Raw genomic sequence first — 144,179 nt, 5'->3', positions numbered from 1 at the left:
CCCAAAAGCTAACCCTGATCCTGAACCTACGCATAAAACAGAACCTAAACATAAAGCTGACCTTACCATAAACATGAACCTAACCCAGACCCTGACCCTAACCCTGAAACTAAACCTGTGCCAAACCTAACCCTGACCCTGACATGAACCTTGCCCCCAAACCAAAACTTGAACCTGACCCTAAATCTGACCATGACCCTGCCGGACCCTAAACCTAACCGTTACCCTAACACTGACCCTGACCCTGACTCTGAGCGTAACGCTAACCGTGACCCTACTGTGAGCCTGACCCTAAACCTAAACCATGAACCTAACCCTAAACCTGACCCCTACCCTAAGCCTAACGCTAACCCTGACCCCAAAGATGTCTAACCCTAACCCTGACCCTAAGTCTTTCTTAACCCTAACCCTAACACTAACCTGGTCTAAACCCAGCTCTTTTCCCTCTGGCGGGGACAACAGCTGCACCCAGGCCTCCCAGGGGTTTGGGGGAGGCTATATGGGGGTCACTGGATGGCCACGGCATTGAGTGGAGTGTGAGCCTTGACCAACTTGGGGACCGGTGGCTCAGGGAGCTCTGCTGGAGAAGGAAGTTCGGTAAGGAGCCCCCAGGCAGTGGTGACCTCACTTCCCTGACTACAGAGCCCAACGGAATTGGAACCCACGTATCCAGGCACCCCATAAGAGAAACCCCCCCTGCCCAGCTCATTTCTAGGCACATCCTAAAGGAAGCGAACTGTTCTGCTGTAATGAAGCCGAGAGGATGCATGGAGAAGAGAGCTTGCCTGCCAGACAGGTCCCTTCCCTGGCAGGTCATATCAGGTTTCCCAACGCCTCAGGCCCTTTGGCTAATAAAATCAAAAGGTGACACCAGGGGGCTCAGAGTTAGAGAGTCCCACACCCTTCTGATCCACGGGTGTAGCCCTAGGTCTCCTCTCCGTCTCTCTGTTTGTGTGTGTGTGTATGAGTGTGTGTCTGCGTGTGTGCCTCTGGGTGTTTGTGAGTCGTCTAAGTGTAAAGAGGAGCTGGCCATGCCATTGTGGGTGTAGATGCCCCAAGCAGGATCAGGCTGATGAGGGGTTAGAGGTCTGGTGGGCAAGTCATGTTCACACCCCAGTTTAAGGCTGGTTAAGTGAGATCGGCTGTAGGGTCTACACCCTTCTGCCCAGGGTTTATCCTGAGACCTTGAAGGGATGGTTCCATACCCAGGAGCGGGGCTAACCCCAACAGTAACCACTAACCCTGAGCCTGACCCTGACTGTGAGCCTGCGCCAAACCCTAACCAAGCCCAGACCCTGACCCTGACCCTGACCCTGTGTCCTGACCTGAACCCTAAACCTAAACCTAAGCCTGACACTCACCCTGATGTGGACCCTGAACTTAAACTTAAATCTGACATTACCGTAACCATGACTCAAACCTAATCATGAAACAGACCTTGATCCTAATCCTAACCCTGACGCTGACCTAACCCTGACCCTAACCCTAACCCTAACCCTGACCGTGACTGTGTGCCTGACCCTAACCCTAAACCTAAAGGTAACTCTAACCATGACCCTAATACGGACCCGGAACCCCAAACCTAACGCTGACCCTAACACTAACACTAACCCCTACCTTAAACCAAACCCTCACCCTGACCTTACGCTGTCTAACCCTAACCATAACCCTACTTCTAACTCTAAACGTAACCCCAATCCCAAACCCTACCGCCAAAACCTAACTGTGACACTGAACCGAACATTGACCCTAAACCAAAGCATGACCCTAAACCTGACCCTGGCCCTGACCTTCACCTGACCCTGACCCTGACCCTAATCCTAACCATGACACTAACACTGACCACTACATAATCCTGTCCCTGACCCGAAGGTGGACTTTAAACCAATACCTGAACCTGACCCTAAAACCTGACACTGGCGGTAAAAACTTCAACCTGACCCTGACCCAGACCATGACGATAAACCTAAACCTGACCCTAACAGTGACCCTGACCCTGACCTGAACAACAAACCTGACCCTGACTGTAAGCCTGACCCTAACTCTAACCCTAAATGTAGACCTGACCCTGACACTAACAAGGGCCCTCCCCTGAATCCTATCGCTGAAACCTAACCCTAACACTAACCCCTAAACCTACCACGGAACCTGATCTTAACAAGATCTAACCCTAACTGTCAACCAAACGCTAACCCCTAACACAAACCCTAAACTTTAACAATAACCGTGACCCTATACCTGACTATGATCATAACCCTAACACTGAACTTTGCCTATACCAGACCCTGACCCTAAACCTGACCCTGGCCCTGAGCCTAAACCTAACCATGACCCTATCACTGACCACTACATAACCCTGTCGCTGACCTGAATGTGGACTTTAAACCAATATCTGTTCCTGACCGTAAACTGACACTGGCCCTAGATTTTACCCTGACCCTGATCCTGGCAAAGACCATAAACCTAACCCTGACCATAACCCTGACCCTGACCCTGACCCTAACACTAAACCTGATACTGAATGTGAGCCTGACCCCTAACTCTAACCCTAAACGTAACCCTGACCCTGACACTAACATGGGCCCAGACCCGAAACCTAACAGAGAACCTAACCCTAAAACTAACAACCTAACATTGTCCCTGACACTGATCCTAAACCCGGTCTAACCCTAACCCTCAACTTACCTCTAACCCTAACCCTAACCCCACTTTAACAATAATCCTGACCCTCTTCCTGACCCCTGATCATAACCCTAACTCTGACCCAATCCGTGATCCTGAACAGAATCGTAACCCTAAAACTAAGCCTGATCCAGAACCTACTCATAAAACACAGAACTGAAACATAAAGCTGACCATGAACCTAACCCTGACCATGACCCTAACATGACACTAAAACTGTCCCAAACCTATCCCTGACCCTGACATGAACCTTGCCCCGAAACCAAAACTTGAACCTGACCCTAAATCTGACCATGACCCTGCCGGACCCTAAACCCTAACTGTGACCACCTAACACTGACCCTGACCCTGACTCTGACCGTAACGCTAAGTGTGACCCTACTGTGAGCCTGACCCTAAACCTAACCATGAACCTAACCCTAACCCTGACCCCTACCCTAAGCCTAACGCTAACCCTGACCCCAAAGACGTCTAACCCTAACCGTCACCCTAAGTCTTTCTTAACCCTAACCCTAACACTAACCTGGTCTAAACCCAGCTCTTTTCCCTCTGGCGGGGACAACAGCTGCACCCAGGCCTCCCAGGGGTTTGGGGGAGGCTATATGGGGGTCACTGGATGGCCACGGGCATTGAGTGGAGTGTGAGCCTTGACCAGCTTGGGGACCCGTGGCTCAGGGAGCTCTGCTGGAGAAGGAAGTTCGGTAAGGAGAGCCCCCAGGCAGTGGTGACCTCACTTCCCTGACGACAGAGCCCAACGGAATTGAAACCCAAGTATCCATGCACCCCATAAGAGAAACCCCCCCTGCCCAGCTCATTTCTAGGCACATCCTAAAGGAAGCATCGTGTTCTTCTGCTGTACTGAAGCCGAGAGGATGCATGGAGAAGAGAGTTCGCCTGACAGACAGGTCCCTTCCCTGGCAGGTCATATCAGGATTTCTCAACACCTCAGGCCCTTTGGCTAATAAAATCAAAAGGTGACACCAGGGGGCTCAGAGTCAGAGAGTCCCACACCTTCTGATCCATGGGTGTAGCCCTAGGTCTCCTCCCCCTCTGTGTGTGTGTGTGTGTGTGTGTGTGTGTGTGTGCGCGTGTGTGTGTGCATGTGTGCCTCTGGGTGTTTGTGAGTCTGAGTGTAAAGAGGAGCTGGCTGTGCCATCGTGGGTGGAGATGCCCCAAGGAGGATCAGGCTGATGAGGGGTTAGAGGTCTGGTGGGCAAGTCATGTTCACACACCCCAGTTTAAGGCTGGTTAAGTGAGATCGGCTGTAGGGTCTACACCCTTCTGCCCAGGGTTTATCCTGAGACCTTGAAGGGATGGTTCCATACCCAGGAGCGGGGCTAACCCCAACAGTAACCACTAACCCTGACCCAGACCCTGACTGTGAGCCTGCGCCAAACCCTAACCCAAGCCCTGACCCTGACCCTGACCCTGACCCTGTGTCCTGACCTGAACCCTAAAACCTAAACCTAAGCCTGGCACTCACCCTGATGTGGACCCTGAACTTAAACTTTAAATCTGACATTACCATAACCATGACTCAAAACCTAATCATGACACAGACCCTGACCCTAATCCTAACCCTGACGCTGACCTAACCCTGACCGTAACCCTAACCCTGACCGTACCTTGAGCCTGACCTTAACCCTAAACCTAAAGGTAACTCTAACAATGACCCTAATACGGACCCTGAACCTAAACCTAACGCTGACCCTAACACTAACACTACCCTAAACCAAACCATAACCCTGAACTTACGCTGTCTAACCCTAAACATAACCCTACTTCTAACTCTAACCCTAACCCCAATCCCAAACCCTACCACCAAAACCTAACTGTGCCACTGAACCGAACATTGACCCTAAACCAAAGCCTGACCCTAAACCTGACCCTGACACTGACCCTAATCCTAACCATGACACTAACACTGACCACTACACAATCCTGTCCCTGACCCAAATGTGGATTTTAAACCAAATACCGGAACCTGACCCTAAATCTGACACTGGCGCTAAACTTCACCCTGACCTGACCCCAGACCTAGACGATAAAGCTAACCCGACCCTAACAGCTAACCCTGACCCTAACAGTGAACCCTGACCTACCGTGACGGTGAACTCCCTAACCCTAAATGTAGACCTGACCCTGACACTAACACGGGCCCTCCCCTGAATCCTATCGCTGAACCTAACTCAAACACTAACCCCTAAACCTACCACGGAGCCTGATCTTAACAAGTTCTAACCCTAACCGTCAACCAAACGCTAACCCTAACACAAACACTAAACTTTAACAATAACCCTACCCTATACCTGACTATGATCATAACCCTAACCCTGAACTTTGCCTATACCAGACCCTGACCATATACCTGAACCTGGCCCTGATCCAAAACCTAACCATGACCCTAACACTGACCCCATAACCCTGTCGCTGACCTGAATGTGGACTTTAAACCATATCTGCTCCTGACCGGAAACTGACACTGGCCCTAGACTTCACCTTGACCCTGATCCTGGCAAAGACCATAAACCTAACCCTGACCCTAACAGTGACCCTGACCCTGACCCTAACACTTACCCTGATACTGAATGTGAGCCTGACCCTAACTCTAACCCTAAACATAACCCTGACCCTGACACTAACGCGGGCCCTGACCCGAAACCTAACACTGAACCTAACCCTAAAACTAAAAACCTAACATTGTCCCCTGACACTGATCCTAAAACCGGTCTAACCCTAACCCTCAACTTACCTCTAACCCTAACCCTAACCCCACTTTAACAATAATCCTGACCCTAACCTGACCCTGATCATAACCCTAACTCTGACCCAATCCGTGATCCTGAAACAGAATCGTAACCCTAAAACTAAGCCTAATCCAGTACCTACTCATAAAACAGAACCTAAACATAAAGCTGACCTTACCATATCCATGAACCTAACCCTGACCCTGACCCTAACCCTGACACTAAAACTGTCCCAAACCTATCACTGACCCTGACATGAACCTGCCCCCAACCAAAACTTGAACCTGACCCTAAATCTGACCATGACCCTGCCTGACCCTAAACCTAACCCGTCACCCTAACACTGAGCCTGACCCTTACTGTGACCGTAATGCTAACCCTGACCCTACTGTGAGCCTGACCCTAAACCTAAACATGAACCTAACCCTAACCCTGACCCCTACACTAAGCCTAACCTGACCCCAATGAGGTCTAACCCTAACCCTGACCCTAAGGCTTTCTAAGCCTAATCTTAACACTAACCTGGTGTAAACCCAGCTCTGTTCCCACCAGCAGGGACAACAGCTGCACCCAGGCATCCCAGGGGTTGGGGGGAGGCTGTATGGGGGTCACGTATGGGCACTGCTTTGAGTGGAGTGTGAGCCTTGAGCAGCTTGGGGATCGGGGACTCAGGGAGCTCTGGTGGAGCAGCAGAAGTTCGGTAAGGAGCGCCCCGGAAGTGGTGACTTGGCTTCCCTGATGACAGAGCCCAACGGAATTGGAACCCACGAATCCAGGCACCCCTTTACAGAGAAAACCCCCCTGCGCAGCTCATTTCTAGTCACATCCTAAAGGAAGTGACATGTTCTTCTGCTGTACTGAAACCGAGAGAATGCAGGGAGAAGACACGTCCCCTCCCTGGCAGGTCATGTCAGATTTCCCCAATGTCTCATGCCCTTTAGCTAATAAAATCAAAAGGTGACACCAGGGAGCTCAGAGTCAGAGTCCCACACCTTCTGATCCACGGGTATAGCCCTAGGTCTCCTCCCCGTCTGTGTGTGTGTGTGTGTGTGTGTGTGTGCCTCTGGGTGTTTGTGAGTCTGTGTGTAAAGAAGAGCTGGCCATGCCATCATGGGTGGAGATGCCCCAAGCATGATCAGGCTGATGAGGGGTTAGATGTCTGGTGGGCAAGTCATGTTCATACCCCAGTTTAAGGCTGGTTAAGTGGGTCGGGTGGAGGGTCTACACCCTTCTGCCCAGGGTTTATCCTGAGACCCTGAAGGGATGGGTCCATACCCAGGAGCCGGTCTAACCCCAAAAGTAACCACTAACCCTGACCCTGACACTGACTGTGATCCTGACCTGAACTCTAAACCTAAACCTAAGCCTGACACTAACCCTGATGTGGACGCTGCACTTAAACCTAACGCTGATAATACTGTAACTAAGACTCATATGTAACCATGACGCTGACCTTGACCCTAATCCTAACCCTGACGCTGACCTAACCCTGACCCTAACCCTACCCCTGACCGTGACTGTGAGCCTGATGCTAACCTTACACAAACCTGTCCCTGACCGAATGTGGAATTTAAACCAATACCTGAACCTGACCCTAAACCTGACACTGGTGCTAAACTTCACCTTGTCCCTGACCCTGACCATGACGATAAACCTAACCCTGTCCCTAACAGTGACCCCGACCCTGAATGAACAACAAAACCTGACCCTGACTGTGAGCCTGACCTAAATGTAACCCTGACCCTGACACTAACACACGGGACCCTCCCCGGATCCTATCGCTGAACCCAACCCTAACACTAACCAATAACCCTACCATGGACCCTGATCCTAACAAGCTCTAACCCTAACCGTCAACCAAATGCTAACCCTAACACTAGCCCTAACTTTAACAATAACCCTGACCCTATACCTGACTATGATCATAACCCTAACCCTGAACTTCGTCTATACCAGACCCTGACCCTATACCTGAACCTGGCCTTGATCCTAAACCTAACCATGACCCTAACACTGACCACTACATAACACTGTCGCTGAACCGAATGTGGACTTTAAATCAATACCTGATCCTGACCGTAAACCTGACACTGGCCCTAGACTTCACCCTGACCCTGAACCAGACCATGACCATAAACCTAACCATGACCCTAAAAAGTGACCCCGACCCCCTGACCTGAACACTAAACCTGACCCTGACTGTGAGCCTGACCCTAACTCTAACACTAAACATAACCATGACCCTGACACTAACACAGGCCCTGACAGAAACCTAACGATGAACCTAACACTAAAACTAACCCCTAACATTATCCCTGACACTGAACATAACACGGTCTAACCCTAACCTCTAAACCCTAAACCTAACCCCACTTTAACAATAAACCTGACCCTCTCCCCTGACCCTGATCATAACCCTAACTCTGAACTTTGCCTATGTCAGAACTTAACCTTAAACCTGACCCTGGCCTTGACCTTAACACTGACCCTAACCCAGACTGTAAAACCTAACTCTGACCCAATCCGTGATTCTGAAAAGAATCGTAACCCTAAAGTTAACCCTGATCCTGAACCTACTCATAAAACAGAACCTAAACATAAAGCTGACCTTACCATAACCATGAACCTAACCCTGACCCAGACCCTAACCCTGACACTAAAACGGTCCCAAACCAAACCTGACCCTGACATGAACCTTGCCCCCAAACCAAAACTTGAACCTGACCCTAAATCTGACCATAACCCTTAACCTGACCCTAAAACTAACCCGTCACCCTAACACTGACCCTGACCCTGTTGCCCTATGGAGCTTCCCAGACACCCCAAATGAGGATAGACCTACACGGCACCCTTGTGTACACAAATTATATCGACAAATCTGGGCACTAATACACTGTCTGACACAGCCTGAGCCCGGACTTCCTGACCACACACCGAGACAGCTGACCGCACACTGAGCACAACAGACCCGCCATGGCCTTAGCTCGTCATCTATTCCCAACCTAGCTTCTCAGGCTTCAGAACATAGACCTTAACTCCACACCCCGCCAAGGGGTGAATGAATGTGATGAAGAAATCAGAACTCCTCCTTCCCTATGGCAAGAAACCTTGTGGTTTGGCATGTTGTCCCACGTTCAGTGTAGGAGAAACCAGCGTTCACCATGAGGCCCCGCCCCCATGCTTGAGTACGAAGAGGGCACAAACACGCATTGTGACCCTCAGCGTGAGTCCTGTCCTCTAGTAAGTCCTCTCAGTGGCTGGACCATTAGACGTCATAATGGGCTTGCCATGCCCCTAGGCCCCAAGTTTTAACCAGCTTTCTGGTTGTCCAGTCGCCCCTCCCCAGGGCTCTGCTCTGGAAACTCTCTTTTGGTGGGACACCTGAGGTAAAAACAAAACAAAACCGACTCCTCCCATCTCAAAGAATAACCCCAAACTCTTGGGATCGGGCCAAATGCCCAGAGAGGAAGACTCGTCCATGGCCCATGAGGCCACCCGGACATTCCACGGCCATCAGTGACACAATATCCAGAGACAAAATCTTGAGCAAGCGTTTCACACTCGCCCCCTTCTTCATATCCTGAAGAGTTCTCCTCACGGTCTGTAGATCAGTCCTGCAATACCTATGACCCGAAACCTAAGCCGAGTTTGTGTTTTCAGACAACTGTCCCCACAGCCCTGGCCTACAAAACCTACAGGCACAGGTTCTTGGAGCCAAACTCCAAGAGGGGTACCTCCAAGAGGACTTTACCTGGGAATTCTGCCCATTCCATTGACCACAAACATAGAAATAGGATCATAAACCTACAACGTGCTCGGGGACATCCCAATAGTGTTGACTGCCCAGGAATAACAAGGGTGGTCTGACACCAGCTGAGCATCTACCTGCACCTAAACCCGTGGACAGATGTCCCCAGAGGTAAATTGGAATGAGCAGGCCCCTAGATCCTAATCGGATCCATTGCTTTGTTGTCCAGTCATCTCTCCTCAGAGGCCTGGATTCCAATAGCAGCATATGGCTGTTTCATGAGGCACCCATCAGAACATATCTCGTCTCCACGTGGGTATCTTGCACGTTGGAGCTGTGTCAAAGCCTCTGGTTAGGAGAACCCTTCAGGGACAGTGTGCCACTGCCTCATTCCAAGTTCTCCATGGACACAAACCCACATTAGGACCCATCCACAAGAGAGTCCATTTCAACTCAACCCTTTCAGTTTCTCCCCCAGATCCAGCAGATCTAACCTGTCTTGTCACTCGGAGACAAGAGGAATGAGAGTCGGGCTTCCCAGCCATCCATTCTTAGAACCCTACTAGAAATCGATCCGTATGGGAAATCCTGGAGCCAACCAACAGGTCTTAATCGTCCTGCAGAAGACTGTTTACGATTTGGAGCATCCCACAACTCCCATGTTGGGAAAAATTCAATGGCCTCATGATCCACCATCTCTTCATGAAGAGGGCCATAAGGGACAGAAACTCCAACCTGAGCGTTCGTCAGATCCTCACCTGATTTGAGATGCACGAGTTCTCGATTCAGCTCTGCAGAGCGTACCTGCCATGCCCTCGCCCAGAAACCTAAGGTTGCTTGTGTTCTCCGTATTCTGTCCTCAACTCCTGACCCAAAGCCCTCCAGTTTGGCAATTTCAGAAGTACAATGCAACCCTCTGCCTGCCCTCCAGAAGAAAAAAAAAACATTCCCTCTTGGGCTAACCAGAAACCCCTTAAATATATGGCGAAAAAATCCCTAGATAAACAGCAATAATCACTGGCTGCCCTTTATTGATCCCGATCCTGTGTTAGGGAAAGAACAGCTGCTTTTAGGCAGAGGATGATCTTCGTTTTGTCTTTATGATCTGGCATTTCCTACAAGCCAGGCATGGGGCTCTGCACTAGAGCTGCAAATGGTGGGGGGCCCTCACTGTCCTCTTTCTAATCTCAGTGGGACAAAGGGCATGTCCATGGTGCAGTGTGACAGGCTTTACCACAGGGAGAGAAAAGACTGCCAAGGGTAGGTTGGAGCTGGGAAAAGCCACTTAGGAACAGATTTTCAGGGGAGGAGGTGATAGACATGGGCAAAGAGAAGAATGAGGATGAGTGTGTCAAGTTTCAAAGTTCCAGGAGGCAGCACAGTGCATTCGGGAAACTACTACAGCAAGTTCATGACAACCGACAGCTGATCTGGCAGCATCACCTGAGGATGGAGGCTGAGCCGCGGGGGTTAACACTGGGGGTAACATGGTTTGTATACTATGCCGAGGAGGTGAGGTACTACACTGTGGGGGGGCACAGGGAGCTACCGGAGGGATTTCAAGTATCAGAATCGTAACCATAATAGAGTATTTAATTGCATCCTAGCTTTCATCAAGTGTAAGATGCACTATAGTTTATGTTCGACTAAGAAAGAGAAAATGCTGTCAGTTAAACTAGGATATGTCATCAAATGCAAGGTAGTGCCATCTTAAGAGATATTAAAATGGGGGGGAGGACTAATCTTAGAACAAGTAAATTGTGGTACTAGAATAATTAAGAAAGGTCAAACACTTGGATCAACTAAAAAAGTGATTATTGCTTACCATGTGTCCCAAACTATATTAAGTCTCCAAAAATTTTATATCATTTGGTAGGTCAGATATATGTAAAATTACATTTAAAGTTTTAAAAATATCAGCAAATATTTTCATTTAAATGCAAATTTCAAAGAAAATCTATTTTTCCTAACACGACTTTTTATCCTATTTTTTTAATTTGTCGACAACTGATAAAGTGTTTAGCGAGACTATAAATGTTTGATCAAATAAAATGATTAATAGGTGTAGGTTCAAATTATTATGTTCCATTAAAAATGATTTAGTCTTTGATGAACATCTGTTTGGTAATATGCTGTATCCAGAGATATAGTAAATTAATGACATATTTAAAATTATAGGGAAATGACACCTTCCGTTCCATTATGAGTAGAGCTTTTAAAATGCTATTTGTCACAACCTGTCATCTTGTCATTATGTAGCATTATGTAACATTTAGAAAATGTATACTCTTCACTTTGTAGTCTTTTAGAAATCTAAAATATGACTTTCCATGGTTTGTGTTTCCATATTCCTTTATTGCCAGTTTGAACAAATCCACATGCTTTGATTCAAAGGTAATAAATTCCCTCTTATTTGGAAAAATAATGTTTATTTTTGTTCTCTCACCCTTAGCAGGTGGTTTCATTTTAGCACACTTCAGAGTTATAATTTCATGCTTATTAAAAACATTTATTATGATCTACATAGATGAATGAAACTTTTATTTTATTAAATTATTTGCCAAAAAAATCTGTTATTTTTAAAAATGTATTTCCTTTGAAGGGTTATTTTAGAGCATTCAGAGAGGAACTAGGAGTGTGGTATTATGCAATTTTTAAGTAGGTATGAAATGGTTATTTTTATGATGATGTTTCTTTAAGGCTTATGTATATTGTCCATTATATGCTATAAAATATTTTGAAAGTAAATTTAAGGTATGGTTTACATAGTTTATTTTTTGGAAAAAGATATTGAAATGACTTATGAAATTCAGTATACTCTCAACATTAATTTTTTCTGAAATTTACCAATTGTCTATTGAACCTATTATATGGCAGATATTACTTCAGACTACACTGGTAAATGAAAATACTTGGCTTTGTAGAACTTTTATTTTAATGAGTGAGACAATTAAAAGCTATAAACCTTAATAAAAATTGCATAGTGCATTCAAAAATGATGAGTACAATGGGAAAAAAGAAAAATTAGATCAGGGTGAGAAAAATCAAGGTTGCTAGGCAGGGGATGGGGAGTTAAGAATTTTAATAGGAAGATCAGGGTAGTTACAATGAAGCTGACAATTGAACAAAGGTATGGAAAGGTGATGAATTTGCCCAGAACTATCAGCAATAAGGTCACTCCAGACAAAGGAATTGGCTATCTTGAAGGCCATAAGGTTGGATCGTGCCTGGCATATCTGAGGAATAGCAAGGAGGCCACTGTGAGGGACTGAAGAGTAGCAGGGAAAGAGGTCACAGAGGTTAAATGAGTGGCTAGATCATGTAAAAGCTTAGAAGTCATTGTAAAACTCTGGCTTTTATATTTGGAAACTTACTGTGTGATAGAATTTCTGCTAATAACTGAGAGTTCAAATGTCCATAAAATTTCAAGGATTCTTTTTCTTGTAAGACAGAATAAAGAAAAAGAGTTCATATTTTTCATATGGTGTAACAAATGCTCGGAGATCCAAGTGTAGGAAGCTATGGGAGCACAGAAGAAGGCACTAAAATCACACCAATATATTTTGATGACTGTGACTATATATAAATTTGTATTTTCTAGATTTTTTTATAGTCATGAAATCACACAGTATATACTATTCATTGCCTGGCTTTTCTTTTCTCAGCACCATTACTTTGAGAATCTCCAATTGTAAATAGTTCATTTTGATGTTGAACAGTAATCTCTTTAATGAATAGATCATAATTTGTCTTTGCTCTATTGATGGACATTGATGAACATTTCCACTGTTTTCAATTCTTAAAAATAAAGCTGCTATGAAATTCATATACAAGTCCTTGTACGAACATAGGGTTTGTTTCTCTTGGTTAAATGCCTAGAAGTAAAATGGCTATTCGTGTAACTGCAACATATTTTGCATTTAAAAAAATTTTCAAACTCTTTTCCAAAGTGGTGGTATCATGATATATGCCAACAACAGTTTTAGATTTTTTTGCTTGCTTCTCAATCTAGCTCAGACGAAGTACAATTAGCCTTTATAATTTTAGCCATTCTAATAGATATGTAAGCATGTCTCATTATGATTTTAATTTGTATTTCTTTAATGTCTAAATGTTGAGAAATTTGTCATGTGCTTATAAGCCATCCATATCCTTTTGGTGACATGTCTCTTCAATAATTTCCTTCACATGTAAAATTGGATACTCTGTTTGGTTATTAGTAAGGTTTTTTATTTTTATTCATTTTTTAATAATCAGAGGAGATGTCCATTATCAGATATATAATTTGCAAATCCCTTCTCCATCTTTACGGTTTCTCAATGGAGCTTTGATAGCTGTGTCTTTCAAGAAATGTTCTACTTCTTTCCTGGTACACGGAGGTATGACTAGAACATTATCAATGTTGACCTTTGCAAAGAAAATCATGGCTTAAGATATATATGTAGTCTGCGGTTGTTGGGAGTGTTTTGTAATATCAAGCATATCTAGTTAGTTGATAATTTTGTTCAAGTCTTACATATCTTACCAATTTGATGACCATTTGTCTATATAATCTTAAAATAAAGGTGTTGAAACTTTTTTCTGTTTCTCTTCTAAGGTAGAACTTATGATTTTTCTTATTAGTTTTTCCTTATATATCCCCAAAATCTGTTATTAAGTATTAAAAGTCAAGAATTATTATACTCCCCCTGATAAATTCATCCTTTTAGTCTTCTGTAATTTTGACTTGATCATTATGTCTGATAATGAAATTTGCTTTAAAATCACTTTTAATTATCTTTAATTACCACCAAAGTTATAGTGTGATTAGTGTTAATATAGCATAGTTTTTCTTTTACTTTATAAAGCACTTCTATATTTTAATCCTGAAAAAAAAAAAACAGATTTTTAGCTCTGGAAGCATCTTTCTAAATTATCTTTTTTTTTTTTTTTTTTAATGAAGCAGTAGCAATTATTGTTAAGGGACCTAAACTGAAAGTAGGTTTATTTATTTATTTATTTAGTAAAAGATTTTATTTTGTTTATTGACAGCAAGAGAGAGAGAGAGAGAGAGAGAGAGAGAAGCGCACAAGGCGGGAGGAATCACGTGCAGAGGGAGAGGAAGAAGCAAGCTCCTTGGGGTGCAAGTAGTCCCATGCAGGGCTGGATCCCTGTACACTGGAATCATGACCTCAGCCAAAGGCAAATATCTGCTTAAACAACTGAGTCATCCAGGCACCCCTAGAAAATTTAAAAAAAAAAAAAAAAAAGACCTTTTAAAAACATTTTGTTTCTTTTTTTAAATATTTTATTTATTTGACAGACAGAGAGACAGGAATAGGAACTATAAGCAGGGCAGAGGGAAAGGAGAAGCAGGTTTCCCACTGAGCAGAGAGCCTGATGTGGGGGCTCCATCCCAGGACCCTGAGATCATGACCTGAAAAGAAGGGACACTTATGGAGGAAGCCACCCAGACACCTCTTTTCTTTGTTTTTAATATATGGCAACTGATGCTTCCCAGCCACAAGGAGCATATTACCCATTGAATAAATCTTTGATAACAACCTATTTAAAGAGGTGTGTAAATATATACTTACTCAGATTTATACACTTTGTGTTTTCTTCATAGTTTGGGGCTGGACGCCATGGTCACAACACTGCTTCCAGTCTTTGCCTTCCCATCTTTTGATACCAGGTATTTTGTCAGCAAAGCAAATTAGTATCAAAATTAATAAGCCCTTGGCACCATATCTCTGGAGCAGGGGTTGCTCTTAGCCAAGGCCCAGAGCAGTTGACCTCCCCTCGCTAGTGCTATAGCCCCAAAGACTAGGTCCCTGCCACCAGAACTCAGTCTTACATGTTATGCTAAGCAGACAAAACCAAAACAGGAAAGCTCTGACAGCTTTCACTGGCATGCCTCATCTCCCACTCCCTCGACGTCCAGGCAGTACCAGATGCCAGGGAGGGGTCTTGGTCCAACATATGGGAGGGAAGTAAGTAGCCACGAGCAAGTACCTGCCTCTCTGTGCCTTTCTTTCATAAGCAGGTTGTAAGGAGGAGGAAGAGGAAGGGGAAGAGAGTTGAACATCAAGGGGTGAAGGCCTCAGGTAGGCAGCTGGCTCCTGCCAGTAGGAAAGGGACAAAGGAGAAGGGAGTGAGTCTTGCAGGGAGGGTGGGGGGTAAGGGTTATAGCTTATGACGGAATCTGGACAGGAGTAATAGGGATACTAGTCATTTGAGTCCACCATTGGCAAGCTGGGCTGGGTGTCAGGGCAGATAGGCCTCCCTGGGCAATGGCACATGAGAGAAGGTGGAATTCTTCTCTGAGGAGCAGGTGGAGCTTTGGGTGTTGGGAAAGCATAGACAGTATTGTTCCAGGGCCTAGGAAAGGTCCGGGTACTCCTGGTTGTAGGTCAAGGCCACAGTATGATCCAGGTCTTCTACCAGCAGATTGAAGGTACCACATGCCAGCCACCCCTCATTATTGTGTATAACTCTCTGGTGCACCTATTGGCTTATCCATCAAATGACTCCTTCAGCAACTTGAAAACCACCTCCACAGGCACTCCAGGATATGGGAGGCTTTCCAGAGTGAAGATTTTGCACAGGATCACCCCAAAAGACCAGAAGTCACTCTGGTCGATGTAGATCTGGTCAAACATGGCCTTAGGGACCATCCACTTCACAGACAGTCCACTGTTGGTTGTCTTTTTATAGTAACTGATGTGGTGATATCTCTGGCAAGGCTGAAGTCTGAGATCTTCATCATGCTGTCCTTTGTCACCAGCACTTCCCTGGTGGCCAGGTCTTGGTGTATGCACTTCTTGGAGGCAAGGTACTCCATGCCTCAGGCTACCTGATAGGCACAGGATACCAGGTCCTTGGAGGAGAGTTGCTCTGCTGCATTGTGGCTGATATTGTAACAGTACTCCAGGTCAGGAGGCCTCTGGGCCTGCAGGTACTCCTGTATGTTGTCTTTGGAGGCATATTCCATGAGAGTGTACAAAGGACCGTCCTGTGTGCAGGACCCAGCAGGTTGATGGTGTCCTTGTGCTGTCCAATCATCTTCATCATCTCCATTTCTGAGATTAGGTTTGACAGGTCTTTCTCTGTTGCATCTGACTTCAACATCTTCACAGACACTTTAGTCAAATGGTTGGATTTGTCTTTGTCCAGCCCAATGGCCTCCTCCAACACCACCTGCCCAAAGTAGGCCTGTCTTAGGGGTCTGCCTAAACTGCCTACAACCAGCCTGTCTCAAGGCAGTTATGAACTCTAGATTATCCTCAAAAACATTAAACCACAAGCTAAAAGTTCTCTTCACTAGGTCTCTGTCGCAGGTCTAATTTTCTTATCTTTCATCATTTATCTTTTTCCTAATTCTTATTTTCAGTATAGTTTATTTTGCTTCCAGGTGTTTCCCCTGGTTTCTGTATGCTGTTTCATAGGGAAGAATTATCCTGTCATAAAATTATTTCTTGAGCATTCATTACATCTCTCAGTAAAATGGGTTCTTTTATGGTATTGATTCATTTGGGTTTTCTCAAAATGGGAAGAATTTTCAAAATGGTGTTTTCCTCAAGGTTCAGAGTATGTCTTAGCCTCATCTTTACTCTTTTTTGAAATTCACTTTTCCAATTCTTGTCCCTCTTTTTATCTTTTTAAATTAAAATGTTTTATTTTTACTGTTCTTTTATTTGAGTATAGTTGATATTCAGTGTTACATTGGTTTCAGGTTTTCAATATCTCCATACATTATTCTATGATCACTACAAATATAGCCACCATCTGTCACCATATAACACTATTATAATATCATTGACTATATTCTCTACACTGTCCCATATCTCTTTTTAAAATCTCTGATTTTTATGTTTTCTGTTATTCCAATTTTCGACCATCATTTTACTTGGCTACTTTAATAAAATATGCCTGATTACACACTCTTTGCTGAAAACCATAGCATCTGATTTATAGTAGTCTTCTTCTTCTTCTTCTTTTTTTAATTAACATATAATGTATTATTAGACCCAGGGGTACATGTCTGTGAATCGCCAGGTTTACACATTTCACAGCACTCACCACAGCACATACCCTCCCCAATGTTCATAACCCCCACACCCCTCTCCCTACCCTCCCCACCCCCCCGGCAACTCTCAGTTTGTTTTGTGAGATTAACAGTCTCTTATGGTTTGTCTCCCGCCCGATCCCATCTTGTTTCATTTACTCTTTTCCTGTCCTCCATATTGCACCTCCATTTCCTCATATCAGGGAGATCATATGATAGTGTCTTTCTCTGGTTGACTTATTTTGCTAAGCATAATACCCTCTAGTTCCATCCATGTCATCGCAAATGGCAAGATTTCATTTCTTTTGATGGCTGCATAGTATTCCATCATATATATATATATATATATATATATATATATATATATATATAATTCATTTGTTGATGGACATCTAGGTTCTTTCCATAGTTTGGCTATTGTGGATATTGCTGCTATAAACATTTGGTGCACGTGCCCCTTTGGATCATATAGTAGTCTTCTTTACCTCTATCAGAACCCCAGGAAGCTTTATTTATTTATTTACTCTCATAAACAGATGATCCAACACAACGTTTTTTGATGTTCAAATGTATTATAACGTCTTACCGCTTAACACTATGCTTACTGCTCTCTTTCAATGTCTGACTAAATCCTCATCATCACTATGCCATTTAATCAGAAAGAACATTTGAACTCAGAGTTCTCTCCATATCAGGGAATGAAGACTCCACCCTTCTGTTTGTGCAGGTAAAATAAATGTTGATATTGTCTGTCCTGCACATACTCCATCCTGTTCACCAGAATATTCACCATCCAAATATATACAAAATAAAAACCATACCTCACCACTTCTATTACCACCCAGCATGCTAAAAACACCATCATATGTTCCTGAATTATTGACTTGATTGATAACCCCACTTCCACACATACTGCACTCCTTTCTCCCTGCAATTTATTTTGGTACAGAAACTTAACCTAAAAATCAAGTCTGATGATTTTATTCTGCTGTTGAAAGTCTTTTGGTATCTTCCCCTTTCATATTAAATAAAAACTGAAGGCGTTTCCATGTACTAGAAGGTCACGCATCAATACGTTCTTCCTCTCTCCACCACTATGAACTCCTCATTGGCCTCCTTGCTTTTCCTCAAAAGTAACAGACCAGCTGTTCACACAAAGTCTATATACTTACTTGCTCTGCCTAGAGCAATCTTTTCCTTTAATATGTGTATAACACCCTCCTTCACTTCCTGGGTCTTTGTGCAAATAAAATCTCATAAATGAAATATAACCACCCAACACAAAATAAAATTAACTTTCCTCCCAGCATTCTCCAATGGCTTTTACCTTTCTTGTATTTCTTTGTAACACTTATCACCATCAACCATCAATCATTATTCTATTACTGGTTTATTTTCTTATTGGATACAGAGAGAGAGAGATTTGGGAGGGGGCGCAGAGGAAGAAGAAAACACCACTGCCTAGAAAGCCTGCTGGGGAGTTACATCCCAGGACCCTGAGATCATGACCCAAGCCAAAGGCAGTCACTCAATGGACTGAGCCACCGAGGTGCCCCTCTATTATTGGTTTATTTCACTATTATATTTCAAACGAATGTAAGCTCTTTGTGGTCAGGTATTTTATATGTTTTATTAATTGAAGTATTCTAAGAAAGGTAGCTGGCAGATTGTAAGGGCTCACTAAACTGTATTTTGTTGTTATCATTGGGCTCCTTTATGGGCTTTACCTCTTACGCTAGAAGTCTATCCTTCAGATGTAAGCAATAAGAATAGAGCCCTGCTGCCTGTTCAATGAGTAAAAAGCCTGTATTAAGTGGATATTTTAAAAGCCAAATGAATGGCTTAATAGTTGTATATAGGGGGAAAGGGAACATATTTTCCACGGTTTAGAAGTGGAGTTCTTTTATAGAGTTCTTGTACAAACCGACACTATTGAATGATAATGGGCAGTTGTACATTCCAATTATACAAACACTTTGGTAATTTATATCCTTTTTTTGTAATTCATGACTGGATCATTTAATTCCTTAGGAGCATTATAGCATTTCATCATTTCCTGTTCAATTAACTTATTGGGGTTGCTACCTTTTTTATTCAAATGGAGAAATAGTCATGATTTAATCTGAATAAAGTGTTATTGATTGTGTTGTTTTCTAGGAATGAGTCGCACATGCTAGTTTAAAAGTTTTGTTAAATTCCCAAGTCTGTCACCGATAAAAGCCTTTTGTAGATTAGTAACTTGATCAAAACAGAAAAGTTATGTAACACTCAATTGTTATACTATCTTTGTTTACATCTTGCATTGTAATAACACCCATATTAACTCTATTTAAGACAAGTCATCGCCAGATGGCTTTCTGGCATTGACTGCATGATATAAAATCTAATATAACTTTTTGGTTTTAGTAGCATATAAATCAATTTATAAAAATATATGTATTTGAATAAAGATAAAGTTTTAAATTATTTGGCAATAATAAACTAAACATTTTTTTGTAAGTTTTTATTTTCTATAATTTCATTGAGCTCTTTTGCAATAAGAAACAAGTTACAAAAAATTAAGGTTTATTTACCCCAATTCAAAATTATTAGGAATATAATCATAGGGGTTGAAGTATTTAAAAATATTGAACCCAAAATATTTTATTAGGTAAATTCATGAATGCTGAGCATTCACTGTTAAAATATACTAATACTATTGATAGAGTGGTAGAAGCCTAAAATCATATATTTATTAAATATTTATATCCATATCTTTTCATGGCGTGGTAATTCATTTCTCTGGCATTAAATAATATTCCATTTTTTGCATGTACTACACTTTATTTGACCTTTCACCTATGGAAGGATATCTTGGTTGCTTCCAAGCTTTTGTCAGTTATGAATAAAACTGCTATAGACATCTTTGTGGGTATAGACTTCATCTTCTTTGGATAAATAACAAGAACTGCTACTGCTGAATCATCTGGCAAGAATCTGTTTAGTTTTGTAAGAAACTGCCAAGTTGTTTTCCATTCTTTATTCTCAATAGACATGGAAGAACATTCCTGTTGCTCCACATCCTCACCAACATTTCGTGTTCTGTTGTCAGTGTTCTGGATTCTGGGTATGTACTGGTGTCTCTTTTTTGTTTTAATTTGCATTTTCCTGATGACATATGATGTGAAGCATCTTTTTATATGCTTATTTGCCATCTGTAATATTTTCTTTTGTGAGGTATCTGCTAATGTCTTTGGCTCATTTTTAATCAGGTTTTTCCCCCATTGTTGAGTTTTAAGGGGGTCTTTGTGTATTTTTGATTAACAGTCCTTTGCCAGATGTGTATTTTGCAAATTTTTTTTCTCATAGTCTGTGCTTTGCCTTTTCATTCTCTTGGCATTGTGTTTCACAGAGTAGACATTTTTAAATTCTGTGCTTGTGCTTTTGAAGCTAAAGTTATTTCCAAAACCAAGGTCATTTAATTTTCTTCTATATTACCTTCTACATGTTTCATGTTTAGGTTTATAATCCAATCTGAGTTAATTTTTGTGAAGAGTGTATGATATCAGCCTGGATTTGTTTTATTTTATTTTATTTTATTTTTATTTTATATTTTTACATTTAGCTTCACCATTACTCCAGAACCATTTGTTTAAAAGATTGTATTTTGCTCTCTTGTATTGCTTTTGCTTTTATATTAAATATAAAATACAATTGATAATATATATTCCGTTCCTTTAATCTAGTCTTTCTGTGGTATTACAATATCTTGCTTACAATTATCGTTATGGTATACTTTTTTTAAAAGATTTTATTTATTTATTTGACAGAGAGAGAGATCACAAATAGGCAGAGAGACAGACAGAGAGAGAGATGAGGAGAAGCAGGCTGTCTGCTGAGCAGAGATCCCTATGTGGATAGGGACTCGATCCCAGGCCCCTGGGATCATGACCTGAGCCAAAGGTAGAGGCTTAACCCACTGAGCCACCCAGGCGCCCTATTGGTATGGTAAACTTTGAAGTCAGTCCTCAGTCTTTGTTCTCCTTTAACACTATGTTGAATATTGTGAGTCTTTGCCTCTCCATATAAACTTTAAAATAAGTTTGTTAATATTAAGCAAAATGAGACCTCAATGATCTGAGTGATGTCTAAGAAGTACTTGATACATCCCTTGGGTATGGTTTATTGAAGTGTCCACCTGTCTGAAAGCTGGGGAATCTAGATAATGGAGGAAAAATTAGTTATGATAAAACCTATCAACAAACATGAATAAATTTTGTAAAACTTATTGTCATGGCTCATATACAATATGACCAACAGAGGGACTATCAAAAGGAAAGCATCAGTTATGTTTATTGTGAAATTTTTTATTCAAAATAAAGCAATGAGAGGGGAAGACACAATGAGAAAATTACCATTTTTTAAACAGTAAACTTCTTCCAAACTGGAATAGGTTTTATATTCTAAGTAGTATATTGAAAAGTAAAACATTGGGGTGCCTGGGTGGCTCAGTGGTTTGGGCTGCTGCCTTTGGCTCAGGTCATGATCTCAGGGTCCTGGGATCGAGCCCTGAATTGGGCTCACTGCTCCGCAGGAAGCCTGCTTCCCTCGCTCTCTCTCTCTCTCTCTCTCTCTCTGCCTGCCTCTCTGTTTACTTGTGATCTCTGTCTGTCAAATAAATAAATAAAATCTTTTAAAAAAAGAAAAGAAAAGTAAAACATTAAAAAATAAAATTTTAATTTAAAAAAATTATGTAATTTTTTAAAAAGGTTAAAAATAGCAGAACCATTTTTCTTATACCTGGAAAATACATTGTATATATATCTATCAAAAATAACTTGTCATGGGGGCACAGGGTGGCTCAGTGGGTTAAAGCCTCTGCCTTCGTCTCAGGTCATGATCCCAGGATCCTTGTATCAAGTCCCATATCAGGCTCTCAGCTCAACAGGGAGTCTGCTTCCTCCTCTCTCTCTGCCTGAGTCTGCATACTTGTGATCTCTGTCAAATAAATAAATAAAATCTTTTATAACAAAAATTTTAAAAAATAACTTTCATGTCTGGAATCAGGAGCATATGGAAAAAAATAATATCTGAGGACAATACTTCTGCCATGTTTTGTGCCTTGTTAATATTTTTAAACAGTCAGGCAACTTTTAACTTTATTGAAATACCTGTGAAGATACCAGAAGTGCCTTTTGGAGCCCTATGACTATAAAAATTAATTGCAAATATTCAAAATGTTTACTATGGTGACACTATTTAGGGCCAACACCAAGCATGTTTCAGAAGTAAGCATAACTGTTACTCTTCCATAAGGCAAAAGGGCATATTCTCAGGAGTTCCATCTGCTGTACCAGGAGGTGAATCAAGTAATGATTTTTGTCTATAAAATAATACACTTTTCAATCTAACATTCCTCATTCCACATTATAATAATAAAAACTAGGAGGAGACTAAAACAAACAAACAACTACAACAACCAGCTTTTCCTTCAGTCAAAAAGTAAATATAACCTTATGAGTAGCCTGAAATTTATTTTTAAATATTTTTAAGATAAGCGTTTTTGTTACAAAACCATATGTTTTATATTGCTAAGAAATAACAGGCAAAGTTTTATTAACTTCTAAAAAGTCTAGTTACTTCTATTTATCTATTAACTCATCTCTTTATGAAGTAGAACATGATCACACCTATTGTATCTACCCAAGGTTGTATGCTTTGGTTATTTCATGTTTGCTACTTCCTTGCTTAATTTTACAATATTTGATACATAATAGTATCTTTAAGTCCATCTACGGTTTCACAGAATTTGTTTGAACTTCATAAAAATGTACCATACTTTTTGCACTGTCCTTGTTTTAATTCTCTATTAACTTATCAAGATTTATTCACTTTAGAGTGTGTAGCTATCATTTATTTTTATTCCTACATAATGCTATGTTTACAAATTTGTATTTATCTGTACCTTTAAAAATATCTTAATTATATACCATTTCTCATCTCACATAACACTCATGTTACTTCTACACTTATCAGATATTATGTAACTGAAAACCACAACTCAGCAACAATATAGCACCATTTTTCAAAATTAAATGGCTTACCAGAATTCTTTAATTCTATCCTTTATTTGTATTAGATGACCCTTTACTCTGGTATTTGGCATTGTTCATATGGAGGAAAGCTTATAAGTTGATATTCCATAAATAGAAGGATTTATTATGTCTTTAATAAAAATGTCTTTAATGAATTAAAGAAATAGATTGATTTTCAATATCTTAATGTTTCTAAAATAAATTGCAAGATTTTTATACTAGATATCAGTGTAAATATTCATTATACAAGGATATTCTAAAAATAAGCCTGAGAAAACTACTTGACATATATGATGACAAAAACGAGTTTGACAAAAGTCAGTTTGGGTAAAACTTACAACACCTACCACCTGAAACTCTTGTTCTATAATTTAATTATTTTAATTAACAAAAATACAAAAATAATATATCAGAGTAAGTGTATTGATAGCTTTGAAGGTATGCTCTGGTTGTGCACTGTTTACTATTGAAAGGGGAATCAAATATGTGATGCTTATGGTGTGACTATATTAAAATTCAACAAGTTCAGAGGCATACGAGGAATAGAATAAAGACAAAAGATGACCCTTACTTATCCTAAAGATAGACAATGGTATATATGTGCTAGTTGGGGAGAGAATCCAGTCAGTAGATGGAGGATGTGGTAGTGGAAAAAAAAAGACACAACGTTGTGGTTGAATGTTTAGCACTATATTTAACAAAGTGAAATTGTGTGTTAATAGCCTTGAATAAAATCCAAAAAATATTTTCAATTCATTGAAGATTATTTAGGAAAAACTTGAAAAATACAACTTGATAAGGATTCCAATAAAAGATTCATAAGCAATACAAATTTCAGAATTTTTAGTATATTTTCCCTAAAAAGCCATTTGATTTAAATTAAAAAGAATTCTATTTACCTGCCACTTAAATAAGAAGAAATTATTTGGTTTTGTTATAAGTCAATAAAATAAATTAACATAACTTCAGAAAACAGATATGCACACTAATTTTAAAATAATAGTGCTTAAGCTGTTCAGCAAACATTTGCAAAATTCCTTGCCATCAGCTAGCTCTGGAGTTCTGCTAGGTGAGTAAGGCCATGTATGTTACTGCTCAGAGTACTGACGCAAAGCAATTGTCCCCTTCACCTCCATTTTTTGCCATTGATATGTCATGCTATGTTGTTTAGAGATACATAGATGGCCCTACATGAAGGCCTTTTTGTGTGTGTATATGGGTGACTGTGATTTAACTTTCAAATCAGATGGCTCCTGATTTACAATGATTCAACTTATGATATATTTGGCAATGATGTGAAAGTGAAAGTGATTCAGTAGAAACTGTACTTTGAATTTTGAATTAGGGTCTTTATAAAAAGGGCCAGTGACATGTGGTATGGTGCCGTCTTGTGATGCTGGGCAGGGGCAGTGAGCCACAGCTCCCAGTCAGCTAGAAGATTACAGGGGTGAACACCTGATATTCGTACAACCATTCTATATATAACCATTCTTCTTTTTTTTTAGTGTAATATTTAATAAATTGCATGTGATATTTGATACTTTGTTATAAAATAGGCTTTGCTAAGATGATTTTGCCCAAATGCAGGCAAATGTAAGTGTTCTGAGTATGTTTAAATAAGCTTAAGGTAAGCTATGATATTTGATAGTTTAGGGGTATTAAATGCATTTTCAATTTTGTATGTGTTTCTCTGTACATAGCCCCTTGTAAGCTGAGGAACATCTCTATATGTATATGTAGCCTTGGTATGGCTTACATAATATTGGCATGAAACATCTATAACAGTACATGTGCCATTTAATTGTCTACAACAACAAACAATTTTCTTGAAAACTTGTGCCAAACTTGTTATGTCTTTAAGGATTCTTATTTCAGAAGGGTTCTCTCAAACGTAAGATTTTTCAGAAGTTAAGTGAAAATCTGACCAATCTAAACATTTTTCCATTTTCCCTAGTGAGCAAACGATAGCTAAAATCTATCTGCCATTTTCAACACTGTACTCAATGACTGTAATTCTAATTTAAGAACAGATTATTTATTCAAAACCACATGTTGGCCTATTCTTACACAATATTCATAAATCTCACTCAGAGCCTTGGACACTTTTATTTGTTGAGTCTATATGGTACTACGGACATTCATCACTTTTGACCTCATAGCTTCATGTATGTCTATACTTTTGATAATACATGCATCATAGTTCCATTGTAAAATGTCTGGGTTATAAAATGTGCTATGCTATCAAAATGGTAATAAGAACATATAAATGACCTGATGTAATGAACTGGACCAGATTGCCAGATATCACTTTTCATACCAGAAAGATTCAGTGGTAAGTTTTAAAATGGCCAGCTATACTTCGACTGAATTATAACTCATTTAACTTCTTTCTTTGTGTGCAGTATTATACATTAGTCAGTATTATAGTAAATAAGTACTTTGGACAATGTAAATATGATGGAATAAAAAATGTTTTTCTTCTTTCTTTTAGTCCTTTTTACTTGTAAGACTAGCCACAAATACCATGCCTCCCCCAAAATAATTTGCAATCCAAATTTATCTCTAAATGACTTTATTGCACAGAAAAAATATATATATATACACTTACAGTAGACATGTTCAAAAATAGTTACACAACAGCAGGGCCCTAAATGTAAGCAGTATAGTTGTTTTGTTTTGTTTTGTTTTGTTTTTTTCTTTAAAAAAAGAGGTTATGTGAAATACTGGAATTTTATTTCCAGGCCTAGTATTTCAAGACAGTTAACTATACTTACGGTGTCAACAGCCTCTTGTTGGCAGTATGATTTTATTGGCTCCATGGAATAACAGCAAGAATTTACTATTGCTTCTTTCTTTTATGACACACACAGAAAAAAAAAATTGACACATTTGCTCAAGACTAACCAGAATCATTTTAACCTATCAAAATTGATGGGAGGCCTTCACTGCCAAAGTCACTGCTGGGTTTTCACAATTCATTGCAGACAATCTGCTACTCCCATTATGATAAAGGAGAGAAGAGTCACAAACAGGTAAGAAAGCTAGATTAATACTTGTAATTATCATTGAATTATTTAGCCTGCTATAGGATTATTATTATTAGTGTCATTTGATAATTTTCTCCCATTTTATTAAACACAACTGTGAGTAATTACCCTACCTAATATTTCTCTGTATTGGCTGACTAGCTAGCAAACATTCATGAAAATATCCATTAGCCACACATATAAAATGCTGCATTATGATGCTGTTGAATCAGAACATACCACTACCTGATCCTGTAGCGCTTTGAAGATTTGTAAATCAATTAATTCTATGTTTATTGGATTCTTCCCATACAATTAGAAAATTTATAATAGAGTCCATGAACATTATTAGTTTTACCATTTTAAACCAGCAATCACACTTTGATTTTTACAACAAAAGCAGAAATATAAACACACACATTTGGATTTGTTTTCTGTTAGTCTGTCTGGACTTCAAAATCCTATTCCTCAAGATAATGCACACCAAAGTTCTGGATTAAACAAGAAATTAGATGGCACCTGAACACTTGGTTTAATATTCTCCAAAGGACTATGCAACTTATTTCTTACATTATGACATTGTTTTACAAAGATCCACACTTTTATAATGTTAGTATTTTTAATAATCAATAAAGTCAATTAATCATGATTAAAAATCAAACATAAAAATTTCTACTTTTTGCTTTTGCCCCCTCCATTTAGAACTTATTTATAGCCTGATAATTCAAAGGTCCCTATGTTTATGAAAATCTGGACAGAAATAGCTCTAAGATCCCATTCAGAACTTGATATTAATCTAAGTCTTTTGGCTCCATTTATCCTGAGAGCAAAGAGTAGGACAAAGGATTTGAGTACTGTTAGTTTATCTGGGAGATTATCCAAGGTAGAAAAGAATGGGAAAGTGATACAGTGAAGAAGCAACTTTGTCAAAGAGGTACATTGTTGATATAATTTTTGTTGAAAGAAAATGAAGGCTTGCTTTTACTGAAAGGTCCTGAGAAACTTCTTTAAGTTGTCCTCATGAAGACCTGAAAACTGACAATTTTATCTATGGTTCTTATTTCCACTTCACTGAGAGCTGTCCTCAGAGGACATTAACTCTCCTACACTTTGGGGTTGTGTTGGACCCATTCTAAAATGAGAGAGAGAACATGAGATGCTATCAGTGTTAAGTAACTGCAATTTCCCATGGAACTATCCACCACAGGTTTGGCTATAATCAGGTGTTGGGCCTTGATATCAGAGGGATTTGAGGCAGAATCATTTTAGGTTAATCATTATATCTTAAATTTCCAAAAACTTCAACTGATGACACTTTGATTATAAATCTATAAATATAACAATAAATCTACAGTATTCCAATTATTTTCATAGAAGTACACAGACAAAGCATCAATTGATTAATATTTAAATGTTACAAAATACTAAACTGAAAGAATTTGGTCATATAACAACGTGTAAGAAGTAGAAATTAGGTTTAGGTTAGGACTCAGGATGCATTTGAGACTCAGTTAAGAAATTGAATGGAGGGACGCCTGGGTGGCTCAGTGGGTTAAGCCACTGTCTTTGGCTCAGGTCATGATCCCAGGGTCCTGGGACCGAGCCCCAAATCGGGCTCTCTGCTCAGCAGGGAGCCTGCTTCCTCCTCTCTCTCTGCCTGCCTCTCTGCCTGCTTGTCATCTCTCTCTGTCAAATAAATAAGTAAAATCTTAAAAAAAAGAAATTGAATGGATGTCTGACTATCTTATAGGTTTGCTAAAAATCAGTGACTTTGTGTTCACGTGTAGCTATGCAGGAATTTTTAACTTTCTCTAAGAAGTTATTAGATTTGATTATATAATGGCAGTAAAGTATGGGGAAAAGCAAAGTACAAACCCCATAAAGACAAAGACACTGAGTATGAGAAAAGAGTAATAGATAAGAAGAATCAATGCATTTGAGGAAAGTGGGAATTGAAATACACAATGATTGTTGATTTTCTTTAGATGGAGAAAACAAAACTAGCTTGCAAGAAGGAAATAACAGAAGACATGTTGTGATGTGAGACAGAATCCTGGAAAAGGCAGTAATGTGGAATAAAGGAGTAGGGAGAGCATATCAGGTAATTTGGATAGGAAGGAGTTAGGAGATAATTGCTTGATAAATTTTATATGGCCCACTTAAATGCACAGATTTCTCTTCTTTAATTTAGATGGTGAACAGGGTGTCCTTTCTCTTCCCTTTCAGAGCACCAGAGGTGTACTCTTTCAGACTGAAAACCTGAAAAGCTCAGGACTCAGTTGCTTAAGCACAGCTGAGAGGACATATTTCAATTAAGATTTACATTTTGCTGTATGTAGTAGACTTTCAAAAGTGGTTTAACCATATTTTTTTTTTTCATTTAACAAGAAGACTACAGAGAGTGTTTTCTGGTGTTGGTTCAGCGTCTTAAGAAAGTCAAGTGAACTATCTTAGAGGTTTTCATGGCTTTTTATTCACAGTTGCAAAAATTGCTGTTGGAGTTCTCACTATTAAGCCCACATTTCTGGCAGAAAGATAGAGGTAAAAGAGCACGATAGCTTGTACGACTGATACTTTGTCATATGGTTACAATGTCACTAGAAAAGAGACAATAAAATATTTGATGTTGTTTTAAGTTTCCTTGTTGTCAATCCCTCAGTGCTTACTGATATTAAAGGAAAAAGTAGATGGATATTGACCTGGCAACTATCAACACCTGTCAATCTCTCTTGGATAACCAATATCTCTATAATCTCTTCTTCCCAGTAAAAAAAATATATATATATTCATAACCCACACTGTGCCATCTCAAGTTACTGCACCAAGATAAAATTACAATGATTTTCAGTTGTTCCAAATGGACAGAATACGCTTCCTTATGATATCATGTCTTATAAGATAGATAATTGGCTTGCTACCAATATACCCAGATGTGACTGTGGAAGAGACAGGAAAAAAAAAAAAATAATATTTATTTATTCCTTGGGTTGACCCTGTTTACACAGATGCATTACTATTAGAAAAGGATGGTTTGGGACATTGGAATGAATTTACTTAATGGGTCTGTATGTAATTGGGTTGGAGGAAATTTTTAATTTCTACAAAAGTTATTAGAATTCTATCTTATTCTCTTTTGTTAATTTTCACATGTTAACAAAGCCAACGTTTTTGTCTAGCAGACAAGATCTTAAATCCTAACGAAACTCAATTATTTCCTTTTTTTAAAAAAAAAAAAAGCCTCATGTTCTCTCATGCTGCTTTAAATACAACTCAAAAAAAAGGAGCTAAGTGGGGCAGTAGGACCAGACTTTTTATTTTATTTTATTTATCTGATTTTTAATTAAAAAAATTAAAGATTGTATTTATTTATTTGAGAGAGAGAGCATGAGTGGTGCAGGGGGAGGTAGCTGCAGAGAGAGACTGTGAAGTATACTCCCTAATGAGCAGGAAGCCCGATATGGAGCTCGATCCCAGGATCCTGACTGAGATCATGACCAGAGACAAAGGAAGATACATGTGCAAAATCCCTTTCTTTCTGGGAAACAATACTTTACAAGAGATGTTTGAAAAAGTACTGGGGAATCAACTTTAATAGGAGACACAAAAATTTAATTGACTTTTGTAAAGCTACAGGGATCCAAATGATGGGAATCCCAGCCCGTTTAGGTTGTGGACCACAGAGTATTCTTCTCTGTAATATTTTATTTTCTTCCATGTCTACTAACTCCAGTCCAAGTTCACTGATCTCTTTTTAGATAGTGCAAAACATGGCAAAGAATACCAAACGAGTGCCCAATATTCTACATTTATTACATCATTTCTAACATATAGAAGTGTGTTATCAAGGCTGGTTCTGTGAAAGAACATAGTTATGCTAAAGTGTGTTTTGTTCTCCAAGAAATTAAATGCATGATTATCACACAATTATAAAATACTTGTGTCAAGAATTTTTATTCAAAAATTAATAAGAGAAGCAGATATTAAAACTAGTTCACATGGTTATTTGGGATATAAGCAGAGTTGTGCAGCAGAAGTGCTCTGGGCCCATAATTTGGGATATAGCATTTATGTTTTCTAATGAAAAATCACTAACTTGCATTATTGTTAACAAGAAAATCTTGTGCATTACCATCAGTTTTCTACATTATAACCTCTTGCTCTACAGTTTGTAAATAACTTTGTCAATAGCAAGCTAATAAACGGGGTGACTCCAATGGATTGAGATAATCTCCAGAGTTTCTGCTACATAATGCCCAGGACTCCATTGAAAGGACACCTAAGAATTTATTTTGTCCAAAAATTTGATCATTTTTTTCACTGTCCTTACCTATTTTCCAAACCTAGTCCTTTTGCTTCACCTTTCAGTCTACGGACAACCCTGTATCTGACTGACTTGTTAATTCTGGGAATGTCTTGCAGATTAATTTGCTTGCCAGAGGTGGTTCCTCTAATTGATGTCTAAGAACCCTAATCAGTTAAGAAAACTTTTTTTAACATTTTCATTGCTATTTATTATTATTATTATTATTATTGCTAATATCTCTATTATAAATAATTCACAAGGGCATCTTTCTGACAAAAGACAAAGAGCCGGCTACTAGTAGAAAAAGTACATTTGATTCTGTCAGTGAAAGTGGTAAAGGGATTTGAGAAAATAAGGCAAAGCACTGGAATTATGTGTTAAAACTTTAAATATTATAGACACATTTACTTAATTTCTAATACAGTTGTTGCTTATAATTAAATAAGATGTTTTCCATGAACCACACATTACAGCAAATATATTGTTTATACAGATTAAATTTTCATCAAAAGGGATGCCTGGGTGGCTCAGTTGGTTAAGCAGCTGCCTTTGGCTCAGGTCATGATCCCAGCGTCCTGGGATCGAGTCCCGCATCGGGCTCCTTGCTCGGCCGGGAGCCTGCTTCTCCCTCTGTCTCTGCCTGCCATTCTGTCTGCCTGTGCTTGCTCTCTCGCCCACTCTCTCTGATAAATAAATAAAATCTTAAAATAAATAAATAAATTTTCATCAAAAAATTGTAAGTGTATTTTATTGTAGGATCATGATCAGCATTTTGCAGATGAGAAAAGTGAAATTTAGAAAAGTATGTCGCTTCAAATCCCTCATACAATATCTGGCCTAGATAGGATATACTATCACAATTGAGGAAGATAATTGAGATTACTTAAAATGATAAACTTTACTGTATAGGGTTTTTTAAAAGTCTGCCACAGATTCAGATTCTTTTAAAATATATATCTATTTTGTGCAAAGAGCATGCACTGAGAAGTAAAAAGAAAGTGATATGTCAGTGATACCAACTAATGGTTATAATATCATCACCTTATTTATGAACAATGAAACAGTGTGCAATATTTAAATAAATTTAAATAAATTCCTATTTATTTTATATATTTATAAATCTAAATAAATTCCTATTTATTTATTATTAAAGAAATTCCTCTAACAAACAGTATGTTTTGAAGGTTGCTAGCAGGAAAGTGTTGTACTACATGGAAGTAATCAGAAAATATGATCTAAAATTCTGCTTTTTTAGGGCGCCTGGGTGGCTCAGTGGGTTAAAATTTTGCTTTCAAGAAGCTATAACAGTAAGTACTGAGCATTAGCTATTATATGCTATGGATGAATAACTGAAATCTACATTTGAAACTAATGGTACACTATATGCTAACTAATTGAATTTTTAAAGGTTAATAAAAAAAAAACACTATTTTATAAAACAATATTCCCAACAGGCTCTTTTGCTTTAAAATACTCACTCTGTAATGAGAGTCATTACTTTTGTCTAGCCAATTCTTACATCACTGTTTATCCCTTCCCTGCTTTATCCCTTCCCAGTATCAATAAAGGCTCACTTGGGTTACCTAGAAGCCATGAGAAAGCTTGTAATAGATCTGGCTGGTTTTCACCAGCAATTTGACCACCATGTGCACAGGGAAGTCTATTGATAAAGGCTTTATTGAAATAAATTGCAAATACATGGATGATTTTGAATTCTTTTTCTTGAGGTCTTGTTTCATGATAATAAATTTAGGGTGGCTTATTGGAATGGATGTTATTAACATATTTTCATAGTTCTAAGTACATGGAATGGAATGTAAAATAGATTAATGAATGTGGCATTACTGACAACTGTCCTCATTTTGAAATCAAATTACAGTGTACTAAGATGAGGAAGCAAAGCAGATTTGGGATTATGAGTGAACTAATTTAAAAAAGTCTTAGGGGTATGATCAGACTATTGGGTAATTCAGTAGAAAAATGTCAACTGATTGAGATTCTGTGTTCCCTGATTTCAGAGAGAAGTTAAGATAAATAAGTAACACGAGGAGACTAGGAAGCCAAACATAAGTGATAATTTTGTGCCAGGGTGTGTATACATCTGTTTATCTTCTTGTTTTACCACTAAGGTTGCTCCTAGAGGAGAGTTTAAATATGTGTTGGAGCTAATCTCTGTGGATTACACAAGAAACCACATCCTACAGCTCTCCCTGAAACACCCCTTAGGATTTCAATGTAATTTGGTTTTTTTGCATTTTTAGAAATAACAAAATACTTTGAAAACTCTTCTACTTTATTACCACCACAAGTGAGTCAGCTGACTCCACATTTTAAACACAGTGACAGTCACAGAGGAATGGAGGAATGAGTAGAGTTATCAATATATGTGCTTTTAAGAAGTATGACCGGGTAGCAGCTATTTCCAGGAACCAAAACATGGGTCAGCAACTGTGCAGGAAAAGTGATGGAATAAATGACTCATTTCAGAGGAGTTCTATAACATATTAGTTCTATAATGTATCTTCAGCACCCAATTACCCACTTTGATCTAAAGATAAGGATTTACAGTTAAGGTCCCATTTATAATTTGACTGGTAGGGTCTGAATCATGTTTACTATTGTTTTGACTATTACTTGAAACCTATAGTAGTACTTGGGATATGTGTTGTGTATTCTGTGAACATGTGCTATTTTTAGATTAGATAATTCCTGTCTCGAACCCCTGTTAATTTGTTTGTTTTTGTTTATTTCATAGTGGTTTCAGTAAATGGATATATCTGAAAAATTGCAAAGCCACTATTAAAATAAGTTATTATTATATATAGCATGGAATTGCACATTCCTCCTTTGAATCCGACAGAGCTTCACCATATCCTTAACAATTTGGGAAAAACATGCTATTATTTTTCTTTATAAAATTTCTCCTGTCAGGCTGTGATGGTTGTCATCAGCAGTAACTCCACTGAAGGCTTTGTCAAAAGAGTTTAAAAAATTGGAAAGGTGTGAATGAAGCTGTTTGCTGAATATAAAGAAAAGAGCATTGAAGTACAATTCACACTCTTACTTCTCCTTCTATGCTTTCAGATGTTTGACATTTGAAAATTTTGCCTCTAGAAGAGATGCCCTATATAATTCTTACTTTAAGGAGCAAGTTGCTTTTATAATTTTTTTATTATTCTACCATTCAAGTGTTTCCATTTAAATAAAATTCAATACCATTTAAAAAAAATCAAAAGTGCAGCCAGTATGCAATTCTTGGGCTAAATAATTTTAGAACGCTTTGTGTTATTGAACCTATGGGGTTTTTCTGTAGTTTTAACTCCTTCTTTCTGTGATTTTCCCCATTAGTCACGTAAGTGACTGCAATATAACAGACATTGAGGATAAAGAAGGACTGAATAGAACAATCCTTGGCCTCATGAAGTTGAGAATCTAGCAAGGGAGTCAAACAATTCAATCATTGAGAGACAATTTATTGAGTGCCTGGCCTAAGATGAGCACAACAAAACTCCAGCCCAGAGGAATCATTTTAATTGGAGAGATAGATAATAGGTAAGCCAACTTTAAAAAGAAAAAAATCGTACTGGTTTTTCTTTAATAGTGATGCATATTTGAACTAAATAAGCACATTTTAAAAAGAGCAGTGATTGAGAAGAGGTTTTGTAACTGAGTGGTCCGAAAGGGCCTCCCTGAAAAAGTCTGTTTTGAACAGATTTCTGAATAATATCAGCAAGGAAGTGGCGTAAAAATCTCAGGGATGGGTGATTTTTCCAGTCAAAAAACTGTAAAGGCTCCAAAGTCACAATACAGTTGTAAGTTTCTCTAATAAAGTAACTTCTGAAAAAGAATGAGAAGAAATACCTAACCCAGGTTTGAAAGAAAAGGGACAGACTTTCTATGGAATTAATATTTAATTAAAGCTCTAAAGGACAAAAATACAACAGAGCAAAATTCTGGTGACGCTGATATACCTAATGAAAGTTCATAAACAAGGTGTGGGTAGCAAAGAGTGTGTAGGAATGTTGGTAAGAACAGTGGGGAAGGGTCATCCCTGAACATGTTCTTAAATGAAGCAATTCTTGTGTTGTTTTAAAGGGTAAATTGGAGTTTGCCTAAGTGATTAGAGAAGGATGCCTCGGCTTATGGAAGTTCAAAGCCATAAAGATGTGATAAACTACTGCAGATATTTTCATGTATATTTGTTGTTGCTTCTAGTAATGGTGATCTAAAAACTCCTACTTAAGACAACTTAAAAATCCAGACAAAATAGCTTTTAAAGTTAAAAATATCAGAATGATTATAAAAATAAGTGAGGGATTACTGGGCCAAAATACGAAACACAATGAGAGTCTAAAGATATATGCCTGAAGCCATTTTAGCTATGAGAGCATTTGAAACTGCTAAAACACACTGAGCTGTGTTTTTAATAGACACTTGATACTAGAGAAACAAAAAAAATTCAAAATCCAGCAGCAATCAAATTTGAGGACTTTGGTACAACCCAAATTTAAGTTGAGATTCCCCAAAGCACAAGGAGAAGCAGAAATAAGACTATAGCCTACCTTGCCTTCTGTGTAAACTGAGAAAGTCAACCACTGAATTTGGAGTATGATTGTCTTGTAGAGTCTCAGATATAAGAGAAAATACTGCCAAGGAGGACCATACCATTATTATAGCTCTTAATTATCCCTACTCAATAAGAGTTTCAAATATAATGTCTTGAACATAGCAAAATGGAACAAAGCACACAAAGAAAAACCATTAACAAGATTTGATAGACAAAATGGGATTAAGTATGATGTTAAAATGATCAATAAAGATTGTAAAATGGCTTGATTACTCTGCTCAAAGAAATGAGAGGGGAAGCAAATTGAACAAAAAACTGAAACTAAAAATGATATTGAGAAAGATTTTATAAATGAATTAAATGGATACTCTAGAACTTTAAAGATATGACAGCCAATTTAAGATACCACAGGGGTGCCTGGGTGGCTCACTTAATTAAACCTCCAATTCTTTTTCCTTTTTTTTTTAACACCTTAATTTTATTTTATTTCTTTCATTTTGGCACAGGTCATGATGTCAGGGTTGTGAAATAGAGCCCAGAGTTGGGCTCTGTGCTGAGCCTGGAGCCTGCTTAAGATTCTTTTCCCTTCTTTTTCTATCCCTCCCTGCGCTCTCACTTGCTCGCTCTCTCTTGCTTGCAAATAAATAAATAAATAGATAGATAATAGACAAAGCAAAATAAAAGCAGATTATGAAAATAAATATAAAGATTTTGAAATGAAAACAAGTTCAAAATAAAATAGAGAAGACCTACACAGCTAAAAGTTCATTCAGAAAATCTACTATTAAAGAAGTCAGTATGACACAATGTTAAGATATCAAAAGATTTGAGCATGTACTTTACAAAAAGGGTAATCCAAATGGCCACTCATATATAAAAACTGTTTATCTTTATTATTAATCTGGAATTAAATTAAATTAAATTAAAAATAAATTAAAACCTAGAATGACATACTATTACACACTTACCATATTGGGCAACAGTGAAAATGTCTTGCAAGAATGTGAAGGAATGACAGTGCACATAATAAAAACATATGAGGTAAGTTGGACAATATTTAGAAAACTTAAAAATTAAAAAAAAAATTTGGTCCATTCCTAGAAATACAACATGGAACTAAATGAATATTCTCACCAGGATATGCAAACAGATGATTATAGTTATTTCATTCATAACGGCAGATCAGTAGTGGTATATTTGCACAATGTTACATTAAATAAGAGAGAATATTAACAAACTGGGAGGAGGGGCTAGGTTGTTATCATAAACAGATCTTCTATGGTGCTAATTATGTTCTATTTCTCAAAATCTTTTAGTTAAAAAAGTTTTCAAATTTATATCTAGATAGATAGATAGATAGATAGGTAGATGATAGATAGACAGATATCCCAGAAGCTGCAATGCTAGGCTAAGACCAGGCTTTAAAGGGCTTTTCTATGCTCTACTAAATACTTTAAACCATTCATTATATCATAGCTCAGTGTTCAAATCTCCATTTGTTTACTCAGTTTCCTAATATTTATCTTAAGGTGACCTGATCCAGACTTTTGATCACCTTTGTCTAAATATTTCTATTTTAACAAAGTCCTTTTGAACACTCAGAGACTAAAACTTAGAAAAATACTCTGATTGTTATCTCACTAGAGTGGAAAATATATAGTTACCCATTAACTAATGATATCCATGAACACTCAGAGACTAAAACTTAGAAAAATACTCTGATTGTTATCTCACTAGAGTGGAAAATATATATTTACCCATTAACTAATGATATCCATGTCTACATTAGATCCATGACATTTTTAATTCTTGGGAGCTTTTGGCTAAATGAATTTTTTAAGCTTCCTTTAAATGGAGCTTTAAGCCATCGCCACATGAATAAAATTAAAGAACTAAATGAAAACAAGCCAAGTATTTACAGAGTAATAGAATGTGTAGTGGAAAGAGTACAATTCTGAAATCATAAAGCCTAAATTAGTGTGATGCATCTTTATCAGCCATGTAATCATAAACCAGTTATCTAAATGTGTTAGCCTCAGTTGTTTCACCCATGAAATGGTGATGATAATACTTATTATGCAGAGTTGTTGTGTGGATGTAATGAAGCATGGAGCATGAGAGTCTCATATTCCATGCTAAAATGATAGCTATTTTTATACTTATAATAATTCTAATAATAGTAATTAAATTGTTCAAAATGATAATATTCATTTATATTGAGGCATTGTATTGACTCTTCATAGACACATTTACCAAAATAAATTTCATTTTACTTTACCCCCTCTGAGGATATATATTCCCTAATTCAATATGAATCTCATTATGAATAATAATTATCATAATAAATATGCTGATTTTTCTTCTTTTTAGGGAAGTATCCTTTACTGTTGAACATAAAGAAACCTAAGAAAGTCTGTCTTATTCAAGATTTGCATGCTGCTTTCTTATGAAACTAGATTATAGAGTTGTATGAAATAAATTCATGCAGTTAAGACATTTATGTTTGGAAAAATGGGTGGTGAGTTTAGTATTTCAAAAGAAGATTTTAAATTTAAACCTTAAAACTGAGCTCTTTCAGCCTTATTTATAGACCACCCTTCATGCTTCATAAGTACTCCTTCATTGTAAACTAACTAATAGTTTTTGTCACAGTGTATATAACTAAAATGGATTTTGTATTCTATTATTTCAGAGTTAGTTGCAGTTTCTACTTCCTTACTTCCTTTTTTGAAAAATAGATTAATTCTACAAAAAGTTTTTTCCAGCTTTATTGAAAAATAATCGACATATTATAATTTGTAAATATAAGAAATGGTTTCTTAGAACATTGCAAACTTTTAACATTGTGTAAATTTTGTACAATTTGATAAATTGGCATACATCTGTATTGCAATATAATCTACATAAAAATGTTAATACATCTACTATCTCATATAGTTTCCACTGTTTTTTATGCATGTATGGTAAGGAATTTTAAGATCTACTCTCTTAGCAACTTTTATGTATATAGTACAGTAGAGATAAACTTCAGAGGTCTTGTGGGTTTTGTTCCAGACCGCCTCAATAAAGTGATTATCTCAATAAACTAAGTCAAATTATTATTATTTTTTTTGGTTTCCCAGTGCAAATAAAAAATTATGTTTCCCAGTGCATATAAAAAATAAACACTATACTGTACTGTTCAAAAGCATTATGTCTTTAAGGAAAAACAATGTATATACCTTAAGTAAACTAGTTCTGAGTTTTCAGTGGGTCATAGTTACTGATCACAGATCACCATAACAAATACAATAATAATGAAAAAACTTGAAATATTGCAAGAATTACCAACATGTGACAGAGAGACACAAAATGAACAAATGTTGTTAGAAAAATGGTGGCAGCAGACCTCTTTTATACAAGAGTGCTATAAACTTTCAACTTGTAAGAATGTGATATGTGCAAAGTTTAATAAAGGGAAGCACAATAAAAATGTATGTATATATTATTAACTATGATCATCATGTTGTACATTAGATCCCCAGAACTTTTTCATATTATAGTTGCAAGTTTGTACCCTTTGACCACCTTATTCCACCCCAGGTTCACCTCTTGTCAACTCAACTCTAACTTTCCATTAGTTGCTTTTTCTTCAGATTCTGTATGTAAGGGATATCATAATACATAAATTAAAAAATATATATAAAATCTTTGAAATATTTCCCTTAGTATAATACCTTCAAGATCCATCCATGCTGTTGTAAATGGCAGTATTTCTTAATTTTTCATGGTTAAGTAATATTCCATAGTATATATTTACCATACTTATTTTATTCATTCATCCATGAATGGATACTGAAGTTATTTCCATCTCTTGCTTAGAGTTAATAATTTTATAATGAACATAAGAGTGCCGATATGTCTTCGAATAGTGACTTTGTTTCCTTTAGATATATACCTAGAGGTGGGATTACTGAATCATATGGTAATTTTACTTTTAATAATATGAATAATCTCCATACTGTTTTCCATACAAATTTATATCCCTATCACAGTGCATAAGTTCCCCATTTTCCCCAATATTTACCAAAATTTGTTAGTTTTAATTTTTTAGTAGTATATATTCTAATAGGTAGTAATATCTTGTTGTGTTTTTCAGAGGTAAACAACAACAACAACAACATAATGACTTTGCCCTGAGTTTTTACGTTGAGCACTTTTTAATGCTCCTGTTGGTCATTTATATAACTTTTTTGAAAAAAAAGTCTATTGAGATCCTTTTGCTATTTTTTTAATTATATATTTTTTTCTATTTGTATCTGTTGGTTATTAACCTCCTTTCAGATATAAGATTTGTAAGTATTTTCTTCCATTCTGTGGATTGTGTTTTCATTCCCCTTTTTTTTTTTTTTTGGCAATGCAGAAACTTTAGTTTGATGCATTTATTTTTGCTTCTTTTGCTTGTGTTTTTGGCCTGGTATCCAAAAAACTATTGGCAAGACCAATGTCAAGGAGAATTTTTCCTATGTTTTCCTTTAGGAAATTTAGTTTCATGCATCACATTTAAGTCTTTAATCTATTTCAAGTTAAGATTTATGAGTGATATAAGGTTCCAGTTTCATGCTGGTTTATGTGACTATTCAGTTTTAAATATCATTTATTGAACAGACTATCTTTACCCATTATATATGTTGGCCCCTGTCAAATATTAGGTGACTGTATGAAAGGATTTATTTCTGGACTCTCAATTCTGTTCTACTTGTTTATTGGTCTATTTTTATGCCAGTATACTTTATTGTTTTGAGCATGAGGGCTTTGTAGTATAGTTTCAAATCAAGAAGTGTAATTTCGCTTCTTCATTCTTTCTCAGAAATGCTTTAATTATTTGTTGTCTTTTATGGTCTCATATAAATTTTAGGATTCTTTACTTACTTCTGTAAAAAAAATATTGGATTTTTTAAAAAGATTATTTATTTATTTATTTGACAGAGAGAGATGACAAGCAGGCAGAGAGGCAGGCAGAGAGAGAAGAGGTAGCAGCTTCCTGCTGAGCTGAGAGCCTGATGCAGGGCTCGATCCCAGGACCCTGGGATCATGACCTGAGCCGAAGGCAGCGGCTTAACCCACTGAGCCACCCAGGCGCCCCTAACATTGGATTTTTGATAGGAATTGAATTTACAGATGGTTTTTGGTAGTATGGACATTTTAACAATGTTAATTCTTACCATTCATAAATATGAGCTATCTTTACATTTATGTCTCCTTCAATTTCTTTATCAATGTCATAGTTTATGGGGTACAGATCTTTCATCTTCTTAGTTAAATCTTTTCCTAAGTATTTTATTATTTTTGATGCTATTGTGAATTAGATTGTTCTCTTTATTTTTTCAGATAGTTCATCATTAGAGTGTTAAAATGCTCCTGTCTTGTGCTTACTTTGGCAGCACATATACTAAAATTGGAATGATGCAGAGAAGATTAGCGTGATCACTGAGCAAGGATGACATGAAAATCTATTTAAAAAAATGAAACAAAACAAAATTCTTGTCTTTTATATATTGATCTTGTATTTGTTTATTCAAAATTTTTTGTGAAGTTTTTAGGATTTTTTTACATGTAAGTTCATGTTATCCAAAAAAAGAAAATTTTACTTCTTCCTTTTTTTCTTTTGGAGTCTTTTATTTCTTTGTGTTCCTTGTTTCTCTGGCTGGGACATCCAGTACTATGTCAAATGAGAGTAGTGAAAGTGGACACACTTGTCTTTTTTCTGATCTTTAAGGGGAAAACATTCAAACTTTTTTGATTGAATATGAGATTAGCTCTAGGCTTGCAATATGTGTTTTTTCTTTAATGGATTTTTTTAATTATTTTTAAAAATTTTTATAAACATATAATGTGTTTTTATCCCTAGGGGTACAGGTCTGTGGATCACCAGGTTTACCCATTTCACAGCACTCACCATCTCTCACCATAGCACCTGCCCTCCCCAATGTCCATACCCCCACCATCCTCTCCCAACACACCTCCCCCCAGCAACCCTCAGTCTGTTTTGTGAGATTCAGTCTTTTATGGTTTGTCTCCCTCCCAATCCCATCTTCTTTTATTTTTCTTTTTGTATGCCCGAAACCGCCTATGTTGCATCTCCACTTCATCATATCAGGGAGATCATATGATAGTTGTCTTTCTCAGATTGATTTATTTCGCCAAGCATAATACCCTCTAGTTCCATCCATGTCATCACAAATAGCAGGATTTCATTTCTTTTGATGGCTGCACAGTATCCCATTGTACATATATACCACATCTTATTTATTGATTGATCTGTTGAAGGACATTTAGGTTCTTTCCATAGTTTAACTATTGTGGACATTGCTGCTATAAACATTTGGGTGCATGTGCCCCTTCAGAATGCCACGTTTGTATCTTTAGGGTATATATCCAGTACTATAATCACTGGGTCATAGGGTAGTTCTATTTTCAGCTTTTTGAGGCACCTCCACGCTGTTTTCCAGAGTGGTTGCACCAGCTTGCATTCCCACGTACAGTGTAGGAGGGTTGCCCTTTCTCCACATCCTCACCAGCATCTGTCATTGACTGACTTGTTCATTTTAGCCATTCTGAAAGGTGTGAGGTGGTATCTCATTCTGGTTTTGATTTGTATTTCCCTGATGCCGAGTGATGTGGAGCATTTTTTCATGTGTCTGTTGGCCATTTGGATGTATTCTTTGCAGAAATGTCTGTTCATGTCCTCTGCCCTTTTTTCATTCGATTATTTGTTCTTAGGGTGTTGAGTTTGATAAGCTCTTTATAGATTTTGGATAGATACTGGCCCTTTATCTGGTATGTCATTTGCAAATATCTTCTCCCAGATAACTTCTGACAGTCATCTTTTGGCTTTGTTAACTGTTTCCTTTGCTGTGCAAAAGCTTTTTGATCTGATGAAATCCCAATAGTTCATTCTTGCCCTTGCTTCCCTTGCCTTTGGCGATGTTCCTAGGAAGAAGTTGCTGCTGCTGAGGTCAAAGAGGTTGCTACCTGTTCTCTCCTCAAGGATTTTGATGGATTCCTTTCTCACATTATGCTTCTTCATCCATTTCCAGTCTATTTTCATGTATGGTATAAGGAAATGGTCCAATTTCATTTTTCTGCATGTGGCTGTTCAATTTTCCCCAACACCATTTGCTGAAGAGGCTGTCTTTTTTTCCATAGGACATTCCTTCCTGCTTTGTTGAAGATTAGTTGACCATAGAGTTGAGGGTGTATTTCTGGGCTCTCTATTCTGTTCCATTGATCTATGTCTGTTTTGGGGACAGTTCCCTACTATCTTGATGATGACAACATTGTAATAGAGCTTGAAGTCTGGAATTGTGATGCACACAACTTTGGCTTTCTTTTTCAATATTCTTCTGGCTATTCGAAGTATTTTCTGGTTCCATATAGATTTTAGGATGATTTGTCCCATTTCTTTGAAAAAAAATGGATGGGATTTTGATAGGGATTGCATTAAATGTGTAGATTGCTTTAGGTAGCATAGACATTTTCACAATATTTGTTCTTCCAATACAGGAGCATGGAACATTTTTCCATTTCTTTGTGTCTTTTTCGATTTCTTTCATGAGTACTTTAGAGTTTTCTGAGTATAGATTCTTTGTTAGGTTTATGCCTAGGCATCTTAGGGTTTTGGGTGCAATTGTAAATGGGATTCACTCCTTAATTTCTTTCTTCAGTCTTGTTTGTATAAAAAAATGCAACCAATTTCTGTTCATTGATTTATATCCTGACACTTTACAGAATTTCTATACAAGTTATAGCAGATTTGGAGTGGAGTCCTTTAAGTTTTCCACATACAGTATCATATCATCTGCAAACAGGGATAGTTTGACTTCTCTTCTGCCAATTTGGCAAAATTTGGATGCCTTTAATTTCTTTTTGTTGTCTGATTGCTGAGGCTAGGACTTCTAGTACGATTTTGATGAGCAGTGGTGATAACGGACATCCCTGCCGTGTTCCTGACCTCAGCGGAAAAGTATTCAGTTTCTCCATTGAGAATGATATTTGCAGTGGGTTTTTCATAGATGGCTTTGATAATATTGATAATATGTGCCCTCTATCCCTACACTTTGAAGAGTTTTAATCAGGAAGGGACACTGCACTTTGCCAAATGCTTTTTCAGCATCTATGGAGAGTATCATATGTTTTATTGATGTGCTGTATCACATTGATTGATTTGCAGATGTTGAACCAACCTTGTAGCCCTGGAATAAATCCCAGTTGGTCGTGGTGAATAATCCTTTTAATGTACTGTTGAATCCTATTGGCTAGTATTTTGGTGATAATTTTCGCATCTGTGTTCATCAAGGATATTGGTCTGTAGTTCACATTTTTGATGGGAACCTTGTCTGGTTTTGGGATCAAGGTGATGCTGGCCTCAGGAAAAAAAAAACAGTTTGGGAGTTTTCCTTCCATTTCATTTTTTTGGAACAGTATCATGAGAATAGGAATTAATTCTTCTTTAAATGTTTGGTAGAATTCCCCTGGGAAGCCATCTGGCCCGGGACTTTTGTTTGTTTGGAGATTTTTGATGACTGTTTCAATCTCCATACTGGTTATGGGTCTGTTCAGGTTTTCTATTTCTTCCTGGTTCAGTTGTGGTAGTTTATATGTCTCTAGGAATGTATCCATTTCTTCCAGATTCTTGAATTTGTTGGCGTAGAGTTGCTCATAGTATGTTCTTATAATTGTTTGTATTTCTTTGGTGTTGGTTGTGTTCTCTCCACTTTCATTCATGATTTTATTTATTTGGGTTCTTTCTCTTTTCTTTTTGATAAGTCCGGAAAGGGGTTTATCAATCTTATTAATTCTTTCAAAGAACCAGCTCTTAGTTCCGTTGATTTGTTCTATTGTTTTTTTTTTTTTGTTGTTGCTGGTTTTTTGTGGTTTTTGTTTTTTTGTTTGTTTGTTTCTATTTCATTGATTTCTGCTCTGATCTTTATTCTTCCTCTTCTCCTGCTGGGTTTAGGCTTTCTTTGTTGTTCTTTCTCCAACTCCTTTAGGTGTAGGGTTATGTTGTGTATTTGAGATCTGAGAGAGAAGCGTGGTTGCACACGTCTGTCACTGCACTCCCCAGGAGAAAGTCGGGGAGGGCGCAGCACGCCTCCCCCAGAGAAGAGAAAGAGCCTTTGGCCTTGTGGTCGGGAAAAGGACGGGAAGCAGGGTAGCCTGCCATGGCAGGAATAGCAGGCCGGTGGCAAGACAAGTGTCACCCGCCCTCTGTGCGGAGAGACAAAGCCTGGTTCCTAAGGAGACATGAGGGGACGACTAGGGCAGGGACACGTGCTCCACTCTGAGGAAGGAGTCTGGGCAGAAGGCAGGGCTGTCCTGTGCCTCTGGTCCCAAGGGGACAGCATCTCCTTGACCTCCTGTCCATAGGGCAGATTTGGGCTAGCTACCAGGTGCCATACCCGGAACTCGCAGAAACAGCTCAGTCGAGAAACGGGCAGTCACATGCCATATTCCTCCAACATGTGACAGCGTTTTCGGTGGCAGGGGGTTTGCGGGGGAAGGAGTGGGGACAATCCCCAAAACTCCTCATTCCAGTGAACGGGAGGTGATCAGGGATCCTGTCATATCTACTTTCCAGTGGGGAAACACTGGCCTTGTCCGCGAGTCCGCCTGAGGTCCAGTTCCAAAGGCCAAGCATTGCCTACAATGGGAGATTGTAAACTTCACCATGACCCTGACCCAGACCATGACGATAACCTAACCCTGACCCTTACAGTGACGCCGACAGTCAACAAAACACTAAACCTGACCCTGACTGTGAGACTGAACCTAACTCTGACCCTAAATGTAACCCTGACCCTGACACTAACATGGGCCCTCCGCCGAATCCTATCTCTGAACCTAACGCTAACACTAACCCCTAACCCTACCACGGACCCTGACCCTAACAAGTTCTAACCCTAACCGTCAACCTCACGCTAAACGTAGAACTAACCCTAAACATTAACAATAACCTGACCCTATACCTGATTCTGATCATAACCCTAACCCTGAACTTTGCCTATACCAGACCCTGACCCTAAAACTGACCCTGGCCCTGACCCTAAACCTAACCATGACCCTAACAATGACCACTACATAATCTTGTCCCTGACCCGAACGGGGACTTTAAACCAATACCTGATCCTGACCATAAACCTGACACTGGCCCTAGACTTCACCCTGACCCCGACCAAGGCAAAGACAAAAAACGTAACCCTGACCCTAACAGTGACCCTGACCCTGAACCTAACACTAACCCTGACACTAAATGGGAGCCTGAACCTATCTCTAACCCTAAACGTAACCCTGACCCTGACACTAACATGGGCCCTGACCCGAAACCTAATGCTGAACCTAACCCTAAATCTAACCCCTAACATTATCCCTGACACTGACCCTACCCCAGTCTAACCCTAACCCGCAACCTACCTCTAAGCCTAAACCTAACCCCACTTTAACAATAATCCTGACCCTCTCCCTTACCCTGATCATAACCCTAAATCTGAAATTTCCCTACGTCAGAAATTAACCTTAAAACTGACCCTGGCCTTGACCTTAACCCTGACCCTAACCATGACTGTAAACCTAACACTGACCCAATCCGTGATCCTGAACAGAGTAGTAACCCTAAAGCTAACCCTGATCCTGAACCTACTCATAAAACAGAACTTAAACATAAAGCTGACCTTACCATAACCATGAAACAAACCCTGACCCTGACCCTAACGCTGACACTAAACCTGTCCCATACCTAACCCTGACCTGACATGACGAAGCCCCCAAACCAAAACTTGAACCTGAACCTAAAACTGACCATAAACCTGAACTTGACCCTAAACCTAACCATCAGCCTAACACTGACCCTGAGCCTGACTCTGACCGTAACGCTAACCCTGGACCTACTGTGATCCTGACCCTAAACCTAACCATGAACCTATACCTAACCCTGACCCCACCCTAAACCTTACGCTAACCCTGACCCCAAAGACGTCTAACCCTAACCCTGAAACTAAGTCATTCTTAACCTTAACCCTAACACTAAGCTTGTCTAAACCCAGCTCTGTTCCCTCCAGCGGGGACAGCAGCTGCAACCAGGCCTCCCAGAGGCTGGGGGAAGGCTGTCGGGGGTCACTGGATGGGCACTGCATTGAGTGGAGTGTGAGCCTTGAGCAGCTTGGGGACCGGCGGCTCAGGGAGCTCTGGTGGAGCAGGAAGTTCGGAAGGAGCCCCCGGGCAGTGGTGACCTCACTTCCTTGACGACAGAGCCCAACTGAATTGGAACACATGTATGCAGGCACCCCATTACAGAGAAAACCGCCATGCCCTCCTCATTTCTAGGCACATCCTAAAGGAAGCGACATGTTCTTCTGCTGTACTAAAGACTAGAGAGGATGCAGGGAAAAGAGAGCTCGCCCGCCAGACACATCCCCTCCTTGGCAAGTCATATCAGGTTTCCCCAACGACGCAGGCCCTTTGGCTAATAAAATTAAAAGGTGTCACCAGGGGGCTCAGAGTCAGAGAGTCCCACACATCTTATCCAATTGTGTAGCCCTAGGTCTCCTCCCCATCTCTGTGAGTGTGTGTGTGTGTGTGTGCGAGTGCCTCTGGGTGTCTATGTGTCTGTGTGTAAAGAGGACCTTGCCATGCCATTGTGGGTGGAGATGCCCCAAGCAGGATCAGGCTGATGAGGGTTTAGATATCTGGTGGGTAAGTCATGTTCACAGCCCAGTTTAAGGCTGGTTAAGTGGGATCGGGTGTAGGGTCTACACCCTTCTGCCCAGGGTTTATCCTGAGACCCTGAACAGATGGGTCCATGACCCAGGAACGGGGCTAACCCTAACAGTAACCACTAACCCTGACCCTGACCCTGACACTGACTGTGAGCCTGCCCCAAAACCTGACCCAAACCCTGACCCTGACCCTGAACCTGACGCTGACTGTGATCCTGACCTGAACCCTAAACCTAAACCTAAGCTTGACACTGACCCTGATGTGGACCCTGAACCTAAACCTAACTCTGACATTACCATAACCGTGACTCAAAGCTAACCAGGACCCTGACCCTGACCCTGACCGTGACAGTGTGCTTGACCCTAACCCTAAACCTAATGGTAACTCTAACCATGACCCTAATAAGGACCCTGAACCTACACCTCATGCTGACCCTGAACCTAACACTAACCCCTACCCTAAACCAAACCTAATCCTGACCTTACGCAGTCTAACCCTAACCCTAACCATAACCCTACTTCTAACTCTAACCCAAACCCAAGCCCAAACCCTACCGCCTAAACCTAAGTGTGACACTGAACCGAACATTGACCCTATACCAAAGCGTGACCCTCAACCTGACCCTGGCCCTGACCTTTACCTGACCCTGTCTCTGAACCTAATCCTTACCTTGACACTAACTCTGACCACTACATAGCCCTGTCCCTGACCCGAATGTGGACTTTAAACCAATAACTGAACCTGACCCTAAAAAGGACACTGGTGCTAAACTTCACCATGACCCTGACCCAGACCATGACGATAACCTAACCCTGACCCTTACAGTGTCGCCGCCAGTCAACGGAACACTAAACCTGACCCTGACTCTGAGACTGAACCTAACTCTGACCCTAAATGTAACCCTGATCTGACACGAACATGGGCCCTCCCCCGAATCCTGTCTCTGAACTAACCCCTAACCCTACCACGGACCCTGACCCTAACAAGTTCTAAACCTAACCGTCAACCTAACGCTGAACGTAGAACTAACCCTAAACATTAACAATAACCCTGACCCTATACCTGACTCTGATCATAACCCTAACCCTGAACTTTGCCTATACCAGACCCTGACCCTAAACGGGACCCTGACCCTGACCCTAAACCTAACCATGACCCTAACAATGACCACTACATAATCTTGTCCCTGACCCGAATGGGGACTTTAAACCAATACCTGATCCTGACCGTAAACCTGACACTGGCCCTAGACTTCACCCTGACCCCGACCAAGGCAAAGACCAGAAACGTAACCCTGACCCTAACAGTGACCCTGACCCTGAACCTAACACTAACCCTGACACTGAATGGGAGCCTGAACCTATCTCTAACCCTAAACGTAACCCTGACCCTGACACTAACATGGGCCCTGACCCGAAACCTAATGCTGAACCTAACCCTAAATCTAACCCCTAACATTATCCCTGACAATGACCCTACCTGGGTCTAACCCTAACCCGCAACCTACCTCTAACCCTGAACCTAACCCCACTTTAACAATAATCCTGACCCTCTCCCTGACCCTGATCATAACCCTAACTCTGAACTTTGCCTACGTCAGAACTTAACCTTAAAACTGACCCTGGCCTTGACCTTAACCCTGACCCTAACCATGACTGTAAACCTAACACTGACCCAATCCGTGATCCTGAACAGAGTAGTAACCCTAAAGCTAACCCTGATCCTGAACCTACTCATAAAACAGAACCTAAACATAAAGCTGACCTTACCATAACCATGAACCTCACCCTGACCCTGACCCTAACCCTGACACTAAACCTGTCCCAAACCTAATCCTGACCTGACATGACCTTGCCCCCAAACCAAAACTTGAACCTGAACCTAAAACTGACCATGACCCTGACACAGACCCTAAACCTAACCATCAGCCTAACACTGACCCTGAGCCTGACTCTGACCGTAACGCTAACCTTGGATCTACTGTGATCCTGACCCTAAACCTAACCATGAACCTAACCCTAACCCTGACCCCACCCTAAACCTTACGCTAACCCTGACCCCAAAGACGTCTAACCCTAACCCTGACCCTAAGTCATTCTTAACCCTAACCCTAACACTAAGCTGGTCTAAACCCAGCTCTGTTCCCTCCAGCGGGGACAGCAGCTGCACCCAGGCCTCCCAGGGGCTGCGGGGAGGCTCTATGGGGGTCACTGGATGGGCACTGCATTGAGTGGAGTGTGAGCCTTGAGCAGCTTGGGGACCGGCGGCTCAGGGAGCTCTGGTGGAGCAGGAAGTTTGGTAAGGAGCCCCCAGGCAGTGGTGACCTCACTTCCTTGACGACAGAGCCCAACTGAATTGGAACCCAAGTATCCAGGCACCCCATTACAGAGAAAACCGCCATGCCCAGCTCATTTCAGGCACATCCTAAAGGAAGCGACATGATCTTCTACTGTACTAAAGCCGAGAGGATGCAGGGAAAAGAGAGCACGCCCGCCAGACACGTCCCCTCCCTGGCAAGTCATATCAGTTTTCCCCAACGCCGCAGGCCCTTTGGCTAATAAAATTAAAAGGTGACACCAGGGGGCTCAGAGTCAGAGAGTCCCACACATCTTATCCAATTGTGTAGTCCTAGGTTTCCTCCCCGTCTGTGTGTGTGTGTGTGTGTGTGTGTGTGTGCGAGTGCCTCTGGGTGTCTGTGTGTCTGTGTGTAAAGAGGACCTTGCCATGCCATCGTGGGTGGAGATGCCCCAAGCAGGATCAGGCTGATGAGGGTTTAGATATCTGGTGGGCAAGTCATGTTCACAGCCCAGTTTAAGGCTGGTTAAGTGGGATCGGGTGTAGGGTCTACACCCTTCTGCCCAGGGTTTATCCTGAGACCCTGAACAGATGGGTCCATGACCCAGGAGCGGGGCTAACCCTAACAGTAACCACTAACCCTGACCCTGACCCTGACACTGACTGTGAGCCTGCCCCAAAACCTGACCCAAGCCCTGACCCTGACCCCGAACCTGATGCTGACTGTGATCCTGACCTGAACCCTAAACCTAAACCTAAGCCTGACACTGACCCTGATGTGGACCCTGAACCTAAACCTAACTCTGACATTACCATAACCGTGACTCAAACCTAACCAGGACCCTGACCCTGACCCTAATCCTAACCCTGACGCTGACCTAACCCGGACCCTAACCCTACTCCTGACCGTGACAGTGTGCTTGACCCTAACCCTAAACCTAATGGTAACTCTAACCATGACCCTAATAAGGACCCTGAACCTACACCTCATGCTGACCCTGAACCTAACACTAACCCCTACCCTAAACCAAACCTAACCCTGACATTACGCTGTCTAACCCTAACCCCAACCCTAACCATAACCCTACTTCTAACTCTAACTCAAAACCCTATCCCAAACCCTACCGCCAAAACCTAAGTGTGACACTGAACCGAACATTGACCCTATACCAAAGCCTGACCCTCAACCTGACCCTGACCTTGACCTTTACCTGACCCTGACTATGAACCTAATCCTAACCTTGACACTAACTCTGACCACTACATAGCCCTGTCCCTGACCCGAATGTGGACTTTAATCCAATACCTGAACCTGACCCTAAAAAGGACACTGGTGCTAAACTTCACCCTGACCCTGACCCAGACCATGACGATAACCTAACCCTGACCCTTACAGTGTCGCCGCCAGTCAACGGAACACTAAACCTGACCCTAACTGTGAGACTGAACCTAACTCTGACCCTAAATGTAACCCTGACCCTGAAACTAACATGGGCCCTCCCCCGAATCCTATCTCTGAATCTAACCCTAACACTAACACCTAACCCTACCGCGGATCCTGACCCTAACAAGTTCTAACCCTAACCGTCAACCTAGCACTAAACGTAGAACTAACCCTAAACATTAACAATAACCCTGATCCTATACCTGACTCTGATCATAACCCTAACCCTGAACTTTGCCTATACCAGACCCTGACCCTAAACCTGACCCTGGACCTAACCCTAAACCTAACCATGACCCAAACAGTGACCACTATATAATCTTGTCCCTGACCCAAATGTGGACTTTAAACCAATACCTGTCCCTGACCGTAAACCTGACACTGGCCCTAGACTTCACCCTGACCCCGACCAAGGCAAGGACCACAAACGTAACCCTGACCCTAACAGTGACCCTGACCCTGAACCTAACACTAACCCTGACACTGAATGGGAGCCTGAACCTATCTCTAACCCTAAACGTAACCCAGACCCTGACACTAACATGGGCCCTGACCCGAAACCTAATGCTGAACCTAACCCTAAATCTAACCCCTAACATTATCCCTGACACTGACCCTACCCCGGTCTAACCCTAACCCGCAACCTACCTCTATCCCTAAACCTAACCCCACTTTAACAATAATCCTGACCCTCTCCCTGACCCTGATCATAACCCTAACTCTGAACTTTGCCTACGTCTGAACTTAACCTTAATACTGACTCTGGCCTTGACCTTAACAATGACCCTAACCATGACTGTCAACCTAACACTGACCCAATCCGTGATCCTGAACAGAGTAGTAACCCTAAAGCTAACCCTGATCCCGAACCTACTCATAAAACAGAACCTAAACATAAAGCTGACCTTACCATAACCATGAACCTAACGCTGACCCTGACCCTAACCCTGACACTAAACCTGTCCCAAACCTAACCCTGTCCTGACATGACCTTGCCCCCAAACCAAAACTTGAGCCTGAACCTAAAATGACCATGACCCTGAACCTGACCCTAAACCTAACCATCAGCCTAACACTGACCCTCAGCCTGACTGTGCCTGTGACGCTAACCCTGGACCTACTGTGATCCTGACCCTAAACCTAACCATGAACCTAACCCTAATCCTGACCCCACCCTAAACCTTATGCTAACCCTGACCCCAAAGACGTCTAACCCTAACCCTGACCCTAAGTCATTCTTAACCCTAACCCTAACACTAACCTGGTCTAAACCCAGCTCTGTTCCCCCCAGCGGGGACAGCAGCTGCAACCAGGCCTCCCAGGGGCTGGGGGGAGGCTGTATGGGGGTCACTGGATGGGCACTGCATTGAGTGGTGTGTGAGCCTTGAGCAGCTTGGGGACCGGCGGCTCAGGGAGCTCTGGTGGAGTAGGAAGTTCGGTAAGGAGCCCCCAGGCAGTGGTGACCTCACTTCCTTGACGACAGAGCCCAACTGAATTGGAACCCACGTATCCAGGCACCCCATAACAGAGAAAACCCCCTGTGCAGATCATTTCTTGGCACATCCTAAAGGAAGCAACATGTTCTTCTACTGTACTGAAGCCCAGAGGATACAGGGAGAAGTGAGCTCGCCCGCCAGACACGTCCCCTCCCTGGCAGTTCATATCAGGTTTCCCCAACGCCGCAGGCCCTTTAACTAATAAAATCAAAAGGTGACACCAGTGGGCTCAAGTCAGAGAGTCCCACACCTTCTGATCTATGGGTGTAGCCCTAGATCTCCTCCCTGTCTCTGCGTGTGTGTGTGTGTGTGTGTGTGTGTGCGTATGTTTGTGTGTGTGTCTGTGTGCCACTGGGTGTCTGTGTGTCTGTGTGTAAAGAGGTCCTGGCCATGCCATCGTGGGTGTAGATGGCCCAAGCAGGATGAGCTGATGAGGGGTTATGTGTGTTGGGTAAGTTATGTTCACACCCCAGTTTAAGGCTGCTTAATTGGGATCGGTTGTAGGGTCTACACCCTTATGCCTAGCGTTTATCCTGAGACCCTGAATGGATGGGTCCATTACTCAGGAGCAGGGCTAACCCTAACTGTAACCACTAATCCTAAACCTGACACTGACTGTGAGCCTGCCCCAAACCCTAAACCAAGCCCTAACCCTGACTCTGTCTCTGACCCTGACTGTGATACTTACCTGAACCCAAAAGAAAACCTAAGCCTAGCAAGGACCCTGAAGTGGACCCTGAACCTAAACCTAACTCTGACATTACCGTAAATATGACTAATACCTAGCCATGACCCAGACCCTGACCCTAATCCTAACCGTGATGCTGATCTAACCCTGACCCTAACACAAAACCTGACACTGAATGTGATACTGAACATAACTCTAACCCTAAATGTAACCCTGACCCTGACACTAACACGGGCCCTGACCCGAAACCTAATGCTAAACCTAACCCTAAAACTAACCCCTAACATTATCCCTGACACTGACCCAAACCCAGTCTAATCCTAACCCTCAAACTACCTCTAATCCTAACCCTAACCCCACTTTAACAATTATCCTGACCCTCTCCCTGAACCTGATAATAACCCTAATTCTGAACGTTGCCTACATCAGAAGTTAACCTTAAAACTGACCCTGGCCTTGACCTTAACCCTGACCCTAACCATGACTGTAAACCTAACACTGACCCAATCCGTGATCCTGAACAGAGTAGTAACCCTAAAGCTAACCCTGATCCTGAACCTACTCATAAAACAGAACCTAAACATAAAGCTGACCTTACGATAACCATGAACGTAACCCTGACCCTGACCCTAACCCTGACACTAACCTGTCGCAAACCTAACCCTGACCTGACATGACCTTGCCACCAAACCAAAACTTGAACCTGACCCTAAAACTGACCATGACCCTGAACCTGACCCTAAACCTAACCATCAGCCTAACACTGACCCTGAGCCTGACTCTGACCGTAACACTAACCCTGGACCTACTGTGATCCTGACCCTAAACCTAACCATGAACCTAACCCTATCCCTGACCCCACCCTAAACCTTATGCTAACCCTGACCCCAAAGACGTCTAACCCTAACCCTGACCCTAAGTCATTCTTAACCCTAACCCTAACACTAACCTGGTCTAAACCAAGCTCTGTTCCCTAGAGCCGGGACAACAGCTGCACCCAGGCCTCCCAGGGGCTGGGGGGAGGCTGTTTGGGGGTCAATGGATGGGCACTGCATTGAGTGGAGTGTGAGCCTTGAGCAGCTTGGGGACCGGCGGGGGTCAGGGAGCTCTGGCGGAGCAGGAAGTTTGGTAAGGAGCCCCCAGGCAGTGGTGACCTCACTTCTTAGACGACAGAGCCCAACTGAATTGGAACCCACGTATCCAGGCACCCCATTACAGAGAAAACCGCCATGCCCAGCTCATTTCTCGGCACATCCTAAAGGAAGCGACATGTTCTTCTGCTGTACTAAAGCCGAGAGGATGCAGGGAAAAGAGAGCTCGCCCGCCGGACACGTCCCCTCCCTGGCAAGTCATATCAGGTTTCCCCAACGCCGCAGGCCCTTTAACTAATAAAATCAAAAGGTGACACCAGTGGGCTCAAGTCAGAGAGTCCCACACCTTCTGATCTATGGGTGTAGCCCTAGATCTCCTCCCTGTCTCTGCGTGTGTGTGTGTGTGTGTGTGTGTGTGCGTATGTTTGTGTGTGTGTCTGTGTGCCACTGGGTGTCTGTGTGTCTGTGTGTAAAGAGGTCCTGGCCATGCCATCGTGGGTGTAGATGGCCCAAGCAGGATGAGCTGATGAGGGGTTATGTGTGTTGGGTAAGTTATGTTCACACCCCAGTTTAAGGCTGCTTAATTGGGATCGGTTGTAGGGTCTACACCCTTATGCCTAGCGTTTATCCTGAGACCCTGAATGGATGGGTCCATTACTCAGGAGCAGGGCTAACCCTAACTGTAACCACTAATCCTAAACCTGACACTGACTGTGAGCCTGCCCCAAACCCTAAACCAAGCCCTAACCCTGACTCTGTCTCTGACCCTGACTGTGATACTTACCTGAACCCAAAAGAAAACCTAAGCCTAGCAAGGACCCTGAAGTGGACCCTGAACCTAAACCTAACTCTGACATTACCGTAAATATGACTAATACCTAGCCATGACCCAGACCCTGACCCTAATCCTAACCGTGATGCTGATCTAACCCTGACCCTAACACAAAACCTGACACTGAATGTGATACTGAACATAACTCTAACCCTAAATGTAACCCTGACCCTGACACTAACACGGGCCCTGACCCGAAACCTAATGCTAAACCTAACCCTAAAACTAACCCCTAACATTATCCCTGACACTGACCCAAACCCAGTCTAATCCTAACCCTCAAACTACCTCTAATCCTAACCCTAACCCCACTTTAACAATTATCCTGACCCTCTCCCTGAACCTGATAATAACCCTAATTCTGAACGTTGCCTACATCAGAAGTTAACCTTAAAACTGACCCTGGCCTTGACCTTAACCCTGACCCTAACCATGACTGTAAACCTAACACTGACCCAATCCGTGATCCTGAACAGAGTAGTAACCCTAAAGCTAACCCTGATCCTGAACCTACTCATAAAACAGAACCTAAACATAAAGCTGACCTTACGATAACCATGAACGTAACCCTGACCCTGACCCTAACCCTGACACTAACCTGTCGCAAACCTAACCCTGACCTGACATGACCTTGCCACCAAACCAAAACTTGAACCTGACCCTAAAACTGACCATGACCCTGAACCTGACCCTAAACCTAACCATCAGCCTAACACTGACCCTGAGCCTGACTCTGACCGTAACACTAACCCTGGACCTACTGTGATCCTGACCCTAAACCTAACCATGAACCTAACCCTATCCCTGACCCCACCCTAAACCTTATGCTAACCCTGACCCCAAAGACGTCTAACCCTAACCCTGACCCTAAGTCATTCTTAACCCTAACCCTAACACTAACCTGGTCTAAACCAAGCTCTGTTCCCTAGAGCCGGGACAACAGCTGCACCCAGGCCTCCCAGGGGCTGGGGGGAGGCTGTTTGGGGGTCAATGGATGGGCACTGCATTGAGTGGAGTGTGAGCCTTGAGCAGCTTGGGGACCGGCGGGTCAGGGAGCTCTGGCGGAGCAGGAAGTTTGGTAAGGAGCCCCCAGGCAGTGGTGACCTCACTTCTTAGACGACAGAGCCCAACTGAATTGGAACCCACGTATCCAGGCACCCCATTACAGAGAAAACCGCCATGCCCAGCTCATTTCTCGGCACATCCTAAAGGAAGCGACATGTTCTTCTGCTGTACTAAAGCCGAGAGGATGCAGGGAAAAGAGAGCTCGCCCGCCGGACACGTCCCCTCCCTGGCAAGTCATATCAGGTTTCCCCAACGCCGCAGGCCCTTTGGCTAATAAAATTAAAAGGTGACACCAGGGGGCTCAGAGTCAGAGAGTCCCACACATCTTATCCAATTGTGTAGCCCTAGGTCTCCTCCCCGTCTGTGTGTGTGTGTGTGTGTGTGTGTGTGTGTGTGTGTGCGAGTGCCTCTGGGTGTCTGTGTGTCTGTGTGTAAAGAGGACCTTGCCACGCCATCGTGGGTGAAGATGTCCCAAGCAGGATCAGGCTGATGAGGGTTTAGATATCTGGTGGGCAAGTCATGTTCACAGCTGAATAAGTGGGATCGGGTGTAGGGTCTATACCCATCTGCCCAGGTTTTATCCTGAGACCCTGAACGGATGGGTCCATGACCCAGGAGCGGGGCTAACTCTAACACTAAACACTAACCCTGACCCTGACCCTGACCCTAATCCTAACCCTGATGCTGATCTAACCCTGACTCTAACACTAAACCTGACACTGAATTTGAGCCTGAACCTAACTCTAACCTTAAACGTAACCCTGACCCTGACACTAACATGGGCCCTGACCCAAAACCTAATGCTTAGCCTAAGCCTAAAACTAACCCCTAACATTATCCCTGACACTGACCCTACCCCGGTCTACCCCTAACCCGCAACCTACCTCTAACCCTAAACCTAAACCCACTTTAACAATAATCCTGACCCTCTCCCTGACCCTGATCATAACCCTAACTCTGAACTTTGCCTATGTCAGAACTGAACCTTAAACCTGACTCTGGCCTTGACCTTAATACTGACCCTAACCCTGACTGTAAACGTAACTCTGACCCAATCCGTGATCCTGAACAGAATTGTAACCGTAAAGCTAACCCTGATCCTGAACCTACTCGTGATACAGAACCTAAACATAAAGCTGACCTTACCATAACCATGAACCTAACCCTGACCCTGACCCTAACCCTGACACTAATCCTGTCCCAAACCTAACCCTGACCCTGACATGAACCTTGCCCCCACACCAAAACTTGAACCTGACCCTAAATCTGACCATGACCCTGCCTGGACCTAAACCTAACTGTCAGCCTAACACTGAACCTGACCCTGACTGTGACCGTAACGCTAATCCTGACCCTACTGTGATCCTGACCCTAAACCTAACCATGAACCTAACCCTAACCCTGACCCCTACCCTAAGCCTTACGCTAACCCTGACCCCAAAGTCGTCTAACCCTAACCCTGACCCTACATCTTTCTTTGCCCTAACCCTAACACTAAGCTGGTCTAAACCCAGCTCTGTTCCCTCCAGCGGGGACAACAGCTGCACCCAGGCCTCCTAGGGTCTGGGAGGAGGCTCTATGGGGGTCAGTGGATGGGCACTGCATTGAGTGGTGTGTGAGCCTTGAGCAGCTTGGGGACCGGTGGCTCAGGGAGCTCTGGTGGAGTAATAAGTTTGGTAAGGATCCCCCACGCAGTGGTGACCTCACTTCCTTGACGACAGAGCCCAATGCAATTGGAACCCACGTACCACGGCACCCCATAACAGAGAAAACCCCCTGTGCAGATCATTTCTAGGCACATCCTAAAGGAAGCAACATGTTCTTCTACTGTACTGAAGCCCAGAGGATACAGGGAGAAGTGAGCTCGCCCACCAGACACATCCCCTCCATGGCAGTTCATATCAGGTTTCCCCAACGCCGCAGGCCCTTTGGCTAATAAAATCAAAAGGTGACACCAGTGGGCTCAGAGTCAGAGAGTCCCACACCTTCTGATCTATGGGTGTAGCCCTAGATCTCCTCCCTGTCTCTGCGTGTGTGTGTGTGTGTGTGTGTGTGTGTGTGTGTGTGTGTGTGTGCCTCTGGGTGTCTGTGTGTCTGTGTGTAAAGAGGTCCTGGCCATGCCATCGTGGGTGGAGATGCCCCAAGCAAGATGAGCTGATGAGGGGTTAGATGTCTGGTGGGTAACTCATGTTCACACCCCAGTTTAAGGCTGCTTAAACTGTGATACTTACCTGAACCCTAAACAAAACCTAACCCTAGCAAGGACCCTGAAGTGGACCCTGAACCTAAACCTAACTCTGACATTACCGTATCCATGACTCAAACCTAACCAGGACCCTGACCCTGACCCTAATCCTAACCCTGACGCCGACCTAACCTGAGCCCTAACCCTACCCCTGACCGTGACAGTGTGCTTGACCCTAACCCTAAACCTAATGGTAACTCTAACCATGACCCTAATAAGGACACTGAACCTACACCTCATGCTGACCCTGAACCTAACACTAACGCCTACCCTAAACCAAACCCTAAACCTCACCTTACGCTGTCTAACTCTAACCCTAACCCTAACCATAACCCTTCTTATAACTCTAACGCAAACCCCAATCCCAAACCCTACCGCCAAAATCTAAATGTGACACTGAACCGAACATTGACCCTATACCAAAGCCTGACCCTCAACCTGACCCTGGCCATGACCTTTACCTAACCCTGACTCTGAACCTAATCCTTACCTTGACACTAACTCTGACCACTACATAGCCCTGTCCCTGACCCAAATGTGGACTTTAAACCAATACCTGAACCTGACCCTAAAAAGGACACTGGTGCTAAACTTCACCCTGACCCTGACCCAGACAATGACGATAACCTAACCCTGACCCTTATAGTGACGCCGACAGTCAACGAAACACTAAACCTGACCCTGACTGTGAGACTGAACCTAACTGTGACCCTAAATGTAACCCTGACCTGGACACTAACATGGGCCCTCCCCGAATCCTATCTCTGAACCTAACCCTAACACTAACCCCTAACCCTACCAAGGACCCTGACCCTAAGAAGTTCTAACCCTAACCGTCAACCTAACGCTAAACGTAGAAGTAACCCTAAACATTAACAATAACCCTGACCCTATACCTGACTCTGATCATAACCCTAACCCTGTACTTTGCCTATACCAGACCCTGACCCTAAACCTGACCCTGGCCCTGACCCTAAACCTAACCATGACCCTGACCTTAAACCTAACCATGACCCTAACAATGACCACTACATATCCTTTTCCCTTACCCGAATGTGGACTTTAAACCAATACCTGATCCTGACAGTAAACCTGACACTGGTCCTGGACATCACCCTGACCCCGACCCAGGCAAAGACCTGAAACCTAACCTTGACCCTAACAGTGACCCTGAAACTGAACCTAACACTAACCCTGACACTGAATGGGAGCCTGAACCTATCTCTAACCCTGAACGTAACCCTGACACTGACACTAACACGGGCTCTGACGCGAAAACTAATGCTGAACCTAACCCTAAATCTAACCCCTAACATTATCCCTGACACTGACCCTACCCCGGTCTAACCCTAACCCGAAACCTACCTCTAACCCTAAACCTAAACCCACTTTAAAAATAATCCTGACCCTCTCCCTGACCCTGATCATAACCCTAACTCTGAACTTTGCCTATGTCAGAACTGAACCTTAAACCTGACGCTGGCCTTGACCTTAATACTGACCCTAACCTGACTGTAAATGTAACTCTGACCCAATCCGTGATCCTGAATAGAATAGTAACCCTAAAGCTAACCCTGATCCTGAACCTACTCATAAAACAGAACCTAAACATAAAGCTGACCTAACCCTAACCCTGACACTAAACTTGTCCCAAATCTAACCCTGACCCTGACATGAACCTCACCCCAAAACCAAAAGTTGAAACTGACCCTAAACCTGACCATGACCCTGAACCTAACCCTAAACCTAACCGTACCCTAACACTGACCCTGACCCTGACTCTGAGCATAACGCTAACCCTGAACCTACTGTGATCCTGACCCTAAACCTAACCATGAACCTAACCCTAACCCTGACTCCTACACTAAGCCTTATGCTAACCCTGACCCCAACGACATCTAACTCCAAACCTGACCCTACGTCTTTCTTAACCCTAACCCTAACACTAACCTGGTCTAAACCCAGTTCTGTTCACTCAGCGGGGACAACAGCTGCACCCAGCCCTCCACGGGCATGGGGAGGCTGTATGGGGGTCACTGGATTGGCACTGCATTGAGTGGTGTGTGATCCTTGAGCAGCTTGGGGACCGGCGGATCAGGGAGCTCTGGTGAAGCAGAAAGTACGGTAAGGAACCCCCAGGCAGTGGTGACCTCACTTCCCTGAAGACAGAGCCCAACATAATTGGAACCCACGTATCCAGGCACCCCATTACAGAGAAAACCGCCGTGCCCCGCTCATTTCTAGGCACATCCTAAAGGAAGGGATATTTTCTTCTGCTGTACTGAAGCCCAGAGGATGCAGGGAAATAGAGCCTGCCTGCCAGACACGTCCCCTCCCTGGCAGTTCATATCAGGTTTCCCCAACGCCTCAGGCCCTTTGGCTAATAATATCAAAGGGGACACCAGGGGGCTCAGAGTATGAGAGTCCACACATCCTGATCATCCGGTTTAGCCCTAGGTCTCCTCCCCGTCTCTCTCTCTGTGAGTGTGTGTGTGTGTGTGCATGTGTGTGCCTCTGGGTGTCTGTGTGTAAAGAGGACCTGGCCATGCTATCGTGGGTGGGGATGCCCCAAGCAGGATCAGGCTGATGAGGGGTTAGATGTCTGGTGGGCAAGTCATGTTCACACCCCAGTTTAAGGCTGGTTAAGTGGGATCGGGTGTAGGGTCTACACCCTTCTGCCCAGGGTTTATCCTGAGACCCTGAAGGGATGGGTCCATGACCCAGGAGCGGGGCTAACACTAAGAGTAATCAATAACCCTGACCCTGACACTGACTGTGAGCCTGCCCCAAACCCTAACCCAAGCCCTGACCATGACCCTGACCCTGAACCTGACTGTGATCCTGCCCTGAACCCTAATCCTAAACCTAAGCCTGACACTGACCCTGATGTGGACCCTGAACCTAAACCTAACTCTGACATTACTGTAACTATGACTCATACCTAACCATGACCATGACCCTGACCCTAATCCTAACACTGAGGCTGACCTAAACCTGACCCTAACCCTATCCCTGACCGTGACTGTGAGCCTAACGCTAATCCTAAACCTAAAGGTAACTCTAACCAAGACCCTCTACGGACCCTGAACCTAAACCTAACGCTGACCCTGACCCTAACACTATCCCCTACCCTAAACCAAACCCTAACACTGACCTTACGCTATCCCTAACCCTAACCATAACCCTACTACTATCTCTAACCCTACCCAAATCCCAAACCCTACTGCCAAAACCTAACTGTGACACTGAACCAAACATTGACCCTAAACCAAAGCCTGACCCTAAACCTGACCCTAGTCCTGACCTTCACCAGAACCTGACCCTGACCCTGACCCTAATCCTAACGATGACACTAACACTGACCTCTACATAACCCTGTCCCTGACCCGAATGTGGACTTTAAACCAATACCTGAACCAAACCCTCAAAAGACACTGGCGCTAAACTTCACCCTGACCCTGACCCTGACCATGACCATAAACGTAACCCTGAACCTAACTGTGACCCCGACCCTGACCTGAACACTATCCTGACCCTGACTGTGAGCCTGACCCTAACTCTAATCCGAAATGTAACCCAGACCCTGACACTAACACGGGCCGTACACCGAATCCTATCGCTGAACCTATCCCTAACACTAACCCCTAACCCTACCATGGACCCTGACCCTAACAAGTTCTAACCCTAACCGTCAAACTAACGCTAACCCTAACACTAACTTTAAACATTAACAATAACCCTGACCCCTACCTGACTATGATCATAACCCTACCCCTGAACTTTGCCTATACCAGACCCTGACCATAAACCTGACTCTGGCCCTGACCCTAAACCTAACCATGATTCTAACACTTACCACCACATAACCCTGTCCCTGACCCGAATGTGGACTTTTTTTTTTTTAAAGATTTTATTTATTAATCTGACAGAGAGAAATCACAAGTAGACAGAGAGGCAGCCAGAGAGAGAGAGAGAGGGAGAGGGAAGCAGGCTCTCTGCCGAGCAGAGAGCCCGATGCGGGACTCGATCCCAGGACTCTGAGATCATGACCTGAGCCGAAGGCAGCGGCTTAACCCACTGAGCCACCCAGGCGCCCCCCGAATGTGGACTTTAAACCAATATTTGATCTTGACCATAAAGCTGTCAGTGGCCCTAGTCTTCACCCTGACTCTGACCCAGGAAAAGACCATAAACCTTACCATGACCTTAACAGTGACGTTGACCCTGACCCTAACACTAACCCTGACACTGAATGGGAGCCTGACCCTAACTCTAACCCTAAACGTATCCCTGACACTGACACTAACACGGGCCCTGACCCGAAACCTAACGCTGAACCTAACCCTAAAACTAACCCCTAACATTATCCCTGACACTGACCCTAACCCGGTCTAACCCTAACCCTCAACCTACCTCTAACCCTAACCATAACCCCACTTTAACAATAAACCTGAACCTGTCCCTGACCCTGATCATAAACCTAACTCTGAACTGTGCCTATGTCAGACCTTAACCTTAAACCTGACCCTGGCCTTGACCTTAACACTGACCCTAACCCTGTCTGTAAACCTAACTCTGACCAAATTCGTGATTGTTAACAGAATCCTAACCCTAAATCTAACCCTGTTCTTGAACCTACTCATAAAACAGAACCTAAACATAAAGCTGACCTAACCCTAACCCTGACACTAAACCTGTCCCAAACCTAACCCTGACCCTGACATGAACCTTGACCCCAAACCAAAACTTGAACCTGACCCTAAAACTGAGCATGACCCTGCACCTGACCCTAAACCTAACCGTCACCCTAACCCTGACCCTGGCCCTGACTCTGAGCATAACGCTAACCGTGACCCTACTGTGAGCCTGACCCTAAACCTAACCATGAACCTAACCCTAAATCTGATCCCTACCCTAAGCCTTACGCTAACCCTGACCCCAACAACGTCTAACCCTAACCCTCTGCCTGTCTTCCATCCACTTGTGATCTCTCTCTGTCAAATAAATAATAAATAAAATCTTAAAAAAAAAAAGAATAACTCTACTTTTAAATAATAGCTTAAAAGGGGCACCTGGGTGGCTCAGTGGGTTAAAAAAACTTGTAGACTAGTGGATTAGAGTAGAGTGCCCAGATATGGACCATCAACTCTATGGTCAAAAAATCTTTGACAAAGCAGAGAAAATTACACAGTGGAAAAAAGACAGCCTCTTCAATCAATGGTGCTGGAAAAATTGGACAGCTATGTATGGAAGAATGACACTCAACCATACCATACATAAAGATAAATTCGAAATGGACAAACGACCTCAATGTGAGGCAGGAATCTATCAAAATCCTATAGGAGAACATAGGCAGTAACCTCTTGGACACTGGCCACAGCAAATTCTTTCAAGACATGTCCTCAAAGACAAAGGAAACAAAAGCAAAAATGAACTTTTGGGACTTCATCAAGATCAAAAGTTTTTGCACAACAAAGGAAACAGTCAACAAAATGAAGAGACAACCCACGGAATGGGAGAAGATTTTCACAAATGACATTACAGATAAAGGGCTGATATCCAAGATCTATAAAGAACTCCTCAAACTCAACACACACAAAACAGATAATCATGTCAAAAAATGGGCAGAAGACATGAACAGACACTTCTCCAAAGAAGACATACAAATGGCAAACAGATGCATGAGAAAATGTTCATCATCATTAGCCATCAGGGAGATTCAAATCAAAAGCACATTGGGATACCACCTTACACAGTTAGAATGGCCAAAATTAAGAAGGCAATAAACAACAAGTGTTGGAGAGGATGTGGAGAATGGGGAACCCTCTTACACTATTGGTGAGAATGCCAGTTAGTGCAGCTACTTTGGGATACAGTGTGGAGACTCCTTAAGAAATTAAAATTAGAGCTACCCTATGACCCTGCAATTGCACTACTGAGTATTTACCCCTAAGATACAGATGCAGTGAAAAGAAGGGACATCTGTACCCTAATGTTTATAGCAGCAATGGCCACAGTCATTAAACATTGGAAAGAACCAAGATGACCTTCAATGGATGAACGGATAAAGAAGATATGATCCATTTTTACAATGGAGTATTATGCTTCCTTCTGAAAGGAAGGATACCCAACTTTTGTATCAACATGGACGGGACTGGAGGAGATAATCCTGAGTGGAATAATTCAAGCAGAGATTGTCAATTTCCATATGGTTTCACTTAATTGTGGAGCATAAAGAATAACACAGAAGACACTGGGTGATCAAGAGGAGAAGTGAGTGGGGGGAAATTGGAGGGGGAGACAAACCATGAGAGACTCTGAGAAACAAACTGAGAGTTTTTAGGGGAGGGGGCAGAGGGTTGGGTAAGCCTGTTAATGGGAGTTATGGAGGGCACATATTGCATGGAGCACTGTGTGTGGTGCATAAACAGTGAATTTTGGAACCCTGAAAAAAATAAAATAAAAATGACAACAACTCCTTTTCCCAACATGTGGTAGGAGTCCCCCAAATGATTGGAAGCAGCCTCCATTAGAGATCAATCCACTGCATATTGAAGGTCCTCCCACTTCAAAAAGACCAAGAAATATCCAATCGCAAAACAAAGTAAGGGCCAGCTCCACCTCATGGAATACCACCTGCTCTCCCTTAGATAGTGTGCTGTTGCTTTAATAAACCTGCCTTCTGCTTTCTCTTGGGCATTGCTCTCTAATTCACACGGGCCAACAATAAAAATAATGATGGTTTACCATTACAATTCATAGAAAAGGAGGTACAGGGAAATTGAATGATAGGGAATAACAAAGTAGGTTCATAAGTCAATCTTCCTGTAAAAAATTAACCTGAAAGTGCATTTCTGCCACCTCTCTCCTGTTTGATCTGATAAAGAATGACCACGATACATGAATTATAGTTCGGGATTTTGAAAAGCATAATAGCTTTATACCAACACTTGACCTTTTATTTATTTATTTATTTATTTATTGCTAATAAGATAGCTCGATTTGATGTGCGGTTCCTGACAACCAACCTCAGAAGAAATTCCATCTTCATGAGAAGTCAGAAAGAACCACAAACCAAACCTCAAAATAGATTCAAAGAGAAAATACTCTTAAAAAAATTTCCCTTCCTGGGGCACCCGAGTGGCTCAGTGTGTTTGGCTCACTGGGCCTTTGCGTTCGGCTCAGGTCATGATCCTAGGGTCCTGGGATTGAGCCCCATGTCTGGCTCTCTGCTCAGCAGGGAGCCTGCTTCCACTTCTCTCTCTGCCTGCTCTCTGCCTACTTGTGATCTCTGTCTGTCAAATAAATAAATAAAATCTTTAAAAAAAAATTTACCTTGGGCACCTGGGTGGCAGAGTGAGTTAAAGCCTCTGCCTTCGGCTCAGGTCATGATGCCAGGGTCCTGGGATCGAGCCCCACATCAGCTCACTCCTCATCAGGGAGCCTGTTTCTTCCTCTCTCTCTGCCTGCCTCTCTTCCTACTTGTGATCTCTATCAAATAAATAAATAAAGTCTTTAAAAATAAAATTTCCCTTCCTATCAGAAGCAGACCAAACCACTAACAAATTCCCCAGAAAGCTTCATCTAAAAGGTTGTACTTTCTTCAGACACCCAGCAGGACCTTCTTCTCTGGGCCTGGTATTTCTTCAATGGCCTATTCCAGAGAATAAGACACTAAACTACTGAGCGCCAAGGCCCTCAGAACCACGAAAGAGATGATGAGGGGCACAAAGTATGCCTCTGGTCACCAAGAGCGTATGTTAACGTTTGCTGCTTTTCTGCATTTTTCAAAGCTGAGTTTTTAGCTGGAGGCCTCTCCTTTAGGATAAATTGCTGATACCGTATAGTAAAAGCTATTATATGATCTTTTACAAACCATTTCCTATCTTTGCAATCTCATGTGCCAGGACAGACACGGATTATTTAAAACCCTGAAGAGAGTGCTATTGCATTTAAATTGCCTGTAACCTTAGTGTAATAGATTTATGATTGATAATAGATTTAGTCAAAATATAACTGTTTTAAATATTTATTCTTAGTAAACGATTTCAAACTATGCTCATTTAAGTAGGTTGGTGCATAATCCCATTTCTATTAAAATATAGTGCAAGGACCAATGCCACGCTTCTGCGAGAACCCCAAGCTCTTTTTCTAGAATGGCCATATGCATATGTATCAGGCGTCCTCTTTTTACTCCCTTTGTGGAGCACCTACCATGGAGGTCATGTAATAACCAATAACCAAAAAACAAACAAAAAACCCAAACATCCAGGTCGAAGTGATTCGCGCGTGCCATCATGCAATGGCGGACCCTGCCTCGAGACTAGGAGACTGCTCAAAGTGATCGCGGGCAGGCATCTCAGCCCAGGCCTGTGCTGGGGAAGCTGGTTCCCAGCTTTTTTTTTTTTTTTTTTTTTTTAAAGATTTTATTTATTTACTTGAGAGAGAGACAGTGAGAGAGAGCATGAACGAGGAGAAGGTCAGAGGGAGAAGCAGACTCCCCATGGAGCTGGGAGCCCGATGCGGGACTCGATCCCGGGACTCCAGGATCATGACCTGAGCCGAAGGCAGTCGTCCAACCAACTGAGCCACCCAGGCGTCCCTGGTTCCCAGCTTTGAGCACAATCAGGAAGCCAGTGAAGTGATCCGACAGTGCAGCCGGGTTTAGGGCTGATGATCTTTTCGCAGCCAGGCAGCGCTCGGACACCCGCTTGGGGAGCCAGGCTAGGAGGCTGCCCAGCGCTGGCGCTGGCCACGCTCGCAGGCCCCCGGGCTTCGCCCGGCGCCCCTGCCCTGGGCCCGCGCCTCAGGGCGGAGGGGGAGGGGGGCGGAGGCGGCCCGGAGAAGGGGCTTTGCTAATTGCAGAAGCCGGAAATGAGCTCCTGGAGGACGCGGCGGCGGCGGAGAGTCTGAGAGGAGGTGGAGGGGCTGGCAGAGGAGGGGCTCGCAGCGCCACGGTGCTGTGCTGCGGCCTAGTCAGGACTCAGGACGCCCTTCCTCGCCGCCCCTGCACTCCCGGGCTCCAGCCCAGGCCCTGAGGCCGCGCTGTCCCGCTCCCGTGGCCCGCTGCCCCGCCCCGCCCCATGGTTTCTCCAGATGACCCTCTGCGAGCAGATAAAGTGACACCACGCCGCGCCCTCATCTGGAGCAGAAAGCGCGGGCCGCGAGCTTGCGGGGGTGTTGGGACCCAGCCTCCCGCGACCCCCGGGGCAGCAGGACCACCCCGGACGACACGCCGCACCCGGGACCCCACGGGGTCGGGCCGGGGACAGAGCCATGCGAGGTGCCCCCCCCCCCAGCGAGCGCAATAGCCCCCATCGTTTGGCACCCCCACGCTGGGTGCCTAGGAACCCCTTCCCTCATCCCGAGCCTTGGACCCGCCACTTTTGTTCTGGACTTGGGATCCCAGGTGGAAACTAGTCCCCCAGACCTCCCTGGCAGCAAGGAGCGCAGGGAGGGATTCTCGGGTTTTCCACCCTGGCTCTTCCTCTCTCCACATTCACATGCCTTCTGGCCTCCCTTTCCTCACTTCATTGTCACTTTTATTAAATGGTTTTGTTCTGCATGTTGACCCGCAGAGCGATTTCATGAATGAATATACAGGAAACTAAGTCGGAGCCCACCTGTGAGAGCCCACCTGTGGAGGCCTTTCATTAGAATGGTCTCTGGTTCTAGCCTCAGTTCAGAATACTGTGTGTACCTGAGGACCGAGTCCAGATGTTTCTTTCATCTCTGACTTGAATTTGAATCCTAACAGTCACTATGACCTGGGAAGCCGAGGTCCACAGCATCTTCATCTAAAATTCCACTAGAGCTCCCATTTACCTAGTGCCCAGCCTGAGTCTGTTTTCCACTACTGTCAGGGTTCTAGAAGTTCATGCACTGCCCACCACTGACAGTAGGGGCATCTCTCTGTCCAGATTTTCCCTTTCCATAAGGAGGTCAGTTACAGGAGATTAGGGCCCACTCTAACGACCTCACTGTAATGTGATTGCATGTGTAAGGACTCTAGTTCCAAATAAGGTCACGTTCTGTGGTACCAGAGATAAGGAGAGCAGCAAGGTTTCTGGGGGTAATGCAAGGTCAGCTCTTAACAGTCCACTCACTGGCTCCCCAAATTCGTGTCCTTCCCGTGTGCAAAATACCTTCACCCAATGCCCTCCAAAGCACTAATCATCCCAGAATCAACTCAAAATCTGAAATCTCATCTGTCCGCCTCCACTGAAAGACCTGGATCTCACCCAGACCTTGGGACATGAGGACTGCATCCAGAAGCCACAGTCTTCTGGTAAAGCTGCCCATCAGGTCCTGACATCACCCTCATTCGTCCCAGCAGCCGAGGGCCTACAGTTCCCAGAGACAGATTCTCAGAGGAAGTTTGAAGACCACCTCAGAGGACGTTCTTTGGGAGTGAATGAAGAGGGAAGGGGGTCAGAGACTCCTGCCAGTGCCAGGGCACCCAGAACCCAGAGAGTGAGGCCTTGGGTGCTTTCTAGTGACAGATTCAAGGCAATTCTTTGACTTTGGGACTTCAGAGTTAACTTAGTTTTCATTTGTGATTATTATTTTGTGTGGGGTTCATAGCTTTTCTTTTGACCTATGGCTGTTTTCACTCCCGGTTCTGAAGAAGCCCCTAAATCCTAACCCTGTTGAGGACTCCGAAAGCTCTCAGAGCAGCAGTACTGGGGGACAGTGTGGACACATGGTTTGGTTTCTCCTCTGGCCTGATTCTGCGGCAGCCCCGCTCTGTCCTCCACAGACTTCAGAGCAATAGCTGAATAAGTGGAGAAAGGACCAGGGGATCAGGAAGGTGGCCACCGAAGAGTGACTTCTCTGGAGGGTGGCTGAGCTAGCGAGTGAGCATGTTAGTCCAGCTCTGCCTGCAGTCTGGATGGAGCTGAACAAGGGCCAAGAAAGGGGAGGAGGAGCAGAGAGCAGGGAGAAAGGGACCAAAGAGGAGATTCAGATGAAGGGAAGTAATTGGGAGGAGAGAAGAAACCCTAGAAGACAGGCATATAAGAAAAGAAAAGGGATGAAGTGGACATCGGGAAAGGGCACCACCAGGGAAGGACAGAGGGGAAGGGAAGAGGGAGGGAGGGAGGAAAGGGGAAAGGAAGAAGGGAGGAGTCAGCACGCCAGGGCTCCCCCTGCATCTGAAGAAGAGGTAGCTGGTTTCTCTTGTCAAACAGGGTGCTCACTCTTTGGTCCCAGTTTCTGCTCCCAGTGCTACTGGGCTTTGCAGCAAATTAATGACATATGTAAAATTATAGGGAAATGACACCTTCCGTTCCATTAAGAGTACAGCTTTTAAAATGGTCTCATGAGGCAGGGATTCTAGCCACTGGCTGCGCAAGGCATGAGGCCTGTTAGTGATTCTATTTTTTCCTCTGCAGAATGGGTCTTTCTACATTCCAGGTCCTTTCTACTCCCCAAAATAATGCAGCGATTCTCTCAGTGAGTTGTACATTTGGTTTAAACAGCCAACTGTCTCTTAAAAAGGAATTTGTTTAAAGTCCTTTAAAAAAAAGTCCTTTCAAAAAAATCTTTTTTTAATTTTTTATTTTTTAATCCCATATGTTTACTCTGATCCAGGAACTTTGTCATTTTGACCTTCTCTTTTGATTAAAATAATCTTCCTGATCAGCACCTACTGCTCTCCTCTCCTGGTGGTATCTCCAGAAGGGGTCTTCTCTAGCTCTTCTAGCAGGAGATGGGCACTTCCTCTCTACCCCTGTTGCCGGACCAACCTTACCTATCCTGCAGGGTCAGGTCGGCCTGGCCTTTTATCTGTTGTTCTCTTCTGAGTGGTTAGTTTTACATAGATACCGTGCTTTGCTTTTGTCAGGATTTACCCTGGACTTCAAAACCCTTTTCTTGTGCCAGTGAAGCCTAAGAAACAGTCCTGATAAGAGAACCAGAAACTCGAACAGATCATATTTATCCTGAATGTTCCATCCAAAATGAAAAATACATTTCTGAGGAGCCTCAAGATCTCTGAGAAGGGAAGTTTCACCAACTCTGTGTTGTAGGGGCATCAATTGCGATTCTGTGTCAATTTTCCTCCTTTCCCAGCTAGTAATTCTCTACCTCAGAAAGCCCACTCTCAACCGTTTCCTCTCTCAAAGGCACTTGCTCTTAGAGTCTGCACATGGCACTTGCGGCCTGCTGTTCGTTGGCCACTGCCCTCTGTACCTTGGGTCTAACAGCTGCGGGGCATCAAGATGAGAACGTCTCTTGTTCTAAGACTTAATATAGTTTGGGGCACATGGGAAGCAATAATCACTTATTTTGTTGATCCAAGTGTTCGACCTTTCTTAATTATTCTAGTAACACAGTTTACTTGTTCTAAGATTTGTCCTCCCCCCCCCATTTTAATATCTCTTAAGGTGGCACTCACCTTGCACTTGATGACATATCCTAGTTTAACTGACAGCATTTCTCTTTCTTAGTCGAACATAAACTGTAGTGCATCTTACCCTTGATGAAAGCTAGGATGCAATTAAATACATTATTATGTCTACGATTCTGATATTTGAAATCCTGCGGTAGCTCCCTGTACCCCCACAGTGAAGAACCTCACCTCCTCGGCATAGTATACAAACTATCTCACCCCCAGTGTTAACCCCGGGGCTCAGCCTCCATCCCCAGGTGATGCTGTGAGATCAGCTGTCGGTTGTCATGAACTTGCTATAGTTTCCCGAATGCACTGTGCTGCCTCCTGGCACTTTGAAACTTGACGCACTCATCCTCTCATCCTCATTCTTCGCTTTGCCCTTGTCTATCACCTCCCCTGACAATCTGTTCCTAAGTGGCTTTTCCCAGCTCCAAACTACCCTTGGCAGTCTTTTATCTCCCTGTGGCAAAGCCTGTCACACTGCACCATGGACATGCCCGTTGTCCCCCTGAGAAGAGAAAAGGGACAGTGAGGGCCCCCCAGCATTTGCAGCTCTAGTGCAGAGCCCCATGCCTGGCTTGCAGGAAATGCCAGATCATGAAGACAAACGGAGATCATCCTCTGGCTAAAACCAGCTCGTCTTTACCTACCGCAGGATCTGGATCAATAAAGAGAAGCCAGTTATTATTGCTGTTTTTCTAGGGATTTTTTCCCCATATATTTCCCAGGCCTTTACTCTTTTTATAGCACTTCAATTCAGGTTCAACCACTTCCAAGTCTGATCAGGTGAAATCATTTTGCTTCCCATACCCTCGATGTATTTCACACCTAGTAATTCTCTTTTTAAAAATCTTATTTACCCATTTGACAGACCACAAGTATGTAGAGAGGCAGGCGGAAAAGAGGGGAAGCAGGCTCCCCGCTGAGCAGATAGCCTGATGTGGGGCTCCATCCCAGGACCCTGAAATCATGACCTGAGCCGAAGGCAGAGGCCTAAAACACTGAGCCACCCAGGAGACCCCATATCTGGTCATTTTTAACCAACGTGGATTTGCTGCATCAAATAGTTCCTTCTTCTTCAAATATAAATATATAAATATATTGATAAAGTCACGCGCATGTCTTAGGAGATGTCATAACTTTAGTAGCAAACATGAAATCTTGGCCATTGGTTTTTTTTTTAAAGATTTTATTTATTTATTTGACAGAGAGAAATCACAAGTAGATGGAGAGGCAGGCAGAGAGAGAGAGAGAGGGAAGCAGGCTCCCTGCTGAGCAGAGACCCCGATGCGGGACTCGATCCCAGTACCCTGAGATCATGACCTGAGCTGAAGGCAGCGACTTAACCCACTGAGCCACCCAAGCGCCCTTGGCCATTGTTTTTGATTTTTGTTTTGGTTTGATTTGGTTCGGTTTTTGTAATTTTAAAAATCCCTCCAACCCTTGGCTCTGTCAGACCTGATTGCTTTCAGCTGTTTCTGCAACAAGTTGTCCCAGCAGCGAAAACTCCCATTGTTTACAGTGGCGCCCCCTTCTGAACACTTTGTTAATAAAAAGCTTTTTTATCTTTTTTTTTTTTTTTTTTTTTTTGGCTATGGTAACTGTGGAACAAGAGTGAGGTATTTCAAAGTGGTGAACCACAGATAAATTTCTCTAAGGGTGGGGTTGGGTTACTCAAAAAGGAACTTGACGAGGCTTTTAAAGATATCGACAATCATTATAACATAACGTGACTGATTGTTACCGTGCTCTTAACTGGGAAAACACTTGTTGGCTTCCAAGATAGACTAACATAGTTGAGATGGTTCTAGCGGCCTTTTAGCACAGGGTCTCATGAGGAAGGGATTCTAGCCACTGGCTGTGCAAGGCATGAGGCCTGTTAGTGATTCTATTTTTTCCTCTGCAGAATGGGTCTTTCTACATTCCAGGTCCTTTGTACCCCAATAAATAATGCAGCGATTCGCTCAGTGAGTTGTACTTTTGGTTTAAACAGCCAACTGTCTCTTAAAAAGGTCTTTTGTATAAAGTCCTTTAAAAAAAAAAAAGTCCTTCCAAAAAAAATTTTTTTTTTTTAATTTTTTTTTACTTTTTAATCCCATATGTTTACTCTGATCCTGGAACTTTGTCATTTTGACCTTCTCTGCTGATTAAAATATTCTTCATCATCAGCACCTAATGCTCTCCTCTCCTGGTGGTCTCTCCGGAAGGGGTCTTCTCTAGCTCTTCTTGCAGGGGATGGGCACTTCCCCTCTACCCCTGTAGCCGGACCAACCTTACCTATCCTGCAGGGTCAGGTCGGCCTGGCCTTTTGTCTGTTGTTCTCTTCTGAGTGGTTAGTTTTTCATAGATACTGTGCTTTGCTTTTGTCAGGATTGACCCTGGACTATCAAAACCCTTTTCTTGTGCCAGTGAAGCCTAAGAAACAGTCCTGATAAGAGAACCAGAAACTCGAACAGATCATATTTATCCTGAATGTTCCATCCAAAATGAAAAATACATTTCTGAGGAGCCTCAAGATCTCTGAGAAGGGAAGTTTCACCAACTCTGTGTTGTAGGGGCATCAATTGCGATTCTGTGTCAATTTTCCTCCTTTCCCAGCTAGTAATTCTCTACCTCAGAAAGCCCACTCTCAACCGTTTCCTCTCTCAAAGGCAGTTGCTCTTAGAGTCTGCACATGGCACTTGGGGCCTGCTGGTCGTTGGCCACTGCCCTCTGTACCTTGGGTCTAACAGCTGCGGGGCATCAAGATGAGAACGTCTCTTGTTCTAAGACTTAATATAGTTTGGGGCACATGGGAAGCAATAATCACTTATTTTGTTGATCCAAGTGTTCGACCTTTCTTAATTATTCTAGTAACACAGTTTACTTGTTCTAAGATTTGTCCTCCCCCCCCCATTTTAATATCTCTTAAGGTGGCACTCACCTTGCACTTGATGACATATCCTAGTTTAACTGACAGCATTTCTCTTTCTTAGTCGAACATAAACTATAGTGCATCTTACCCTTGATGAAAGCTAGGATGCAATTAAATACTCTATTATGTTTACGATTCTGATATTTGAAATCCTGCGGTAGCTCCCTGTGCCCCCACAGTGAAGAACCTCACCTCCTCGGCATAGTATACAAACTATCTCACCCCCAGTGTTAACCCCGGGGCTCAGCCTCCATCCCCAGGTGATGCTGTGAGATCAGCTGTCGGTTGTCATGAACTTGCTATAGTTTCCCGAATGCACTGTGCTGCCTCCTGGCACTTTGAAACTTGACGCACTCATCCTCTCATCCTCATTCTTCGCTTTGCCCTTGTCTATCACCTCCCCTGACAATCTGTTCCTAAGTGGCTTTTCCCAGCTCCAAACTACCCTTGGCAGTCTTTTATCTCCCTGTGGCAAAGCCTGTCACACTGCACCATGGACATGCCCGTTGTCCCCCTGAGAAGAGAAAAGGGACAGTGAGGGAGGGCCCCCAGCATTTGCAGCTCTAGTGCAGAGCCCCATGCCTGGCTTGCAGGAAATGCCAGATCATGAAGACAAACGGAGATCATCCTCTGGCTAAAACCAGCTCTTCTTTACCTACCGCAGGATCTGGATCAATAAAGAGCAGCCAGTTATTATTGCTGTTTTTCTAGGGATTTTTTCCCCATATATTTCCCCAGGTCTTTACTCTTTTTATAGCACTTCAATTCAGGTTCAACCACTTCCAAGTCTGATCAGGTGAAATCATTTTGCTTCCCATACCCTCGATGTATTTCACACCTAGTAATTCTCTTTTTAAAAATCTTATTTACCCATTTGACAGATCACAAGTATGTAGAGAGGCAGGCCGAAAAGAGGGGAAGCAGGCTCCCCGCTGAGCAGATAGCCTGATGTGGGGCTCCATCCCAGGACCCTGAAATCATGACCTGAGCCGAAGGCAGAGGCCTAAAACACTGAGCCACCCAGGAGACCCCATATCTGGTCATTTTTAACCAACGTGGATTTGCTGCATCAAATAGTTCCTTCTTCTTCAAATATAAATATATAAATATATTGATAAAGTCACGCGCATGTCTTAGGAGATGTCATAACTTTAGTAGCAAACATGAAATCTTGGCCATTGGTTTTTTTTTTTTTTAAAGATTTTATTTATTTATTTGACAGAGAGAAATCACAAGTAGATGGAGAGGCAGGCAGAGAGAGAGAGAGAGGGAAGCAGGCTCCCTGCTGAGCAGAGAGCCCGATGCGGGACTCGATCCCAGTACCCTGAGATCATGACCTGAGCTGAAGGCAGCGACTTAACCCACTGAGCCACCCAAGCGCCCTTGGCCATTGTTTTTGATTTTTGTTTTGGTTTGATTTGGTTCGGTTTTTGTAATTTTAAAAATCCCTCCACCCCTTGGCTCTGTCGGACCTGATTGCTTTCAGCTGTTTCTGCAACAAGTTGTCCCAGCAGCGAAAACTCCCATTGTTTACAGTGGCGCCCCCTTCTGAACACTTTGTTAATAAAAAGCTTTTTTTTTTTTTTTTTTTTTTTGGCTATGGTAACTGTGGAACAAGAGTGAGGTATTTCAAAGTGGTGAACCACAGATAAATTTCTCTAAGGGTGGGGTTGGGTTACTCAAAAAGGAACTTGACGAGGCTTTTAAAGATTTCGACAATCATTATAACATAACGTGACTGATTGTTACCGTGCTCTTAACTGGGAAAACACTTGTTGGCTTCCAAGATAGACTAACATAGTTGAGATGGTTCTAGCGGCCTTTTAGCACAGGGTCTCATGAGGCAGGGATTCTAGCCACTGGCTGTGCAAGGCATGAGGCCTGTTAGTGATTCTATTTTTTCCTCTGCAGAATGGGTCTTTCTACATTCCAGGTCCTTTCTACCCCAATAAATAATGCAGCGATTCGCTCAGTGAGTTGTACTTTTGGTTTATACAGCCAACTGTCTCTTAAAAAGGTCTTTTGTATAAATTCCTTTAAAAAAAAAAAAGTCCTTACAAAAATCTTTTTTTTTTTTATTTTGTTTTACTTTTTAATCCCATATGTTTACCTTGATCCTGGAACTTTGTCATTTTGACCTTCTCTGCTGATTAAAATATTCTTCATCATCAGCACCTAATGCTCTCCTCTCCTGGTGGTCTCTCCGGAAGGGGTCTTCTCTAGCTCTTCTTGCAGGGGATGGGCACTTCCCCTCTACCCCTGTTGCCGGACCAACCTTACCTATCCTGCAGGGTCAGGTCGGCCTGGCCTTTTGTCTGTTGTTCTCTTCTGAGTGGTTAGTTTTTCATAGATACTGTGCTTTGCTTTTGTCAGGATTGACCCTGGACTATCAAAACCCTTTTCTTGTGCCAGTGAAGCCTAAGAAACAGTCCTGATAAGAGAACCAGAAACTCGAACAGATCATATTTATCCTGAATGTTCCATCCAAAATGAAAAATACATTTCTGAGGAGCCTCAAGATCTCTGAGAAGGGAAGTTTCACCAACTCTGTGTTGTAGGGGCATCAATTGCGATTCTGTGTCAATTTTCCTCTTTTCCCAGCTAGTAATTCTCTACCTCAGAAAGCCCACTCTCAACCGTTTCCTCTCTCAAAGGCAGTTGCTCTTAGAGTCTGCACATGGCACTTGGGGCCTGCTGGTCGTTGGCCACTGCCCTCTGTACCTTGGGTCTAACAGCTGCGGGGCATCAAGATGAGAACGTCTCTTGTTCTAAGACTTAATATAGTTTGGGGCACATGGGAAGCAATAATCACTTATTTTGTTGATCCAAGTGTTCGACCTTTCTTAATTATTCTAGTAACACAGTTTACTTGTTCTAAGATTTGTCCTCCCCCCCCATTTTAATATCTCTTAAGGTGGCACTCACCTTGCACTTGATGACATATCCTAGTTTAACTGACAGCATTTCTCTTTCTTAGTCGAACATAAACTGTAGTGCATCTTACCCTTGATGAAAGCTAGGATGCAATTAAATACTCTATTATGTTTACGATTCTGATATTTGAAATCCTGCGGTAGCTCCCTGTGCCCGCACAGTGAAGAACCTCACCTCCTCGGCATAGTATACAAACTATCTCACCCCCAGTGTTAACCCCGGGGCTCAGCCTCCATCCCCAGGTGATGCTGTGAGATCAGCTGTCGGTTGTCATGAACTTGCTATAGTTTCCGAATGCACTGTGCTGCCTCCTGGCACTTTGAAACTTGACGCACTCATCCTCTCATCCTCATTCTTCGCTTTGCCCTTGTCTATCACCTCCCCTGACAATCTGTTCCTAAGTGGCTTTTCCCAGCTCCAAACTACCCTTGGCAGTCTTTTATCTCCCTGTGGCAAAGCCTGTCACACTGCACCATGGACATGCCCGTTGTCCCCCTGAGAAGAGAAAAGGGACAGTGAGAGCCCCCCAGCATTTGCAGCTCTAGTGCAGAGCCCCATGCCTGGCTTGCAGGAAATGCCAGATCATGAAGACAAACGGAGATCATCCTCTGGCTAAAACCAGCTCGTCTTTACCTACCGCAGGATCTGGATCAATAAAGAGCAGCCAGTTATTATTGCTGTTTTTCTAGGGATTTTTTCCCCATATATTCCCCAGGTCTTTACTCTTTTTATAGCACTTCAATTCAGGTTCAACCACTTCCAAGTCTGATCAGGTGAAGTCATTTTCCTTCCCATAACCTCGATGTATTTCACTCCTAGTAATTCTCTTTTTAAAAATCTTATTTACCCATTTGACAGATCACAAGTATGTAGAGAGGCAGGCCGAAAAGAGGGGAAGCAGGCTCCCCGCTGAGCAGATAGCCTGATGTGGGGCTCCATCCCAGGACCCTGAAATCATGACCTGAGCCGAAGGCAGAGGCCTAAAACACTGAGCCACCCAGGAGACCCCATATCTGGTCATTTTTAACCAACGTGGATTTGCTGCATCAAATAGTTCCTTCTTCTTCAAATATAAATATATAAATATATTGATAAAGTCACGCGCATGTCTTAGGAGATGTCATAACTTTAGTAGCAAACGTGAAATCTTGGCCATTGGTTTTTTTTTTTTTAAAGATTTTATTTATTTATTTGACAGAGAGAAATCACAAGTAGATGGAGAGGCAGGCAGAGAGAGAGAGAGAGGGGAAGCAGGCTCCCTGCTGAGCAGAGAGCCCGATGCGGGACTCGATCCCAGTACCCTGAGATCATGACCTGAGCTGAAGGCAGCGACTTAACCCACTGAACCACCCAAGCGCCCTTGGCCATTGTTTTTGATTTTTGTTTTGGTTTGATTTGGTTCGGTTTTTGTAATTTTAAAAATCCCTCCACCCCTTGGCTCTGTCGGACCTGATTGCTTTCAGCTGTTTCTGCAACAAGTTGTCCCAGCAGCGAAAACTCCCATTGTTTACAGTGGCGCCCCCTTCTGAACACTTTGTTAATAAAAAGCTTTTTCTTTTTTTTTTTTTTTTTTTTTTTTTTTTTTTGGCTATGGTAACTGTGGAACAAGAGTGAGGTATTTCAAAGTGGTGAACCACAGATAAATTTCTCTAAGGGTGGGGTTGGGTTACTCAAAAAGGAACTTGACGAGGCTTTTAAAGATATCGACAATCATTATAACATAACGTGACTGATTGTTACCGTGCTCTTAACTGGGAAAACACTTGTTGGCTTCCAAGATAGACTAACATAGTTGAGATGGTTCTAGCGGCCTTTTAGCACAGGGTCTCATGAGGCAGGGATTCTAGCCACTGGCTGTGCAAGGCATGAGGCCTGTTAGTGATTCTATTTTTTTCCTCTGCAGAATGGGTCTTTCTACATTCCAGGTCCTTTCTACCCCAATAAATAATGCAGCGATTCGCTCAGTGAGTTGTACTTTTGGTTTAAACAGCCAACTGTCTCTTAAAAAGGTCTTTTGTATAAACTCCTTTAAAAAAAAAAAAAATTCCTTTCAAAAAAAAATCTTTTTTTTTTTTTTTTTTTTTTTTTTTTTTTAATCCCATATGTTTACTCTGATCCTGGAACTTTGTCATTTTGACCTTCTCTGCTGATTAAAATATTCTTCATCATCAGCACCTAATGCTCTCCTCTCCTGGTGGTCTCTCCGGAAGGGGTCTTCTCTAGCTCTTCTTGCAGGGGATGGGCACTTCCCCTCTACCCCTGTTGCCGGACCAACCTTACCTATCCTGCAGGGTCAGGTCGGCCTGGCCTTTTGTCTGTTGTTCTCTTCTGAGTGGTTAGTTTTTCATAGATACTGTGCTTTGCTTTTGTCAGGATTGACCCTGGACTGGACTATCAAAACCCTTTTCTTGTGCCAGTGAAGCCTAAGAAACAGTCCTGATAAGAGAACCAGAAACTCGAACAGATCATATTTATCCTGAATGTTCCATCCAAAATGAAAAATACATTTCTGAGGAGCCTCAAGATCTCTGAGAAGGGAAGTTTCACCAACTCTGTGTTGCAGGGGCATCAATTGCGATTCTGTGTCAATTTTCCTCCTTTCCCAGCTAGTAATTCTCTACCTCAGAAAGCCCACTCTCAACCGTTTCCTCTCTCAAAGGCAGTTGCTCTTAGAGTCTGCACATGGCACTTGGGGCCTGCTGGTCGTTGGCCACTGCCCTCTGTACCTTGGGTCTAACAGCTGCGGGGCATCAAGATGAGAACGTCTCTTGTTCTAAGACTTAATATAGTTTGGGGCACATGGGAAGCAATAATCACTTATTTTGTTGATCCAAGTGTTCGACCTTTCTTAATTATTCTAGTAACACAGTTTACTTGTTCTAAGATTTGTCCTCCCCCCCCCCATTTTAATATCTCTTAAGGTGGCACTCACCTTGCACTTGATGACATATCCTAGTTTAACTGACAGCATTTCTCTTTCTTAGTCGAACATAAACTGTAGTGCATCTTACCCTTGATGAAAGCTAGGATGCAATTAAATACTCTATTATGTTTACGATTCTGATATTTGAAATCCTGCGGTAGCTCCCTGTGCCCGCACAGTGAAGAACCTCACCTCCTCGGCATAGTATACAAACTATCTCACCCCCCCAGTGTTAACCCCGGGGCTCAGCCTCCATCCCCAGGTGATGCTGTGAGATCAGCTGTCGGTTGTCATGAACTTGCTATAGTTTCCCGAATGCACTGTGCTGCCTCCTGGCACTTTGAAAACTTGACGCACTCATCCTCTCATCCTCATTCTTCGCTTTGCCCTTGTCTATCACCTCCCCTGACAATCTGTTCCTAAGTGGCTTTTCCCAGCTCCAAACTACCCTTGGCAGTCTTTTATCTCCCTGTGGCAAAGCCTGTCACACTGCACCATGGACATGCCCGTTGTCCCCCTGAGAAGAGAAAAGGGACAGTGAGGGAGGGCCCCCCCCAGCATTTGCAGCTCTAGTGCAGAGCCCCATGCCTGGCTTGCAGGAAATGCCAGATCATGAAGACAAACGGAGATCATCCTCTGGCTAAAACCAGCTCGTCTTTACCTACCGCAGGATCTGGATCAATAAAGAGCAGCCAGTTATTATTGCTGTTTTTCTAGGGATTTTTTCCCCATATATTCCCCAGGTCTTTACTCTTTTTATAGCACTTCAATTCAGGTTCAACCACTTCCAAGTCTGATCAGGTGAAGTCATTTTCCTTCCCATACCCTCGATGTATTTCACTCCTAGTAATTCACTTTTTGAAAATCTTATTTACCCATTTGACAGATCACAAGTATGTAGAGAGACAGGCCGAAAAGAGGGAAGCAGGCTCCCCGCTGAGCAGATAGCCTGATGTGGGGCTCCATCCCAGGACCCTGAAATCATGACCTGAGCCGAAGGCAGAGGCCTAAAACACTGAGCCACCCAGGAGACCCCATATCTGGTCATTTTTAACCAACGTGGATTTGCTGCATCAAATAGTTCCTTCTTCTTCAAATATAAATATATAAATATATTGATAAAGTCACGCGCATGTCTTAGGAGATGTCATAACTTTAGTAGTAAACGTGAAATCTTGGCCATTGGTTTTAAAGATTTTATTTATTTATTTGACAGAGAGAAATCACAAGTAGATGGAGAGGCAGGCAGAGAGAGAGAGAGAGGGAAGCAGGCTCCCTGCTGAGCAGAGAGCCCGATGCGGGACTCGTTCCCAGTACCCTGAGATCATGACCTGAGCTGAAGGCAGCGACTTAACCCACTGAACCACCCAAGCGCCCTTGGCCATTGTTTTTGATTTTTGTTTTGGTTTGATTTGGTTCGGTTTTTTCTAATTTTAAAAATCCCTCCACCCCTTGGCTCTGTCGGACCTGATTGCTTTCAGCTGTTTCTGCAACAAGTTGTCCCAGCAGCGAAAACTCCCATTGTTTACAGTGGCGCCCCCTTCTGAACACTTTGTTAATAAAAAGCTTTTTCTTTTTTTTTTTTTTTTTTTTTTTTTTTGGCTATGGTAACTGTGGAACAAGAGGGAGGTATTTCAAAGTGGTGAACCACAGATAAATTTCTCTAAGGGTGGGGTTGGGTTACTCAAAAAGGAACTTGACGAGGCTTTTAAAGATTTCGACAATCATTATAACATAACGTGACTGATTGTTACCGTGCTCTTAACTGGGAAAACACTTGTTGGCTTCCAAGATAGACTAACATAGTTGAGATGGTTCTAGCGGCCTTTTAGCACAGGGTCTCATGAGGCAGGGATTCTAGCCACTGGCTGTGCAAGGCATGAGGCCTGTTAGTGATTCTATTTTTTTCCTCTGCAGAATGGGTCTTTCTACATTCCAGGTCCTTTCTACCCCAATAAATAATGCAGCGATTCGCTCAGTGAGTTGTACTTTTGGTTTATAAACAGCCAACTGTCTCTTAAAAAGGTCTTTTGTATAAAAAGTCCTTTAAAAAAAAAAAAAAGTCCTTTCAAAAAAAATCTTTTTTTTTTTTTTTTTTTTTTTACTTTTTAATCCCATATGTTTACTCTGATCCTGGAACTTTGTCATTTTGACCTTCTCTGCTGATTAAAATATTCTTCATCATCAGCACCTAATGCTCTCCTCTCCTGGTGGTCTCTCCGGAAGGGGTCTTCTCTAGCTCTTCTTGCAGGGGATGGGCACTTCCCCTCTACCCCTGTTGCCGGACCAACCTTACCTATCCTGCAGGGTCAGGTCGGCCTGGCCTTTTGTCTGTTGTTCTCTTCTGAGTGGTTAGTTTTTCATAGATACTGTGCTTTGCTTTTGTCAGGATTGACCCTGGACTATCAAAACCCTTTTCTTGTGCCAGTGAAGCCTAAGAAACAGTCCTGATAAGAGAACCAGAAACTCGAACAGATCATATTTATCCTGAATGTTCCATCCAAAATGAAAAATACATTTCTGAGGAGCCTCAAGATCTCTGAGAAGGGAAGTTTCAACACCAACTCTGTGTTGCAGGGGCATCAATTGCGATTCTGTGTCAATTTTCCTCCTTTTTCCAGCTAGTAATTCTCTACCTCAGAAAGCCCACTCTCAACCCGTTTCCTCTCTCAAAGGCAGTTGCTCTTAGAGTCTGCACATGGCACTTGGGGCCTGCTGGTCGTTGGCCACTGCCCTCTGTACCTTGGGTCTAACAGCTGCGGGGCATCAAGATGAGAACGTCTCTTGTTCTAAGACTTAATATAGTTTGGGGCACATGGGAAGCAATAATCACTTATTTTGTTGATCCAAGTGTTCGACCTTTCTTAATTATTCTAGTAACACAGTTTACTTGTTCTAAGATTTGTCCTCCCCCCCCCCCATTTTAATATCTCTTAAGGTGGCACTCACCTTGCACTTGATGACATATCCTAGTTTAACTGACAGCATTTCTCTTTCTTAGTCGAACATAAACTGTAGTGCATCTTACCCTTGATGAAAGCTAGGATGCAATTAAATACTCTATTATGTTTACGATTCTGATATTTGAAATCCTGCGGTAGCTCCCTGTGCCCGCACAGTGAAGAACCTCACCTCCTCGGCATAGTATACAAACTATCTCACCCCCAGTGTTAACCCCGGGGCTCAGCCTCCATCCCCAGGTGATGCTGTGAGATCAGCTGTCGGTTGTCATGAACTTGCTATAGTTTCCCGAATGCACTGTGCTGCCTCCTGGCACTTTGAAACTTGACGCACTCATCCTCTCATCCTCATTCTTCGCTTTGCCCTTGTCTATCACCTCCCCTGACAATCTGTTCCTAAGTGGCTTTTCCCAGCTCTCAAAACTACCCTTGGCAGTCTTTTATCTCCCTGTGGCAAAGCCTGTCACACTGCACCATGGACATGCCCGTTGTCCCCCTGAGAAGAGAAAAGGGACAGTGAGGGAGGGCCCCCCAGCATTTGCAGCTCTAGTGCAGAGCCCCATGCCTGGCTTGCAGGAAATGCCAGATCATGAAGACAAACGGAGATCATCCTCTGGCTAAAACCAGCTCGTCTTTACCTACCGCAGGATCTGGATCAATAAAGAGCAGCCAGTTATTATTGCTGTTTTTCTAGGGATTTTTTCCCCATATATTCCCCAGGTCTTTACTCTTTTTATAGCACTTCAATTCAGGTTCAACCACTTCCAAGTCTGATCAGGTGAAGTCATTTTCCTTCCCATACCCTCGATGTATTTCACTCCTAGTAATTCTCTTTTTAAAAATCTTATTTACCCATTTGACAGATCACAAGTATGTAGAGAGACAGGCCGAAAAGAGGGAAGCAGGCTCCCCGCTGAGCAGATAGCCTGATGTGGGGCTCCATCCCAGGACCCTGAAATCATGACCTGAGCCGAAGGCAGAGGCCTAAAACACTGAGCCACCCAGGAGACCCCCATATCTGGTCATTTTTAACCAACGTGGATTTGCTGCATCAAATAGTTCCTTCTTCTTCAAATATAAATATATAAATATATTGATAAAGTCACGCGCATGTCTTAGGAGATGTCATAACTTTAGTAGCAAACGTGAAATCTTGGCCATTGGTTTTTTTTTTTTTAAAGATTTTATTTATTTATTTGACAGAGAGAAATCACAAGTAGATGGAGAGGCAGGCAGAGAGAGAGAGAGAGGGAAGCAGGCTCCCTGCTGAGCAGAGAGCCCGATGCGGGACTCGATCCCAGTACCCTGAGATCATGACCTGAGCTGAAGGCAGCGACTTAACCCACTGAACCACCCAAGCGCCCTTGGCCATTGTTTTTGATTTTTGTTTTGGTTTGATTTGGTTCGGTTTTTGTAATTTTAAAAATCCCTCCACCCCCTTGGCTCTGTCGGACCTGATTGCTTTCAGCTGTTTCTGCAACAAGTTGTCCCAGCAGCGAAAACTCCCATTGTTTACAGTGGCGCCCCCTTCTGAACACTTTGTTAATAAAAAGCTTTTTTTTTTTTTTTTTTTTTTTTTTTTTTTTTTTGGCTATGGTAACTGTGGAACAAGAGTGAGGTATTTCAAAGTGGTGAACCACAGATAAATTTCTCTAAGGGTGGGGTTGGGTTACTCAAAAAGGAACTTGACGAGGCTTTTAAAGATATCGACAATCATTATAACATAACGTGACTGATTGTTACCGTGCTCTTAACTGGGAAAACACTTGTTGGCTTCCAAGATAGACTAACATAGTTGAGATGGTTCTAGCGGCCTTTTAGCACAGGGTCTCATGAGGCAGGGATTCTAGCCACTGGCTGTGCAAGGCATGAGGCCTGTTAGTGATTCTATTTTTTCCTCTGCAGAATGGGTCTTTCTACATTCCAGGTCCTTTCTACCCCAATAAATAATGCAGCGATTCGCTCAGTGAGTTGTACTTTTGGTTTAAACAGCCAACTGTCTCTTAAAAAGGTCTTTTGTATAAACTCCTTTAAAAAAAAAAAAGTCCTTTCAAAAAAAAATCTTTTTTTTTTTTTTTTTTTTTTTTTTTTTAATCCCATATGTTTACTCTGATCCTGGAACTTTGTCATTTTGACCTTCTCTGCTGATTAAAATATTCTTCATCATCAGCACCTAATGCTCTCCTCTCCTGGTGGTCTCTCCGGAAGGGGTCTTCTCTAGCTCTTCTTGCAGGGGATGGGCACTTCCCCTCTACCCCTGTTGCCGGACCAACCTTACCTATCCTGCAGGGTCAGGTCGGCCTGGCCTTTTGTCTGTTGTTCTCTCTTCTGAGTGGTTAGTTTTTCATAGATACTGTGCTTTGCTTTTGTCAGGATTGACCCTGGACTATCAAAACCCTTTTCTTGTGCCAGTGAAGCCTAAGAAACAGTCCTGATAAGAGAACCAGAAACTCGAACAGATCATATTTATCCTGAATGTTCCATCCAAAATGAAAAATACATTTCTGAGGAGCCTCAAGATCTCTGAGAAGGGAAGTTTCACCAACTCTGTGTTGCAGGGGCATCAATTGCGATTCTGTGTCAATTTTCCTCCTTTCCCAGCTAGTAATTCTCTACCTCAGAAAGCCCACTCTCAACCGTTTCCTCTCTCAAAGGCAGTTGCTCTTAGAGTCTGCACATGGCACTTGGGGCCTGCTGGTCGTTGGCCACTGCCCTCTGTACCTTGGGTCTAACAGCTGCGGGGCATCAAGATGAGAACGTCTCTTGTTCTAAGACTTAATATAGTTTGGGGCACATGGGAAGCAATAATCACTTATTTTGTTGATCCAAGTGTTCGACCTTTCTTAATTATTCTAGTAACACAGTTTACTTGTTCTAAGATTTGTCCTCCCCCCCCCCATTTTAATATCTCTTAAGGTGGCACTCACCTTGCACTTGATGACATATCCTAGTTTAACTGACAGCATTTCTCTTTCTTAGTCGAACATAAACTGTAGTGCATCTTACCCTTGATGAAAGCTAGGATGCAATTAAATACTCTATTATGTTTACGATTCTGATATTTGAAATCCTGCGGTAGCTCCCTGTGCCCCCACAGTGAAGAACCTCACCTCCTCGGCATAGTATACAAACTATCTCACCCCCAGTGTTAACCCCGGGGCTCAGCCTCCATCCCCAGGTGATGCTGTGAGATCAGCTGTCGGTTGTCATGAACTTGCTATAGTTTCCCGAATGCACTGTGCTGCCTCCTGGCACTTTGAAACTTGACGCACTCATCCTCTCATCCTCATTCTTCGCTTTGCCCTTGTCTATCACCTCCCCTGACAATCTGTTCCTAAGTGGCTTTTCCCAGCTCCAAACTACCCTTGGCAGTCTTTTATCTCCCTGTGGCAAAGCCTGTCACACTGCACCATGGACATGCCCGTTGTCCCCCTGAGAAGAGAAAAGGGACAGTGAGGGAGGGCCCCCCCAGCATTTGCAGCTCTAGTGCAGAGCCCCATGCCTGGCTTGCAGGAAATGCCAGATCATGAAGACAAACGGAGATCATCCTCTGGCTAAAACCAGCTCGTCTTTACCTACCGCAGGATCTGGATCAATAAAGAGCAGCCAGTTATTATTGCTGTTTTTTCTAGGGATTTTTTCCCCATATATTCCCCAGGTCTTTACTCTTTTTATAGCACTTCAATTCAGGTTCAACCACTTCCAAGTCTGATCAGGTGAAGTCATTTTCCTTCCCATACCCTCGATGTATTTCACTCCTAGTAATTCTCTTTTTAAAAATCTTATTTACCCATTTGACAGATCACAAGTATGTAGAGAGACAGGCCGAAAAGAGGGAAGCAGGCTCCCCGCTGAGCAGATAGCCTGATGTGGGGCTCCATCCCAGGACCCTGAAATCATGACCTGAGCCGAAGGCAGAGGCCTAAAACACTGAGCCACCCAGGAGACCCCATATCTGGTCATTTTTAACCAACGTGGATTTGCTGCATCAAATAGTTCCTTCTTCTTCAAATATAAATATATAAATATATTGATAAAGTCACGCGCATGTCTTAGGAGATGTCATAACTTTAGTAGCAAACGTGAAATCTTGGCCATTGGTTTTTTTTTTAAAGATTTTATTTATTTATTTGACAGAGAGAAATCACAAGTAGATGGAGAGGCAGGCAGAGAGAGAGAGAGAGGGAAGCAGGCTCCCTGCTGAGCAGAGAGCCCGATGCGGGACTCGATCCCAGTACCCTGAGATCATGACCTGAGCTGAAGGCAGCGACTTAACCCACTGAACCACCCAAGCGCCCTTGGCCATTGTTTTTGATTTTTGTTTTGGTTTGATTTGGTTCGGTTTTTGTAATTTTAAAAATCCCTCCACCCCTTGGCTCTGTCGGACCTGATTGCTTTCAGCTGTTTCTGCAACAAGTTGTCCCAGCAGCGAAAACTCCCATTGTTTACAGTGGCGCCCCCTTCTGAACACTTTGTTAATAAAAAGCTTTTTTTTTTTTTTTTTTTTTTTTTTTTTTTTTTTGGCTATGGTAACTGTGGAACAAGAGGGAGGTATTTCAAAGTGGTGAACCACAGATAAATTTCTCTAAGGGTGGGGTTGGGTTACTCAAAAAGGAACTTGACGAGGCTTTTAAAGATATCGACAATCATTATAACATAACGTGACTGATTGTTACCGTGCTCTTAACTGGGAAAACACTTGTTGGCTTCCAAGATAGACTAACATAGTTGAGATGGTTCTAGCGGCCTTTTAGCACAGGGTCTCATGAGGAAGGGATTCTAGCCACTGGCTGTGCAAGGCATGAGGCCTGTTAGTGATTCTATTTTTTCCTCTGCAGAATGGGTCTTTCTACATTCCAGGTCCTTTCTACTACCCCAATAAATAATGCAGCGATTCGCTCAGTGAGTTGTACTTTTGGTTTAAACAACCAACTGTCTCTTAAAAAGGTCTTTTGTATAAACTCCTTTAAAAAAAAAAAGTCCTTTCAAAAAAATCTTTTTTTTTTTTTTTTTTTTTTACTTTTTAATCCCATATGTTTACTCTGATCCTGGAACTTTGTCATTTTGACCTTCTCTGCTGATTAAAATATTCTTCATCATCAGCACCTAATGCTCTCCTCTCCTGGTGGTCTCTCCGGAAGGGGTCTTCTCTAGCTCTTCTTGCAGGGGATGGGCACTTCCCCTCTACCCCTGTTGCCGGACCAACCTTACCTATCCTGCAGGGTCAGGTCGGCCTGGCCTTTTGTCTGTTGTTCTCTTCTGAGTGGTTAGTTTTTCATAGATACTGTGCTTTGCTTTTGTCAGGATTGACCCTGGACTATCAAAACCCTTTTCTTGTGCCAGTGAAGCCTAAGAAACAGTCCTGATAAGAGAACCAGAAACTCGAACAGATCATATTTATCCTGAATGTTCCATCCAAAATGAAAAATACATTTCTGAGGAGCCTCAAGATCTCTGAGAAGGGAAGTTTCACCAACTCTGTGTTGCAGGGGCATCAATTGCGATTCTGTGTCAATTTTCCTCCTTTCCCAGCTAGTAATTCTCTACCTCAGAAAGCCCACTCTCAACCGTTTCCTCTCTCAAAGGCAGTTGCTCTTAGAGTCTGCACATGGCACTTGGGGCCTGCTGGTCGTTGGCCACTGCCCTCTGTACCTTGGGTCTAACAGCTGCGGGGCATCAAGATGAGAACGTCTCTTGTTCTAAGACTTAATATAGTTTGGGGCACATGGGAAGCAATAATCACTTATTTTGTTGATCCAAGTGTTCGACCTTTCTTAATTATTCTAGTAACACAGTTTACTTGTTCTAAGATTTGTCCTCCCCCCCCCATTTTAATATCTCTTAAGGTGGCACTCACCTTGCACTTGATGACATATCCTAGTTTAACTGACAGCATTTCTCTTTCTTAGTCGAACATAAACTGTAGTGCATCTTACCCTTGATGAAAGCTAGGATGCAATTAAATACTCTATTATGTTTACGATTCTGATATTTGAAATCCTGCGGTAGCTCCCTGTGCCCGCACAGTGAAGAACCTCACCTCCTCGGCATAGTATACAAACTATCTCACCCCCAGTGTTAACCCCGGGGCTCAGCCTCCATCCCCAGGTGATGCTGTGAGATCAGCTGTCGGTTGTCATGAACTTGCTATAGTTTCCCGAATGCACTGTGCTGCCTCCTGGCACTTTGAAACTTGACGCACTCATCCTCTCATCCTCATTCTTCGCTTTGCCCTTGTCTATCACCTCCCCCCTGACAATCTGTTCCTAAGTGGCTTTTCCCAGCTCCAAACTACCCTTGGCAGTCTTTTATCTCCCTGTGGCAAAGCCTGTCACACTGCACCATGGACATGCCCGTTGTCCCCCTGAGAAGAGAAAAGGGACAGTGAGGGAGGGCCCCCCAGCATTTGCAGCTCTAGTGCAGAGCCCCATGCCTGGCTTGCAGGAAATGCCAGATCATGAAGACAAACGGAGATCATCCTCTGGCTAAAACCAGCTCGTCTTACCTACCGCAGGATCTGGATCAATAAAGAGCAGCCAGTTATTATTGCTGTTTTTCTAGGGATTTTTTCCCCATATATTCCCCAGGTCTTTACTCTTTTTATAGCACTTCAATTCAGGTTCAACCACTTCCAAGTCTGATCAGGTGAAGTCATTTTCCTTCCCATACCCTCGATGTATTTCACTCCTAGTAATTCTCTTTTTAAAAATCTTATTTACCCATTTGACAGATCACAAGTATGTAGAGAGACAGGCCGAAAAGAGGGAAGCAGGCTCCCCGCTGAGCAGATAGCCTGATGTGGGGCTCCATCCCAGGACCCTGAAATCATGACCTGAGCCGAAGGCAGAGGCCTAAAACACTGAGCCACCCAGGAGACCCCATATCTGGTCATTTTTAACCAACGTGGATTTGCTGCATCAAATAGTTCCTTCTTCTTCAAATATAAATATATAAATATATTGATAAAGTCACGCGCATGTCTTAGGAGATGTCATAACTTTAGTAGCAAACGTGAAATCTTGGCCATTGGTTTTTTTTTTTTTAAAGATTTTATTTATTTATTTGACAGAGAGAAATCACAAGTAGATGGAGAGGCAGGCAGAGAGAGAGAGAGAGGGAAGCAGGCTCCCTGCTGAGCAGAGAGCCCGATGCGGGACTCGATCCCAGTACCCTGAGATCATGACCTGAGCTGAAGGCAGCGACTTAACCCCCACTGAACCACCCAAGCGCCCTTGGCCATTGTTTTTGATTTTTGTTTTGGTTTGATTTGGTTCGGTTTTTGTAATTTTAAAAATCCCTCCACCCCTTGGCTCTGTCGGACCTGATTGCTTTCAGCTGTTTCTGCAACAAGTTGTCCCAGCAGCGAAAACTCCCATTGTTTACAGTGGCGCCCCCTTCTGAACACTTTGTTAATAAAAAGCTTTTTTTTTTTTTTTTTTTTTTTTTTTTTTTTTTTTTTTTGGCTATGGTAACTGTGGAACAAGAGGGAGGTATTTCAAAGTGGTGAACCACAGATAAATTTCTCTAAGGGTGGGGGTTGGGTTTACTCAAAAAGGAACTTGACGAGGCTTTTAAAGATATCGACAATCATTATAACATAACGTGACTGATTGTTACCGTGCTCTTAACTGGGAAAACACTTGTTGGCTTCCAAGATAGACTAACATAGTTGAGATGGTTCTAGCGGCCTTTTAGCACAGGGTCTCATGAGGCAGGGATTCTAGCCACTGGCTGTGCAAGGCATGAGGCCTGTTAGTGATTCTATTTTTTCCTCTGCAGAATGGGTCTTTCTACATTCCAGGTCCTTTCTACCACAATAAATAATGCAGCGATTCGCTCAGTGAGTTGTACTTTTGGTTTAAACAGCCAACTGTCTCTTAAAAAGGTCTTTTGTATAAAGTCCTTTAAAAAAAAAAAAAGTCCTTTCAAAAAAATCTTTTTTTTTAAATTTTTTTTTTTCTTTTTAATCCCATATGTTTACTCTGATCCTGGAACTTTGTCATTTTGACCTTCTCTGCTGATTAAAATATTCTTCATCATCAGCACCTACTGCTCTCCTCTCCTGGTGGTCTCTCCGGAAGGGGTCTTCTCTAGCTCTTCTTGCAGGGGATGGGCACTTCCCCTCTACCCCTGTTGCCGGACCAACCTTACCTATCCTGCAGGGTCAGGTCGGCCTGGCCTTTTGTCTGTTGTTCTCTTCTGAGTGGTTAGTTTTTCATAGATACTGTGCTTTGCTTTTGTCAGGATTGACCCTGGACTATCAAAACCCTTTTTTGTGCCAGTGAAGCCTAAGAAACAGTCCTGATAAGAGAACCAGAAACTCGAACAGATCATATTTATCCTGAATGTTCCATCCAAAATGAAAAATACATTTCTGAGGAGCCTCAAGATCTCTGAGAAGGGAAGTTTCACCAACTCTGTGTTGTAGGGGCATCAATTGCGATTCTGTGTCAATTTTCCTCCTTTCCCAGCTAGTAATTCTCTACCTCAGAAAGCCCACTCTCAACCCGTTTCCTCTCTCTCAAAGGCAGTTGCTCTTAGAGTCTGCACATGGCACTTGGGGCCTGCTGGTCGTTGGCCACTGCCCTCTGTACCTTGGGTCTAACAGCTGCGGGGCATCAAGATGAGAACGTCTCTTGTTCTAAGACTTAATATAGTTTGGGGCACATGGGAAGCAATAATCACTTATTTTGTTGATCCAAGTGTTCGACCTTTCTTAATTATTCTAGTAACACAGTTTACTTGTTCTAAGATTTGTCCTCCCCCCCCCATTTTAATATCTCTTAAGGTGGCACTCACCTTGCACTTGATGACATATCCTAGTTTAACTGACAGCATTTCTCTTTCTTAGTCGAACATAAACTGTAGTGCATCTTACCCTTGATGAAAGCTAGGATGCAATTAAATACTCTATTATGTTTACGATTCTGATATTTGAAATCCTGCGGTAGCTCCCTGTGCCCGCACAGTGAAGAACCTCACCTCCTCGGCATAGTATACAAACTATCTCACCCCCAGTGTTAACCCCGGGGCTCAGCCTCCATCCCCAGGTGATGCTGTGAGATCAGCTGTCGGTTGTCATGAACTTGCTATAGTTTCCCGAATGCACTGTGCTGCCTCCTGGCACTTTGAAACTTGACGCACTCATCCTCTCATCCTCATTCTTCGCTTCGCTTTGCCCTTGTCTATCACCTCCCCCTGACAATCTGTTCCTAAGTGGCTTTTCCCAGCTCCAAACTACCCTTGGCAGTCTTTTATCTCCCTGTGGCAAAGCCTGTCACACTGCACCATGGACATGCCCGTTGTCCCCCTGAGAAGAGAAAAGGGACAGTGAGGGAGGGCCCCCCAGCATTTGCAGCTCTAGTGCAGAGCCCCATGCCTGGCTTGCAGGAAATGCCAGATCATGAAGACAAACGGAGATCATCCTCTGGCTAAAACCAGCTCGTCTTTACCTACCGCAGGATCTGGATCAATAAAGAGCAGCCAGTTATTATTGCTGTTTTTTCTAGGGGGATTTTTTCCCCATATATTCCCCAGGTCTTTACTCTTTTTATAGCACTTCAATTCAGGTTCAACCACTTCCAAGTCTGATCAGGTGAAGTCATTTTCCTTCCCATACCCTCGATGTATTTCACTCCTAGTAATTCTCTTTTTAAAAATCTTATTTACCCATTTGACAGATCACAAGTATGTAGAGAGACAGGCCGAAAAGAGGGAAGCAGGCTCCCCGCTGAGCAGATAGCCTGATGTGGGGCTCCATCCCAGGACCCTGAAATCATGACCTGAGCCGAAGGCAGAGGCCTAAAACACTGAGCCACCCAGGAGACCCCATATCTGGTCATTTTTAACCAACGTGGATTTGCTGCATCAAATAGTTCCTTCTTCTTCAAATATAAATATATAAATATATTGATAAAGTCACGCGCATGTCTTAGGAGATGTCATAACTTTAGTAGCAAACGTGAAATCTTGGCCATTGGTTTTTTTTTTTTAAAGATTTTATTTATTTATTTGACAGAGAGAAATCACAAGTAGATGGAGAGGCAGGCAGAGAGAGAGAGAGAGGGAAGCAGGCTCCCTGCTGAGCAGAGAGCCCGATGCGGGACTCGATCCCAGTACCCTGAGATCATGACCTGAGCTGAAGGCAGCGACTTAACCCACTGAACCACCCAAGCGCCCTTGGCCATTGTTTTTGATTTTTGTTTTTGGTTTGATTTGGTTCGGTTTTTGTAATTTTAAAAAATCCCTCCACCCCTTGGCTCTGTCGGACCTGATTGCTTTCAGCTGTTTCTGCAACAAGTTGTCCCAGCAGCGAAAACTCCCATTGTTTACAGTGGCGCCCCCTTCTGAACACTTTGTTAATAAAATCTTTTTCTTTTTCTTTTTTTTTTTTTTTTTGGCTATGGTAACTGTGGAACAAGAGTGAGGTATTTCAAAGTGGTGAACCACAGATAAATTTCTCTAAGGGTGGGGTTGGGTTACTCAAAAAGGAACTTGACGAGGCTTTTAAAGATATCGACAATCATTATAACATAACGTGACTGATTGTTACCGTGCTCTTAACTGGGAAAACACTTGTTGGCTTCCAAGATAGACTAACATAGTTGAGATGGTTCTAGCGGCCTTTTAGCACAGGGTCTCATGAGGCAGGGATTCTAGCCACTGGCTGTGCAAGGCATGAGGCCTGTTAGTGATTCTATTTTTTCCTCTGCAGAATGGGTCTTTCTACATTCCAGGTCCTTTCTACCCCAATAAATAATGCAGCGATTCGCTCAGTGAGTTGTACTTTTGGTTTAAACAGCCAACTGTCTCTTAAAAAGGTCTTTTGTATAAATCCTTTAAAAAAAAAAAAGTCCCTTCAAAAAAAATTTTTTTTTTTTTTTTTTTTACTTTTAATCCCATATGTTTACTCTGATCCTGGAACTTTGTCATTTTGACCTTCTCTGCTGATTAAAATATTCTTCATCATCAGCACCTAATGCTCTCCTCTCCTGGTGGTCTCTCCGGAAGGGGTCTTCTCTAGCTCTTCTTGCAGGGGATGGGCACTTCCCCTCTACCCCTGTTGCCGGACCAACCTTACCTATCCTGCAGGGTCAGGTCGGCCTGGCCTTTTGTCTGTTGTTCTCTTCTGAGTGGTTAGTTTTTCATAGATACTGTGCTTTGCTTTTGTCAGGATTGACCCTGGACTATCAAAACCCTTTTCTTGTGCCAGTGAAGCCTAAGAAACAGTCCTGATAAGAGAACCAGAAACTCGAACAGATCATATTTATCCTGAATGTTCCATCCAAAATGAAAAATACATTTCTGAGGAGCCTCAAGATCTCTGAGAAGGGAAGTTTCACCAACTCTCTGTGTTGCAGGGGCATCAATTGCGATTCTGTGTCAATTTTCCTCCTTTCCCAGCTAGTAATTCTCTACCTCAGAAAGCCCACTCTCAACCGTTTCCTCTCTCAAAGGCAGTTGCTCTTAGAGTCTGCACATGGCACTTGGGGCCTGCTGGTCGTTGGCCACTGCCCTCTGTACCTTGGGTCTAACAGCTGCGGGGCATCAAGATGAGAACGTCTCTTGTTCTAAGACTTAATATAGTTTGGGGCACATGGGAAGCAATAATCACTTATTTTGTTGATCCAAGTGTTCGACCTTTCTTAATTATTCTAGTAACACAGTTTACTTGTTCTAAGATTTGTCCTCCCCCCCCCCATTTTAATATCTCTTAAGGTGGCACTCACCTTGCACTTGATGACATATCCTAGTTTAACTGACAGCATTTCTCTTTCTTAGTCGAACATAAACTGTAGTGCATCTTACCCTTGATGAAAGCTAGGATGCAATTAAATACTCTATTATGTTTACGATTCTGATATTTGAAATCCTGCGGTAGCTCCCTGTGCCCGCACAGTGAAGAACCTCACCTCCTCGGCATAGTATACAAACTATCTCACCCCCAGTGTTAACCCCGGGGCTCAGCCTCCATCCCCAGGTGATGCTGTGAGATCAGCTGTCGGTTGTCATGAACTTGCTATAGTTTCCCGAATGCACTGTGCTGCCTCCTGGCACTTTGAAACTTGACGCACTCATCCTCTCATCCTCATTCTTCGCTTTGCCCTTGTCTATCACCTCCCCTGACAATCTGTTCCTAAGTGGCTTTTCCCAGCTCCAAACTACCCTTGGCAGTCTTTTATCTCCCTGTGGCAAAGCCTGTCACACTGCACCATGGACATGCCCGTTGTCCCCCTGAGAAGAGAAAAGGGACAGTGAGGGAGGGCCCCCCAGCATTTGCAGCTCTAGTGCAGAGCCCCATGCCTGGCTTGCAGGAAATGCCAGATCATGAAGACAAACGGAGATCATCCTCTGGCTAAAACCAGCTCGTCTTTACCTACCGCAGGATCTGGATCAATAAAGAGCAGCCAGTTATTATTGCTGTTTTTTTCTAGGGATTTTTTCCCCATATATTCCCCAGGTCTTTACTCTTTTTATAGCACTTCAATTCAGGTTCAACCACTTCCAAGTCTGATCAGGTGAAGTCATTTTCCTTCCCATACCCTCGATGTATTTCACTCCTAGTAATTCTCTTTTTAAAAAATCTTATTTACCCATTTGACAGATCACAAGTATGTAGAGAGACAGGCCGAAAAGAGGGGAAGCAGGCTCCCCGCTGAGCAGATAGCCTGATGTGGGGCTCCATCCCAGGACCCTGAAATCATGACCTGAGCCGAAGGCAGAGGCCTAAAACACTGAGCCACCCAGGAGACCCCATATCTGGTCATTTTTAACCAACGTGGATTTGCTGCATCAAATAGTTCCTTCTTCTTCAAATATAAATATATAAATATATTGATAAAGTCACGCGCATGTCTTAGGAGATGTCATAACTTTAGTAGCAAACGTGAAATCTTGGCCATTGGTTTTTTTTTTTTTTTTTATAAGATTTTATTTATTTATTTGACAGAGAGAAATCACAAGTAGATGGAGAGGCAGGCAGAGAGAGAGAGAGAGAGGGAAGCAGGCTCCCTGCTGAGCAGAGAGCCCGATGCGGGACTCGATCCCAGTACCCTGAGATCATGACCTGAGCTGAAGGCAGCGACTTAACCCACTGAACCACCCAAGCGCCCTTGGCCATTGTTTTTTTGATTTTTGTTTTGGTTTGATTTGGTTCGGTTTTTGTAATTTTAAAAATCCCTCCACCCCTTGGCTCTGTCGGACCTGATTGCTTTCAGCTGTTTCTGCAACAAAGTGTCCCAGCAGCGAAAACTCCCATTGTTTACAGTGGCGCCCCCTTCTGAACACTTTGTTAATAAAAAGCTTTTTTTTTTTTTTTTTTTTTTTTTTTTTTTTTTTTGGCTATGGTAACTGTGGAACAAGAGTGAGGTATTTCAAAGTGGTGAACCACAGATAAATTTCTCTAAGGGTGGGGTTGGGTTACTCAAAAAGGAACTTGACGAGGCTTTTAAAGATATCGACAATCATTATAACATAACGTGACTGATTGTTACCGTGCTCTTAACTGGGAAAAAACACTTGTTGGCTTCCAAGATAGACTAACATAGTTGAGATGGTTCTAGCGGCCTTTTAGCACAGGGTCTCATGAGGCAGGGATTCTAGCCACTGGCTGTGCAAGGCATGAGGCCTGTTAGTGATTCTATTTTTTCCTCTGCAGAATGGGTCTTTCTACATTCCAGGTCCTTTCTACCCCAATAAATAATGCAGCGATTCGCTCAGTGAGTTGTACTTTTGGTTTAAACAGCCAACTGTCTCTTAAAAAGGTCTTTTGTATAAAGTCCTTTAAAAAAAAAAAAGTCCTTTCAAAAAAATCTTTTTTTTTTTTTTTTTTTTTTTTACTTTTTAATCCCATATGTTTACTCTGATCCTGGAACTTTGTCATTTTGACCTTCTCTGCTGATTAAAATATTCTTCATCATCAGCACCTAATGCTCTCCTCTCCTGGTGGTCTCTCCGGAAGGGGTCTTCTTCTCTAGCTCTTCTTGCAGGGGATGGGCACTTCCCCTCTACCCCCGTTGCCGGACCAACCTTACCTATCCTGCAGGGTCAGGTCGGCCTGGCCTTTTGTCTGTTGTTCTCTTCTGAGTGGTTAGTTTTTTTTCATAGATACTGTGCTTTGCTTTTGTCAGGATTGACCCTGGACTATCAAAACCCTTTTCTTGTGCCAGTGAAGCCTAAGAAACAGTCCTGATAAGAGAACCAGAAACTCGAACAGATCATATTTATCCTGAATGTTCCATCCAAAATGAAAAATACATTTCTGAGGAGCCTCAAGATCTCTGAGAAGGGAAGTTTCACCAACTCTGTGTTGTAGGGGCATCAATTGCGATTCTGTGTCAATTTTCCTCCTTTCCCAGCTAGTAATTCTCTACCTCAGAAAGCCCACTCTCAACCGTTTCCTCTCTCAAAGGCAGTTGCTCTTAGAGTCTGCACATGGCACTTGGGGCCTGCTGGTCGTTGGCCACTGCCCTCTGTACCTTGGGTCTAACAGCTGCGGGGGCATCAAGATGAGAACGTCTCTTGTTCTAAGACTTAATATAGTTTGGGGCACATGGGAAGCAATAATCACTTATTTTGTTGATCCAAGTGTTCGACCTTTCTTAATTATTCTAGTAACACAGTTTACTTGTTCTAAGATTTGTCCTCCCCCCCCCCCCCATTTAATATCTCTTAAGGTGGCACTCACCTTGCACTTGATGACATATCCTAGTTTAACTGACAGCATTTCTCTTTCTTAGTCGAACATAAACTGTAGTGCATCTTACCCTTGATGAAAGCTAGGATGCAATTAAATACTCTATTATGTTTACGATTCTGATATTTGAAATCCTGCGGTAGCTCCCTGTGCCCGCACAGTGAAGAACCTCACCTCCTCGGCATAGTATACAAACTATCTCACCCCCAGTGTTAACCCCGGGGCTCAGCCTCCATCCCCAGGTGATGCTGTGAGATCAGCTGTCGGTTGTCATGAACTTGCTATAGTTTCCCGAATGCACTGTGCTGCCTCCTGGCACTTTGAAACTTGACGCACTCATCCTCTCTCATCCTCATTCTTCGCTTTGCCCTTGTCTATCACCTCCCCTGACAATCTGTTCCTAAGTGGCTTTTCCCAGCTCCAAACTACCCTTGGCAGTCTTTTATCTCCCTGTGGCAAAGCCTGTCACACTGCACCATGGACATGCCCGTTGTCCCCCTGAGAAGAGAAAAGGGACAGTGAGGGAGGGCCCCCCAGCATTTGCAGCTCTAGTGCAGAGCCCCATGCCTGGCTTGCAGGAAATGCCAGATCATGAAGACAAACGGAGATCATCCTCTGGCTAAAACCAGCTCGTCTTTACCTACCGCAGGATCTGGATCAATAAAGAGCAGCCAGTTATTATTGCTGTTTTTCTAGGGATTTTTTCCCCATATATTCCCCAGGTCTTTACTCTTTTTATAGCACTTCAATTCAGGTTCAACCACTTCCAAGTCTGATCAGGTGAAGTCATTTTCCTTCCCGTACCCTCGATGTATTTCACACCCTAGTAATTCTCTTTTTAAAAATCTTATTTACCCATTTGACAGATCACAAGTATGTAGAGAGACAGGCCGAAAAGAGGGAAGCAGGCTCCCCGCTGAGCAGATAGCCTGATGTGGGGCTCCATCCCAGGACCCTGAAATCATGACCTGAGCCGAAGGCAGAGGCCTAAAACACTGAGCCACCCAGGAGACCCCATATCTGGTCATTTTTAACCAACGTGGATTTGCTGCATCAAATAGTTCCTTCTTCTTCAAATATAAATATATAAATATATTGATAAAGTCACGCGCATGTCTTAGGAGATGTCATAACTTTAGTAGCAAACGTGAAATCTTGGCCATTGGTTTTTTTTTTTTTAAAGATTTTATTTATTTATTTGACAGAGAGAAATCACAAGTAGATGGAGAGGCAGGCAGAGAGAGAGAGAGAGAGGGAAGCAGGCTCCCTGCTGAGCAGAGAGCCCGATGCGGGACTCGATCCCAGTACCCTGAGATCATGACCTGAGCTGAAGGCAGCGACTTAACCCACTGAACCACCCAAGCGCCCTTGGCCATTGTTTTTTGATTTTTGTTTTGGTTTGATTTGGTTCGGTTTTTGTAATTTTAAAAATCCCTCCACCCCTTGGCTCTGTCGGACCTGATTGCTTTCAGCTGTTTCTGCAACAAGTTGTCCCAGCAGCGAAAACTCCCATTGTTTACAGTGGCGCCCCCTTCTGAACACTTTGTTAATAAAAAGCTTTTTTTTTTTTTTTTTTTTTTTTTTTTTTTTTTTTTTTGGCTATGGTAACTGTGGAACAAGAGTGAGGTATTTCAAAGTGGTGAACCACAGATAAATTTCTCTAAGGGTGGGGTTGGGTTACTCAAAAAGGAACTTGACGAGGCTTTTAAAGATATCGACAATCATTATAACATAACGTGACTGATTGTTACCGTGCTCTTAACTGGGAAAACACTTGTTGGCTTCCAAGATAGACTAACATAGTTGAGATGGTTCTAGCGGCCTTTTAGCACAGGGTCTCATGAGGCAGGGATTCTAGCCACTGGCTGTGCAAGGCATGAGGCCTGTTAGTGATTCTATTTTTTCCTCTGCAGAATGGGTCTTTCTACATTCCAGGTCCTTTCTACCCCAATAAATAATGCAGCGATTCGCTCAGTGAGTTGTACTTTTGGTTTAAACAGCCAACTGTCTCTTAAAAAGGTCTTTTGTATAAAGTCCTTTAAAAAAAAAATTCCTTTCAAAAAAATCTTTTTTTTTTTATTTTTTTTTACTTTTTAATCCCATATGTTTACTCTGATCCTGGAACTTTGTCATTTTGACCTTCTCTGCTGATTAAAATATTCTTCATCATCAGCACCTAATGCTCTCCTCTCCTGGTGGTCTCTCCGGAAGGGGTCTTCTCTAGCTCTTCTTGCAGGGGATGGGCACTTCCCCTCTACCCCTGTTGCCGGACCAACCTTACCTATCCTGCAGGGTCAGGTCGGCCTGGCCTTTTGTCTGTTGTTCTCTTCTGAGTGGTTAGTTTTTCATAGATACTGTGCTTTGCTTTTGTCAGGATTGACCCTGGACTATCAAAACCCTTTTCTTGTGCCAGTGAAGCCTAAGAAACAGTCCTGATAAGAGAACCAGAAACTCGAACAGATCATATTTATCCTGAATGTTCCATCCAAAATGAAAAATACATTTCTGAGGAGCCTCAAGATCTCTGAGAAGGGAAGTTTCACCAACTCTGTGTTGCAGGGGCATCAATTGCGATTCTGTGTCAATTTTCCTCCTTTCCCAGCTAGTAATTCTCTACCTCAGAAAGCCCACTCTCAACCGTTTCCTCTCTCAAAGGCAGTTGCTCTTAGAGTCTGCACATGGCACTTGGGCCCTGCTGGTCGTTGGCCACTGCCCTCTGTACCTTGGGTCTAACAGCTGCGGGGCATCAAGATGAGAACGTCTCTTGTTCTAAGACTTAATATAGTTTGGGGCACATGGGAAGCAATAATCACTTATTTTTGTTGATCCAAGTGTTCGACCTTTCTTAATTATTCTAGTAACACAGTTTACTTGTTCTAAGATTTGTCCTCCCCCCCCCCCATTTTAATATCTCTTAAGGTGGCACTCACCTTGCACTTGATGACATATCCTAGTTTAACTGACAGCATTTCTCTTTCTTAGTCGAACATAAACTGTAGTGCATCTTACCCTTGATGAAAGCTAGGATGCAATTAAATACTCTATTATGTTTACGATTCTGATATTTGAAATCCTGCGGTAGCTCCCTGTGCCCGCACAGTGAAACCTCACCTCACCTCCTCGGCATAGTATACAAACTATCTCACCCCCAGTGTTAACCCCGGGGCTCAGCCTCCATCCCCAGGTGATGCTGTGAGATCAGCTGTCGGTTGTCATGAACTTGCTATAGTTTTCCCGAATGCACTGTGCTGCCCTCCTGGCACTTTGAAACTTGACGCACTCATCCTCTCATCCTCATTCTTCGCTTTGCCCTTGTCTATCACCTCCCCTGACAATCTGTTCCTAAGTGGCTTTTCCCAGCTCCAAACTACCCTTGGCAGTCTTTTATCTCCCTGTGGCAAAGCCTGTCACACTGCACCATGGACATGCCCGTTGTCCCCCTGAGAAGAGAAAAGGGACAGTGAGGGAGGGCCCCCCAGCAGCATTTGCAGCTCTAGTGCAGAGCCCCATGCCTGGCTTGCAGGAAATGCCAGATCATGAAGACAAACGGAGATCATCCTCTGGCTAAAACCAGCTCGTCTTTACCTACCGCAGGATCTGGATCAATAAAGAGCAGCCAGTTATTATTGCTGTTTTTTTTCTAGGGATTTTTTCCCCATATATTCCCCAGGTCTTTACTCTTTTTATAGCACTTCAATTCAGGTTCAACCACTTCCAAGTCTGATCAGGTGAAGTCATTTTCCTTCCCATACCCTCGATGTATTTCACTCCTAGTAATTCTCTTTTTTTTAAAAATCTTATTTACCCATTTGACAGATCACAAGTATGTAGAGAGACAGGCCGAAAAGAGGGAAGCAGGCTCCCCGCTGAGCAGATAGCCTGATGTGGGGCTCCATCCCAGGACCCTGAAATCATGACCTGAGCCGAAGGCAGAGGCCTAAAACACTGAGCCACCCAGGAGACCCCATATCTGGTCATTTTTAACCAACGTGGATTTGCTGCATCAAATAGTTCCTTCTTCTTCAAATATAAATATATAAATATATTGATAAAGTCACGCGCATGTCTTAGGAGATGTCATAACTTTAGTAGCAAACGTGAAATCTTGGCCATTGGTTTTTTTTTTTTTAAGATTTTATTTATTTATTTGACAGAGAGAAATCACAAGTAGATGGAGAGGCAGGCAGAGAGAGAGAGAGAGAGGGGAAGCAGGCTCCCTGCTGAGCAGAGAGCCCGATGCGGGACTCGATCCCAGTACCCTGAGATCATGACCTGAGCTGAAGGCAGCGACTTAACCCACTGAACCACCCAAGCGCCCTTGGCCATTGTTTTTTGATTTTTGTTTTGGTTTGATTTGGTTCGGTTTTTGTAATTTTAAAAATCCCCTCCACCCCTTGGCTCTGTCGGACCTGATTGCTTTCAGCTGTTTCTGCAACAAGTTGTCCCAGCAGCGAAAACTCCCATTGTTTACAGTGGCGCCCCCTTCTGAACACTTTGTTAATAAAAAGCTTTTTCTTTTTTTTTTTTTTTTTTTTTTTTTTTTGGCTATGGTAACTGTGGAACAAGAGGGAGGTATTTCAAAGTGGTGAACCACAGATAAATTTCTCTAAGGGTGGGGTTGGGTTACTCAAAAAGGAACTTGACGAGGCTTTTAAAGATATCGACAATCATTATAACATAACGTGACTGATTGTTACCGTGCTCTTAACTGGGAAAACAATTGTTGGCTTCCAAGATAGACTAACATAGTTGAGATGGTTCTAGCGGCCTTTTAGCACAGGGTCTCATGAGGCAGGGATTCTAGCCACTGGCTGTGCAAGGCATGAGGCCTGTTAGTGATTCTATTTTTTCCTCTGCAGAATGGGTCTTTCTACATTCCAGGTCCTTTCTACCCCAATAAATAATGCAGCGATTCGCTCAGTGAGTTGTACTTTTGTTTTATACAGCCAACTGTCTCTTAGAAAGGTCTTTTGTATAAAGTCCTTTAAAAAAAAAATTCCTTTCAAAAAAATCTTTTTTTTAAATTTTTTTTTACTTTTTAATCCCATATGTTTACTCTGATCCTGGAACTTTGTCATTTTGACCTTCTCTGCTGATTAAAATATTCTTCATCATCAGCACCTAATGCTCTCCTCTCCTGGTGGTCTCTCCGGAAGGGGTCTTCTCTAGCTCTTCTTGCAGGGGATGGGCACTTCCCCTCTACCCCTGTTGCCGGACCAACCTTACCTATCCTGCAGGGTCAGGTCGGCCTGGACTTTTGTCTGTTGTTCTCTTCTGAGTGGTTAGTTTTTCATAGATACTGTGCTTTGCTTTTGTCAGGATTGACCCTGGACTATCAAAACCCTTTTCTTGTGCCAGTGAAGCCTAAGAAACAGTCCTGATAAGAGAACCAGAAACTCGAACAGATCATATTTATCCTGAATGTTCCATCCAAAATGAAAAATACATTTCTGAGGAGCCTCAAGATCTCTGAGAAGGGAAGTTTCACCAACTCTGTGTTGTAGGGGCATCAATTCCGATTCTGTGTCAATTTTCCTCCTTTCCCAGCTAGTAATTCTCTACCTCAGAAAGCCCACTCTCAACCGTTTCCTCTCTCAAAGGCAGTTGCTCTTAGAGTCTGCACATGGCACTTGGGGCCTGCTGGTCGTTGGCCACTGCCCTCTGTACCTTGGGTCTAACAGCTGCGGGGCATCAAGATGAGAACGTCTCTTGTTCTAAGACTTAATATAGTTTGGGGCACATGGGAAGCAATAATCACTTATTTTGTTGATCCAAGTGTTCGACCTTTCTTAATTATTCTAGTAACACAGTTTACTTGTTCTAAGATTTGTCCTCCCCCCCCCATTTTAATATCTCTTAAGGTGGCACTCACCTTGCACTTGATGACATATCCTAGTTTAACTGACAGCATTTCTCTTTCTTAGTCGAACATAAACTGTAGTGCATCTTACCCTTGATGAAAGCTAGGATGCAATTAAATACTCTATTATGTTTACGATTCTGATATTTGAAATCCTGCGGTAGCTCCCTGTGCCCGCACAGTGAAGAACCTCACCTCCTCGGCATAGTATACAAACTATCTCACCCCCAGTGTTAACCCCGGGGCTCAGCCTCCATCCCCAGGTGATGCTGTGAGATCAGCTGTCGGTTGTCATGAACTTGCTATAGTTTCCCCGAATGCACTGTGCTGCCTCCTGGCACTTTGAAACTTGACGCACTCATCCTCTCATCCTCATTCTTCGCTTTGCCCTTGTCTATCACCTCCCCTGACAATCTGTTCCTAAGTGGCTTTTCCCAGCTCCAAACTACCCTTGGCAGTCTTTTATCTCCCTGTGGCAAAGCCTGTCACACTGCACCATGGACATGCCCGTTGTCCCCCTGAGAAGAGAAAAGGGACAGTGAGGGAGGGCCCCCCAGCATTTGCAGCTCTAGTGCAGAGCCCCATGCCTGGCTTGCAGGAAATGCCAGATCATGAAGACAAACGGAGATCATCCTCTGGCTAAAACCAGCTCGTCTTTACCTACCGCAGGATCTGGATCAATAAAGAGCAGCCAGTTATTATTGCTGTTTTTCTAGGGATTTTTTCCCCATATATTCCCCAGGTCTTTACTCTTTTTATAGCACTTCAATTCAGGTTCAACCACTTCCAAGTCTGATCAGGTGAAATCATTTTGCTTCCCATACCCTCGATGTATTTCACACCTAGTAATTCTCTTTTTAAAAATCTTATTTACCCATTTGACAGATCACAAGTATGTAGAGAGGCAGGCCGAAAAGAGGGGAAGCAGGCTCCCCGCTGAGCAGATAGCCTGATGTGGGGCTCCATCCCAGGACCCTGAAATCATGACCTGAGCCGAAGCCAGAGGCCTAAAACACTGAGCCACCCAGGAGACCCCATATCTGGTCATTTTTAACCAACGTGGATTTGCTGCATCAAATAGTTCCTTCTTCTTCAAATATAAATATATAAATATATTGATAAAGTCACGCGCATGTCTTAGGAGATGTCATAGCTTTAGTAGCAAACGTGAAATCTTGGCCATTGTTTTTTTTTTTTTTAAAGATTTCATTTATTTATTAGACAGAGAGAAATCACAAGTAGATGGAGAGGCAGGCAGAGAGAGAGAGAGAGGGAAGCAGGCTCCCTGCTGAGCAGAGAGCCCGATGCGGGACTCGATCCCAGTACCCTGAGATCATGACCTGAGCTGAAGGCAGCGACTTAACCCACTGAACCACCCAAGCGCCCTTGGCCATTGTTTTTGATTTTTGTTTTGGTTTGATTTGGTTCGGTTTTTGTAATTTTAAAAATCCCTCCACCCCTTGGCTCTGTCGGACCTGATTGCTTTCAGCTGTTTCTGCAACAAGTTGTCCCAGCAGCGAAAACTCCCATTGTTTACAGTGGCGCCCCCTTCTGAACACTTTGTTAATAAAAAGCTTTTTTTTTTTTTTTTTTTTTTTTGGCTATGGTAACTGTGGAACAAGAGTGAGGTAGTTCAAAGTGGTGAACCACAGATAAATTTCTCTAAGGGTGGGGTTGGGTTACTCAAAAAGGAACTTGACGAGGCTTTTAAAGATTTCGACAATCATTATAACATAACGTGACTGATTGTTACCGTGCTCTTAACTGGGAAAACACTTGTTGGCTTCCAAGATAGACTAACATAGTTGAGATGGTTCTAGCGGCCTTTTAGCACAGGGTCTCATGAGGCAGGGATTCTAGCCACTGGCTGTGCAAGGCATGAGGCCTGTTAGTGATTCTATTTTTTCCTCTGCAGAATGGGTCTTTCTACATTCCAGGTCCTTTCTACCCCAATAAATAATGCAGCGATTCGCTCAGTGAGTCGTACTGTTGGTTTAAACAGCCAACTGTCTCTTAAAAAGGTCTTTTGTATAAACTCCTTTAAAAAAAAAATTCCTTTCAAAAAAATCTTTTTTTTAAATTTTTTTTTACTTTTTAATCCCATATGTTTACTCTGATCCTGGAACGTTGTCATTTTGACCTTCTCTGCTGATTAAAATATTCTTCATCATCAGCACCTAATGCTCTCCTCTCCTGGTGGTCTCTGCGGAAGGGGTCTTCTCTAGCTCTTCTTGCAGGGGATGGGCACTTCCCCTCTACCCCTGTTGCCGGACCAACCTTACCTATCCTGCAGGGTCAGGTCGGCCTGGCCTTTTGTCTGTTGTTCTCTTCTGAGTGGTTAGTTTTTCATAGATACTGTGCTTTGCTTTTGTCAGGATTGACCCTGGACTATCAAAACCCTTTTCTTGTGCCAGTGAAGCCTAAGAAACAGTCCTGATAAGAGAACCAGAAACTCGAACAGATCATATTTATCCTGAATGTTCCATCCAAAATGAAAAATACATTTCTGAGGAGCCTCAAGATCTCTGAGAAGGGAAGTTTCACCAACTCTGTGTTGCAGGGGCATCAATTGCGATTCTGTGTCAATTTTCCTCCTTTCCCAGCTAGTAATTCTCTACCTCAGAAAGCCCACTCTCAACCGTTTCCCTCTCTCAAAAGGCAGTTGCTCTTAGAGTCTGCACATGGCACTTGGGGCCTGCTGGTCGTTGGCCACTGCCCTCTGTACCTTGGGTCTAACAGCTGCGGGGCATCAAGATGAGAACGTCTCTTGTTCTAAGACTTAATATAGTTTGGGGCACATGGGAAGCAATAATCACTTATTTTGTTGATCCAAGTGTTCGACCTTTCTTAATTATTCTAGTAACACAGTTTACTTGTTCTAAGATTTGTCCTCCCCCCCCCATTTTAATATCTCTTAAGGTGGCACTCACCTTGCACTTGATGACATATCCTAGTTTAACTGACAGCATTTCTCTTTCTTAGTCGAACATAAACTGTAGTGCATCTTACCCTTGATGAAAGCTAGGATGCAATTAAATACTCTATTATGTTTACGATTCTGATATTTGAAATCCTGCGGTGCGGTAGCTCCCTGTGCCCGCACAGTGAAGAACCTCACCTCCTCGGCATAGTATACAAACTATCTCACCCCCAGTGTTAACCCCGGGCTCAGCCTCCATCCCCAGGTGATGCTGTGAGATCAGCTGTCGGTTGTCATGAACTTTCTATAGTTTTCCGAATGCACTGTGCTGCCATTGGCACTTTGAAACTTGACGCACTCATCCTCTCATCCTCATTCTTCGCTTTGCCCTTGTCTATCACCTCCCCTGACAATCTGTTCCTAAGTGGCTTTTCCCAGCTCCAAACTACCCTTGGCAGTCTTTTATCTCCCTGTGGCAAAGCCTGTCACACTGCACCATGGACATGCCCGTTGTCCCCCTGAGAAGAGAAAAGGGACAGTGAGGGAGGGCCCCCCAGCATTTGCAGCTCTAGTGCAGAGCCCCATGCCTGGCTTGCAGGAAATGCCAGATCATGAAGACAAACGGAGATCATCCTCTGGCTAAAACCAGCTCGTCTTTACCTACCGCAGGATCTGGATCAATAAAGAGCAGCCAGTTATTATTGCTGTTTTTCTAGGGATTTTTTCCCCATATATTCCCCAGGTCTTTACTCTTTTTATAGCACTTCAATTCAGGTTCAACCACTTCCAAGTCTGATCAGGTGAAGTCATTTTCCTTCCCGTACCCTCGATGTATTTCACTCCTAGTAATTCTCTTTTTAAAAATCTTATTTACCCATTTGACAGATCACAAGTATGTAGAGAGACAGGCCGAAAAGAGGGAAGCAGGCTCCCCGCTGAGCAGATAGCCTGATGTGGGGCTCCATCCCAGGACCCTGAAATCATGACCTGAGCCGAAGGCAGAGGCCTAAAACACTGAGCCACCCAGGAGACCCCATATCTGGTCATTTTTAAACCAACGTGGATTTGCTGCATCAAATAGTTCCTTCTTCTTCAAATATAAATATATAAATATATTGTTAAAGTCACGCGAAAGTCTTAGGAGATGTCATAACTTTAGTAGCAAACGTGAAATCTTGGCCATTGGTTTTTTTTTTAAAGATTTTATTTATTTATTTGACAGAGAGAAATCACAAGTAGATGGAGAGGCAGGCAGAGAGAGAGAGAGAGGGAAGCAGGCTCCCTGCTGAGCAGAGAGCCCGATGCGGGACTCGATCCCAGTACCCTGAGATCATGACCTGAGCTGAAGGCAGCGACTTAACCCACTGAACCACCCAAGCGCCCTTGGCCATTGTTTTTTGATTTTTTGTTTTGGTTTTGATTTGGTTCGGTTTTTTTGTAATTTTAAAAAATCCCTCCACCCCTTGGCTCTGTCGGACCTGATTGCTTTCAGCTGTTTCTGCAACAAGTTGTCCCAGCAGCGAAAACTCCCATTGTTTACAGTGGCGCCCCCTTCTGAACACTTTGTTAATAAAAAGCTTTTTCTTTTTTTTTTTTTTTTTTTTTTTGGGCTATGGTAACTGTGGAACAAGAGGGAGGTATTTCAAAGTGGTGAACCACAGCTAAATTTCTCTAAGGGTGGGGTTGGGTTACTCAAAAAGGAACTTGACGAGGCTTTTAAAGATATCGACAATCATTATAACATAACGTGACTGATTGTTACCGTGCTCTTAACTGGGAAAACAATTGTTGGCTTCCAAGATAGACTAACATAGTTGAGATGGTTCTAGCGGCCTTTTAGCACAGGGTCTCATGAGGCAGGGATTCTAGCCACTGGCTGTGCAAGGCATGAGGCCTGTTAGTGATTCTATTTTTTCCTCTGCAGAATGGGTCTTTCTACATTCCAGGTCCTTTCTACCCCAATAAATAATGCAGCGATTCGCTCAGTGAGTTGTACTTTTGGTTTATACAGCCAACTGTCTCTTAAAAAGGTCTTTTGTATAAAGTCCTTTAAAAAAAAAAATTCCTTTCAAAAAAAAAAAAAAAATTTTTTTTAAATTTTTTTTTACTTTTTTAATCCCATATGTTTACTCTGATCCTGGAACTTTGTCATTTTGACCTTCTCTGCTGATTAAAATATTCTTCATCATCAGCACCTAATGCTCTCCTCTCCTGGTGGTCTCTCCGGAAGGGGTCTTCTCTAGCTCTTCTTGCAGGGGATGGGCACTTCCCCTCTACCCCTGTTGCCGGACCAACCTTACCTATCCTGCAGGGTCAGGTCGGCCTGGCCTTTTGTCTGTTGTTCTCTTCTGAGTGGTTAGTTTTTCATAGATACTGTGCTTTGCTTTTGTCAGGATTGACCCTGGACTATCAAAACCCTTTTCTTGTGCCAGTGAAGCCTAAGAAACAGTCCTGATAAGAGAACCAGAAACTCGAACAGATCATATTTATCCTGAATGTTCCATCCAAAATGAAAAAATACATTTCTGAGGAGCCTCAAGATCTCTGAGAAGGGAAGTTTCACACCAACTCTGTGTTGCAGGGGCATCAATTGCGATTCTGTGTCAATTTTCCTCCTTTCCCAGCTAGTAATTCTCTACCTCAGAAAGCCCACTCTCAACCGTTTCCTCTCTCAAAGGCAGTTGCTCTTAGAGTCTGCACATGGCACTTGGGGCCTGCTGGTCGTTGGCCACTGCCCTCTGTACCTTGGGTCTAACAGCTGCGGGGCATCAAGATGAGAACGTCTCTTGTTCTAAAGACTTAATATAGTTTGGGGCACATGGGAAGCAATAATCACTTATTTTGTTGATCCAAGTGTTCGACCTTTCTTAATTATTCTAGTAACACAGTTTACTTGTTCTAAGATTTGTCCTCCCCCCCCCCCCATTTTAATATCTCTTAAGGTGGCACTCACCTTGCACTTGATGACATATCCTAGTTTAACTGACAGCATTTCTCTTTCTTAGTCGAACATAAACTGTAGTGCATCTTACCCTTGATGAAAGCTAGGATGCAATTAAATACTCTATTATGTTTACGATTCTGATATTTGAAAATCCTGCGGTAGCTCCCTGTGCCCCCACAGTGAAGAACCTCACCTCCTCGGCATAGTATACAAACTATCTCACCCCCAGTGTTAACCCCGGGGCTCAGCCTCCATCCCCAGGTGATGCTGTGAGATCAGCTGTCGGTTGTCATGAACTTGCTATAGTTTTCCCGAATGCACTGTGCTGCCTCCTGGCACTTTGAAACTTGACGCACTCATCCTCTCATCCTCATTCTTTCGCTTTGCCCTTGTCTATCACCTCCCCCCTGACAATCTGTTCCTAAGTGGCTTTTCCCAGCTCCAAACTACCCTTGGCAGTCTTTTATCTCCCTGTGGCAAAGCCTGTCACACACTGCACCATGGACATGCCCGTTGTCCCCCTGAGAAGAGAAAAGGGACAGTGAGGGAGGGCCCCCCAGCATTTGCAGCTCTAGTGCAGAGCCCCATGCCTGGCTTGCAGGAAATGCCAGATCATGAAGACAAACGGAGATCATCCTCTGGCTAAAACCAGCTCGTCTTTACCTACCGCAGGATCTGGATCAATAAAGAGCAGCCAGTTATTATTGCTGTTTTTTCTAGGGATTTTTTCCCCCCATATATTCCCCAGGTCTTTACTCTTTTTATAGCACTTCAATTCAGGTTCAACCACTTCCAAGTCTGATCAGGTGAAGTCATTTTCCTTCCCGTACCCTCGATGTATTTCACTCCTAGTAATTCTCTTTTTAAAAATCTTATTTACCCATTTGACAGATCACAAGTATGTAGAGAGACAGGCCGAAAAGAGGGAAGCAGGCTCCCCGCTGAGCAGATAGCCTGATGTGGGGCTCCATCCCAGGACCCTGAAATCATGACCTGAGCCGAAGGCAGAGGCCTAAAACACTGAGCCACCCAGGAGACCCCATATCTGGTCATTTTTAACCAACGTGGATTTGCTGCATCAAATAGTTCCTTCTTCTTCAAATATAAATATATAAATATATTGTTAAAGTCACGCGAAAGTCTTAGGAGATGTCATAACTTTAGTAGCAAACGTGAAATCTTGGCCATTGGTTTTTTTTTTTAAAGATTTTTTATTTATTTATTTGACAGAGAGAAATCACAAGTAGATGGAGAGGCAGGCAGAGAGAGAGAGAGAGGGAAGCAGGCTCCCTGCTGAGCAGAGAGCCCGATGCGGGACTCGATCCCAGTACCCTGAGATCATGACCTGAGCTGAAGGCAGCGACTTAACCCACTGAACCCCCCAAGCGCCCTGGCCATTGTTTTTTGATTTTTGTTTTGGTTTGATTTGGTTTCGTTTTTTGTAATTTTTTAAAATCCCTCCACCCTTTGGCTCTGTCGGACCTGATTGCTTTCAGCTGTTTCTGCAACAAGTTGTCCCAGCAGCGAAAACTCCCATTGTTTACAGTGGCGCCCCCTTCTGAACACTTTGTTAATAAAAAGCTTTTTCTTTTTTTTTTTTTTTTTTTTTTTTTTGGCTATGGTAACTGTGGAACAAGAGGGAGGTATTTCAAAGTGGTGAACCACAGATAAATTTCTCTAAGGGTGGGGTTGGGTTACTCAAAAAGGAACTTGACGAGGCTTTTAAAGATATCGACAATCATTATAACATAACGTGACTGATTGTTACCGTGCTCTTAACTGGGAAAACACTTGTTGGCTTCCAAGATAGACTAACATAGTTGAGATGGTTCTAGCGGCCTTTTAGCACAGGGTCTCATGAGGAAGGGATTCTAGCCACTGGCTGTGCAAGGCATGAGGCCTGTTAGTGATTCTATTTTTTCCTCTGCAGAATGGGTCTTTCTACATTCCAGGTCCTTTCTACCCCAATAAATAATGCAGCGATTCGCACAGTGAGTTGTACTTTTGGTTTAAACAGCCAACTGTCTCTTAAAAAGGTCTTTTGTATAAACTCCTTTAAAAAAAAAATTCCTTTCAAAAAAATCTTTTTTTTAAATTTTTTTTTACTTTTTAATCCCATATGTTTACTCTGATCCTGGAACTTTGTCATTTTGACCTTCTCTGCTGATTAAAATATTCTTCATCATCAGCACCTAATGCTCTCCTCTCCTGGTGGTCTCTCCGGAAGGGGTCTTCTCTAGCTCTTCTTGCAGGGGATGGGCACTTCCCCTCTACCCCTGTTGCCGGACCAACCTTACCTATCCTGCAGGGTCAGGTCGGCCTGGCCTTTTGTCTGTTGTTCTCTTCTGAGTGGTTAGTTTTTCATAGATACTGTGCTTTGCTTTTGTCAGGATTGACCCTGGACTATCAAAACCCTTTTCTTGTGCCAGTGAAGCCTAAGAAACAGTCCTGATAAGAGAACCAGAAACTCGAACAGATCATATTTATCCTGAATGTTCCATCCAAAATGAAAAATACATTTCTGAGGAGCCTCAAGATCTCTGAGAAGGGAAGTTTCACCAAACTCTGTGTTTGCAGGGGCATCAATTGCGATTCTGTGTCAATTTTCCTCCTTTCCCCAGCTAGTAATTCTCTACCTCAGAAAGCCCACTCTCAACCGTTTCCTCTCTCAAAGGCAGTTGCTCTTAGAGTCTGCACATGGCACTTGGGGCCTGCTGGTCGTTGGCCACTGCCCTCTGTACCTTGGGTCTAACAGCTGCGGGGCATCAAGATGAGAACGTCTCTTGTTCTAAGACTTAATATAGTTTGGGGCACATGGGAAGCAATAATCACTTATTTTTGTTGATCCAAGTGTTCGACCTTTCTTAATTATTCTAGTAACACAGTTTACTTGTTCTAAGATTTGTCCTCCCCCCCCCATTTTTAATATCTCTTAAGGTGGCACTCACCTTGCACTTGATGACATATCCTAGTTTAACTGACAGCATTTCTCTTTCTTAGTCGAACATAAACTGTAGTGCATCTTACCCTTGATGAAAGCTAGGATGCAATTAAATACTCTATTATGTTTACGATTCTGATATTTGAAATCCTGCGGTAGCTCCCTGTGCCCGCACAGTGAAGAACCTCACCTCCTCGGCATAGTATACAAACTATCTCACCCCCAGTGTTAACCCTGGGGCTCAGCCTCCATCCCCAGGTGATGCTGTGAGATCAGCTGTCGGTTGTCATGAACTTTCTATAGTTTTCCGAATGCACTGTGCTGCCAATTGGCACTTTGAAACTTGACGCACTCATCCTCTCATCCTCATTCTTCGCTTTGCCCTTGTCTATCACCTCCCCTGACAATCTGTTCCTAAGTGGCTTTTCCCAGCTCCAAACTACCCTTGGCAGTCTTTTATCTCCCTGTGGCAAAGCCTGTCACACTGCACCATGGACATGCCCGTTGTCCCCCTGACAAGAGAAAAGGGACAGTGAGGGAGGGCCCCCCAGCATTTGCAGCTCTAGTGCAGAGCCCCATGCCTGGCTTGCAGGAAATGCCAGATCATGAAGACAAACGGAGATCATCCTCTGGCCAAAACCAGCTCGTCGTCTTTACCTACCGCAGGATCTGGATCAATAAAGAGCAGCCAGTTATTATTGCTGTTTTTCTAGGGATTTTTTCTCCATATATTCCCCAGGTCTTTACTCTTTTTATAGCACTTCAATTCAGGTTCAACCACTTCCAAGTCTGATCAGGTGAAGTCATTTTCCTTCCCGTAACCTCGATGTATTTCACTCCTAGTAATTCTCTTTTTAAAATCTTATTTACCCCATTTGACAGATCACAAGTATGTAGAGAGACAGGCCGAAAAGAGGGAAGCAGGCTCCCCGCTGAGCAGATAGCCTGATGTGGGGCTCCATCCCAGGACCCTGAAATCATGACCTGAGCCGAAGGCAGAGGCCTAAAACACTGAGCCACCCAGGAGACCCCATATCTGGTCATTTTTAACCAACGTGGATTTGCTGCATCAAATAGTTCCTTCTTCTTCAAATATAAATATATAAATATATTGTTAAAGTCACGCGAAAGTCTTAGGAGATGTCATAACTTTAGTAGCAAACGTGAAATCTTGGCCATTGGTTTTTTTTTTAAAGATTTTATTTATTTATTTGACAGAGAGAAATCACAAGTAGATGGAGAGGCAGGCAGAGAGAGAGAGAGAGGGAAGCAGGCTCCCTGCTGAGCAGAGAGCCCGATGCGGGACTCGATCCCAGTACCCTGAGATCATGACCTGAGCTGAAGGCAGCGACTTAACCCACTGAACCACCCAAGCGCCCTTGGCCATTGTTTTTGATTTTTGTTTTGGTTTGATTTGGTTCGGTTTTTGTAATTTTAAAAATCCCTCCACCCCTTGGCTCTGTCGGACCTGATTGCTTTCAGCTGTTTCTGCAACAAGTTGTCCCAGCAGCGAAAACTCCCATTGTTTACAGTGGCGCCCCCTTCTGAACACTTTGTTAATAAAAAGCTTTTTCTTTTTTTTTTTTTTTTTTTTTTTTTTTTTTTTTTTGGCTATGGTAACTGTGGAACAAGAGGGAGGTATTTCAAAGTGGTGAACCACAGATAAATTTCTCTAAGGGTGGGGTTGGGTTACTCAAAAAGGAACTTGACGAGGCTTTTAAAGATATCGACAATCATTATAACATAACGTGACTGATTGTTACCGTGCTCTTAACTGGGAAAACACTTGTTGGCTTCCAAGATAGACTAACATAGTTGAGATGGTTCTAGCGGCCTTTTAGCACAGGGTCTCATGAGGCAGGGATTCTAGCCACTGGCTGTGCAAGGCATGAGGCCTGTTAGTGATTCTATTTTTTCCTCTGCAGAATGGGTCTTTCTACATTCCAGGTCCTTTCTACCCCAATAAATAATGCAGCGATTCGCTCAGTGAGTTGTACTTTTGGTTTATACAGCCAACTGTCTCTTAAAAAGGTCTTTTGTATAAAGTCCTTTAAAAAAAAAAAAGTCCTTTCAAAAAAATCTTTTTTTTTTTATTTTTTTTTACTTTTTAATCCCATATGTTTACCTTGATCCTGGAACTTTGTCATTTTGACCTTCTCTGCTGATTAAAATATTCTTCATCATCAGCACCTAATGCTCTCCTCTCCTGGTGGTCTCTCCGGAAGGGGTCTTCTCTAGCTCTTCTTGCAGGGGATGGGCACTTCCCCTCTACCCCTGTTGCCGGACCAACCTTACCTATCCTGCAGGGTCAGGTCGGCCTGGCCTTTTGTCTGTTGTTCTCTTCTGAGTGGTTAGTTTTTCATAGATACTGTGCTTTGCTTTTGTCAGGATTGACCCTGGACTATCAAAACCCTTTTCTTGTGCCAGTGAAGCCTAAGAAACAGTCCTGATAAGAGAACCAGAAACTCGAACAGATCATATTTATCCTGAATGTTCCATCCAAAATGAAAAATACATTTCTGAGGAGCCTCAAGATCTCTGAGAAGGGAAGTTTCACCAAACTCTGTGTTGTAGGGGCATCAATTCCGATTCTGTGTCAATTTTCCTCCTTTCCCAGCTAATAATTCTCTACCTCAGAAAGCCCACTCTCAACAGTTTCCTCTCTCAAAGGCAGTTGCTCTTAGAGTCTGCACATGGCACTTGGGGCCTGCTGTTCTTTGGCTACTGCCCTATGTACCTTGTGTCTAACAGCTGCCGTGCATCAAGATGAGAACGTCTCTTGTTCTAAGACATAATATAGTTTGGGGCACATGGGAAGCAATAATCACTTATTTTGTTGATCCAAGTGTTCGACCTTTCTTAATTATTCTAGTAACACAGTTTACTTGTTCTAATATGTGTCCTCCCCCCCCCCCATTTTAATATCTCTTAAGGTGGCACTCACCTTGCACTTGATGACATATCCTAGTTTAACTGACAGCATTTCTCTTTCTTAGTCGAACATAAACTATAGTGCATCTTACCCTTGATGAAAGCTAGGATGCAATTAAATACTCTATTATGTTTACGATTCTGATATTTGAAATCCTGCGGTAGCTCCCTGTGCCCCCACAGTGAAGAACCTCACCTCCTCGGCATAGTATACAAACTATCTCACCCCCAGTGTTAACCCCGGGGCTCAGCCTCCATCCCCAGGTGATGCTGTGAGATCAGCTGTCGGTTGTCATGAACTTGCTATAGTTTCCCGAATGCACTGTGCTGCCTCCTGGCACTTTGAAACTTGACGCACTCATCCTCTCATCCTCATTCTTCGCTTTGCCCTTGTCTATCACCTCCCCTGACAATCTGTTCCTAAGTGGCTTTTCCCAGCTCCAAACTACCCTTGGCAGTCTTTTATCTCCCTGTGGCAAAGCCTGTCACACTGCACCATGGACATGCCCGTTGTCCCCCTGAGAAGAGAAAAGGGGACAGTGAGGGAGGGCCCCCCAGCATTTGCAGCTCTAGTGCAGAGCCCCATGCCTGGCTTGCAGGAAATGCCAGATCATGAAGACAAACGGAGATCATCCTCTGGCCAAAACCAGCTCGTCTTTACCTACCGCAGGATCTGGATCAATAAAGAGCAGCCAGTTATTATTGCTGTTTTTTTCTAGGGATTTTTTCCCCATATATTCCCCAGGTCTTTACTCTTTTTATAGCACTTCAATTCAGGTTCAACCACTTCCAAGTCTGATCAGGTGAAGTCATTTTCCTTCCCGTACCCTCGATGTATTTCACTCCTAGTAATTCTCTTTTTAAAAAATCTTATTTACCCATTTGACAGATCACAAGTATGTAGAGAGGCAGGCCGAAAAGAGGGGAAGCAGGCTCCCCGCTGAGCAGATAGCCTGATGTGGGGCTCCATCCCAGGACCCTGAAATCATGACCTGAGCCGAAGCCAGAGGCCTAAAACACTGAGCCACCCAGGAGACCCCATATCTGGTCATTTTTAACCAACGTGGATTTGCTGCATCAAATAGTTCCTTCTTCTTCAAATATAAATATATAAATATATTGATAAAGTCACGCGCATGTCTTAGGAGATGTCATAGCTTTAGTAGCAAACGTGAAATCTTGGCCATTGTTTTTTTTTTTTTTAAAGATTTCATTTATTTATTAGACAGAGAGAAATCACAAGTAGATGGAGAGGCAGGCAGAGAGAGAGAGAGAGGGAAGCAGGCTCCCTGCTGAGCAGAGAGCCCGATGCGGGACTCGATCCCAGTACCCTGAGATCATGACCTGAGCTGAAGGCAGCGACTTAACCCACTGAGCCACCCAAGCGCCCTTGGCCATTGTTTTTGATTTTTGTTTTGGTTTGATTTGGTTCGGTTTTTGTAATTTTAAAAATCCCTCCACCCCTTGGCTCTGTCGGACCTGATTGCTTTCAGCTGTTTCTGCAACAAGTTGTCCCAGCAGCGAAAACTCCCATTGTTTACAGTGGCGCCCCCTTCTGAACACTTTGTTAATAAAAAGCTTTTTCTTTTTTTTTTTTTTTTTTTTTTTTTTTGGCTATGGTAACTGTGGAACAAGAGGGAGGTATTTCAAAGTGGTGAACCACAGATAAATTTCTCTAAGGGTGGGGTTGGGTTTACTCAAAAAGGAACTTGACGAGGCTTTTAAAGATATCGACAATCATTATAACATAACGTGACTGATTGTTACCGTGCTCTTAACTGGGAAAACACTTGTTGGCTTCCAAGATAGACTAACATAGTTGAGATGGTTCTAGCGGCCTTTTAGCACAGGGTCTCATGAGGAAGGGATTCTAGCCACTGGCTGTGCAAGGCATGAGGCCTGTTAGTGATTCTATTTTTTCCTCTGCAGAATGGGTCTTTCTACATTCCAGGTCCTTTCTACCCCAATAAATAATGCAGCGATTCGCTCAGTGAGTTGTACTTTTTGTTTTAAAAACAGCCAACTGTCTCTTAAAAAGGTCTTTTGTATAAAGTCCTTTAAAAAAAAAAAAGTCCTTTCAAAAAAATCTTTTTTTTTTTTATTTTTTTTTTACTTTTTAATCCCATATGTTTACTCTGATCCTGGAACTTTGTCATTTTGACCTTCTCTGCTGATTAAAATATTCTTCATCATCAGCACCTAATGCTCTCCTCTCCTGGTGGTCTCTCCGGAAGGGGTCTTCTCTAGCTCTTCTTGCAGGGGATGGGCACTTCCCCTCTACCCCTGTTGCCGGACCAACCTTACCTATCCTGCAGGGTCAGGTCGGCCTGGCCTTTTGTCTGTTGTTCTCTTCTGAGTGGTTAGTTTTTCATAGATACTGTGCTTTGCTTTTGTCAGGATTGACCCTGGACTATCAAAACCCTTTTCTGGTGCCAGTGAAGCCTAAGAAAACAGTCCTGATAAGAGAACCAGAAACTCGAACAGATCATATTTATCCTGAATGTTCCATCCAAAATGAAAAAATACATTTCTGAGGAGCCTCAAGATCTCTGAGAAGGGAAGTTTCACCAACTCTGTGTTGTAGGGGCATCAATTGCGATTCTGTGTCAATTTTCCTCCTTTCCCAGCTAGTAATTCTCTACCTCAGAAAGCCCACTCTCAACCGTTTCCTCTCTCTCAAAGGCAGTTGCTCTTAGAGTCTGCACATGGCACTTGGGGCCTGCTGGTCGTTGGCCACTGCCCTCTGTACCTTGGGTCTAACAGCTGCGGGGCATCAAGATGAGAACGTCTCTTGTTCTAAGACTTAATATAGTTTGGGGCACATGGGAAGCAATAATCACTTATTTTGTTGATCCAAGTGTTCGACCTTTCTTAATTATTCTAGTAAAACAGTTTACTTGTTCTAAGATTTGTCCTCCCCCCCCCATTTAATATCTCTTAAGGTGGCACTCACCTTGCACTTGATGACATATCCTAGTTTAACTGACAGCATTTCTCTTTCTTAGTCGAACATAAACTGTAGTGCATCTTACCCTTGATGAAAGCTAGGATGCAATTAAATACTCTATTATGTTTACGATTCTGATATTTGAAATCCTGCGGTAGCTCCCTGTGCCCGCACAGTGAAGAACCTCACCTCCTCGGCATAGTATACAAACTATCTCACCCCCAGTGTTAACCCTGGGGCTCAGCCTCCATCCCCAGGTGATGCTGTGAGATCAGCTGTCGGTTGTCATGAACTTTCTATAGTTTTCCGAATGCACTGTGCTGCCATTGGCACTTTGAAACTTGACGCACTCATCCTCTCATCCTCATTCTTCGCTTTGCCCTTGTCTATCACCTCCCCTGACAATCTGTTCCTAAGTGGCTTTTCCCAGCTCCAAACTACCCTTGGCAGTCTTTTATCTCCCTGTGGCAAAGCCTGTCACACTGCACCATGGACATGCCCGTTGTCCCCCTGACAAGAGAAAAGGGACAGTGAGGGAGGGCCCCCCAGCATTTGCAGCTCTAGTGCAGAGCCCCATGCCTGGCTTGCAGGAAATGCCAGATCATGAAGACAAACGGAGATCATCCTCTGGCCAAAACCAGCTCGTCTTTACCTACCGCAGGATCTGGATCAATAAAGAGCAGCCAGTTATTATTGCTGTTTTTCTAGGGATTTTTTCCCCATATATTCCCCAGGTCTTTACTCTTTTTATAGCACTTCAATTCAGGTTCAACCACTTCCAAGTCTGATCAGGTGAAGTCATTTTCCTTCCCGTACCCTCGATGTATTTCACTCCTAGTAATTCTCTTTTTAAAAATCTTATTTACCCATTTGACAGATCACAAGTATGTAGAGAGACAGGCCGAAAAGAGGGAAGCAGGCTCCCCGCTGAGCAGATAGCCTGATGTGGGGCTCCATCCCAGGACCCTGAAATCATGACCTGAGCCGAAGGCAGAGGCCTAAAACACTGAGCCACCCAGGAGACCCCATATCTGGTCATTTTTAACCAACGTGGATTTGCTGCATCAAATAGTTCCTTCTTCTTCAAATATAAATATATAAATATATTGTTAAAGTCACGCGAAAGTCTTAGGAGATGTCATAACTTTAGTAGCAAACGTGAAATCTTGGCCATTGGTTTTTTTTTTTTAGAGATTTTATTTATTTATTTGACAGAGAGAAAATCACAAGTAGATGGAGAGGCAGGCAGAGAGAGAGAGAGAGGGGAAGCAGGCTCCCTGCTGAGCAGAGAGCCCGATGCGGGACTCGATCCCAGTACCCTGAGATCATGACCTGAGCTGAAGGCAGCGACTTAACCCACTGAACCACCCAAGCGCCCTTGGCCATTGTTTTTGATTTTTGTTTTGGTTTGATTTGGTTCGGTTTTTGTAATTTTAAAAATCCCTCCACCCCTTGGCTCTGTCGGACCTGATTGCTTTCAGCTGTTTCTGCAACAAGTTGTCCCAGCAGCGAAAACTCCCATTGTTTACAGTGGCGCCCCCTTCTGAACACTTTGTTAATAAAAAGCTTTTTCTTTTTTTTTTTTTTTTTTTTTTTTTTTTTTTGCTATGGTAACTGTGGAACAAGAGGGAGGTATTTCAAAGTGGTGAACCACAGATAAATTTCTCTAAGGGTGGGGTTGGGTTACTCAAAAAGGAACTTGACGAGGCTTTTAAAGATATCGACAATCATTATAACATAACGTGACTGATTGTTACCGTGCTCTTAACTGGGAAAACACTTGTTGGCTTCCAAGATAGACTAACATAGTTGAGATGGTTCTAGCGGCCTTTTAGCACAGGGTCTCATGAGGAAGGGATTCTAGCCACTGGCTGTGCAAGGCATGAGGCCTGTTAGTGATTCTATTTTTTCCTCTGCAGAATGGGTCTTTCTACATTCCAGGTCCTTTCTACCCCAATAAATAATGCAGCGATTCGCTCAGTGAGTTGTACTTTTGGTTTAAACAGCCAACTGTCTCTTAAAAAGGTCTTTTGTATAAAGTCCTTTAAAAAAAAAAAAGTCCTTTCAAAAAAATCTTTTTTTTAATTTTTTTTTACTTTTTAATCCCATATGTTTACTCTGATCCTGGAACTTTGTCATTTTGACCTTCTCTGCTGATTAAAATATTCTTCATCATCAGCACCTAATGCTCTCCTCTCTCTGGTGGTCTCTCCGGAAGGGGTCTTCTCTAGCTCTTCTTGCAGGGGATGGGCACTTCCCCTCTACCCCTGTTGCCGGACCAACCTTACCTATCCTGCAGGGTCAGGTCGGCCTGGCCTTTTGTCTGTTGTTCTCTTCTGAGTGGTTAGTTTTTCATAGATACTGTGCTTTGCTTTTGTCAGGATTGACCCTGGACTATCAAAACCCATTTCTTGTGCCAGTGAAGCCTAAGAAACAGTCCTGATAAGAGAACCAGAAACTCGAACAGATCATATTTATCCTGAATGTTCCATCCAAAATGAAAAATACATTTCTGAGGAGCCTCAAGATCTCTGAGAAGGGAAGTTTCACCAACTCTGTGTTGTAGGTGCATCAATTCCGATTCTGTGTCAATTTTCCTCCTTTCCCAGCTAGTAATTCTCTACCTCAGAAAGCCCACTCTCAACCGTTTCCTCTCTCAAAGGCAGTTGCTCTTAGAGTCTGCACATGGCACTTGGGGCCTGCTGGTCGTTGGCCACTGCCCTCTGTACCTTGGGTCTAACAGCTGCGGGGCATCAAGATGAGAACGTCTCTTGTTCTAAGACTTAATATAGTTTGGGGCACATGGGAAGCAATAATCACTTATTTTGTTGATCCAAGTGTTCGACCTTTCTTAATTATTCTAGTAACACAGTTTACTTGTTCTAAGATTTGTCCCTCCCCCCCCATTTTAATATCTCTTAAGGTGGCACTCACCTTGCACTTGATGACATATCCTAGTTTAACTGACAGCATTTCTCTTTCTTAGTCGAACATAAACTGTAGTGCATCTTACCCTTGATGAAAGCTAGGATGCAATTAAATACTCTATTATGTCTACGATTCTGATATTTGAAATCCTGCGGTAGCTCCCTGTACCCCCACAGTGAAGAACCTCACCTCCTCGGCATAGTATACAAACTATCTCACCCCCAGTGTTAACCCCGGGGCTCAGCCTCCATCCCCAGGTGATGCTGTGAGATCAGCTGTCGGTTGTCATGAACTTGCTATAGTTTCCCGAATGCACTGTGCTGCCTCCTGGCACTTTGAAACTTGACGCACTCATCCTCTCATCCTCATTCTTCGCTTTGCCCTTGTCTATCACCTCCCCTGACAATCTGTTCCTAAGTGGCTTTTCCCAGCTCCAAACTACCCTTGGCAGTCTTTTATCTCCCTGTGGCAAAGCCTGTCACACTGCACCATGGACATGCCCGTTGTCCCCCTGAGAAGAGAAAAGGGACAGTGAGGGAGGGCCCCCCCGCATTTGCAGCTCTAGTGCAGAGCCCCATGCCTGGCTTGCAGGAAATGCCAGATCATGAAGACAAACGGAGATCATCCTCTGGCTAAAACCAGCTCGTCTTTACCTACCGCAGGATCTGGATCAATAAAGAGCAGCCAGTTATTATTGCTGTTTTTCTAGGGATTTTTTCCCCATATATTCCCCAGGTCTTTACTCTTTTTATAGCACTTCAATTCAGGTTCAACCACTTCCAAGTCTGATCAGGTGAAGTCATTTTTTTCTTCCCGTACCCTCGATGTATATTTCACTCCTAGTAATTCTCTTTTTTTAAAATCTTATTTACCCATTGACAGATCACAAGTATGTAGAGAGACAGGCCGAAAAGAGGGAAGCAGGCTCCCCGCTGAGCAGATAGCCTGATGTGGGGCTCCATCCCAGGACCCTGAAATCATGACCTGAGCCGAAGGCAGAGGCCTAAAACACTGAGCCACCCAGGAGACCCCATATCTGGTCATTTTTAACCAACGTGGATTTGCTGCATCAAATAGTTCCTTCTTCTTCAAATATAAATATATAAATATATTGATAAAGTCATGCGCATGTCTTAGGAGATGTCATAACTTTAGTAGCAAACGTGAAATCTTGGCCATTGGTTTTTTTTTTTAGAGATTTTATTTATTTATTTGACAGAGAGAAATCACAAGTAGATGGAGAGGCAGGCAGAGAGAGAGAGAGAGGGAAGCAGGCTCCCTGCTGAGCAGAGAGCCCGATGCGGGACTCGATCCCAGTACCCTGAGATCATGACCTGAGCTGAAGGCAGCGACTTAACCCACTGAACCACCCAAGCGCCCTTGGCCATTGTTTTTGATTTTTGTTTTGGTTTGATTTGGTTCGGTTTTTGTAATTTTAAAAATCCCTCCACCCCTTGGCTCTGTCGGACCTGATTGCTTTCAGCTGTTTCTGCAACAAGTTGTCCCAGCAGCGAAAACTCCCATTGTTTACAGTGGCGCCCCCTTCTGAACACTTTGTTAATAAAATCTTTTTCTTTTTCTTTTTTTTTTTTTTTTGGCTCTGGTAACTGTGGAACAAAAGTGAGGTATTTCAAAGTGGTGAACCACAGATAAATTTCTCTAAGGGTGGGGTTGGGTTACTCAAAAAGGAAGTTGACGAGGCTTTTAAAGATATCGACAATCATTATAACATAACGTGACTGATTGTTACCGTGCTCTTAACTGGGAAAACACTTGTTGGCTTCCAAGATAGACTAACATAGTTGAGATGGTTCTAGCGGCCTTTTAGCACAGGGTCTCATGAGGAAGGGATTCTAGCCACTGGCTGTGCAAGGCATGAGGCCTGTTAGTGATTCTATTTTTTCCTCTGCAGAATGGGTCTTTCTACATTCCAGGTCCTTTCTACCCCAATAAATAATGCAGCGATTCGCTCAGTGAGTTGTACTTTTGGTTTAAACAGCCAACTGTCTCTTAAAAAGGTCTTTTGTATAAAGTCCTTTAAAAAAAAAAAAAGTCCTTTCAAAAAAATCTTTTTTTTTTTAATTTTTTTTTACTTTTTAATCCCATATATTTACTCTGATCCTGGAACTTTGTCATTTTGACCTTCTCTGCTGATTAAAATATTCTTCATCATCAGCACCTAATGCTCTCCTCTCCTGGTGGTCTCTCCGGAAGGGTTCTTCTCTAGCTCTTCTTGCAGGGGATGGGCACTTTCCCTCTACCCCTGTTGCCGGACCAACCTTACCTATCCTGCAGGGTCAGGTCGGCCTGGCCTTTTGTCTGTTGTTCTCTTCTGAGTGGTTAGTTTTTCATAGATACTGTGCTTTGCTTTTGTCAGGATTGACCCTGGACTATCAAAACACTTTTCTGGTGCCAGTGAAGCCTAAGAAACAGTCCTGATAAGAGAACCAGAAACTCGAACAGATCATATTTATCCTGAATGTTCCATCCAAAATGAAAAATACATTTCTGAGGAGCCTCAAGATCTCTGAGAAGGGAAGTTTCACCAACTCTGTGTTGTAGGGGCATCAATTCCGATTCTGTGTCAATTTTCCTCCTTTCCCAGCTAGTAATTCTCTACCTCAGAAAGCCCACTCTCAACCGTTTCCTCTCTCAAAGGCAGTTGCTCTTAGAGTCTGCACATGGCACTTGGGGCCTGCTGGTCGTTGGCCACTGCCCTCTGTACCTTGGGTCTAACAGCTGCGGGGCATCAAGATGAGAACGTCTCTTGTTCTAAGACTTAATATAGTTTGGGGCACATGGGAAGCAATAATCACTTATTTTGTTGATCCAAGTGTTCGACCTTTCTTAATTATTCTAGTAACACAGTTTACTTGTTCTAAGATTTGTCCTCCCCCCCCCCATTTTAATATCTCTTAAGGTGGCACTCACCTTGCACTTGATGACATATCCTAGTTTAACTGACAGCATTTCTCTTTCTTAGTCGAACATAAACTGTAGTGCATCTTACCCTTGATGAAAGCTAGGATGCAATTAAATACTCTATTATGTTTACGATTCTGTTATTTGAAATCCTGCGGTAGCTCCCTGTGCCCGCACAGTGAAGAACCTCACCTCCTCGGCATAGTATACAAACTATCTCACCCCCAGTGTTAACCCCGGGGCTCAGCCTCCATCCCCAGGTGATGCTGTGAGATCAGCTGTCGGTTGTCATGAACTTGCTATAGTTTCCCGAATGCACTGTGCTGCCTCCTGGCACTTTGAAACTTGACGCACACATCCTCTCATCCTCATTCTTCGCTTTGCCCTTGTCTATCACCTCCCCTGACAATCTGTTCCTAAGTGGCTTTTCCCAGCTCCAAACTACCCTTGGCAGTCTTTTATCTCCCTGTGGCAAAGCCTGTCACACTGCACCATGGACATGCCCGTTGTCCCCCTGAGAAGAGAAAAGGGACAGTGAGGGAGGGCCCCCCAGCATTTGCAGCTCTAGTGCAGAGCCCCATGCCTGGCTTGCAGGAAATGCCAGATCATGAAGACAAACGGAGATCATCCTCTGGCCAAAACCAGCTCGTCTTTACCTACCGCAGGATCTGGATCAATAAAGAGCAGCCAGTTATTATCGCTGTTTTTCTAGGGATTTTTTCCCCATATATTCCCCAGGTCTTTACTCTTTTTATAGCACTTCAATTCAGGTTCAACCACTTCCAAGTCTGATCAGGTGAAGTCATTTTCCTTCCCGTACCCTCGATGTATTTCACTCCTAGTAATTCTCTTTTTAAAAATCTTATTTACCCATTTGACAGATCACAAGTATGTAGAGAGACAGGCCGAAAAGAGGGAAGCAGGCTCCCCGCTGAGCAGATAGCCTGATGTGGGGCTCCATCCCAGGACCCTGAAATCATGACCTGAGCCGAAGGCAGAGGCCTAAAACACTGAGCCACCCAGGAGACCCCATATCTGGTCATTTTTGAATAACGTGGATTTGCTGCATCAAATAGTTCCTTCTTCTTCAAATATAAATATATAAATATATTGATAAAGTCATGCGCATGTCTTAGGAGATGTCATAACTTTAGTAGCAAACGTGAAATCTTGGCCATTGTTTTTTTTTTTTTAGAGATTTTATTTATTTATTTGACAGAGAGAAATCACAAGTAGATGGAGAGGCAGGCAGAGAGAGAGAGAGAGGGAAGCAGGCTCCCTGCTGAGCAGAGAGCCCGATGCGGGACTCGATCCCAGTACCCTGAGATCATGACCTGAGCTGAAGGCAGCGACTTAACCCACTGAACCACCCAAGCGCCCTTGGCCATTGTTTTTGATTTTTGTTTTGGTTTGATTTGGTTCGGTTTTTGTAATTTTAAAAATCCCTCCACCCCTTGGCTCTGTCGGACCTGATTGCTTTCAGCTGTTTCTGCAACAAGTTGTCCCAGCAGCGAAAACTCCCATTGTTTACAGTGGCGCCCCCTTCTGAACACTTTGTTAATAAAATCTTTTTCTTTTTCTTTTTTTTTTTTTTTTTGGCTCTGGTAACTGTGGAACAAAAGTGAGGTATTTCAAAGTGGTGAACCACAGATAAATTTCTCTAAGGGTGGGGTTGGGTTACTCAAAAAGGAAGTTGACGAGGCTTTTAAAGATATCGACAATCATTATAACATAACGTGACTGATTGTTACCGTGCTCTTAACTGGGAAAACACTTGTTGGCTTCCAAGATAGACTAACATAGTTGAGATGGTTCTAGCGGCCTTTTAGCACAGGGTCTCATGAGGAAGGGATTCTAGCCACTGGCTGTGCAAGGCATGAGGCCTGTTAGTGATTCTATTTTTTCCTCTGCAGAATGGGTCTTTCTACATTCCAGGTCCTTTCTACCCCAATAAATAATGCAGCGATTCGCTCAGTGAGTTGTACTTTTGGTTTAAACAGCCAACTGTCTCTTAAAAAGGTCTTTTGTATAAAGTCCTTTAAAAAAAAAAAGTCCTTTCAAAAAAATCTTTTTTTTTTTTATTTTTTTTTACTTTTTAATCCCATATATTTACTCTGATCCTGGAACTTTGTCATTTTGACCTTCTCTGCTGATTAAAATATTCTTCATCATCAGCACCTAATGCTCTCCTCTCCTGGTGGTCTCTCCGGAAGGGATCTTCTCTAGCTCTTCTTGCAGGGGATGGGCACTTTCCCTCTACCCCTGTTGCCGGACCAACCTTACCTATCCTGCAGGGTCAGGTCGGCCTGGCCTTTTGTCTGTTGTTCTCTTCTGAGTGGTTAGTTTTTCATAGATACTGTGCTTTGCTTTTGTTAGGATTGACCCTGGACTATCAAAACACTTTTCTGGTGCCAGTGAAGCCTAAGAAACAGTCCTGATAAGAGAACCAGAAACTCGAACAGATCATATTTATCCTGAATGTTCCATCCAAAATGAAAAATACATTTCTGTGGAGCCTCAAGATCTCTGAGAAGGGAAGTTTCACCAACTCTGTGTTGTAGGGGCATCAATTCCGATTCTGTGTCAATTTTCCTCCTTTCCCAGCTAGTAATTCTCTACCTCAGAAAGCCCACTCTCAACCGTTTCCTCTCTCAAAGGCAGTTGCTCTTAGAGTCTGCACATGGCACTTGGGGCCTGCTGGTCGTTGGCCACTGCCCTCTGTACCTTGGGTCTAACAGCTGCGGGGCATCAAGATGAGAACGTCTCTTGTTCTAAGACTTAATATAGTTTGGGGCACATGGGAAGCAATAATCACTTATTTTGTTGATCCAAGTGTTCGACCTTTCTTAATTATTCTAGTAACACAGTTTACTTGTTCTAAGATTTGTCCTCCCCCCCCCATTTTAATATCTCTTAAGGTGGCACTCACCTTGCACTTGATGACATATCCTAGTTTAACTGACAGCATTTCTCTTTCTTAGTCGAACATAAACTGTAGTGCATCTTACCCTTGATGAAAGCTAGGATGCAATTAAATACTCTATTATGTTTACGATTCTGATATTTGAAATCCTGCGGTAGCTCCCTGTGCCCGCACAGTGAAGAACCTCACCTCCTCGGCATAGTATACAAACTATCTCACCCCCAGTGTTAACCCCGGGGCTCAGCCTCCATCCCCAGGTGATGCTGTGAGATCAGCTGTCGGTTGTCATGAACTTGCTATAGTTTCCCGAATGCACTGTGCTGCCTCCTGGCACTTTGAAACTTGACGCACTCATCCTCTCATCCTCATTCTTCGCTTTGCCCTTGTCTATCACCTCCCCTGACAATCTGTTCCTAAGTGGCTTTTCCCAGCTCCAAACTACCCTTGGCAGTCTTTTATCTCCCTGTGGCAAAGCCTGTCACACTGCACCATGGACATGCCCGTTGTCCCCCTGAGAAGAGAAAAGGGACAGTGAGGGAGGGCCCCCCAGCATTTGCAGCTCTAGTGCAGAGCCCCATGCCTGGCTTGCAGGAAATGCCAGATCATGAAGACAAACGGAGATCATCCTCTGGCTAAAACCAGCTCGTCTTTACCTACCGCAGGATCTGGATCAATAAAGAGCAGCCAGTTATTATTGCTGTTTTTCTAGGGATTTTTTCACCATATATTTCCAGGCCTTTACTCTTTTTATAGCACTTCAATTCAGGTTCAACCACTTCCAAGTCTGATCAGGTGAAATCATTTTGCTTCCCATACCCTCGATGTATTTCACACCTAGTAATTCTCTTTTTAAAAATCTTACTTACCCATTTGACAGATCACAAGTATGTAGAGAGGCAGGCCGAAAAGAGGGGAAGCAGGCTCCCCGCTGAGCAGATAGCCTGATGGGGGCTCCATCCCAGGACCCTGAAATCATGACCTGAGCCGAAGGCAGAGGCCTAAAACACTGAGCCACCCAGGAGACCCCATATCTGGTCATTTTTAACCAACGTGGATTTGCTGCATCAAATAGTTCCTTCTTCTTCAAATATAAATATATAAATATATTGATAAAGTCATGCGCATGTCTTAGGAGATGTCATAACTTTAGTAGCAAACGTGAAATCTTGGCCATTGTTTTTTTTTTTTAGAGATTTTATTTATTTATTTGACAGAGAGAAATCACAAGTAGATGGAGAGGCAGGCAGAGAGAGAGAGAGAGGGAAGCAGGCTCCCTGCTGAGCAGAGAGCCCGATGCGGGACTCGATCCCAGTACCCTGAGATCATGACCTGAGCTGAAGGCAGCGACTTAACCCCACTGAACCACCCAAGCGCCCTTGGCCATTGTTTTTGATTTTTGTTTTGGTTTGATTTGGTTCGGTTTTTGTAATTTTAAAAATCCCTCCACCCCTTGGCTCTGTCGGACCTGATTGCTTTCAGCTGTTTCTGCAACAAGTTGTCCCAGCAGCGAAAACTCCCATTGTTTACAGTGGCGCCCCCTTCTGAACACTTTGTTAATAAAAAGCTTTTTTTTTTTTTTTTTTTTTTTTTTTTTTTTTTTTTTTGGCTATGGTAACTGTGGAACAAAAGTGAGGTATTTCAAAGTGGTGAACCACAGATAAATTTCTCTAAGGGTGGGGTTGGGGTTACTCAAAAAGGAACTTGACAAGGCTTTTAAAGATATCGACAATCATTATAACATAACGTGACTGATTGTTACCGTGCTCTTAACTGGGAAAACACTTGTTGGCTTCCAAGATAGACTAACATAGTTGAGATGGTTCTAGCGGCCTTTTAGCACAGGGTCTCATGAGGCAGGGATTCTAGCCACTGGCTGTGCAAGGCATGAGGCCTGTTAGTGATTCTACTTTTTCCTCTGCAGAATGGGTCTTTCTACATTCCAGGTCCTTTCTACCCCAATAAATAATGCAGCGATTCTCTCAGTGAGTTGTACTTTTGGTTTAAACAGCCAACTGTCTCTTAAAAAGGTCTTTTGTATAAAGTCCTTTTTTTTTTTAAGTACTTTCAAAAAAATCTTTTTCTTTTTTAATTTTTTTTTTACTTTTTAATCCCATATGTTTACTCTGATCCTGGAACTTTGTCATTTTGACCTTCTCTGCTGATTAAAATATTCTTCATCATCAGCACCTAATGCTCTCCTCTCCTGGTGGTCTCTCCGGAAGGGGTCTTCTCTAGCTCTTCTTGCAGGGGATGGGCACTTTCCCTCTACCCCTGTTGCCGGACCAACCTTACCTATCCTGCAGGGTCAGGTCGGCCTGGCCTTTTGTCTGTTGTTCTCTTCTGAGTGGTTAGTTTTTCATAGATACTGTGCTTTGCTTTTGTCAGGATTGACCCTGGACTATCAAAACACTTTTCTGGTGCCAGTGAAGCCTAAGAAACAGTCCTGATAAGAGAACCAGAAACTCGAACAGATCATATTTATCCTGAATGTTCCATCCAAAATGAAAAATACATTTCTGAGGAGCCTCAAGATCTCTGAGAAGGGAAGTTTCACCAACTCTGTGTTGTAGGGGCATCAATTCCGATTCTGTGTCAATTTTCCTCCTTTCCCAGCTAGTAATTCTCTACCTCAGAAAGCCCACTCTCAACCCTTTCCTCTCTCAAAGGCAGTTGCTCTTAGAGTCTGCACATGGCACTTGGGGCCTGCTGGTCGTTGGCCACTGCCCTCTGTACCTTGGGTCTAACAGCTGCGGAGCATCAAGATGAGAACGTCTCTTGTTCTAAGACTTAATATAGTTTGGGGCACATGGGAAGCAATAATCACTTGTTTTGTTGATCCAAGTGTTCGACCTTTCTTAATTATTCTAGTAACACAGTTTACTTGTTCTAAGATTTGTCCTCCCCCCCCCCATTTTAATATCTCTTAAGGTGGCACTCACCTTGCACTTGATGACATATCCTAGTTTAACTGACAGCATTTCTCTTTCTTAGTCGAACATAAACTGTAGTGCATCTTACCCTTGATGAAAGCTAGGATGCAATTAAATACTCTATTATGTTTACGATTCTGATATTGAAATCCTGCGGTAGCTCCCTGTGCCCCCACAGTGAAGAACCTCACCTCCTCGGCATAGTATACAAACTATCTCACCCCCAGTGTTAACCCCGGGGCTCAGCCTCCATCCCCAGGTGATGCTGTGAGATCAGCTGTCGGTTGTCATGAACTTGCTATAGTTTCCCGAATGCACTGTGCTGCCTCCTGGCACTTTGAAACTTGACGCACTCATCCTCTCATCCTCATTCTTCGCTTTGCCCTTGTCTATCACCTCCCCTGAAAATCTGTTCCTAAGTGGCTTTTCCCAGCTCCAAACTACCCTTGGCAGTCTTTTATCTCCCTGTGGTAAAGCCTGTCACACTGCACCATGGACATGCCCGTTGTCCCCCTGAGAAGAGAAAAGGGACAGTGAGGGGAGGGCCCCCCAGCATTTGCAGCTCTAGTGCAGAGCCCCATGCCTGGCTTGCAGGAATTGCCAGATCATGAAGACAAACGGAGATCATCCTCTGGCTAAAACCAGCTCGTCTTTGCCTACCGCAGGATCTGGATCAATAAAGAGCAGCCAGTTATTATTGCTGTTTTTCTAGGGATTTTTTCCCCCATATATTTCCCAGGTCTTTACTCTTTTTATAGCACTTCAATTCAGGTTCAACCACTTCCAAGTCTGATCAGGTGAAATCATTTTCTTTCCCATACCCTCGATGTATTTCACACCTAGTAATTCTCTTTTTAAAAATCTTATTTACCCATTTGACAGATCACAAGTAGGTAGAGAGAAAGACCGAGGGGGGGGAAGCAGGCTCCCCGCTGAGCAGATAGCCTGATGTGGGGCTCCATCCCAGGACCCTGAAATCATGACCTGAGCCGAAGGCAGAGGCCTAAAAACACTGAGCCACCCAGGAGACCCCATATCTGGTCATTTTTAATCAACGTGGATTTTGCTGCATCAAATATTTCCTTCTTCTTCAAATATAAATATATAAATATATTGATAAAGTCACGCGCATGTCTTAGGATGTCATAACTTTAGTCAAACATGAAATCTTGGCCATTGTTTTTTTTTAAAGATTTTATTTATTTATTTGACATAGATGGAGAGGCATAGAGAGAGAGAGAGAGGGAAGCCTCCCTGCTGAGCAGAGAGCCCGGATGCGGGACTCGATCCCAGTACCCTGAGATCATGACCTGAGCTGAAGGCAGCGACTTAACCCACTGAACCACCCAAGCGCCCTTGGCCATTGTTTTTGAATTTTGTTTTGGTTTGATTTGGTTCGGTTTTTGTAATTTTAAAAATCCCTCCACCCCTTGGCTCTGTCAGACCTGATTGCTTTCAGCTGTTTCTGCAACAAGTTGTCCCAGCAGCGAAAACTCCCATTGTTTACAGTGGCGCCCCCTTCTGAACACTTTGTTAATAAAAAGCTTTTTTTTTTTTTTTTTGCTATGGTAACTGTGGAACAAGAGTGAGGTATTTCAAAGTGGTGAACCACAGATAAATTTCTCTAAGGGTGGGGTTGGGTTACTCAAAAAGGAACTTGACGAGGCTTTTAAAGATATCGACAATCATTATAACATAACGTGACTGATGGTTACCGTGCTCTTAACTGGGAAAACACTTGTTGGCTTCCAAGATAGACTAACATAGTTGAGATGGTTCTAGCGGCCTTTTAGCACAGGGTCTCATGAGGCAGGGATTCTAGCCACTGGCTGTGCAAGGCATGAGGCCTGTTAGTGATTCTATTTTTTCCTCTGCAGAATGGGTCTTTCTACATTCCAGGTCCTTTCTACCCCAATAAATAATGCAGCGATTCGCTCAGTGAGTTGTACTTTTGGTTTAAACAGCCAACTGTCTCTTAAAAAGGTCTTTTGTATAAAGTCCTTTAAAAAAAAAAAGTCCTTTCAAAAAAATCTTTTTTTTTTAATTTTTTTTTTTTACTTTTTAATCCCATATGTTTACTCTGATCCTGGAACTTTGTCATTTTGACCTTCTCTGCTGATTAAAATATTCTTCATCATCAGCACCTAATGCTCTCCTCTCCTGGTGGTCTCTCCGGAAGGGGTCTTCTCTAGCTCTTCTTGCAGGGGATGGGCACTTCCCCTCTACCCCTGTTGGCGGACCAACCTTACCTATCCTGCAGGGTCAGGTCGGCCTGGCCTTTTATCTGTTGTTCTCTTCTGAGTGGTTAGTTTTTCATAGATACTGTGCTTTGCTTTTGTCAGGATTGACCCTGGACTATCAAAACCCTTTTCTTGTGCCAGTGAAGCCTAAGAAACAGTCCTGATAAGAGAACCAGAAACTCGAACAGATCATATTTATCCTGAATGTTCCATCCAAAATGAAAAATACATTTCTAAGGAGCCTCAAGATCTCTGAGAAGGGAAGTTTCACCAACTTTGTGTTGTAGGGGCATCAATTGCGATTCTGTGTCAATTTTCCTCCTTTCCCAGCTAGTAATTCTCTACCTCAGAAAGCCCACTCTCAACCCTTTCCTCTCTCAAAGGCAGTTGCTCTTAGAGTCTGCACATGGCACTTGGGGCCTGCTGGTCGTTGGCCACTGCCCTCTGTACCTTGGGTCTAACAGCTGCGGGGCATCAAGATGAGAACGTCTCTTGTTCTAAGACTTAATATAGTTTGGGGCACATGGGAAGCAATAATCACTTATTTTGTTGAACCAAGTGTTCGACCTTTCTTAATTATTCTAGTAACACAGTTTACTTGTTCTAAGATTTGTCCTCCCCCCCCCATTTTAATATCTCTTAAGGTGGCACTCACCTTGCACTTGATGACATATCCTAGTTTAACTGACAGCATTTCTCTTTCTTAGTCGAACATAAACTGTAGTGCATCTTACCCTTGATGAAAGCTAGGATGCAATTACATACTCTATTATGTTTACGATTCTGATATTTGAAATCCTGCGGTAGCTCCCTGTGCCCCCACAGTGAAGAACCTCACCTCCTCGGCATAGTATACAAACTATCTCACCCCCAGTGTTAATCCCGGGGCTCAGCCTCCATCCCCTGGTGATGCTGTGAGATCAGCTGTCGGTTGTCATGAACTTGCTATAGTTTCCCGAATGCACTGTGCTGCCTCCTGGCACTTTGAAACTTGACGCACTCATCCTCTCATCCTCATTCTTCGCTTTGCCCTTGTCTATCACCTCCCCTGACAATCTGTTCCTAAGTGGCTTTTCCCAGCTCCAAACTACCCTTGGCAGTCTTTTATCTCCCTGTGGCAAAGCCTGTCACACTGCACCATGGACATACCCGTTGTCCCCCTGAGAAGAGAAAAGGGACAGTGAGGGCCCCCCAGCATTTGCAGCTCTAGTGCAGAGCCCCATGCCTGGCTTGCAGGAAATGCCACATCATGAAGACAAACGGAGATCATCCTCTGGCTAAAACCAGCTCGTCTTTACCTACCGCAGGATCTGGATCAATAAAGAGCAGCCAGTTATTATTGCTGTTTTTCTAGGGATTTTTTCCCCATATATTTCCCAGGTCTTTACTCTTTTTATAGCACTTCAATTCAGGTTCAACCACTTCCAAGTCTGATCAGGTGAAATCATTTTGCTTCCCATACCCTCGATGTATTTCACACCTAGTAATTCTCTTTTTAAAAATCTTATTTACCCATTTGACAGATCACAAGTATGTAGAGAGGCAGGCCGAAAAGAGGGGAAGCAGGCTCCCCGCTGAGCAGATAGCCTGATGTGGGGCTCCATCCCAGGACCCTGAAATCATGACCTGAGCCGAAGGCAGAGGCCTAAAACACTGAGCCACCCAGGAGACCCCATATCTGGTCATTTTTAACCAACGTGGATTTGCTGCATCAAATAGTTCCTTCTTCTTCAAATATAAATATATAAATATATTGATAAAGTCACGCGCATGTCTTAGGAGATGTCATAACTTTAGTAGCAAACATGAAATCTTGGCCATTGGTTTTTTTTTTTTTAAAGATTTTATTTATTTATTTGACAGAGAGAAATCAAAAGTAGATGGAGAGGCAGGCAGAGAGAGAGAGAGAGGGAAGCAGGCTCCCTGCTGTGCCGAGAGCCCGATGCGGGACTCGATCACAGTACCTTGAGATCATGACCTGAGCTGAAGGCAGCGACTTAACCCACTGAGCCACCCAAGCGCCCTTGGCCATTGTTTTTGATTTTTGTTTTGGTTTGATTTGGTTCGGTTTTTGTAATTTTAAAAATCCCTCCACCCCTTGGCTCTGTCTGACCTGATTGCTTTCAGCTCTTTCTGCAACAATTTGTCCCAGCAGCGAAAACTCCCATTGTTTACAGTGGCGCCCCCTTCTGAACACTTTGTTAATAAAAAGCTTTTTTTTTTTTTTTTTTTTTTTTTTTTGGCTATGGTAACTGTGGAACAAGAGTGAGGTATTTCAAAGAGGTGAACCACAGATAAATTTCTCTAAGGGTGGGGTGAGGGTTACTCAAAAAGGAACTTTGCGAGGCTTTTAAAGATATCGACAATCATTATAACATAACGTGACTGATTGTTACCGTGCTCTTAACTGGGAAAACACTTTTTGGCTTCCAAGATAGACTAACATAGTTGAGATGGTTCTAGCGGCCTTTTAGCACAGGGTCTCATGAGGCAGGGATTCTAGCCACTGGCTGTGCAAGGCATGAGGCCTGTTAGTGATTCTATTTTTTCCTCTGCAGAATGGGTCTTTCTACATTCCAGGTCCTTTCTACCCCAATAAATAATGCAGCGATTCGCTCAGTGAGTTGTACTTTTGGTTTAAACAGCCAACTGTCTCTTAAAAAGGACTTTTGTTTAAAGTCCTTTAAAAAAAAAAGTCCTTCAAAAAAATCCTTTTTTTTATTTTTTACTTTTTAATCCCATATGTTTACTCTGATATTGGAACTTTGACATTTTGACCTTCACTGCTGATTAAAATATTCTTCATCCAATCCCAAAAGAAAGTAAGGGCCAGCTCCACTTCATGGAATACCACCTGCTCTCCCTTATATAGTGTGCCGTTGCTTTAATAAACCTGCCTTCTGCTTTCACTTTGGGCATTGATCTCTAATTCTCACGTGCCATCAATAAAAATAATGATGGTTTACCGTTACAATTCATAGAAAAGGAGGTACAGGGAAATTGAATGAAAGGGAATAACAAAGTAGGTTCATAAGTCAATCTTCTTTATAAAAATATTAACCTTAAAGTGCATTTCTGCCACCTCTCTCCTTTTTGATCTGATAAAGAATGACCACGATACATGAATTATAGTTTGGGGTTTTGAAAAGCATAATAGCTTTATACCAACACTTGAGCTTTTATTTATTTATTTATTTATTTATTTATTTATTTATTGCTAACAAGATAGCTCGATTTGATATGCGGTTCCTGACAACCAACCTCAGAAGTAATTCCATCTTCAATGGAAGTCAGAAGGAACTACAAACCAAACCTCAAAATAGATTAAAAGAGAAAATACTCTTAAAAAATTTCCCTTCCTGGGGCACCCGCGTGGCTCAGTGAGTTTGGCTCACTGGGCCTCTGCGTTCGGCTCAGGTCATGATCCTAGGGTCCTGGGATTGAGCTCCATGTCTAGCTCTCTGCTCAGCAGGGAGCCTGCATCCACTTCTCTCTCTGCCTGCTCTCTGCCTACTTGTGATCTCTGTCTGTCAAATAAATAAATAAAATCTTTAAAAAAAAATTTACCTTGGGCACCTGGGTGGCAGAGTGAGTTAAAGCCTCTGCCTTCGGCTCAGTTCATGATTCCAGGGTCCTGGGATCGAGCCCCACATCAGGCTCACTCCTCAGCAGTTAGCCTGTTTCTTCCTCTCTCTCTGCCTGCCTCTCTTCCTACTTGTGATCTCTATCAAATAAATAAATAAAATCTTTAAAAATAAAATTTCCCTTCCTATCAGAAGCAGACCACACCACTAACAAATTCCCCAGAAAGCTTCATCTAAAAGGTTGTACTTTCTTCAGACACCCAGCAGGACCTTCTTCTCTGGGCCTGGTATTTCTTCAATGGCCTATTCCAGAGAATAAGACACTAAACTACTGAGCGCCAAGGGCCTCAGAACCACGAAAGACATGATGAGGGGCACCAAGCACGCCTCTGGTCACCAAGAGGGTACGTAAATGTTTGCTGCTTTTCTGTATTTTTCAAAGCTGAGTTTTTAGCTGGAGGCCGCTCCTTTAGGATAAATTGCTGATACCGTATAGTAAAAGCTATTATATGATCTTTTACAAACCATTTCCTATCTTTGCATTCTCATGTGCCAAGACAGACACGGATTATTTAAAACCCTGAAGAGAGTGCTATTGCATTTAAATTGCCTGTAACCTTCGTGTAATAGATTTATGATTGATGATAGATTTAGTTAAAATATAACTGTTTTAAATATTTATTCTCAGTAAACGATTTCAAACTATGCTCATTTAAGTAAGTTGGTGCATAATCCCTTTTCTATTAAACCATAGTGCAAGGACCAATGCCGTGCTTCCGCGAGAACCCCAAGCTCTTTTTCTAGAATGGCCATATGCGTATGTATCAGGCGTCCTCTTTTCACTCCCTTTGTGGAGCACCTACCATGGAGGTCATGTAATAACCAATAACCAAAAAACAAACAAAAAAAAAAACCAAACATCCAGGTCGAAGTGATTCGCGGGTGCCATCATGCAATGGCGGACCCTGCCTGGAGACTAGGAGACTGCTCAAACAGATCGCGGGCAGGCATCTCAGCCCAGGCCTGTGCTGGGGAAGCTGGTTCCCGGCTTTGGGCACAATCAGGAAGGCAGCGAAGTGACCCAAGAGTGCAGCCAGGGTTTAGGCCTGATGATCTTTTTGCAGCCAGGCAGCGCGCGGACACCTGCTCGGGGCGCCAGGCTAGGAGCCCGCTCAGCGCTGGCGCTGGCCAGGCTCGCAGGCCCCCGGGGCTTCGCTGGCGCCTGTGCCCTGGGCCCGCGCCTCAGGACGGAGGGGGAGGGTCGGGGGGCTGGGGCGGCCCGGAGAAGGGGCTTTGCTAATTGCGGAATCTGGAAGTGAGCTCTCGGAGGACGTGGTGGAGAGTCTGAGAGGAGGTGGAGGGGCTGGCGGAGGAGGGGCGCGCAGTGCCACGGTGCTCTGCTGGGGCCCAGTCAGCACTGCAGGACCCCCGCACTCCCGCGCTCCCTCCCAGCCCCTGTGGCCTCGCTGTCCTGCTCCAGCGGCCCGCTGCCCCCCCCCCCCGCCCCATGGCTTCTCCGGAGGACCCTCTGCAAGCAGGTAAAGTGACACAGTGCCGCGCCCTCACCTGGAGCAGAAAGCGCGGGCCGCTAGCTCGCGCGGGTGTCGGGACCCAGCCTCCCACGACCCCCGGGGCAGCGGGACCACCCCGGACGACACGCCACACCCGGGACCCCACGGGGTCAGGCCGGGGACGGAGCCTGGCGAGGTGCCCCCCCGCACCGAGCGCAATAGCACCCATCGTTTGGCACCCCCACGCTGGGTGCCGAGGACCCCCTTCCCTTATCCCGAGCCTTGGACCCGCCACTTTTGTTCTGGACTTGGGATCCCAGGTGGAAACTAGTCCCTCAGACCTCCCTGGCAGCAAGGAGCACAGGGAGGGATTCTCGGGTTTTTCGCCCCGCCCTGGCTCTTCCTCTCTCCACATTCACATGCCTTCTGGCCTCCCTTTCCTCACTTCATTGTCACTTTTATTAAATGGTTTTGTTCTGCATGTTGACCCGCAGAGCGATTTCATGAATGAATATACAGGAAACTAAGTCGGAGCCCACCTGTGAGAGCCCACCAGTGGAGGCCTTTCATTAGAATGGTCTCTGGTTCTAGCCTCAGTTCAGAATACTGCATGTACCTGAGGACCGAGTCCCCAGATGTTTCTTTCATCTCTCTGACTTGAATTTGAAATCCTAACGTCACTATGACCTGGGAAGCCGAGGTCCACAGCATCTTCATCTGAAATTCCACTAGAGCTCCCATTTACCTAGTGCCCAGCCTGAGTCTGTTTTCCACTACTGTCAGGGTTCTAGAAGTTCATGCACTGCCCACCACTGACAGTAGGGGCATCTCTCTGTCCAGATTTTCCCTTTACATAAGGAGGTCAGTTACAGGAGATTAGGGCCCACTCTAACGACCTCACTGTAATGTGATTGCATCTGTAAGGACTCTAGTTCCAAATAAGGTCACGTTCTGTGGTACCAGAGGTAAGGACAGCAGCAAGGTTTCTGGGGGAAATGCAGGTCAGCTCTTAACAGTCCACTCTCTGGCTCCCCAAATGCGTGTCCTTCCCGTGTGCAAAATACCTTCACCCAATGCCCTCCAAAGCACTAATCATCCCAGAATCAACTCAAAATCTGAAATCTCATCTGTCCGCCTCCACTGAAAGACCCTGATCTCACCCAGACCATGGGACCTGAGGACTGCATCCAGAAGCCACAATCTCCTGGTAAAGCTTCCCATCAGGTACTGACATCACCCTCATTTGTCCCAGCAGCCAAGAGCCTACAGTTCCCAGAGACAGTTTCTCAGAGGAAGTTTGAAGACCACCTCAGAGGACGTTCTTTGGGAGTGGATGAAGAGGGAAGGGGGTCAAAGCCTCCTGCCATTCCCAGGGGACACAGAACCCAGATAATGAGGCCTTGGGTGCTTTATAGTGACAGATTCAAGGCAATTTTTTGACTTTGGGACTTCAGAGTTAACTTAGTTTTCATTTGTGATTATTATTTTGTGTGGGGGCCATAGCTTTTCTTTTGACCTATGGCTGTTTTCACTCCCGGTTCTGAAGAAGCCCCTAAATCCTAACCCTGTTGAGGACTCCGAAAGCTCTCAGAGCAGCAGTACTGGGGGACAGTGTGGACACATGATTTGGTTTCTCCTCTGGCCTGATTCTGCGGCAGCCCCGCTCTGTCCTCCACAGACTTCAGAGCAATAGCTGAATAAGTGGAGAAAGGACCAGGGGGTCAGGAAGGTGGCCACCGAAGAGTGACTTTTCTGGAGGGTGGCTGAGCTAGTGAGTGAGAGTGTTAGTCCACCTCTGCCTGCAGTCTGGATGGAGCTGAACAGGGGCCAGGGAAGGGGAGGAGGAGCAGAGAGCGGGGACAAGGGACCAAAGAGGAGATTCAGACGAAGGGAAGTAATTGGGAGGAGAGAAGAAACTCTAGAAGACAGGCATGTAAGAAAGGAAAAGGGATGAAGTGGGCATCATGAAAGGGCACCACCAGGGAAGGAGAGAGGGGAAGGGAAGAGGGAGGGAGGGAGGAAAGGGGAAAGGAAGAAGGGAGGAGTCAGCACGCCAGGGCTCCCCCTGCATCGAAGAAGAGGTGGCTGGTCCAGCTTGTCAAACAGGGTGCTCACTCTCTTTGGTCCCAGTTTCTGCTCCCAGTGCTACTGGGCTTTGCAAGGAAGGCAGGCTGTCCCCTGGGACCCACTGGAGCCCACTGGAGCCCACTGGAGCCCACAGGAGGGTGGGAGAGGTAAGATGCCACCGGGTCCTGTCCTGAGCTGCTCCCAGCTGCTAGCCTCACCACATGGTGCAAGAGGGACCCCAGAACAAAGGAAGGACACAGGCCCGCGTGTCTGCCAGTGGCCCTGGGCACTTAGCTCATCCCAGTGAACCACACCGCCTCCTCAACCCAGGCTTTCAAAGCCTGCTTCTTCGTTCCTGGCTTTCATGTCTGTACGAACATGAGCCAGATCTAACTCATCTCCGACAGACAATTCTGACTCACCCCGTGTCAGATTTTTATTAGTGGCTGTGATAGAGTAAGATAGCAATGCTCCAACAAACGGACTATTTCCTCCCACGTGACCTCAACAGTCTTATACATTTTCTTAGCGAAAAAAATCTTGTCTCCTTCCATTAAGCTCATAACGTGGTCTAATAGTATACATGTGCCTTCGTTAGATGTGAAGTGATACAGAGGTCCTTTTTTTTTTTTTTTTTACAAGGTAAAGTCAGTGAACACATCTAACTTGACGAATACGTCTCTAAAATGTCAATCCAGGCAAAGCTTTTTCTGCCTACAGTTTGGAGCCTACGTGGTGACATTTTTAAAAAACGCTTTCAGTCCCTCAGTGAGGCTCTTAGAAGCTAGCCAGGGCTTACTACGTGCCAGGCACTGTGTCAGGTGTTGGAGCTAAACGGACGGAGAGCTTGGAGGCAGGCTGGGGAGGGACATCCGTGACACAACCACAGCTAGAAACGGAGGCCAGTGCTAGAAAAGAGAGAGCAGGCTGCATGGAGAGTGTGTACCATGGGGCTTGTGAGCTCACGAATAAGTGGGAGTAACTGGAGTGGGGAGACGGGGGAGAGGAAGAGGGTCTTCCCATCAATGGGAATCACCTGTGCTTGGAGGCAGGCACCATGTGGGGTCTCCACAGGAAGAGGGAGGCAGCGTGGTTGAAGGGCAGAAAGACAGGGCAGAACAGGCATCAGTCAGTTGGAAGGGTAGGAAGAGATGGATGGGAGGATTATGGATGCCTTTGGAGGACTGAGAATTTGTTAGAAGATCAGTGCAGATTTCTATGGAGACAAAGGCCAGGAACTGATAGGTCTTTGAAAGGTCACTCTGGCTGCCTTTTGGCAAAGGGGTTGGTAAAAGGCACGTGCAGGTGTGAACACACCAGGTGGGAGGTGAGTGCAGGAAATCAGGTGAGGGAGCATGGGAACTTGGTCCGGGGGTATATATAAGGGAAAATAGCCTTTAAGGAGTTCCACAAATTGGCACCAGCTGTAGCTTCATTACAGCGCTGGAAGGGGTAGGTGGGTGTGTCCTGGAGGTTACAGAAATTACATGAGAAAGGGAAGTCTTTTTAGATCTTTTTTCCAACTAGAGGAACTCTCACCTTATTGATAGAATTCCAGAGTGGGAACGGATGGACATGAGGATATCTTTGAAATGTCTGAATATGTTCTTTGACATCTTTTAAAATGACGAGGAGACCTTGACCTTAGAAGGCCTCGGCCTTCTTTGTAGCCAAGAAGATTTCACCTACAGATTTGGGTTCTCCCTTTTAAAGTCAAGAAGACAGTCCTTCCAAAGGACACCTCCTATAATTTTACGCTCTCATCATACCACACTTGCTGGGATCTCCAAGACCCTCTGTTCCAGGTTGTGAGTATCCACTTTGGCCGGGCTGGTCTTGCCAAGAACACCACCACAGGAAATCTAGAGCCTGTAGTGCTATTAATAACATCATCTAAGACTGTCTTTGCTGCCCTCATAGCCTCTTCCCACCATGACTCACTGAAGCTTTTTACACGTTGTATCCATTAAGCTATACTTCCCAAAGCTCATCTTCTCTAGTGCCATTAATTTTTAGGGGACCAGGCAAACCTTAAACTTGTCCCCCTTAATTGGATCCCTGTGCCCCCACAATCTCTTTGAATGACTTTCACCATGATCCTTGAATGAGCTCTGAGACCACTGCTGGTACCTAACACTTCTTGGCACCTTGTCTGTTAGTTCTTGGAAGAGGAGGTGGCTATGGAGGTGAGTGGGGATGGGAGTGGGAGGATTTCTCCCTTCACTTCCTTTTTTGTTTTTTCAAATAATGGGTTTTGAAGGGGAGGGAAAGGTTAAAGTTAACCAGACAATTTATTTTCCATCTCCCATTGATAAGATGTTTACCACTCCCCATTGGAAGAATTTAGATCTTTCTTTAGAATCTCCAGGAAAATCTCCCAAACCCAGCCCACCACCATGTGGATTCAGCCATCTTCTGATTCACCTCCAGATTGTCTCCTCCTAACTGCTCAAGCCACAGGTTAAGGGCGAAATGTTCAATGCCCAAGCAATTAAGTGGGGAACACGTTTATCTAAGCAATTGCATGCAGCTCTGTATCTGCATACAGGGGGTCTCTCCCAAGCCTTTCCAACCTCAGCAATACAAGAAAAATCCCCAGCGACCTGGGGGTATATATATTCATTCATTCATTCCTGTGTTCAACACTCATGGCGGATCCCCACCGAGACAGTGGGAGAGCAAGGACGGGAGCAATCCTGGAAGCTGAAGTCTGAGGAGGATTTCAAATTCAATTCAAGTCAGAGAGGAAAGAAACATCTGGACTCGGTCCTCAGGTACACGCAGTATTCTGAACTGAGGCTAGAACCAGAGACCATTCTAATGAAAGGCCTCCACAGGTGGGCTCTCACAGGTGGGCTCCGACTTAGTTTCCTATATATTCATTCATGAAATCGCTCTGCGGGTCAACATGCAGAACAAAACCATTTAATAAAAGTGACAAAGAGGAGAGGAAAAGGACACAAGAAGGCATGTGAATGAGGAGAGAGGAGAGAGCCAGGGTGGAAAAACCGAGAGAATCCCTCCCTGTGCTCCTTGCTGCCAGGGAGGTCTGAGGGACTAGTTTCCACCTAGGATCCCAAGTCCAGAACAAAAGCGGTGGGGCCATGGCGGGAGACGAGGGAAGGGGGACCTTGGCATGCAGGCATGGGGGTGCCGAACAATGGGGGCTAGCGCGCCCACTGGCGGGGGGAACCTCGGGCGGCGCCATCCCTGGCCCGACCCCGTGCGGACCCGGGTGCGGCGTGGCATCCGGGGTGGTCCCGGTGCCCCGGGGGTCGCGGGAGGCTGGGTCCCCACACCACCGCGAGTTCGCGGCCTGGGCTTTCTGCTCCAGGTGAGGGCGCAGCGCGGATTCAATTTACCTGTCCGCAGAGGGTAGTCTGGAGAAGCCTTGGGGCTGGGAGGGGCAGCGCGGACTCCAGGGCTGGGCTGGAGCAGAGGAGCGCATGGGCGGCGAGTCCTGTGGGTCCTCCAGTCCCGACTGGGCCGCAGCACAGCACCGGGGCGCTGCACGCCCCTCCTCCGCCAGCCCCTCCACCTCCTCCCAGACTCTCCGCCATGTCCTCTGCGTGCTCACTTCCCGCTTCGGCAATTAGCAAAGCCCCCCTTCTCCGGGCTGCCCCCGCCCCCGCCCCCCCTCCTTCCTGAGGCGGAGGCCGGGGCCTGGGCACTGGGTGAAGCCCCGGGGGCCTGCGAGCGTGGCCAACGCCGGCGCTAAGCGGCCTCCTAGCCTGGCTCCCCTAGCGGGTGTCCGGGTGCAGCCTGGCTGGAAAAAGATCATCAGCCCTAAACCCGGCTGCACTCTCAGGTCACTTTGCTGGCTTCTGATTGCGCCAGAAGCCCGAAACCAACTTCCCCAGCACAGGCCTGGGCTGAGATGCCTGCCTCCTATTTGAGCAGTCCCCTGGTCTCCAGGCAGGGTCTGCCTTTGCATGATGGCAGGCGCGAATAACTTCGACCTGGATGTTTGGGTTTTTTGTTTGTTTTTTGGTCATTGGTTATTACATGACCTCCATGGTAGGTGCTCCACAAAGGGAGTGAAAAGAGGACACCTGATACATACGAATATGGCCATTCTAGAAAAAGAGCTTGGGGTTCTCGCGGAAAGCGCGGCATTGGTCCTTGCACTATGGTTTAATAGAAAAGGGATTATGTACCAACTTACTTAAATGAGCATAGTTTGAAATCTTTTACTGAGAATAAATATTTAAAACAGTTATATTTTAACTAAATCTATCATCAATCATAAATCTATTGCACGAAGGTTACAGGTGAAAGACCCGCGGATCCCCTTACCCAAGAATCCAACACTGCCACTGGATGCAAACAGCAAGAGGTTTATTGTCACGCAGGTACCGGCGGGTGTGGTCGGTAGCTCCGGCTAACCGAGCACACCGACCGGAGTGAAGCGGGGTCTTTTATAGGAAGGTACAAACAAGTTTTGGGTGGGGCGCAACTGATTGGTGGACAGTTTGAACTTTTGAAAAAGGCATACTTGGGTTTTGCTGATTGGCTCTGAGGACCCACGTGCGCGAAGAGAGAGGCGGGAAGGGGGAACAGGCTCATTGGTTCTGAGGGCCCGTGCGCGGGAGGAGAGAGGCGGGAAGGGGGAACAAGAAGGGGGAAGGTAGGAATGCCATCATGGCGTCTCTATTAGTTCTATAAGCCAAGCAGTTACAGAAGGGCAAAAGAGCAATTAATAAGCAATTAATAACCTAATCTACGCCTAAAAGCCAGCGGTTTCACAGAAAAGCAAACAAGCGGTTAGTCATCCTATCTATCTTCTAGGGGAGGGGGCTTTCTGGGGGGAGGGGTCTTTCACAGGCAATTTAAATGCAATAGCACTCTCTTCAGGGTTTTAAATAATCTGTGTCTGTCTTGGCACATGAGAATGCAAAGATAGGAAATGGTTTGTAAAAGATCATATAATGGCTTTTACTATATGGTATCAGCAATTTATCGTAAAGGAACGGCCTCCAGCTAAAAAACTCAGCTTTGAAAAATGCAGAAAAGCAGCAAAACGTTTACGTACCCCCTTGGTGACCAGAGGCCTGCTTTGTGCCCCTCATCATCTCTTTCGTGGTTCTGAGGCCCATGGCGCTCAGTAGTTTAGTGTCTTATTCTCTGGAATAGGCCATTGAAGAAATACCAGGCCCAGAGAAGAAGGTCCTGCTGGGTGACTGAGGAAAGTACAACCTTTTAGATGAAGCTTTCTGGGGAATTTGTTAGTGGTTTGGTCTGCTTCTGATAGGAAGGGAAATTTTTTTTTAACGATTTTATTTATTTATTTGACAGACATAGATCACCAATAGGCAGAGAGCAGGCAGAGAGAAGTGGACGCAGGCTCCCCGCTGACAAGAGAGACAGACATTGGGCTCAATCCCAGGACCCTAGATTCATGACCTGAGCTGAATGCAGAGGCTTTAACTCACTGAGCCACTCGGGTGCCCCAGGAAGGGAAATTTTTTTTAAGAGTATTTTCTCTTTGAATCTATTTTGAGGTTTGGTTTGTGGTTCTTTCTGACTTCTCATGAAGATGGAATTACTTCTGAGGTTGGTTGTCAGGAACCGCATATCATATCGAGCTATCTTGTTAGCAATAAATAA

The 144,179-nt window shown here is 43.5% G+C and overlaps 1 pseudogene; it reads left to right on the top strand.

Moving 5' to 3' along the window:
- Positions 1–40,601: 40,601 nt before the first annotated feature.
- Positions 40,602–40,719, top strand: LOC123388188 (annotated as a pseudogene).
- The last annotated feature ends 103,460 nt before the right edge of the window (positions 40,720–144,179 follow it).

Source organism: Mustela putorius, unplaced genomic scaffold (assembly GCF_011764305.1).
Source record: "Mustela putorius furo isolate JIRA1106 unplaced genomic scaffold, ASM1176430v1.1 tig00003893_pilon_pilon_pilon, whole genome shotgun sequence".
Lineage (NCBI taxonomy): Eukaryota > Metazoa > Chordata > Mammalia > Carnivora > Mustelidae > Mustela > Mustela putorius.
The sequence above is the reverse complement of the archived record's forward strand: the minus strand, read 5'-3'. Positions and strand labels throughout refer to the sequence as shown.